Consider the following 144,179-nt stretch of genomic DNA (forward strand, 5'->3'; position numbering starts at 1 on the left):
TATGTAAAAGAGAAGCTGTCTATTCCTTGCTCAGAAGAATCTAATCCTGAAGGTTCAATTGAATCCTAACAGTTGTGGGATGAGGGTTGAAGGCAGAGCTGATGGGAAAGACTCAGACTATATTGCATTAATGTGCTTAACCAATAGTTATAGACTCAACATTGGGAGGCAGAGTCTCAGGATAAAAAGAGCATCACCCCAATGGGCTTCTGGATACAAATGTTTGTGTTCCCGAAGAACGATGATTCATCTGCCAATTAAGCAACCACTCTGAATGCTGGATCTATGTTCCACCATTGAGGTATCTACTGAATTCCTGGTTGGGTCTGAATCTTATGTTGAGGACCTCAAGGGCTGTGAATGAAAGATAGCAAAGAACTGGTTCTTGGGGGATAGGGTAGAGGCTTAAGGAACGATGAGCTGCTTCTCTGTTGCCTAAATTATTTTTGTTTAAAGCGGCTTCAGAAAGTTCAAGTGAACTTTAAAATTCTCAGGGGTTTTCCCAAACCTGAGGCTTCTCCATCTCCCTTTCCAGCTGGATATGATACTATATTAAAGGGGCTGGGAAAATTTTTTCTTGTTTCCATCTCTACCATCAAATTTTATCCTACCATTTTTCTATTCCTGGTGTAATAAGGAGGAAAAGGTGTATATAAAATAGAACTCTGATTGAAGAGGATGGGTGGGGGAGAGAAGTTCAGATTCTCAGCTGACACAGACACAGAGGCAGTTCTTAGGAAAACTACTTTTCTATACTGTACATACAACAAAGGGAGGTCCTGGCCCTATCAACCAGGAGCTACGTATCTATATCTATATCTATATCTATATCTATCTATATCTATCTATCTATCTATCTATCTATCTATCTATCTATATATATGTATATATATATATATATATATATATATATCTGCTGTGGGATAGGGAAGTTTGCTGCTAGAAACCAATATTAGGAAGACCAAAGAGGGGGTCAGCTCAAGACTGAGAATTCAGGGATGTTTAGTAGAGACTTCCGAAGGTGTACCCTTTGGCACAGGTACAGTAGATGGAGATGTAGTTTTGAAGGACAGTAAACTTCAGAAGAGGCAGGTAGGTGGCTCAGTGGATAGAGCACTGGGCCCAGAGGAAGACCAGACAATTGTTGTGTGACCCTGGGCAAATCACAGCCTCTGCTTTGATCCTCTGTAGAAAATGGCAAACCACTCCATTATCTTTGCCAAGAAAACCCCTTGGACACTAGTGGCATACTATTGTCCACAGAGCCATGAAGAGTTGAACATGACTGAACAAACTTAAAGGAAGGGAGAAGATAACCATCCTCACTCATTGGAACCTCAGGGAATTGGTATAGTAACTGTCCATTGTGCAACTCTTGGCTTTCTCATAACATCAGAGGAGACAATAGCAGGTGGTTTTATGTCTGTCCCTGGGTTCTCTCTTTCAAACCCTGGACCATCTTTCTAATCTTTGGCTGTCCTTGGATCTTTGGTTTTCTCCCATCCCATCATAATCCTTAGCTAGTCACCCACACTCCTGGAAGATCTCTGGGTAGTGCTGGAACCCCACTGGGGGATCTAAATCTCCCTGGACAGAGGTAAGTTGCATAGGTAGTACCTCAGCCAACTGGCCTCTCTTGCCCCTGGCACCAGGCCGATGGATCCACTGATATTTCGCTATAGCTGACTTCTGGCTGAATCTTCTCCCACATTCTGGGCAGTGATAGGGCCGCTCCCCACTGTGGGTTTGTCTGTGAGCAACCATTTCTGAACTCTGCCAGAAGGAAGTCCACAATCAGGACAGGGGAATGGCTTTTCACCTGTATGGATACGCTGGTGACGCCTTAGGTCTGAGGCATGGGCAAAGGCATGGCCACAGTCAGCACAGGGAAAGGGTGTCTCACCATTGTGGACCCGATGATGCTGTGACAGGGCTGAACTCTGGCTAAAGCATCGGCCACAGTCAGCACACTGGTAGGGTTTCTCACCAGTGTGAACTCAGAGGTGAGTAGTAAGGGCTGAGCGCTGAGTAAAGGCCCTGCTGCAGTCAGGGCACTGATGAGGCCATTCCCCTCAATAAATGGCTTGATGCTTGCTCAGTGAAGAGGCCTGGATGAAACCTTTGCAGCAGTCAGGACAACAAAAGGGCTTCTCACCAGTATGGGTATAAATGTGCTCCACCAGGGTGGAGTGCCAGGCAAAATGCTTCCCGCATATGGTGCAGCCATGGTGTTTGTTGGTGGGAGAAGCTGGAGGGTTGACACAGAGGCTTCGACATGAGGGAGAGTGGCCCCTATGGGGATCTGAGGGAAGCATTGCTGGCTGTTCCTTGTGTTCCAAGGTCCCATGATTGGGAACTATCCAACATCTTCTAGTCTCTTGATCACAGGTCCTTCCTCAGTTCCAAGCATCTTTCTATTCTCTTTGTTCTTGTTCTTAGATCCTTCTGGGAAAAGAATAATTCAGAATCCAACTTATTTTGCTTATATATAAAAATAAATTTTTACTGCTAAAAAATAAATAAATAAAAATTAAAAATTAAATGCTGTACAATCCTTAACCCTTCCACCTTGCTTCCAGATTTACCAACTTGAGGAGAACCATTACACAGTTGTGAAACAATAGTAGTGTCCATGGCAGAAAAGCCTCAAGATAATCTCTTGGAGACTCCCTTAGACAGTCCAGATCTGGTCTTATTTACTGATGGTTCTTCTTTTATGAGAGATGGGAGGGATGGCATATGCTACACTGGAGCTGCTGTAGTCACAAAATTTGTCACTGAGTGGTCAGTTTCACTGCCCTCTAATATTAGCACTCAAGGTGCAGAACTCATAGCTCTGAAACACGCCTGTATAACTGCCAAGGATAAAAAGGCAACAACTTATATGGATTATAGATATGCTTTTGGCATTTGTCACTCAGTCACGATGCTATGGCTCCAGAGAGGATTTTTAGCCTCAGCTGGAAAATCCATAGCTAATGCAGAAATTATTAATTAAGTTCTTTCTGCTCTCCAGCTGCCCAAAGCCCTAGCTGTAGTTCATTGCTCTGCTCATACAGGTGGCACTGACCCTGTCTCTAAGGGAAATGACTGGGCAGATATTGCTACAAAACTAATGGCCATAGAAGGGCCTGAATTAATTTTAACATTAACAACCACTGATGACTTAAATTTATCACTTTCCTATAATGAAAAGGAAGTGGAAAAATGGAAGCAAAAATTCAAAGCAAAACAGATTAATGGGGTATGGGTGTCATCTGAAGGAAAACCCCTGCTCCCTAGAAGTTTCTAACACCAAATTTGCCAATCTATTCATAAAAATGGTCACTTTGGTACCCAGGTCATCGTGGACTCTGTTAAGAGAGTATGTATAACTCTTTGTGAAATACTCACAGACAAGTACCAAAGTTTAGCTATCATCCTGGCTCCCCATATCCCTGAGAATGACCAAAAAATCAGACCAGGGAATGACACTTTCCTATCAAAATAAAATTTTAGTTCTTTTTCTTTCTTATAGTATAGCAACTTCCTATAATCTTGGCTGCAAACAGGTAAGTGAAATATTACGGCATTCTGTCCTACAGACTTGTGTGATTAGAAATTACTCGAATTGGAACCTAATACAAGGGTCTGTTAGAAATGTATTAAACCCTAATACAAGGGCCTATTATGAATTTATTCTTGCTTACTCAAAAATTTGTATACATAGATTTTCGATAGTTTGATACTGATTTTGAAATCTTCCTTCTTAGAAAAAAAGTTTAATTTTTCTTCCATTATTTTTTTATTTTATTTTTCTTTTGTTCTTTTTTGTTTGTTCTTTTGATAATTTACTCACACACCCTATAACTCAACCATGCATCCTGAGCTGAACTGGATGTTTCTTAACACCCACTTTGGGGGGGATTGTATTTTAATAAAAATTTAAGATTTTAAAATTTTGTTCGAGAAAGATCTTCAAGGAAAGAAGCTTGCTAACTCCTAAATCCAGAGAATGAACTGCTGCAGAAAGATGCCAGAAAACCTACACTACATCAAGAAGATCCAGAATGAACTTTGGGTGTGGTTGATTGAACTGAAGTTGTATTGAACATTTATTTAAATGTATACTCTTATGCCAAAAGGGGACTGCCCCCTAATTATTTTTTCTCAATGTGCCCAGCAAACATTGGTTTTGCTGTCTTCCTCTCTTCTATTTCCCTCTTTTATCTAACTATTGTAGTTTCCTCTTAGAAGGTGAAATTTTGTATGCACCTGCAGTTAGAAAATTTGGAGGTGCAGGATGATTATGTTTAGTGATCAATTGGGGAGACTAGTCTCCCAATCATCATCAGGGGGGATTGTGAATTTTTACTCCACCCTGCTTAGTCTAACAAAACAGGAATGTCTAAACCCCTACTTAAGGATTAAGTGTTTAGAAGGATGGCCTATGACAGACATGTGCTAGCAAATGACAAATCAGAAACAACTGACAGACCCCCTGAGCTGTCCTAAGTCCAGCTTAAGCTACCATTGGAACATGTGAGACTCAGGAAGTGATGTAAAAAATGGTCTATATATTTCATGTCACTTCCTCTCCAGTCTCTTTTCACAGAGGTGGCTCTGGCTCTTTTGGCAGAGAGAGAGGTGGCTGGTGGCAGCGTGCTGGGTGTATTGACATCTTGGTGGGGCTGCAGCTATTGTCCAGGTTTGATGGTGAACATCCTTGATACAATACTGGGAGAAGCTTAGTAGCATAGTTCAGGTGAGGTGTCTTCCCTGAGCTCTCTCGGAGTTTAGGCCAATTCTTTTTTTTCCTTTACCTTCCTAAAAACTCCATCCTCAAAACTCCCCTTGACTCAGGCTAGGCCAGAAAAATCTTATACCTTTATCCTCTCTCTTCTTCTTAATTACTTCCCTCTATATTAATTAAAGTATCATAAAATTCCCAAAATGACTGGAGTATTTTTATTGGGATTTGAATTAATACCTGGTGAACAAAAATATAATATATTAGTCAAAACCCCTAAATTTACCCCTTACATTACTAAGGGTATCACAAAAGTCAATGTAGTTTTAAACTCTATATTCACATGTACATAGAGAATATAACTGTATTATATGTGTAAGTATGTGAATACACACATACTATGTTTTCTCTCCTTTTTAATTTTAAAGTAGCAGTTGATTCCCTTAAAAAAACACATCAACTAAAGCAGAATGGGCTGTCCTATATATGCTGATCTTTTAAAATACTGTTCTACTTTATAGTTAAATTGAATTCAATGGAGCTGTTGTTCATTTTATTTTTTCCTCTCTTCCCCTGCTCCTTCCTACCCCCTTCCAAACACCCATAAACCAGGATCATTTCCCTAGTGTTGATTTTTAGTGGCAAAGTCAAAATGATACTTCATTTTTGGTGCTTTAATCACATCCACCTCCTTCTGGAAGTCTTGTAGTGGTTTTGTCATATATTATCAAGACCAAGTTCATCACCATTCAAAGCACTACTTAGCAAACTTTTTTCCCTACTTTCTTTTTTCCTTTCTTGCATCTGTTCAGAGATAGCTGTCCACTACACTCTTATCAATTGATACCAGATTGTATTCAGTTTAGTATTAACTTAGACACTTAATAACACAACTCCATGGTTGTCATTCTTCAACCAAAGTAGAACACATTTTGTACCAGGATATGTAAAGATTTCCTTGACCATCTTGAAAAAGAAAATAACTAAGTTGATTTTTTTTTAATTTTAAAGATATTTATACATCTAGAGGCATTTATCATACTTTGAAAACCAGGTATATTATATCCTGATATGATAAGAAAAAAAAAGAAAATGCTCAAGAATATAAATTTATGGTAATTTTTCTGAAAATCTATTGTTCAGTCATTTCAGTCATGTCTGACTTTTTCTTACCCCATTCACAGTTTACCTGGCAATGATCCTGGTTGGTTAAACAATTTCCTTCTCCAGTTCACCTTTCAGATGAGGAACTAAGGCAGTAGGTTTAAATACCTTGCCCAGTGTCATACAGTTGGTAAATGTGTGAGACCACATTTGAACTAAGAAAGAAGTCTTCCTGACTTCGATCCCCGCACTCTCTTTACTGCATCACCTAACTGCTCTTTCTAAATATAGATATGCTTAAATAAATATGTGTATATTATATATATATGATTCTATTTGCATTCCATTACACCTCTTATTATTTTAATAAAAATAAATAACATATTCATTGTGGTTTGTATGTTTTATCTCTTTTGAGCTTCACAACAACCTTGTAGGGTAGACTTCACAAGTATTAACTTGATTTTGCAGAAGAGAAAAAATGACTGAGATTAATTGACTCATTTATATCTAGTAAGCAGTCTTGACATAATTGTAATACTTGAAGAGAGTCTGAGCTCCTCTCCTTTTGACCACTGATCAGATCTTTTATTCTCACTCCAACTGATTCTCATTTAATTCTTTAGGGGTCCTAATGGTGATTCAATGGCTTCATATTGAAATTTTTTCTGTGATGCCTTTAGCAGTAAATAATTGCAAATATTCTGAGTCATTTAAAAAATTACCCTGGGGGTTCACAATGCTTTATTAAAAGTATTCATACACACATATACATGCACAAGCACACACAAACACACACACACACACACACACATGCACACAAGTACCATTGCAGTTCCTACTCCATGCTGCTGCTAAAGGAAGTAAGATGCCAAGGAGGAGGTTTTCCTTCTTTTACAATCATATTCCACTATATTTACAAGTGATTCTATTATATTTACCTTTGATTTGTTGATGACTCCACATGACTATTTTTTATTAATGGGTAAAAGAAGGGAAAATTATATTGATCTTCCTGGTAACCAAACTGACATTGGGTGTGTGTGTGTGTGTGTGTTTATATAAACATTTTTTATCATTGACTGGAATAAGGACATGGGTGCAAACTCAACAAATTTGCAGGTGACAAAAAGCTGAAAGAGGTAGTTACATACCAAATGACAGTCAAGCTTCAAAAAGAGCTTTGGGATAAAGCTAATTAGATGAAATTAAATAAGGATAAATGCAGTCCTATGCAGTCTCTTATAAGATTTTAAAAAATCAATTTCATAAGCAAAAAATAGTAGAAACATGGCTAGACAGCATTTTGTCTGAAAAATATTTAGAGGTTTTGGTGGACTGCAAGTTCAATATAAATTAGCAGTGTGATGTGGCAGCCAAAAAAAAGACCTAATATGATTTTAAACCTCATTAAGAAAGCTGTGTCTTGCAGGAATAAAGAGATGAGTTTCCCAATGAACTCTGCCGTCATCAGTCATCGTCTGAAATATTTTATTCAGTTTCTAGGCACCACAGTTGGACCCTGAGAAAACTAAAGAATATCCACTTGAGAGTAGAAGTCATTGTGAAATGTCTTGAGCCCATGTAATGTGAGGATTATTTGAAGCAACTGTGAATATTTAGACAAAAGAAAGTCTTGGGAAATGGAGAAGTATGCAGAGAATGTCAACGATCATCAAGTATACAGAAGGCTGTCTTATGGGACAAGGATTTGACTTGTTCTGTTTGATCCCAAGAGACAAAACAGGGAGTAGTAAATGGAAGTTGTGAGAAAGGAAAATTAAGTTTTAAATAAGGGGAAAAAATGTCCTAACAGCCATACATATATTCTGCCTCAAGAAGTGATGGGTTCTTTGAACATTATTGGTTAAACAAGATATGGCATATAATTGTGATGGAATACTACTCTGCCATAAGAAATGACAAACAGGTTAATTTTGGGAAAACATGGAAAGACCTACTTGAAAATTGTGAAGAGCAAAATGAGCAGATCCAAGAGAACATTATATACAGCAACAGAAATAGTTTGAAGAATGGCTTCTATATATTTAACTCCAGAGAAAGAACTAATAAATAGAAATAAAAAATAATTTCAAATATAATTTTTTGTCAAGTGAAGCCTCCTCTAATGGGGGGAGGGTAGAGAAGGGAAGAAAGAAGTTGACTGGGTATTTGAATATAACAAACAAATAATATTTTTAAGTAATGAGTTGCTACTTCTTGGATGTTTCTATACAGAGGTTGGATAATCATTTAGGTATGTTATTTCTTTCATGTATTGGTTGTATCTAAATATTTCTTTCATGTACTGGTTGTACTAAAATGTATAGTGAAATCCCTTTCAACTCTCAAATTCTGTGATTATGTAAGAGTACTGTGGGGAGTGGGAGATGGCATAAGTTTCAGGGAAGGGGAAATATTTTTTTAATGCAGTGAAATGTAGGAAGTGCTTGAGTCCTTTGACTGAAAATATTGGCCATTAAACAAATTCATACAATGTAAGTGGAATTGTATAAATTAAATATTCTTCCCACATACCAAATAATGACATAGTGGATATTTAGTTCTTCAGGAGGACTTTCAATTCTGAGTAATTCTCCTTCAGGTTACAAAGATTCTACTCTGGGCTATTCTTTTTTATATTTTTTTTATGAATTGAAAATTTTTATTTAACTAATTTAGAATATTTTTCATGGTTATATGATTCATGTCCTTTCCCTCCTCCCCTTCCCCCTCCCCAACAAGCAGTTCCACTGGGTTTTATATGTGTCATTGGTCAAGATCTATTTCCATAATATTAAAATTTACATTAGGGTGATCATTTAAATTCTGCATCCCCAATTATTACCCCATCATCCCATGTGATCAAGCATTTGTTTTTCTTCTCTGTTTCCACAGTTCTTCCTCTAGATGTGGATAGCATTCTTTCTCATGAGTCTCTCAGAATTGTCCTGGATCATTGCATTGCTGCTAGTAGAGAAGCCCATTACGTTCTATTGTGCCACAGTGTATCAGCCTCTGTGTACAATGTTCTCCTGGTTCTGCTCCTTTCACTCTGCATCAATTCCTGGAGGTCATTCCAGTTCACATGGAATTCCTCCAGTTCATTATTCCTTTTAGTACAATAGTATTCCTTTACCAGCATATACCACAATTTGTTCAGCCATTCCCTAATTGAAGAGCATCCCCTCATTTTCCAATTTTTTGCCACCACAAACAGTGTGGCTACGGATATTCTCATACAAGTCTTTTTCCTTATTCTCTCTTTGGAGTACAAACCCAGCCGTGCAATGGCTGGATCAAAGGGCAGACAGTCTTTTAGTGCCCTTTGGACATAGGTCCAAATTGCCTTCCAGAATGGTTGGAAGAATTCACAACACCACCAGCAATGCATTAATGTCCCAATTTTGCCACATCCCCTCTAACATGTATTATTTCCTTTGCTGTCATGTTAGCCAATCTGCTAGGTGTGAGGTGATACCTCAGAGTTGTTTTGATTTGCATTTTTCTGATTATATAAGATTTAGAACATTTTCTCATGTGCTAATTAATAGTTTTGATTTCTTTACCTGAAAATAGCCTCTTCAAGTCCCTTGCCCATTTATCAATTGGAGAATGGCTTAATTTTTTTTGTACAATTGGTTTATCTCTTTATAAATTTGAGGAATTAAACCTTTGTCAGAGGTTTTGTTATGAAGATTGTTTCCCAATTTGTTGCTTCTTTTCTAATTTTGATTGCATTGCTTTTATTTGTACAAAACCTTTTTAATTTAATGTAATCAAAATTATTTATTTTGAATTTTGTAATTTTTTTCTAACTGTTGCTTGGTTTTAAAATCTTTCCTTTCCCAAAGATCTGACAAGTATACTATTCTATGTTCACCAAATTTGCTTAAAGTTTCCTCCTTTATATTCAAGTCATTCACCCATTCAGAGTTTATCTTGGTGTAGGGTGTGAGGTGTTGATCTAGGCCTAATCTCTCCCATACTCTTTTCCAATTTTCCCAGCAGTTTTTGTCAAATAGTGAATTTTTGTCCCCAAAGCCGAGATCTTTGGGTTTCATAGACTGTCTTCCTGAGGTCATTTACCCCAAGTCTATTCCACTGATTCTCCATTCTGTCTCTTATCCAGTACCATATTGTTTTGATGACCACTGCTTTATGGTATAGTTTGAGATCTGGTACTGCTAGGCCACCTTTTTTTTTTCATTATTTCCCTTGATATTCTTGATCTTTTGTTTTTTTTCCCCAAAAAGCTCTGTTATTGTTTTTTCTAATTCAGTAAAAAAGTTTTTTGGTAGTTTGATGGAAAAGGAACTACATATGTAAATTAGTTTGGGGAGGATTGTCATTTCTAGTGTGTTAGCTTGTCCTACCCATAAGCAATTTCTCCAAATATTTTGATCTAGTTTTAATTGTGTGGAGAGTGTTTTGTAGTTTTATTCATATAGTTCCTATGTTTGTCTTGGCAGATAGAATCCTAAGTATTTTATATTGTCTAGGGTTGTTTTAAATGGAATTTCTCTTTCTAATTCTTGCTGCTGGGATGAGTTGGAAGTTTATAGAAATGCTGATGATTTGTGTAGGTTTATTTTGTATACTTCAAATTTGCTAAAGTTGTTGATTATTTCCATTAGATTTTTAGTTGATTCTCCAGAATTCTTTAAGTAGACCATCATATCATCTGCAAAGAGTGATAGCTTGGTCTATTTTAATAACTTCAATATCTTTTCCTTCTCTAATTGCTATTGCTAGTGGTTCTAGTACAATGTTAAATAATAGAGGTGAAGATGGGCATCCTTGTTTCACTCCTGACCTTATTGGGAAGGCTTCTAATTTATCCCCATTGCAGATGATGTTTGCTGAAGGTTTTAGATATATACTGTTTATTATTTTTAGGAACGACCCTTCTATTCCTATGCTTTCTAGTGTTTTCAATAAAAATGAGTGTTATATTTTGTCAAAGGCTTTTTCTGCATCTATTGAGATGTGATTTTTGTTGGTTTGTTTGTTGATATGGTCAATTATGTGAATGTTTTTCCTAATATTGAACCATCCTTGCCTTCCTGGTATAAATCCTACCTGACCATAATGAATAACCCTCATGATCACTTGCTGGAGTCTTTTTGCTAGTGTTCTATTTAAGATTTTTGCATATATGTTCATTAAGCATATTGATCTGTAGTTTTCTTTCTCTGTTTTTGTTCTACCTGGCTCTGGAATCAATATCATATTTGTGTCATAAAAGGAATTTGGTAGAACTCCTTCTTTGTTTATTCTGTCAAATACTTTGTATAATATTGGAATTAGTTGTTCTTTGAATGTTTGATAGAATTTACTTGTGAATCCATCAGGCCCTGAGAATTTTTTCTTAGGGAGTTCTTTGATGGTTTGTTCAATTTCTTTTTTTCTGATAAGGGGTTATTTAAGTATTCTAAGTACTCTGGGCTACTTTTGATTGGTATAATGATAACATTTATTCTATAGTTGTTCTGCCCTTCACCTAAAGCTTCATCAAAATACAGAGTTGATTTGGGGTTGTCAAAATCTGTGTCTTTGTAGTACAAGCTTTTGCAGGCACTTTCCAAACTGGAAAAGCTTTAGGGTATGAACCCAGATATGTATTTCTTTAAAACGAACCTAGCTATGTTCAAAGAAACTCGTTACCAGAAGACTGGCCATCAGGTGGTAATTCTGTTTAACCAAAGAATCTCATAAAGACAAGTTATCACAGAATATAAGGTTTCCGATTTTCTTTGGCAAAGGGAGGATCCACACCAAAAGCATTGGAGGACTTTTTTAAGTATTAAAGGAGTTATTTTGTCATTGTTAAACCAAACTATATTTGGTTATTGGCCTAAGGAAAGATTAAAAGATAAGGAATTAAAGAATTTAATTAAATTAAATTAAAGAAATTAAAAGATTAAAATATAAGGAAAGATAGAAAGATAAAGTCATTTAGGTGTAAGATTCTTTTTTTCCCATTTGAATTAGTTTATTTACTCAGTTCAGAACATTATTCCTTGGTTACAATAATCACATTATTTCCCTCCCTTTCCCGCAGCCAAACCGCAATTTCATTGGCTATTACTTGGGTCCTTGATCAGAACCTATATCCATGTTGTTGATGTTTGCACTACGATGTTCATAGAGTTTACATCACCAATCATATCTCTTTGATCTGTATTTTAAAACCTTAAATTTCTTTTTCTTCTCTAATTGCTACTGCTAGTGTTTCCAGTACAATGTTAAATAATAGAGGTGATAATGGACATCCTTGTTTGACTCCTGATCTTATTGGGAAGCCTTCTAGTTTATCCACATTGCAGATGATGTTTGCTGATGGTTTTATATATATACTGTTTATTATTTTTAGGAAAGACCCATATATTCATATACTTTCTAGTGTTTTGAATAGGAATGGGTGTTGTATTTTTTCTGCATCTATTGAGATAATCATGTGATTTTTGTCAGTTTACATTTTAATATGGTCAATTATGTGGATGGTTTTCCTAATATTGAACCATCCTTGCATTGTTGGTATGAATCCTACCTGGTCACAGTGAATAACCCTTGTGATGACTTGCTGGAGGGTTTTTGTTAGTATCCTATTTAAGATTTTTGCATCTACATTCATTAAGGAGATTGGTCTATAGTTTCCTTTCTCTGTTTTTGGCCTGCCTGGCTTTGGGATCAGTAACATATTTGTGTTGTAGAATGAATTTATTATAACTCTTTCTTGGCTTATTCTTTCAAATAGTTTGTATGATATTGGGATTAGTTTTTCTTTTAATGTTTGATAGAATTCATTTGTGAATCCATCTGGACCTGGGGATTTTTTCTTAGGGAGTTCTTTGATGGCTTATTCAATTTCTTTTTTTTTTTTTTAGGTAATTTATTTCTTCCTCTGTTAGTCTAGGCAATTTATATTTTTGTAAATATTCCTCCATATCACCTAGATTGCCATATTTGTTGCCGTATAATTGGGCATAATAGTTTTTAATGACTGCCTTAACTTCCTCTTCATTAAAGGTGAGGCCTCCATTTACACCTTGGAAACTGTCAATTTAGTTTTCTTCTTTCCTTTTTTCAATTAGACTCACCAGTACTTTGTCTATATTATTTATTTTTTCAAAGTACTAGATACTAGACTTATTTATTAAATCAATAGTTCTTTGACTTTCGATTTCATTAATTTCTCCTTTGATTTTTAGGATCTCTAATTTAGTCTTCATCTGAAGATTTTTAATTTGTTCACTTTCTAGTTTTTTTTTATTTGAATGCCCAAGTCAATGACCTCTGCCCTACTTAATTTGTTAATATATTAATTCAAGGATATAAATTTCCCACTGAGTACTGCTTTGGCTGCATCCCCTAGATTTTGAAAGAATGTCTCATCATTGTCATTTTCTTCAATGAAGTTATTAATTGTTTCTATGATTTGTTCATTAACAGGTTTTGGAGAATCATATGGTTTAATTTCCAATTAATTTTTGATTTACCTCTCCATGTACCTTTACTAATTATTATTTTCATTGCATTGTGATCTGAGGTTTCATTTATTATTTCTGCTCTTTTGCACTTGTTTGCAATGTTTTTATGTCCTAATACATGGTCAATTTTTGTGAATGTACCATGTGCTGATGAAAAGAAGGTGTGTTTCTTGTTGTCCCTGTTTATTTTTCTCCACATATCTACTAACTCTAATTTTTCTTAGAATTCATTCACTTCTCTTAACTCTTTCTTATTTATTTTTTGGTTTGATTTATCTAGTTCTGATACAGGAAGATTCAGGTCTACCTCAAGTATAGTTTTTCTATCTATTTCATCCTTGAGCTCCACTAGTTTCTCCTTTAGAAATTTGAATGCTATGCCATTTGGTGCATACATGTTGAGTACAGATATTTCCTCATTGTCTATACTGCCTTTTATCAGGATGTAATTACCTTCCCTATCTCTTTTAACTAGATTTATTTTTACTTTGGCTTTGTCAGATATCATGATTGCAACTCCTGCCTTCTTTTATCAGTTGATGCCCAATAGATTTGGCTCCATCCTCTTACTTTCACCCTATGCGTATCTACCTTCCTCATGTGTGTTTCTTATAGACAGCATATGGTAGGGTTTTGTATTCTAATCCACTCTGCTATTCACTTGCATTTTATGGGTGAGTTCATTCCATTCACATTCAGAGTTATGATTGCCAGCTGTGTATTTCCCAGCATTTTGATTTCTACTCCTGGTCCTGCCTTTTCTTCTTTCACTATTTCCTTCTACACCAATGTTTGTTTTTAATCAATCCCCCTAGTTCCCACCCTTATTTTACTTTCCTTTCTACCCCCTTCCCTTCTTATTCCCCCCTTATTTTCTTTGCAGTCTTTTTAAAACTACCTCCCCACCTCCTCCCTCCCTTATACTGCTCCTCTCCCCACCAGTCCATTTGTTACCCTTCTACTCCCCTATAGGGTGCAAATCTATTCTCTGCCCCAATGGATTAGATTGTTCTTCCCTCTTTGGCTCAATTTCAAAGCATGTAAGAGTTGAGTATTTCCTATCTCCAACCTCTTTACCCTTCCAGTGTATTTATGTTCTCCCACCTCCCACCATGAGCTTCTTTGTGACATATAAATTTACCCCCATTTGTTTCTTTTCCCATTTCTTTTAGTATTAACCTCTTTTTCAGCTCTAGTTGTATATATATATATATATATATGTATATATATATATATTTATGCATACATATATCTATATACATATTTATGTCTTGACATTTCATCTTATACAGTTTGTCACTCTTCCCTCTAAGTGTAATTCTTCTAGCTGCCCAGGTGATAATAACAATTTTTAAGAGTTACTAATGACCTCTTTTGTTACAGGGGTACATAACATTTCAATTTATTGAGTCTCTTTAACAATTTTTTTGTTTTGTTTTTCTTTCTTCCCTCTTTTTTAATTACCTTTTGATGATTCTCTTGAGTTCTGTCTTTGGGCATCAAATTTTCTGTTCAGGTCTGGTCTTTTCTTTACAAATTCTTGGAATTCTTCTATTTTGTTGAATGATCATACTTTTCCCCTGTAAGAATATAGTCAATTTTGCTGGGTAGTTGACTCTTGGTTGTTGAGATATTTACCTTGATTTCCAGAATATCATATTCCATGTCTTTCAGTCCTTCTGTGTGGATGCAGCCAGATCCCACATTATCCTCACTGTTTCCATGGTATCTGAATGACTTCTTGGCAGCTTGTAATATTTTTTCTTTGGTCTGGTAGTTCTTGAATTTGGCTATAACATTCCTGGGTGTGGTCATTTGGGGATTGAGTACAGGAGATGATCTGTGGATTCTTTCATTCTCCACTTTTCCCTCTTGTTCTAGAATATTGAGGCAGTTTTCTTGAATAATTTCCTGTAGTATTATGTCCAGGCTTTTTCTTTTGGCATCAGCTTCTGGTAGACCAATGATTCTTAAATTGTCTCTCCTCAGAAGATTTTCTAAATCGTCTCTTTTGTGAATGAGATGCTTCACATTTTCCTCAATTTTTTCATTCTTTTGGTTTTGTTTTATAGTGTCCTGCTGCCTTGTGAGGTCACTTAATTCTAGTTGTTGTAATCTGGTTCTTAAAGACTGGATTTCATCCCTAGCTTTTTGGTCATGCTTCTCCTTCTTGTCTGATTTTCTTTGGAGGTCATCTTTCATTCTCTTTACCTCATCTCTTATCTCCTTTGACTCATCTTTTATCTCCTTTGCCTCATTTTCAAGTTGGTTGATTTTGGATTTCAAGACACTATTTTCTGTTTCCAGATGACTTACTTAGTTTTTAAATTCTTTTCCCAATTGTCTTCAGCCTCTCTGAATTGTGTTTTGAATTGCATTTTGTGTTCTTCCAAATCCTGTACCCAATTCACTGGGATTTCTGTTTTATTGCTTGCCTCCTCCTCTGTTCTGTTTGCTCTTAGATTGTTGCCTATACAGAAGCTGTCGATTGTAATTTCTTTCTTCTTTTTCTGTTTTTTGCTCATTTTACACCTTCTTTGCTCCCCATATTTTTCTGTGCTCTTGCTCCTCTCTTTTGGTTTTGGGGATTTTTGTCAGTTTCCCCTCTTGGTGCTTTGTCAGGAGATCTCTCTGTGCAGTCTATATAGGGAAGGGGTGTTGAAGTTTGAGCTTCCCAGTCCTCTGCTGGCTTTTGATTGGATTAAAGTCCAGCAGTCTGTGGGGAAGGAGTGTTCGAGCTTGGGCTTCCCTGATCTCTGAAGATTTTTGATGGGATAAAGTTCAGCCAGGTTGGGCTGGATGTCCTCTGAGGCCAAAACCTCCTGGAAAGATGGAGCAATATGGAGGGTCTCCACAGCTCTGACCTGGCTGCCCATTCTGTGCTCCCTCTCCAGTTCCTTCCCCGCCATCTGTGTTCAACAGTCTGAGCCTGGCACAGCCCTGGCCACAAGGTCCACCCTCCAGACCAGCACCTTTGCCCACCCAGAGGTTCCTGCTGCCGCTGGAGGATTAGCACTCTAAGTGTGGGGGGGGGGAGGGATCCTGGGACCTTCCTTTTGCCTTCCCCTTAAACCCAAGTGTTCTCGTATTCCAGCTTTGGGGGGTGGGGCATACCTTTTGAATTGAGTCTAGCAGAAGGGTTCCTTGGCTCTGTCTTGTTATTAGGTTTGATTTTCAGTCCCCTAGGAGCATTCAGTTTGTGGTCAATAAGGAAAGGTATTCAGAGGTCTGACCTTCTGCTGCTTTTAGGCCACCATCTTGACTCCACCCTCCAGTGTAAGATTCTTTACTTATATCATATGACTAATGTTACCCTTCTTCCCAAATCTACCTTCTGAATTCATTCATAAAACTGATTAGATATAGAAGTTGAGAAGGTATGAGATGTTTAATATTATATATAATGAGGATCCCAGAATCAATACCCAAATTTCAAGTTATTCCATCAGTCTTCTTCTACTCAATACAATAGCTCACAATTTCTCTACCTGTGTGTTAATTTTTTTTCCTAATCAGTCAGAAGACACAATTATTTCACAGGCATAAATGGAATATCATAATGAGAAATGTGGCACTAGACTTCTGTAATACTATATGCCTGGAGACACTCTTCCCACAAAGAGTGAGATTAAAGAGCACACATAGGTGTCATCATGATGGGAACACATGTAGCAAGGGTACACTTCATGACTTTGCCACATTAGAGTCACTGATAGCTTCTGGTGATCTCACTGCCATGTTTTCTCTAGGCTTGTACTCAAGGCATTGTGTGGTGCTTTCTTCTGGGCTTACCACAAGGTGTCAAGGTACATTTCTTCTGCTACCCACTGGGTATCAAGCCTTTGCTTCTCTCTGTATTTCTTTCCTAGATTTCCCTGTTCACTTATAGGCAAGAAACTCTTATGGCATATGCTGCTGATAGCAAGGTCTGGGCTTCAGTTCTCCAGGGTCAGCTGCCACTTCAGCCTGATGACTAGAAAGTATTTGTCTGATAAAGATTGGCTGATAGCCCTTTAGGCATAGCCAGAATACAACCAATTTATAAAAGCCAGGTGGAATGGCCTCAGATCAAAAATAGTCTTTTGCTTTTAATCCTATATCTGAAGCTTAGATCAAGATAACTTTGTTCCAAAAAACTCTCTGACCGGATTAGAAATTCCCAAGACCCTCTCTGGTTTTCCAGCACAAAAAAAAATGTTAGAGGCAAGGTCACTGTTCTCCACCCACTCTTACTAAATTTATTAGGAGTATCTGTCAACAGCAGAACCCTCTTAGCTTTGGAATTCTGTGACTATTTTAGCCACTGGGGGCAGGGGGTAGTGGACAGAACCTTACTGCCTCTCTCTCTCTCTACACACACACACACACACACTACATGCATGATTCTTACTCTAGGTATGACATATTCTTACATATATTGTTCGAAAATCACTTAAAATAGAAATGTATCTTTACCACTAGAGAATATGTGCACAGGCAGTTAATGTATTTAAACTGAATGTCTTCTCTCTTAGAAGTACCTGAATAATTATGTGATAAAAATACCAATTTTTCTCACAGTATAAGAGAGAAAATGTTGTTGAGAACAGTAGTATTCTCCTTTTGCTGCAATGATTTGCATATCCTGCTTAGTAGAAGTGTTCTGATTATTTTAAGATGATAGGTTACAGCCTATCATCTTAAAATGAAGCATATCAAATCTTAAAGCTAATTCTTTTGTCTCTTGTTCTTTAGTGGCATATGCTGCTGAAAATGATTTTAGTGTAGAATTGATGTGACAGGAGAGCAAAAGAAGAATAAAATAAAGCAACAAATAATCATTGCTGACTTGATCAATTTGGTTTTCTATACATGGATCCTAAAAGTAGTTTCTCTGTGCATGTTTGTATATATGTGTGCCTTAAACTACAATTCATTACAAACAGATAAGTAGGGCACTGAGCAGTGATGTGTAGTGGGAAATTCCTGATTTGAGTATATAGGTAGCATTCTGAGAATTTATTTATTTCCCACCTTCCATTCTAAACTATCATTTTCCTGCTTATATTTTTCCATTCTTCTTTAAGAGCCATAATTTCTCTCCCCAATTTCTTCCTCTGAGAGGCAATGTGCATTGTAAATAGAATGTTACTCTTGGAGACAGCAGGAATTGGGTGGAAAACACACTTCTGATGCTTAATAGCTGTGCAAGTATAGATAAGTAGCTTAACATCTCTGAGCTTTGGGCAATTCTCTAAAACTATAAATTATAGACAGATTATAATCTGAGTTAGTGGAAAGAGTTTAAAATTATAGATCTAAACTTCTGATATCAGTAAATTCTGACTATGCTTTTTAGAGAAATGGTGGCATTGGTATGTCAATATTTTAACTAAATAGATGAATATTGGATAACCCAGCTTCCTTCATCATTTCAAATAGTAAGATTTCTGTCAAAGTAAAAGAATGACCAAAAAAGAGGGAAAGGAAAATAAATTCTTATGAAGAAAAAGCCAACAGAAAATAAAACAACATTGAGACTAAAGAAATGATTGAACATAAATGATTCGCTAATATAAAGAAGACATACCCTTGGGGAAAGACTGAAGGAGAAATTTCCCGAAAAAATATAATGGAACAGTAAAAATAGATAGTTCTCCCCAAAGTGGGATGGAACAGATGGAGGCATAACATGCACTTTCAAAGATTCAGAAGAATCCCCAAAGTGGTTGAGAAGTTTAATTGAAGAAATAAAAGATGAGATTTGTCAATAATCTCTTATTTTTTTAATGTTCCTGTTTATTGATGTTTGTTAAATTCATACTGAAAAGAAGAAAAATTTTTAAGAGGGAAAATAGATATTTTGCTTAGACTATGACATTTCCTTAGACTTCTATCAATTCCTAAGTCTTTGAGAGGAATTAATGATGAACAATGACCTCAGCCCCAAATAGAATAGAAGAAATAGAATGAGCAGGATTAAATTTGGAAATTTAAGCTATACTTTCAAAGAATTGTCTCAGCTTCTATTAAACTTCATCATAAAATTCCATGATTTTTGAAGAATCAAAATTACAAATCTTAAAGAGAATGGCTGAAATGCAACTCGTAAGCACCATAGAAACAACAATTGCATAATTTTAACTCCTTCCATTCTCAGAGATTATAATATGTCTGTAACCTATAATCTGTAGGAATTATCTGAGGTTCAAAGAGGTTAGGTAACTTGTCCATACTCACATAGTTAGTATGTCAAAAATGGGTTTAAACTCCTCTCTTCATAACGCCAAATCAAAAATTCTATCCACCAATGCACATTGCTTCTCAAATTTAAAAAAAAAATAAGGAGTGAAATTATAGACCTTAAAAATGATTTGAAGAGATAAACATAAGAACTGACAGTTTAGAACAAAAAGTTGGAAATAGTAATATTGCATATGTTGAAAAACTGAATAGCTGGTACAGAATGGAAAAATGTAGAGTGACAAAAAAAAATATTAAAGTAAAATAATGAGGGCAAAATTAACACACATAAATCCCCTAAGAACTAAAGCAATTGTGTATCTGAACAAAAATACTGGAAAAAATCTATATCGATAGACCTTTGGCAACTATTGAAAGGGATTTTAAAGGAGTATGCTTATTTTCAGCATCAAATATCCCCTTGACAAAAATTAATCATGTGCTAGGTAATTTAGTGCAAGAATAAATGCACAAAATATATATTTTTAAAGGCTCACTTGTAGTTTAAGAATTCTGATAAACACTGGATAATAAAACATATTTTAATTGTATGAACTGATTACATAAAATAGAAAAACTTCATAGAATAAAATTAATTTGTATAAGAAGAAAAACTATTAATAATAGTTGCATAAAATATTTCTGATGTATTAATCTTTTTAATTTTATGCATGCATGTGTATACATGAATTATGTATTTCATATGTGTATATACATGTCTATCCATATAATTCTTATATTTTATATATGGACTCTATGTTAATTAATTTATACAAAATTATATCACAGGCTTGTAAACATATAATGTAAGGGCCCATGCATGTAATTCATAAGCACATCTATATATAAATTTATATATATAATATTTATACATTTTAATTTATTACAAAAATATATGGCATACAACTCTGCATATTTGCCACAGTTTCTTTTTGGATTTGTTGATCTTTTTTTAGCAGGACAAGAAATGATACTAGTTGAAAACATAAAATGTCTTAAAAATAGTATAGACAAGTTTTAATTAATAGACCCCTTACACAATAATCAAGGGAACTTAGAATGTATGGAGGTATATTCCTGACCTTTGAATAGAATGTTAAGAAGGTTAATTTAACCTTTAGTGTCATTGTCATAAAAGAGACACTTGGGCTGGACAGACTATGAGCAAACATTGTCCAGTTTATTTTCTCCTTATCTTTCCTTTTTTCCCCTTTATTTCATCACTTTGATGCTTTCCTTTGGCCCTTTTGTATGGTGATATTCTTCTATTGATCATTAAGTTTTGTTTTATAATTTTATATCAAGGAAATCTAATACCAACTCCATAGAATGGTCTTGCAGCTGATATTACTAGGTCCAGCTGACCTGACAAGGTATGAAAACATTGTGTCACTGAAGTTAGAAATAACTCTCATATTTATGCATGTGCATATAAATAATTTATCACTTTTAAAGCTCTCATTTTGATAAGCTTTCCTACAGATTTGTTTCTGTAGGCTATCTTTTTTTGTATACAGTCACTGTATACAAAAAAAGATAGCCTACAGAAACAAACTGTAGGAACAAATCTGTAGGAAGGATTATCAAAATGAGAGCTTTATACGTATATATATATATATATATATATATGTATGTATATATAATTCTATATCAAATGGGGTAACACTTATCCCAGCACACTATTGGCTGGTGGAATGAAAGAAGATGAACCACAGTGCTGTGTTCTGTGTCTTAGGTTCTGATTGGCTCAGTGACTATAGGTTATTAAGAATGTGGAATCGGTTTATAGAAAAGTGGGAAGGGTTTATATAAAGCCTTAAAATTTATATAAATAATAATATAATGCTGCTAGTTCATGGATTTTCACCTGTCATGGGGATCTCTGGAACAAAACTCCCGTGACAGGTGAGGGATCACTGTATGTCTTATATGTACCTGTTCATGTAACATGCTTTATCTTTTATTAGAATATAAGATCCTTGAGGGAAGAGCCCTTTTTTGCCTGAATTTTGTTGAACCCTCAACACTTCATAAAGTTCCTGGCACATGGTAAGCACTCAATGCATGTTGATTGAGTAATTGATTCTAGATTGATTCTAAAGAAGCCACTCACGGCCAGATTTTTCTAAGAAATCCTCAGGTAAGAAGCTTCCTGCATCATTGCCATATCTCTACCACCAGTCCTCTCAGAAAACAGGTTGCAGAAACTGCTTACAGGCAATGTGTAGCAGATTTCTCCTCATGTATCTGAGAGGTGATTTTTTAAAATTCCTCAAGCTCTTCTAGGAAGTGAAGTCCCCTTTAATGATTTCCCATATAAAAAGAAAGGCATGAAAAATACATAATAATATGCCCCCAAATATAGAATTTACAATGAAGGAGATAGATAATTTGAAGCTTACATTTTCTTCAAAATTAAGCTCCAACAGTGAAGCAGTATGTACAGAGTGGAATAGTGAGACTTTCTTGGGAGGCTTTCTTGAAAGGCAATGAGAAGTAGTGAAAAGACATCATAGCTGACAATAAAAATTTGTCTAAAAGGAAGAGAGAGAAGGAAAATTCACCTGTCTTATTTTTCCTGATCATGAAGTCTTTCAGTTCTACAAGCAACCCTTTAAGTTGCTGAGATGCTCACTTGCATCAGTAGAGGATCCCCATCCCAAGGTTTTCTGTGAAATCACAATTCTATTACTTTATCCCCACCCTTCCCTTTCTCTCCCCCTTCCTGATTCCATAAAATATTACAATGAATATAAATTGGTCATTTGCTCTTTTTCTCCTTCAAAGAACACAAGAATAAGCCATGATAGGTTTTTGGTTCTCCCAGAGGTTATACAAATAATCAGCAAGTAAAATAACTGTCAAATTGAACAACCTGAAGAATTAAAGACAATTTAGCCCAGAGTTCAATAAAATATCCCAATAAGTGGGGGTAATCAATAAAAAAAATGAAACCAGAGAACCTAAGAACAATGATGATAGTACCATTTTATTCATCTTCCAAGTGTCTTCCAAGAATGAAAAGTCAGTGATTTTATAAACTTTAAAATTTTATTTTTAAGAAGCATTTATTAAGTATCAGGTGCCAAGCATTGTGATAAGTACCTTACAAATATTTCATTTTATTCTCATAATATGCCTGGGAGGTAAATGCTGTTATTATCCTCATTTTGGAGATTTGGTAACTGAGGCAGACAGAATTTGGTAAATGACTTAGAGTCACATGGCTAGTAAACATCTGGGGCAATATTTGAATTCAGGTCTTTCTGATTCAAAGTCCCAATATTCCATTTACTCAACCACCCAGATGAGTTGACAATCTTAAAAGTTTCTAACATTGGATTCATTAATTTGACTCAGCAGTTGAATTTTAAAAGAAAAAACTTTAGTTGTAAGTATAAAAAATGTAAACAGTTAACATACTTTCATGCTCAATAGTCCCTTTTGTGTTTTGCTGAGCAATAGCAGATGGTTTTCCTTATGCAAAAAGTCATTATTACCACCCTTCATACTGATGTAAGAATATGTATTAAGTTTCCTCCATCTAGTATGTGAGGTATATGACATTCTGAAAGGAATAATCTTATTGAAGTCAGAAAGGTCAGAATATGAAGTAGAAGAGAAGTCATATTTAAAAGTGAAAAACAACAATATGTGCATGCATTGTAATTTTTAAATTTATAAAATGACAATTCAGCAAGACCAGGCAGAACAATGCATAAATACTATATACAAGGAAGCTGTATATGGTTATAATGAAAAATCAATTTAATAGACCTTCATAAAACATCTGTGTAATTCGAATCAAAGAATCAAATCTGCTGTTTTATATTTATGTCTGAGAACATAATGGCTGACTAATTTCTAAGGAATAGAACACAAAGAATCTGACAAAGTAATTTCAACAACTAAATATACATATAAACGTAAGAAATTTTCATATTCCTCACTTCAATATACTGCTAAATATTTTACTACTGTTTCATTTCCTTTTTCTCTTCTTTCTTTTTCTTAAGTCCACATTTATTATTTCCCTAATTATGGGAACTTTGATGAGGAAACTCCCTCTATCAATGCAGATCAGCAACTATTCTGGAACTCAGAGAGTTACATGAGAAGCTGAGAGGCTAAGCAACTTGTCTAGCATCCCACTAGCAACACAAGACTAGCATCTATCAGAGAGAAGACTTGAACTCATCTTCATGATTCTCAGGACAACATCGTGACTACTGTTGCAGCTGATCAAAATATGGGGAAATTATGTACATATTACTAAAAAGAATGTAGACATTCACTTTGGTTGCTTTATTGAGAATCAGAGAATTTAGAATATTGTAAATGCTATGAATGATACCACACATAAACAAATAGTGAAGCAGGATCAAGACTGTCACCTGATTTGGAAAACAGAGGAATGGTGCGATAACCTATAAATGAAATCAAAATTAGTTAGAATAATGAAAATAAGTTAATTAAAGGTTGCTACAGTATTGTTATAGAAAAAAATAATCTGATTTTTTGCTAGGCAGATTTTTAAAAATACAAAATGTCTTTAAATTTTTCCAAAATAAAATAATCAATTTCTATTCAGGTATAGTTCTATATTTTGTACAGTTCTAATACCTATTAATGATTTTTTAAAAACAGTACAATTATAGCTGAATTTTGGAGTTTAGCTATGTGACCTAATTATTGGGGTAGAATATCAAAAAAGTTGACACTGAGATTCTTATTTGAAGCAACTGGAAAATTTTTTATGGTCTCTGAGTTCTAATCCTGAAGAGAGGGACTGATTTTATCACCACCTCCCTCCATTAAAGACCTTTATCAACTATAATCAAGTAAACATAATATCAACAAGATGTACCATTAGTTGAAGCAGCTAAGTGGCTCAATGGAGAGAGTACCAGGCCTAGAGATGGGAAATCCTGGCTTCAGAAATTGCCTCAGACACTTTCTAGCTGTGTGACCCTGGGCAAGTCTCTTAATTCCCTTTGCCTAGCCCTTACTCTTCTTCTCCCTTGGAACAAATACTGAGTATCAATTCTAAGATACAGGGTACAGTTGTTTTTTTTAAAGCATCAAAAGTAGAGGTTCCATCAATGTAACAATGTAAAAGGATCTTTTTGTTGCTGTATTGACTGATTTGTTAGTTCCTACCTATGCAACTACCCCAGTTGTATTATTAATAACTCCAGTTCACGTTCCAACCTCTTATTCTCTAAATTTGTGATCCAAACCACTGCTTGACCAAACATACTCTTTCTACCCCAGATCTCTCTCCCTCTTACACTTTTATTTCCTGGTACTAATTGAAACCTACTTTTCCTCTGAGAAAAATCTCCCCATCTCCAAGATCAGGCCAAGGAAGAGAAAATAATACTCTCTTTTCTCTCTGCTCCCACATCTACTCTTTCATTATGATTTGACAACCTGAACTTCACTTAAAGCTCATCTTCTTTTGATTCTTGTACCTTTCCTTGACCTGGAAACGTCTTACTAATGAATTCATCCTCTGATTCATGATCCTTGTCATCACACACTCGACATCTTTAATAACTTCAATATTCATACTGATGTCCCAACTGATGGGCTTCATCTCCTACACTCCCATAATCACTATCTTCACACCTTTCAGTTCACCATCACCCCCAAAATATTCACATCCCCATCAGAAGCTAAATTCTTCTCTGATCTTAATGTTCTTTTCAAAAGATTCTCTCACAAACTCATTTTTCCTAATCCTTTTCTTCACCATCATTGAGAAGTCTAGTCTCTCAATCTCTCCTTTTTCCCAGTCTGTCATATCTCCTTACTCTTGATCATATTTCCTTCCATTTACTCTAAGATATACTTCAATATAATCTTCTCCAGTTTGTGTTTACCTTAATCCCTGGCTTTCTTCCATTTCTATTCTCTCCCAAATCTATTCCTGAGAAGCCAAGAAAGGATGAATGAATAAAAATTTAAACCAAAAACCAAAAACCACTGTGCTAATGCTTTATGCTGTCTACACTCTGCTGGGTCCTCTGACCTTTAAGACAATCATTTTTTCATCTCACTGATTTCTGAAAAGGGAAATTACATAATGGATGATGTGCTAGGATGTGGAGTACTCAGAATTGAGATTAAATTCCATTTATGACACTTAAAAGCTATATGACCAAGGGTAAGTCACTTCTTTGATCCTCAAGCAACTGATAAGAACGTAAATTCTAGATACATTGTGATTTACATTATGGAGACAGTTACCATATAATATGTAGCCCAGGTCTCAAGCATAGGCATTTACATAAGACTCTCCTCACTGAGAAGAGAAGGATAACTATGCTTTATACTTGCATGAAGGGCAGAGTAGTGAGAAATTAGAAGAGAATTGTTCTTCTGGTTTCCAGCTTCCAGAGAGTACACATTATTCTAGGTCTCTTCAGAGAGAGGTCCCTGGAGGAAGAAAAAGACTTTGGGGGAGAAGCCAACATGTAGAGGGGCCAGTACCTTGTGTACATCCTTATACCCAGCTTGCCTCACTAGAAACTTCAGAGAATTTCTGCTTGGGTGAAATTTGGTACTATATCTTTCTTAGTTGAGATATAGATCTCACTAGCAGGGGGAGAGCTCAGTCCTCTGGATGTTGTTGTTTTGTCATTTCAGTGATGTCTAACTCTTCCTAACCCCAACTGGGGATTATCTTGTCAAAGATATTGGAGTAGTTTGTCATTTCCTTCTCCAACTCATTTTATAGATGAAGAACTGAGGCAAATAGGTTTAAGTGACTTGTCCAGGGTCACATAGTTAAGTAAGTGTCTGAGGCCAGATTTGAATGCAGGAAGATGAGTCTTCCTGACTCAAGGCCCAGTGCTCTATCTACGTCACCTAGCTGGCAAATTCTTTTTTTTCAAATCCTTAATTTCTGTCTTAGTAATAGCTCTTAAGACAGGAAGGGGAGGGCTAGGCAAATAGGGATAAATAATTTGATCAGGGTCACACAGAAGTGTCTGAGGTCAAATTTGAACCCAGGTCCTCCCAATTCCAAGTCTGGGGACTATGCTACTTAGCTGCCCATAGCTGTTAAGTTAATATTTGTATAACTTTTTAAATTTATATTTATCACCTTGAATAAATAGATTTATTTGCTATGATGGTCTTTGTATAACTATAATTTGTAGGAGAGTCAAGCCTTTGAATATAGCCTTAGAAATATCTTTTCCATTAAATAGCTGCTAAGCAGAGAGGCTTGAACCCCAAAATTATTTCCCTTAAACTAGAATATTCCATCCTGATGTTCTCTCTCTGAGGAAAGCAGCGAGGCTAGTTTCATGCCCCCATTCTTTTGCTCCCTTCTTTGGCAGGCAGGTACTGAAGTCTCCTTTAAAGAAAGATGAGTGATGCTCCATAGCTATCTGTTCCTAGACTGTGAGTTTAAGGACATAATGGATTGTGGTTTTGCCTTTCTTTGCATTTCCTAATGTTTTGCACTTCCTGCTTCCCTTTGAGTCACATGTTGATAACACATTAGCAATATGGTTAACATTCACCCCTTACATTGATGTAAAACTTGACATATTTGACACAAATTTCCTATAAACCCCACCACCACCAAAGCTCTGACAGCTCTTTTCTCAAGCCCACAATTGCACTCCATCTTCCTTTCCTAACTGACCTAGTTTTGTCACTCCCTAATAAATCTTTTACACCAAACCCAAAGTAATCTTCCTTAGTCTTAAAGTATAACCAAGTCACACCCTTGCTCAAGTGCTTCCAGTGTCTCTTGATTGTCTACAGCACTGGTATCAAATTCAAAGAGGCATTCCTTTAGAAATTACAAGTTGCCATTTTATGTTTTAAATTAAATTAATTTTCTTAATAACTTTTTAATCTAATTCCCATTAAATTCAGAATTTTCCAGGGCATCTTGCTACCCTTGGACCTTGAGTTTGACACCTCTGATCTATCAGATTACTACTTCTTAGATTTAGGTTCTTCCATGTTTGACTTGGCCTACTAGACTGCTAATCATTTTCTGGTCTTATGCCACTTTCTCCTGCTTCTGTGATCTGTCTCTTTAACTGACTCCCTTCATAACTCTGACAGTTAAAATTCTTTCCTTCAAGGTTCAATTCAGGTGCCATCTCTTCTATGAAGTTATTCCTGATTACTCCTGCTAAAGACAATCTTTTTCTCTGAATTTTTCATGCCCAGATATTTGATTTTACCTAGGAACTTTCCCCCCATTTTAATATTTATTATAATTATTTGAATATAGGTGCTCCCCATCCCCCATTAATTTGCACACTTCTTAAAGGTATACAATATTTCACTTTTCATCTTTGCATCCTCATCACCAAACAATGTGCTTGACAAATCATAAACACTTAAGTGTTTATTGAAATGAATTGAACAGTAAGATTTATCAAGAATTTGGTCAGATAAAGATAAGAAGAGGAGGCTGTCCTATAGTGGGAGCTGGGGATCAGATTGTGAGTTTCTTGAGGACATGGATTGTGTGTTTACCCTTCTTTCCATTCTAGAGCTCAGAACTTTAAATGTGTGTTGACTGATTGCAAAGGACTAAGATGAAATTATAAGAATGCTTTCGAGTTCTGAAACTGATACCTTTTTCATGTGTTCCACTTTTCTTTCTGCTATAGGTTTTGATTTTGTTAACTAAACATAATATTAGAAAAGCCTAACCACTTAAAAATATTAATACTTGAGTCACTTCTGTTTGTTCTGCACTAACTCTAAGTCAAGACTGCTTCACTTATCATCTAAATAATGTAAAAGTCTTCTACCTCATATCCTCCCTATAGCCTTTCCTATCTCCAACTTATCCTGCTTTCAGATTCCATATTACATTTCCTAAGGAATCTGACCATGTCACTTACTGATGAAATACATCCTCCTGTGTATGAGCTCCCTCCTGATTAAAATCTATGCCCAGCCGGACATTTAAGGCCCTCAATAATTTGGATTCAACGCAGATTTGCAGTCTTTATGTTATTTTTTTCACATTCCTTCCTTTCATGTCACACTGAGCTTGTAGAGCCACTCTGTTCTCTCATCTCTTTTCTTTCATATAGACTGTCCCCCAAGCCTGTAGTGCATTTCCTCCGCATCTCTACCTCTTACAATCCTTATCTGTTTTCAACACTCAGCTTAGGTTCTTTTACATACATGAAATCTCCCCCAATTATAAAATTGAAAGTGAATTCTTTTCCCCATGCTTCTTGGAGCATTGTGGCTAGGCTAGCCTTTACCCATATGACATTCCTCCTTGTGTCATACATATATTTGTACATGGATTACTTCCTCTATTAGCCTGAAAGCTTCACAAAGGCAGTGACAAAGTTGCTGTTCATTGTCGAGTCTTTAGTGTTGAAAACATTTATTCACACATTGTAGGTATTTAACATATTTTGTTGGAATTCAACTATTATTTTTAGAATTACCTTTTTCCATGCATAGCAGTGGTAACGTGTACTGTCCAAGGAATTCATTTGCACCTATTGTAGACTGACTTTCAGCAACAAAGCGTATGAGTGCCATTTCTGGGGCATGGATAGTAAATGTGAATGTTTCATTCCATCGTGGATCAAAAGCTGAAATATAAAATGGTTATTGTCAAAGAAATAGGCTCATCTTTTGAAAAGTGAAAGGTTAATTTGCTTCCATAGCTTTTCCTCTCTATCCTTACAAGACTAATAATAATCTCAGGACAATTTGTTACATCTTATCTATTATCCTATTTAATTACCTTAATCAAATTTAGTATGACTGACATACACATAGATGTATATATCCCTATATTTAAAAATATTAACTCAAAAAATGAATTTTCATATACAAAGAAAAAGATCATCTGCAAAATTGAAAAAACTATTATTAACACTTTAACTTTTTAAAAAAAGAATATCAGAAATTCAACATATTTCTTTCGAAGATGCCCTGCTTGACTGTGTTTCCTTTTGAAATTTCTTTCTGTTCTCTTCAGTGCATTATTTTTTAAATGCTTCAATGATCAGCTTTTCTTTCTTTTCTTCTTTTTCAGGGGGCAATACTATTCCCTCTTGCCCCCAAAATACCCTTGAGAGAAAATAAAACTACAACTCATAAAAAATAAAGATATATTTTGAGGCAAAATTACACATTTTTTGCATCTAAAAATATCTCATTCTAAACTTTGAGGCCATTGTCTTTCCATTCCACAAGAAGTGGGTAATATGCTTCATTTATCTCATCCTTTTGAGACATAGTTAGCAATTAGTTAGAGGACAAAGTCAGTCATAGTTCTTTTTCATTATAATATTATGTTACAATTAAAATAGCAATAATAATGTAGTGGTTTTGCTAAATTGACTCTGCATCAGATCATACAAGTCTTTCCAGATTTCTCTGATGCCATCTTATTTATCATCTTTTTATCACAATAAAGGGCATAAGTGCCAGGCCTGAAATTGGGAAAATTCCTCTTTCTGAGTTCAAATCTGGCCTCAGACACTTACCAGCTGTATGACCTGTACAAGTCATTTAATTCTCTTTGCCTCCATTTCTTATCTATAAATTAAACTGAAGAAGGGAATGGCAAATAACTCTTGTATCTTTGCCAAGAAAACTCCAAATGAGGTCAGAAAGAATTTGACAAGACTGAATGTCTGAGCAACAAAGAGTCACAGTAAAATTACATTGTATTTATATACCATACTTTTTCAAACATTTCCCAATTGGTTAACACCCTGTTTCCAGTGCTTCACTCTAACAAAAAGAGTTACTATGTTTTCACATTTGTGGGTCCTTTAATTCCTTCACTATTGTCATTGTTATGAGTCTAAAGGTGGGTGGCCATTAAAATTTGGAAATATTTGTTATTTTTTAAATGAATTTTTCTTGATGTCTTTTATTTTTTACATCAGTTTTACTTAGTATCCATACTCTTCTGTTACTGGAAAGCTATTCCAAATCACAAGTAATATTTTTGAAACACAACACAAAAAAAGAGGAAAAATTAGCATAATTGATCAACAAATTGAAAAAAGTCCTTAAACATATGCAATACACAAATATTTATAGACTTTCAACTTCCATGAAAGATTAGACCTAGGTTATCCTCTCATATCTTTCCTTTTGAGTAATACTCAATCTTAATTATTTTGTTAGTCACTTGATTTTCTTGTAGGTAGTTGTTCAATCCAATGATTTTGCTGTAGTCTTTGTGTACATTGTTTTCTTGATTCTGCTTTCTTCACTATGAATCAGTTTATGCAGATCTTGCTGTATTCATCACATATGTGATTTCTTATAGCACAGTAATATTCTATTACATTCATGTACCACAATTTGTTTAGCTATTCCCAAATCAATGGACATCCACTTTGCTTCTATTTCTTTGCTATGCTAAAAAGTGATGCTATATTTTGATGTAAGAAAAATGAACCAATTCCATTTTATATAATCACCAACATTTTACACAGTTGCTAGAGTTGTCTTATTTTTCTGAGTTATGTTTGGTTGTCTTAGAACTAAAATTTCACAATTTTGGAGAAGTCACTTATTATACCATTTACTATTTTGCAAGGTTCAGGTGGATACAACCAATCAAAGTCCCCAAACTTTAGAAAATTTCTAAATTTAAAAAAAGTTGATACTAAAAATAGTAATTATACTATAAAAACCCTTATAAATCATTCTTCAGGGTCTTCATAACTATTATGAGAGCCTTATATCCAATTTTTTCTGCTGTTTCATGCTTTGCTAACAAATCAGATAGTTTAGGCTTCTTCTCAGTTATTACAAGTCACTCATGACATGTGTATACAGGAACTTTCTCCTTATCATGATTTTCTTGGGAAATAAGCCCAGTAATGCAGTGTCTGTTTCAAAAGGTACATAAATTTTAGTTACTTTATTTGCATAATTCTAAGTTTATTTCCAAAATGACTGTACCATATCACAGCTCCACCAAAAATGTGTTAGTGTGCTAGTTATCCCACAACCATTCCAATATTAACTTGCCATTTTTGTCAGATTGATAATTTTCAGGGAGTGGGGTGAAACTTTAGAATTATTTTATTATACATTTCTGTTATTAATAAATTTGAAGCATTTTTCATGAAGTATTTTGCAATACAGTCAAAGCTTGGTACTCAACACTTTCAGAATTCATAGAATTTGGTATTTGACACATTGATAAGAAAAAAATTGTAGTATTCTGCATTTTCTTGGCACTCAATATGCTTGCTAGAGCTTGTTGATGTTGAGATCTCCAGTAGTGTATGCCCACTCCAGTCAAAACAAAGGATCATATGTTAGTTCAGGAGCATAAAAAAGAACTCAGTACTGAAGAGTTGCAAGGACTTCAAAGAGAGCAGCAACAGCTAGTGGCAGGTAGGGGTGAGGGGGTTGTTCAGGTGAAATGGAGACCAAGAAGAATGTTCCCTCTTCAATAATCAAGGAAATGAGTGCAAAATGGGTGGAAGAACAAAACTTTGTTGAAAAATATCACCCTGATAAAGTTTTAATAATCAGAATTATAAATTTGTTAAATGACCAGAACTTGACCAGACCACTTCCCACTTTAGAGGAATTTTGAAATACAGATGAAAACATCATTTGTTGGGTTTCTTGTGAAGCTTATACCAGGGGAATCTCAAGCAGGGTTGAGTGGTGATAAGGGACAGAAAAGAGAAAGAAAAAGAATTCCAGAAGGGCAGTTGCCCTCAGATATTATGGAAGATGTGTCCTCTTCCAAATAATACCATTTCTCTTGTCTAACATCCCTATAAGTCATAAACTCAATACAGGTACAGTTACACTAAAATTATTTTATTTAATCTAAATACTGTTTTTATTTATGTCTATATATTAGCATTAATATTTATTTAGTAAAATACAAGTCCATTGATGCATATAATACCTTATAAAATCTGGGTTTTCTGGATGTTGGGAAGAGATTAATCCAATTTATATTATTCCTTGTGGGAAAAGTTCATTTGGTATTCAATTAGCCTAATGAATTAATACCTAGTATCAAGATACCATTGTACTTCTAGATGCATTTACTGAGTTTTTGTGATGATTAGTGAACTTAAAAAAATTCATTTTAAAGCAAAAAATTAAACCGTTTACCACTATTGAATTTGACCACTTATTTATTGATAATCACTACTAGTCATAAGTGTGTGCAAAGATAATGGTTAACTATATATCTTTGATTCCAAACTTTTATCAAAGAAATGTGATAGGCAACAGGACACTATGAAACAAAACCAAAAGAATGAAAAAATTGAGGAAAATATTAAGCATATCATTCACAAAACAGAGGATTTAGAAAATCATTTGAGGAAAGACAATTTAAGAATCATTGGTCTACCAGAAGCTGATGCCAAAAGAAAAGGCCTGGACATAATACTACAGGAAATTATTCAAGAAAACTGCCTCAATATTCTAGAACAAGAGGGAAAAGGGAGATGGCAAGAATCCACAGATCATCTCCTGTACTTAATCCACAACTGACATTACACAGGAATGTTATAGCCAAATTCAAGAACTATCAGACCAAAGAAAATATATTAAAAGATGCCAAAAAGAAGTCATTCAGATACCATGCAACCACAGTGAGGATAACACAAGATCTGGCTGCATCCATACTGAAGGACTGAAAGGCATGGAATATGATATTCTGGAAAGCAAGGAAACTAGATCTACAACCAAGAATCAATTACCCAGCAAAACTGTTTATATTCTTATAGGGGAAAGTATGGTCATTCAACAAAATAGAAGAATTCCAAGAATTTGTAAAGAAAAGACAAGATCTGAACAGAAAATTTTATGTCCAAGCACAGAACTCAAGAGAATTATCAAAAGGTAATTAAAAAAGAGGGAAATAAGAAAAACAAAACAACAATAAAAAAATTTTTAAGAGACTCACTAAGTTAAAATGATATGTATCCCATGAGGTCATTGGTAACTCTTAAAAACTGTTGTTATCACCTGGGCAACTAGAAGAATTACACTTAGAGGGAACAGTGACAAACTACAAGACATAAATATGTATACAGATATATGTATGCATAAATACATATACATGTGTATATTTATATATATACAACTAGAGCTAAAAAAGAAATTAATACTAAAAGAAATGGGAAAAGAAACAAAAGGGGGTAAATTTATATGTCACAAAGAAGCTCATGGCAGGAAGGGGGAGAACATAAATACACTGGAAGGGTAAAGAGGTTGGAGATAGGAAATACTCAACTTTGACATGCATTGAAATTGACTCAAAGAGGGAAGAACAATCCAATCCATTGGGGCAGAGAATAGATTTGCATCTTATAGGGGAGTAAAAGGGTAACAACATGGACTGGTGGGGAGGGAGAGGGTAGGGGGTAGTTTTAAAAAGATTGCAAAGAAAATAAGGGGGGAATAAGAAGGAAGGGGATAGAAAGGGAAGTAAAATAAGGGTGGGAACTAGGGGGATTGAATAAAAACAAACATTGATGTAGAAGGAAATAGTGAAAGAAGAAAAGGCAGGACTAAGAGTAGAAATCAAAATGCTGGGAAATACACAGCTGGCAATCATAACTCTGAATGTGAATGGAATGGACTCACCCATAAAATGCAAGTGAATAGCAGAGTGGATTAGAATCTCAAACCCTACCATATGCTGTCTATAAGAAACATACATGAGGAAGGTAGATATGCATACAGTGAAAGTAAGAGGATAGAGCCAAATCTATTGGGCATCAACTGATAAAAAGAAGGCAGCAATCACAATCATGATATATGACAAAGCTAAAGTAAAAATAAATCTAGTTTAAAAAGATAGGGAAGGTAATTACATCCTGACAAAAGGCAGTATAAACAATGAGCAAATATCTATACTCAACATATATGCACGAAATGGCATAGCATCCAAATTTCTAAAGGAGAAACTAGAGGAGCTCAAGGATGAAATAGATAGAAAAACTATACTTGAGGTAGACCTGAACCTTCCTTTATCTGAATTAGACAAATCAAACCAAAAAATAAATAAGAAAGAGGTAAGAGAAGTGAATGAAATCTTGGAAAAATTAGAGCTAGCAGACATGTGAAGAAAAATGAATAGGGACAAAAAGGAATATATCTTCTCTTCAGTAGCACATGGTACATTCACAAAAATTGACCATGTATTGGGGCATAAAAACATGCCAAACAAGTGAAAAAGAGCAGAAATAATAAATACAACCTTCTCAGATCACAATGCAAAGAAAATAATAATGAGTAATGATATGTGTAGAGGTAAATCAAAAATTAATTAGAAATTAAACAATACAATTCTCTAAAACTGGTTAGTCAAAGAACAAATCAACGAAACAATTAATAATTTCATTGAAGAAAATGACAATGATGAGACATCCTTTCAAAACAAATGGGATGCAGCCAAAGCAGTACTCGGGGGGGAAATTTATATCCTTGAGTTCATATATTAAGGAATTAGGGAGGGCAGAGGTCAATGAATTGGGCATGCAAATTAAAAAACTAGAAATTGAACAAATTAAAAATCCTCACATGAAGACTAAATTAGAGATCCTAAAAATCAAAGGAGAAATTAATAAAATTGAAAGTCAAAGAACTATTGATTTAATAAATAAGACTAGAAGCTGGTACTTTGAAAAAACAAATAAAATAGACAAAGTACTGGTCAGTCTAATTAAAAAAAAGGAAAGAAGAAAACCAAACTGACAGTATCCAAGATGAAAAGGGAGACCTCACCTCTAATGAAGAGGAAATTAAGACAATCATTAGAAACTATTATGCCCTATTATATGGCAACAAATATGGCAATCTAGGTGATATAAAGGAATATTTACAAAAATATAAATTGCCTAGACTAACAGAGGAAGAAATAGATTACCTAAACAACCCCATATCAGAAAAAGAAATTGAACAAGCCATCAAAGTACTCCCAAAGAAAAAATTACCAGGTCCAAATGGATACACAAATGAAATCTATCAAACATTCAAAGAACAACTAATCCCAATATCATACAAACTATTTGACAGAATAAGCAAAGAAAGAGTTCTACCAAATTCATTTTATGACACAAATATACTACTGATCCTAAAACCAGGCAGGTCAAAAAGAGAGAAAGAAAACTATAGACCTTTCTCCCTAATGAATATAGATGCAAAAATCTTAAATAGGATACTAGCAAAAACACTCCAGCAAGTCATCACAAGGGTTATTCACTATGACCATGTAGGATTCATACCAACAATTCAAGGATGGTTCAATATTAGGAAAACCATCTACATAATTGACTATATTAACAAGCAAACCGACAAAAATCACATATTATCTCAATAGATGCAGAAAAAGCCTTTGATAAAATACACCACCACATTCCTATTGAAAACACTAGAAAGTATAGGAATAGAAGGGCCTTTCCTAAGAATAATAAACAGTATATATCTAAAACCTTCAGCAAACATCATCAGCAATGGGGATAAACTAGAAGCCTTCCCAATAAGTTCAGGAGTGAAACAAGGATGTCCATTATCACCTCTATTATTTAACATTGTACTAGAAACACTAGCAGTAGCAATTAGAGAAGAAAAAGAAACTGAAGGTATTAAAATTGGCAATAAGGAGACCAAGCTATCACTCTTTGCAGATATGATGGTCTACTTAAAGAATCCTAGAGAATTAACCAAAAAGCTAGTCAAAATAATCAACAACTTTAGCAAAGTTGCAGGATACAAAATAAACCCGCATAAGTCATCAGCATCTCCTACCCATTTCAGCAGCAAGAATTAGAAAGAGAAATTTCATTTAAAATCACCCTAGACAATATAAAACACTTAGGAATCTATCTGCCAAGACAAACACAGGAACTATATGAACACAACTATGAAACACTCTCCACACAATTAAAACTAGATCTAAACAATTGGAAAAAAATCAACTGCTCATGGGTAGCATGAGCTAACATAATAAAAATAACAATCCTACTCCAATTTATTTACTTATTTAGTGCCATACCCATTGAACTACCAAAAAAACTTTTTTACTGAAGTAGAAAAAAAATACAACAAAGTTCTTTTGGAAGAACAAAAGATCAAGGATATCCAGAGAAATAATGAAAAAAAAATGCAAAGGAAGGAGGACTTTCAGTCCCAGATCTCAAACTATACTATAAAGCAGGGGTCATCAAAACAATTTGGTACTGGCAAAGAGACAGAAAGGAGGATCAGTGGAATAGACTAGGGGTAAGTGACCTCAGCAAGACAGTCTATGATAAGCCCAAAGATCCCAATTTTGGGGACCAAAACCCACTATTTGATAAAAACTGCTGGGAAAATTGGAAGACATTATGGGAGATATTATGTTTGGATCAGCATTTCACACCCTACACCAAGATAAACTCAGAATGGGTGAATGACCTGAATATAAAGAAGGAAACTATAAGCAAATTAGGCAAACACAGAATGGTATACTTCTCAGATCTTTGGGAATGGAAAGACTTTAAAACCAAGCAAAAGCTAGATAAAAATCCCAAAATGTAAAATCAATAATTTTGATTACATCAAATTTAAAAGTTTTTGTACAAACAAAACTAATGCAATCAAAATTAGAAGGGAAGCAACAAATTGGGAAACAATCTTCATTACAAAAACCTCTGAGAAAGAACTAATTACTCAAATTTATAAAGAGCTAAACCAATTGTAAAAAAAAAAATCAAGCCATTCTCCAATTGATAAGGGCAAGGGACATGAATAGGCAATTTTCAGTTAAAGGAATCAAAACTATTAATAAGCACATGAAAAAATGTTCTAAATTTCTCATAATCAGAGAGATGCAAATCAGAACAACTCTGAGGTATCACCTCACACCAGCAGATTGGCTAACATGACAGCAAAGGAAAGTAATGAATGCTAGAGGGGGTGTGGCAAAGTTGGGACATTAATGCATTGCTGGTGGAGTTGTGAATTGATCCAAACATTCTGGAGGGCAATTTGGAGCTATGCCCAAAGGGCAATAAAAGACTGTCTGCCCTTTGATGCAGCCATAGCACTGCTGGGTTTGTACCCCAAAGAGATAATAAGGAAAAAGTTATGTACAATAATATTCATAGCTGCACTCTTTGTGGGGGCAAAAAATTGGAAAATGATGGGATGTCCTTCAGTTGGGCAATGGCTGAACAAATTGTGCTATATGTTGGTGATGGAATACTATTGTGCTCAAAGGAAAAATAAAGTGGAGGAATTCCATAGGGACTGGAACAACCTCCAGAAATTGATGCAGAGTGAGAGGAGCAGAACCAGGAAAACATTGTACACAGAGACTTATACACTGTGGTACAATCGAATGTAATGGACTTCTCCATTAGTGGCAATGCAATGACCCTGAACAACTTGGAGGAATCTACAAGAAAAACCACTATCCACATTCAGAGGAAACACTGTGGGAGTAAAAACACCGAAGAAAAACAATTGCTTGAATACATGGGTTGAAGGAATATGGTTCGGGATGTAGACTCTCAATGAACATCCTGGTGCAAACAACAACATGGAAATGGGTTCTGATCAAGGACCCAAGTAATACTCAATGAAATTGCACATCGGCTGCAGGTAGGGTGGGTAGAAGGGAGGGAGGGAAATAAAATGATTATTGTAACCAAAAAAAGAAAAAAGAAAAAAAGAAGCATGATACAATTATTTTTCCATTTACCTAATTCTCTTCTGATCCTTGGTGCTTTATTTTTTTTTTGCTTGAACTATTTCTTCAATATCTTTAATTTTCTTAAAGAGATCTCTCATTTTTCCTAATTGTTTTCTTCTATTTCTTTGCATTGCTCATTTAAGAAAACTTCTTATCTCTCCTTACTATTCTCTAGAATTCTTCATTCAATTGGGCATATCTTTCTCTTTCCCCTTTACCTTTTTTCTTTCTTCCATTTCTCAACTATTTGTAAAGTCTCATCAAAAAGCCATTTTGCTTTCTTGGTCTTCATTTTCTTTGAAATGATTTTGTTCCTGCCTCCTATACAATATTGTAAACTTCTGTCCATAGTTATTCAGGCACTCTATCTAGTTGATCTAATCCTTAAAATCTATTTATCATCTCCACTTTCTATAAGGGATATCATTTATTCATAAAGGATGTTATTTAGGTCATATCTTTACCAACTGATGATTTTCCCTACTTTCTTTCATTGAAATCTAAATGTTACAATAAGAAACTCATGGTCTGAACCATAGTCAGCTCCAGGTCTTGGTTTGTTTTGTTTTTAAAACATTACCTTTCATCTTACATTCAATACTATGAATTGGTCCTAAGTCAGAAGAGCAATAAGAGCTTAGCAAAGTAGGTTAAGTTACTTGCCCAGAGTCACACAGCTAGGATGTGGCCAAGGCCAAATTTGAACCCAGCACCTCTCCTCTCCACTCATGGCTCTCTATTCACTAAGTCACCTAGATGTCTGAGGCCCTATTTTAATTGGTTTTATAGAAATTCTCCACCTTTGGCTGCAAGAATATAATCAGTATGATTTTGATATTGACCATGTAGGTAATTCCCATTTATAGAGTAGACCTTTGGATTGCTGAAAAGAATGTTTGCTATGAACAACTAATTATCTTGACAAAAATCTATTAGTCTCTGTCCTGCTTCACTGTGTACTGTAAGGCCAAACTTGCCTGTTAATTTCAATTCGTTTTTTTTAATTCCTACCTTAGCATTTTAATCTCCTATAATGAATGTGACATCCTTTTTTGTTGTTATTTATAGGACATGATATAAGTCTTCATAGAACTGATCATCTTTGGTCAATCAGTGGTTGAAGTGTAGACTTGTATTATTGTGATGTTGAATAGCTTGCCTTGGACTTGAACAAATGTCATTCTGTCATTTTTGAAGTTATATCTTAGTACTACTTTTCTCACCATTTTATTGACTATGAGGGCTACTCCATTTCTTCTAAAGAATTCTTGCCCTCAGTAATTGATATCACCCATTCTTGTACATTTAAACTCATTGACACATAAGATGTCAATGTTTAATCTTCCCATTTCTTATTTCACCTCATCCAGCTTACCTTGGTACATAGATCTTACATTCTGGGTTCACATGCAAGATTGACCTTTATAGCATCAGACTTTCTATTCATCACCAGATACATCCACCATTGAGTCAAAATTTTTGGCTTTGTCCCAGTCATTTGACTCTTTCTGGAGCTTTTTTCAGTTGTCCTTTGCTCTTTCCTAATAATGTATAAGACACCTTCTGACCTGTCAGACTCATCTTCCAAAGTCATATCTTTTAGAATTTTAATGCTATCCTTGGGGTTTTCCTGGCAAAGATACTAGAAATAGTTTGTCATTTCCTTCTCCAGTGGATCATTTTTTGTCAGAATTTGACACTATTACTTATTTATCTTGGGTACACCATAGATTATGGTTTCATGGAGTTACACAAACCCCTCTGCCATGACAAAGCAGTGATCCAGGAGGGGAAATAATATTTATAGCAACATTTTTTGTGGTGGTTCAGAATTGAAAATTATGGGGATGCCTATTATTTGGGCTGAAGATATACATAATTATGATGAAATATTATTGTTCTAGAAGAAATTATAAACAGGTTTGTTTCAGAAAAACCCTGGGGAAATGTATATGAACTGATGCAAAGTGAAATGGGCAGAACAAGGATAACATTGTACACAGTGACAACAATATTGTCATAATGATTAACTATTAAAAACTTAACTGCTATGATGAAGACAATATTCCAAAACAATTCCAAAGGCCTCGTGATGGAAAATGCCCGTCATCTTCAAAGAAAATTGGTTAACTATGAAGGCAGATTGAAGCATTTTTTTCACTTTATTGTCTTTGCTTTTTTTGAGGTTTTTTTTTAATATGGCTAACATGGAAATATATTTTACATGACTTTACATTTATATTTGGTAATATTGCTTGTCTTCTCAATTTGTTGAGGAGGGGCAGTAGTGTCAGAGGGAATTTAGACTTCAAAATGTTTTCAAATGAATGTTAAAATTATTTAATGTATTTTAGGAATATATAATGAAACTCATAAAAATATAATTTTTTGTACTCTATACTGCACCACATAAATGCCTAAGTGTTCTGTCTCTTTTCATTCTGTTTCTCTCTTCTTCTAGAGAGGTCTTTTTTGTAGCATTCAACACTGTCAAAGCTTTGGCTATTAAGATATCAAGAAATTTATGCAGTTAAGAGTCGTCATCCATGGCACTGCAAAGAAGGAAAGTGGACTGCAGTGTGAGGTTGTATTTTTCGTAAGTCTCAAGAATTTAGGGGATGCTGAGTAAGTGCAAGTTAAGCATTAATTACTGGAGAGTTTTACCTTCCTTTTGGTTCCTGCTGGCCAAGACATGGAAACAGCTGAAGTTGTTTTATCTTTGGTATGTTATTTCTGCTTTAGAGATGATTGAGAGGTGAAGTTAAAAGAAAATGACTAGTCCTCCATTGCCACTATTACCTATCCTCCATCTTATTGGACCTGAACTGAAATTTGCCTGTCATTTTTTAAATATTTGAATTATTTCCTTAGTTTTCAGTATTGGAAGAATTGAGGAATGAAGGTATTTAAATTAATTTCCCAAGATCATATAACAAGTTAGGGGAATCATCTTTTTTTCCATGCCTTTAACCCGATTATTATTCTGAGCACCTTCAGTTCTATATCCAAATGTAATGACTAATATAGCTCTTTAGTTAGGAAATTTTACAAACCATGCGATATTTTTAGTAATTCTGTACTTACCTCAAAATAAAAAACTATCTTACTACTATCAAAGGTCTTCTGGTGATGATAGCTACATGTGGCTATGAATCAAGGAATAACAAAACTTCAGATGCACAGTAGAGGGAGAGGCATATTATTCTTATGCTGATGATCAGTATCATCATCATCGTTATACAGGACCTGCTATGTGCTAGACACAGTGCCAAGCACTTTACAAATATCATATCACTTGGGTCTCACAACAACTCTGAGGTATAGGTGTTATTATTATCCCCAGTTTATAGTTAAGGAAAGGTGAATACTAACTTTCCCAAGGTTACAAAGTAAGCTTCTAAGACTAAATTTGAATTTGTCTTCCTGACTCCAGATCCAGTACTTTATCTCCAACATAACCTACCTGCTACTTATATATAGGAATCACAAAAGGTAAGAAGATGTCAATGTATTGTGACCTGAACCACTGGCATGTATACCTGTATGAACGAAATCAGAGATCTATCCAAGTATTACTCTCTAATGAATACAAAATCACTCCAGCTTTTTATTTTAAGCCAGCTTTATCTACTCTGTGACATTGATATCTAAAATTTTAAATACAATTTTACTTAATTATTAATATGCTACATACCCTAATCCTTACTTCTGCTACTTAATGAATATTCCAAATGAAAAGTAATCAAATCTAGATTATCTAACAGGAGAGAGGATATCACAACTCCTAGAATACCTTTTGCTAGAATTCCTGCCCCACTTTGTGAGGCCCTCTTGCTGAGATCTTTCTACATTCTGAGTTGCCTTTCCCCCAGTGCATCTAATTTGTACTTGAATCCTAATGCAGACACACACTGCAGATAGTTATTGCAGTCCTATGAATGCTGCTAGGATACTAATGAGAACTCTAAATCCTCTAATCTTTCAAAGTTCACAAGGTTCTCTACTGGTCAAGGGCAGGGGAAGGAAGAAATTTACTCTCAGGGGTCTGATTGGAACTGCACTCTCTCCTTTGATGGCAGATGTTTGAATTCTCAAATTCTGAGATAGTCTGAATCAGTTCCTTACATATTTGGAAATTAGATCTTCATCAGAATAACTTCTTGAAAATATATTTCCCAGTTATCTACATCCCTTAAAATGTTAATTATATCTTGTTTACAAGCAAGCTTTTGTAAATAATGGATCTCATCTTTACTATATCACAATTGACCAAAAATATAGAGAATGTAAAGTCCATCCACATACATAGATGTATGCATATAAAGATATCCATATGTGTATGTTATATATGAAATAATGCATTAATTATATATGTATATATGCAATTAATATATTAATTGTATATATTATACTTATATAATATATGAATTCTATATCTGCTATTGTTGTTGTTTTGTCATTTTTGGTTGTGTTCAACTTCTCATATACTCTTTTGGGAATGTCTTGGCAAAGATCCTGGAATGGTTTGCCATTTTCTTCTCCAGCACATTTTATAAATGAGAAAACTCATTTGAGCTGGATTCAAACTCATGTCTTCCTAACTCTAGAACCAACCCTCTAACCACTGGACCATCTAGCAGCCCATGGGTTATATATACCTATACATAAATAGTGTTCATATATAAGATATGAAATCTATTACATGAGTAATATGTATATAATGTATGGGTCATGTGTACAACATATTACATAAACACATATATAAATGCATATATATGAAGGTATATCTGTTTTTTCATACATTTATATGTGAATGGATCTTATATTCTCAATATTTTCGGTCAATTGTGAAATATAGTAAGATGAGATCCCTTGTTTGCAAATAATTACAAGTAAAACAAATGCAGCTAAAATTAAAAGGGATACAGATAAGTAGGAAACTTATTTGCAGTGAGTTACTCTGATGAAAGTCTAATTTCCAATATATATAAGAAACTGATTCAGACTGCTTTGGGCATTCAATCATCTGCCAGCAAAGCAGAGAGTGCAGTTTCAATCAAAAACCTGAGAATAAATTGTTTCCTCTATAGAGATAGATGTATGGAGACTCTGTGCACCGCCTTATAGGTCCTTTTATATGAAGATGCCTCCCATCCATGAATTAATATCATTCAAGATTCCTTATAAGTTGTCTGAAAGTAAATACCAGGAGAGGAATAAAACATGGAGTTATATGATCAACAAAAGTATTCACCACAATAATAGAGGAGATCCAGCACAAAGTCCAGGTCAAGGAGGGAATTCTCTGTAGGTAGTGAGGTATTCCAGATTCTTCTGCTTGTGGAAGACATTATACTGATTGCCTTAAACCCTATGATACTGAAGAGTCTCCAGGAAGATATCTAGGATTATTCAAAGAAGTTGGCCTTTCCAACCAAAGAAGAAAAAAAAGGATTGAAAATGTTTATTTCCAGAATTTAGCATGCATCCAAATGGATCCCAATAGTGCTTATCCAATGGTATATCTATTTGGAACAGAAAAGAGAAACTGACAATAATTTCCTAACTAAAGGTTCAGAACTGAAAAGTGGGGTAAATTGATTGGATGGCTTTTAGGAAATTGTAGAGAACTTTTACTGATTCCAAGGTTCCCATAACAGCTAAGGCCCATATTTTCCATGCCCGCATTTGATTAATACCACCATTAATACCTCCACTTCCAAAGAACAAATGATATTCATCCTACAAGAAAGATGCATTATGGGTGTGAGCAGGCTACTACATATAAGCAATGAAGATCTCAAAGCAGAACAGCAGTGTATGATATCATCCAAGAATTATATGACAGAAAAGAAATGGTGACAATGAGATATGACAGGCAAATAACTAGAGTGATCTGGCATCTTCTCATTTTTAAGAGAAAACAAGGAAAGCCTCCAGACACATTGTGGTAAACCTTTGGAAAGAAACAAATGAGAGCTGGATCTGATGGGCAGACATAGATGGGCTGTGGTCTGCATAACTGAAGAGAGCTCCTGAATTAAAGAGATCAAACATCCTTTTGGGTAGTTGAGAAAATAGATATAGCCCATGAAGAGAGAAAGAGATCCCCTGCAAGCTCTCCTAGTTCTATCAGACCTATATTTTGTGTCCATTTCTGGGTATCATGTTCTAGAAGGAATATTCACAGGTTTTGGAGTTTGCCAAGGGGAGGACATTCAATGAGGAATCTTAAAACCATATTATACAAAGATTAATTCAAGGAACTGGGGATATTTAATCTGAAGAAGATAAGACTTGGAGGAGACCTGGTAGCTATTTTGACATTTTTAGATAATTGTTAAATTAAAGAATAATTTGATTCTCTAAAGCCTTTGAATGAAGATAAGTGGGTTGAATATACAAGGGAAATGAATTCTGCTCAATATGGCTTCTTAACAATTGGGAGTATACTGGTCTTTATCAAGAAGTAATGATTTACTTATCACCTGAAATCTTTAAATGGAAGTTCGATAAAAATTTTCATTGATGATATAGAGGTTTCATCATTTGGATGATTGATTGAGATAATTTCTGAACTCTCTTCCAACTCTTAAGGTTTAGATGTTACCAGTTTGTCTCCCTCCAGATGCCCTCAAAACTACTGAGAGCAATACATCCCAAACCTTTCCTAAGGGCCAACCATGATGGTGATTTCTACGGGTAAAAGGAAGCAGGGAGCTGTCAAGACCACTTTCTTGTCCTTTTATGACATATTGTTTCTATGCTTTGCACTAGGGACGCACATTAAGATGCTTTAAGTGAAGTCTGAGAAATAATGTCCCAGAAGATCACTTTAATAGACATTTTGGAGCATATTTGGATATGTTCCAGAATATGCTTAAAATTCAAAATAATAAAAGAATTCCTCATCATTCCCCACCCCCAGATGAAAGATCCTAAACTTCCATGTGGCCTCCAAATTGTCCACAATTATATCAATTTATACATTCAAGAATTTTTTAGAATAGAAACAGGCCTCCCCAACCCACCAAGTCTAACTTGGAACCCATAGGTCCTTAATGTAGAAAAACTGAGGAAAATTATGATGTTCAAGTACTATGAAGTACTATACAATGAAGTACTATGTTCATTTTTCTTTGTTTTATGGTTATGTATTTGGAGCTTGAGAATTGAGTTTTCTGCAGCTGGTAAGTAAGTATTGTTAATTTAGTGATATGTTAAACAATGTAAAATACAGGCATAATCAATAAAATGTCTGTAAACAAAACAATGATCATACGAGGATACTTGAAAACTTTCTATTTACCAAAATTCTAAAATCTGCTCATTAATAACTGCCATATAACATTTTAATATTGAATTTAACACAAAAATTTCTATGGCATCATGATATATCATAAATATTGTTAAGCACAAAATGTTTCACTTTTTAAATCTAGCAAAAATGGCCTTAAAACTTACCATTTCTTCTAATTACGTGAGTCTGTTGCTTTGTTTGGTCATCTGGAATGCCATATATTTCTATCAACACTAGTGAATTATTCCAATAAGTAGATGGCAACTGGAAACCACTTATGAGCTGCTCAAATGGAATTTTAAAATAAGAACAATTTTTGTAGTATAAAATTTCTCATCAGAATTAATTTTCAACTTATATGCATGTATATATTCAATAATACAAGGAGCTGAGGTTTAGATAGCACTTTGTTTTCACTGTGCTTTAAATACAATATCTCTTTGGAGCCTCAGATTAACTCTATAAGGTTGGTACCATTATTTTCCCCATTTTATAATATCTTAGACTTAGAGGGACTGATTCACTTTTTCAGAGTTTCACAACTGGGAAGTATCTGAGGCAGGATTCAAACCCATGTTTGAAACCAGAAGTGGTTCTTAGATCAGACAATATCCAGAATTGTCTGTCATTAAAGGAAATTTGATATAATCTGAAGCTATTTTTAAATGGGGCAGCTATAAAAATCACATAAAATGAAGTTCCCCTTTTTCCCCTATCACAAAAAATTTAATTCATAATTCATTTAAAACTGAAAGGACCCTCAAGAGATCATCAGTTTCAGTGTTTAGACTGTTAATGTCGAATGGTGTGACAGAAAAGAATAGTTGATTTGGAGTCAAGAGAAGGAGATCTAAATTTGAAGTCCAATTCTGATATTTAATGTGTGACCCTGGAAAGGTCATTAAACTTCAGTTTCCTCATCTTTAACATGAGGATAATGATGTGTCTGGTGTCCAACTTACAGTTTTTCATACAGAAAGCCCTAAAATGATCTATCAGTTGAGTTGTTATCTCCCCACAATTCCAACACTGGAGACTTATCAATCTATTGGACCAATAGTTTAAATATTCAGTATTCCATTATAAAGGGTAGGTTACCCTCCATATGTAAGGGATTGATGCTACTGTTACAAGGTAATAAACTTCCTATATGCAGTAGTTCTTGTCTCCTCCACTCTCCTTGGCCCATATTTCTCTAGGTTCATTTTAGATTTTTAAATGTAAATTCATTTGCAAATAATATTTCATACATTTATCACAAAGAGGCTTGTTGTACTCATCCACATTTTCCATCAAGATTCTTATCTCCACAATTTTGCATAACCCAAAGGAAAAATATATTTTAAAATACATTAGCTGAATGAAATACAATTTTAAAAGATATAATATTAAAACTCTGGGTGGCCACACAGTCCTCAGTGCCATCTCCACTCCAAGTGGTAGCATCTGCTCCCTCCTCCCCCTACCTTATAAGTTGAGTTCCCAACTTTACTTTCTCCAGGGGAACCCAGGTCACATATGGAGGTCTGAAGTTCTCCACTTCCCCACTTCCAGTATAATTCTTTACCTCCCAGGTTACCATTCTGTGAATGTTTGCCACAGAGACATGAGACTCAGGAAAATAACCAAATAGATTCTTTCCCAGAATTCACCAGTTTAGTGATTTGGAAGTTGTAGACTTCTAGGAGAGAGATAAAGGAAGAGTTTCCATTTTGAGAGCTGTAAAGAAGCTCAGGACCAGGTTGCAATATTAGAGATATACATCTTTTTCCTACCCTGCCTCAACCAAAGTGGAGAGCAGCAACACAAGCAGGGCCAGTGGAATCAAATGATCCTGAAGAGAACTGGTGACACAAAATTACTTCACACACACCAAATCTCTGAAATCTTTTCCTGTTCCCTCCATTCTTTGAAGGGAGTTTGGGGAGGAGAGAAGAGAAGAATGACCTTCTATTACATGCAAAAACCATTCAAATTCTTTTCTCCCCTCTCAAAATGAGTGGAACTTGGTGGGGGGGAATTATTTTATTTCCCATCACAGCCCTTAGAAAGACCATTTCCTTATAAATTATTTGATATTCAACTGTTTATTAATACTGCTGTTACTTGGACTAGTATAATAGCCCTTAAACAAAGACCTGGCTGGTTTGTGTCCTGACCCAAGCAAGACACATCAGTGCTTTTGATGGAGAATTTCTCTTTCTCCTCTCTCTCAGACAAACCCCATATTTTACAGTTTCCTTTTTTTAATCCCTACAAAGCCACACACATGTTCAGAAAATATCTGAGACAACCTGTTTTCTTCTTGAGAAGATCCTTCCAGTTTGGGAAGTGAGCAGGCTGTTTAAAAGAATAGACAGAGAAGTAGGCTCAGTGAAAAAAACAGCATGGAGAAGGAGATAGCTGACTGAGTTTCATGGCTATGGTCCTCGATTTACAAGAAGCAGCTACAATCTACCCTTTTGCTCACCACATTCTATCTCCTTTTTGCAAGTTCCTGGTTGACATGTGTCAGTGTTGACATAGCCTTTCACAGTGTCATAGCTTATTATCCCAGTTCTATCTCTTTTCCAAATGTGAAAGGAGATGCTCTTTTCCCCAGAGAAGCCACATCTCCAGTAGTTTGGGGATCAGTAAGTGCCTATCTTGCCCAGCTTCTTCCTCAGCTACCTTCCTACTACTTCACTAAAAATGAAGCTGCAAACCTCACCCATCATCCCCCGGACTAGTGAGAAAAACTATTGTGCTCAATGAAATTTCGTATGGGGAAAGTCTCTGTCAGTTAGGGCCAGGGACTTTGGGAGCATTGCAGTTATTGAGGCAATGTGCCAAATTGTCAGGAAGAAATGTTAGCACCAAAAGGAGTTCCCTACCAGACACCTCCAGTGAGGCTATCCCCACATTATCATTACCTTTCTGCAAATCGGACTCTTGCCACATCTGGGGGGCCCTGTCCATCTTTTAAAATACTTCAAACCCTGAAATCAAGTACACCTGCATATATTAAATGTGTCCTTCTCTCAACTCACACAGTCACATTGGGGTGGACCCTCATCACCTCTCACCTGGACTATTATTATCACCTTTTCATTGGTCTCAACTCAAATCTCTCATCTCTCCAATTCATCACCCAATCGCCAAATTGATTTCAGGGAACTTTTCACTCACACCACAGTCAAAGTCTCAAAGATTATTAGAATAGAGATCCATAACTAGAAGGGATTTGAGAGGCTATCAATTATAATACCCTCATTTTACAGATGAGGAAGCTGAACCCCAAAGTGACTTGCCTAAAATCATACAGATGAGATTTGAACATAAGTCCTCTAACTCCATCATCATGGTTCCTCCCACTTTACCATGAAAGAGAAGGACAATCTCGCCAACATCCTCCCGACGTCTTCCCACTGTCCAGGACCTCACAAATTCATGATATCCCCATACTATCTATCATATCTTGGGCAAGGCTTTCTGTGCTTCCTGACAGCAATGGTCTCTCTTCCATTATTCCTGTGCTATAAGCCCTGAATTCTAGACACATGAGGTGGGTCAAAACATCTCCTATTCTTATGCAAGAAAAAGAATGAAGGCCATCCAAAATCATCACCCCAAATCTCTCCATCACCAGCTCATTGCCATGTAGTCTCTGATGTGCTTCATTAGCCTGGCTAACTAGTATTATGGCCAGGTAATCCTGACCTGGTCTCACAAAGTCTTTCAGGTATCTATGTAACACACTAATCTATATGTATCCTTTCCACTAAGTACATTAGCTTGAATTAGTGATAATGGGGCTTAGACTTTGAAATGATGAGTCAGTCGCCTTACTTGCCAATGAACAGAAAGAGATGATGACTCAGTAGTAGATATTTAAGACAGTAACTTCAACCTAAGTGGCATCTTCCTTTCTAGTTTTGGATTTTATCAGGTCTATTTAGGGTTTGGGAAGAGCAATAGTTTGCCCTATCCACCAACCTGGCTACCAGGTGACTGAATAGACTGAGTAGACTGAGTCCTACTGAGATCATTTTGAGCCTGGATTTTAAGCTGCCTTTTTTGTGTTTGTTCCTTCCGTATCTTATATGAATAAGTATCCACCCCACAAGATAGCTTTTGGGGGTAGAGACAATCTTGCAATTTAGAAAGGTCTAGAGGTCCTGGGTCCTTTTGGTTGGAGTTGAGTGGATACACTCAGGCAAAAGTCCCCAACATTTAGTCCAACCCTTGAAGATGGCCACCAGTAAGAGGATAGGATCATTTTGCCAAAAATCCCTGACTGGCAAATGTTTGGACAATACAGAGTCAAAGTAAAATATAGTAATAATTTATACAGCAATTCTTTAGCCTACTTTATGTTCCATTGAGGTTAAATATCAATCTTCCAAGATATTGTAACAGTAGTTATTAACGTGGGTTACTAAACCTTATTTAAGTTTTTTTTCTTTTAAGGTTTTTTTTTTGTATCCTGGGAGCCTTTTTTTTTACTTTCAGGATATATTTTGTGTTTAGGAAATAAATGTTCTATACCTGATTTAAATTAACTATAACTCTACCCTTTAAGAAGACATGAAGCAAAACCTAATCATTAAGCAATTTGTCCCTAGGATGTTGGGGTGAGTGTTTAATGAGTCAAAGAATAGAAATGGGTTAGTCTAACACCTGACATTAAAGACCAGACTCCCTCAAGGTGATCCTAGTTGGTTTCTATCTCATTGGTCTAGAGCAAATGGGTCTTTGGGGAAAAGGAATGGTTATAATGCCCCAGTCTCTTGGGTCCAGCTGGGTCCTTAATGTTAGACTAGCTTATTATGAATCTTTATATCCTTAAGATGTGTACATCTGGGGGCAGCTAGGTGGTTCAGTCAATAAAGAGTCTCTCCTGAATATAGGAAATCCTAGATTCAAATCTGACCCCAGATATATCCTAGCTTTGTGACCCTGAGTCAGTCATATAACTCTAATTGTATAACCCTTACTACTCATCTGCCTTGGAATAGATACATAGTATTGGTTCTAAGGTGGAAGATGAGTTTATTAAAACATGTTTACATTTATATAGAATTACAATAATCTTGATTGTCTTTTTTATTTTGAAATCTCTTCTTTTATCTTTGCATGGACATTGAAGATAAAGTGCTGGATTTGGACATAGAAAACTTAGCTTCAAATCCTACCTCCTAACCCTAGGCAAATCACTTAACCTCCACCTCTTCTAGTCCAATTTCCTCATGTGTAAAATGGAACTAATATTACCTGTAATGTTTGTTTCACAGAGTAGTTATGAAGCTCAAGTGAAATAATGTCTGAAAAACTCTCTGCAAGCTTTAAAATGCCATATAAATATTTAGCAATTATTAACAATTGGAAGCATGGGCCAATATTCAGAAAATTGCCATTAAACATACCCTTATTGAAAGTATAGTTGGATTATAATGTTTAAATTCACTTGGAGAGAAGTTTAATTTTGGATTTCTTAGGATTTCTGGTTTTAAAAGATATCCACAGCCACCATTATCTAGAAATTTTCCATTGTACAGATCCATAGGCACTCCAGGGGTTTGGAAATTTAAGGCCACTGTGGAAAAAAAATTCATTGTCATGATTTGAGGAAATGAAAGCTGCATTTAAGAAACATCTAAAGAATTAATCCATTTAAAACTACATTTTAAAGCATATATAACACTGGAATAGTATTCTGTTTTTGGTAGTATATTTTCCTTTTGTCAGTTATCCAGAGGCTGACATCATTTTTTGTGAACCTGAGTTGGAAAAATGATTAAGATAAATGATGATCCAAATCACAGAAAACTTTATTCTTTTAAGTCATATTCAAAACATATGGTAGTAGAGAAGTGGTTAAGAAAGGAAAGGGCTAAAAAAACAGCAGAGGAAAATAATCATTAGGATTCATTGATTAATTTCTTCTGATATTCCTCAACTCTTGAAGAGGTAAAAGTAACATCAGAATTACAAATTTCTGAAAAAAGAGATTGCTTCTAATTGATAAACTAGGGAACCAGGAGAGCTTGACAAGAAGGACAGATGAGTTCTGCTTTCAATATAATAGTTATTCAGACAAGACTTAGATAGGCTGCTTTGCAAATAGGACTAAATTGCTAAAAATCCTGGTTGTCTGTGCCTTTTCCTCAGCCCTGACAGTGAAGAAGTCACTTCATTCTCCAAACTAGAAGACAGGTTCAAGTCTTATCTACTGGATGCTCCCTGCTATCTTCAAATACATCCAGAAGGTACTCCCTCCTCTTTCTGCCTCTTAGCTTCCCTGGCTCCTCTTAAAATTTAAATCTAATCTTATATTCATCAGGAACCCTTTCCCAGGTCAACTCTCCCTGACCATGCACTCCTAGTGCCTTCTCTGCAATAACTTTTGATCTACTGTGTATGTATCTTACATATATTTATTTACATGCTATCTCTCTTCCATTAGAAGATGAGCTTCTTGAGGTGAAAGGACAGGAGGCTTTTCTATAATGCCAGTGTCTTGTATATAATAAGCATCTACTAAATGCTTGTTGACTGAGTGAATCTCTCAATACTCTAGACAACTCTCTAAACCTATAATTTGCAGAGCTGGTATTGACCACAGATAGACAGTTTCCTCACTAGTAAGTGCCCTTGACCAATAAAATCAATGGTTTAGTACCAATCCCTATCTCATTTGATGAGAGAAATAAGTTGAGAACTTTTCACAGAAAAATAAACCTCCATGATGTTAAGAGAAGCCCCAAATAGTGAATCTAGAAGTAATGAAACAACAGACCTATGACCAAGGCTGGGTGTATAATAAAGCGTGAAGTGAGCCAACTTTATTTTCATTGTCTTTTAATCTCTTTGAACCATTAACATTTCTGTGCCTTACCTCTCAAAATCTTTTACAGTCATACTCTGGGTCCTTAAGGGTTTTTTTTTTTAGTCTTTTCTTTTTTAATCTAAGAATTACCTCTCTTTTTTGGAGCACATGATTTTTAAAAAATATTCCTACTCAGCCTCGGTCAACATTATCAGATGTCAAGTATATTACTAATTCTGAGAAGGGAATCAACATGTAGTGAATTACCAAAAATAAGATTAAAATAAAGTTTTCTTCATTTCATAAGTTAAGAAGCATCTGCTCAACATACCCATCTGACATCCTACATTCCAAAATTCTTGAGGAATGTAATTAGAAGAATCCGTTCTGGTTGCCTTTGGATATATTCTCGTAATGAAACTGTTAGTATGTGAGATAAATTCACGAGCTAAAAACAAGCATTATTGGAACATTGTGAATTATTTCTTCATTTGAAATAAGTGAAACAAGTACTTCTTAATTATCTCCTTTGTAAGAAGCCATATTATTAATCCCTTTCTTCTAAAATAAATCTTTTAATATTCTTAATAATTCCAACATATCACATTAGTAAACATAGGTACAATGAAAACAATTATGCCTTGAATTTGTATAGTGCACTATAGTTTTAAAAGAATTCCTTATAACCCTGTGAAGCAGTCAGAGCAAAGATTTATCCCATTGGGTTTCTATCATATCAAATTGCCTTTAAATCGAAATTATGAGATTATAAGGAATCAACTTGGTAAAATCACAACTATAGGAAAAATTCTATTACATCAATAATTAACCCAAAATTCTTTAGTAAAATATATTAATTTGGGGTGGGGGTTAATTTATTTTTTAGTTTAAGAATTAAAATAATTTCATTAACAGAATAAAAATTATATGAAACCAAGAGATATCATTACAAGTAATGAAGAAATATTAGAAACCTTCCCACAAGGAGAATTTCTTACATTAAGAAATGCCCCCCAAAAGCAAGGAAATAAATAAACAGTTATAAAATTTCTGCTCTAAGGCTAAGTGATTATATTTAGAAAAAAAAATGAGCCAGCCCAAACAATCAAAATTAATTAAAGAATCAATGCACAAATAAATAGTAAAAATACTTATTAAGTGTTTACTATGTGCTAGGCACTGGACTAAGCACTAAGGGATACAAATACCAGCAAGCAAGACAACTTCTGGCTTCAAGAAGCTTGCTTTCTAAAAGAGGCAAATTGTACATATAAAGGAATGGTAATCAGGGATAAATGTTTTCAGCAGGGAAGTTGAAGAAATGCTGATTGGAGTAAAAAGGCAGCTTGGTTGGTCTACTCTATATACTTTTACCAGAATGGTAGTATTGATTAGGTTACTATTCTCAGAGCTGGAATTAAGCCTAGGCTGTGAAACCAGGTGATTACCAAAACTTTTGGGCTCTCAATAGAAATAGAGAAGTAAGAAAAACATGGATTTTGAGAGAAAGATGATCATTGCTTTGGACACATAGATTTTGAGAAGCCTGCATGAAATCCAGGTAAAAATGGTAGGCAGGTGTTGAATATTCAGAAGTATAGAATTTGGGAGAGATGGGTATTGGCTACATAACTCTCAGAGTCATGTAAATAGAAGTGACAATGAAATCCATGAGATTTGATAAGAGTATATCAGGAGGGTATAAAGAGAGAAAAAGAGAGAACAGACTCTTAAGGCTCACCAAGGCATACAGAGAGGGACAAGGATGATCATCCAGTCCAATTTTATAGATTTTAAAAAATGGGCTGTAGAGATATAAAGTCACTTTTGCCTTAATCTACCTTCCATCTGAACTAGACCACTTGCTATTTCCTCAACTCTATATTTCATCTCCGACTGCCATGTTTCTGCAGAAGTTGTCCTCAGTTCCTGAAATGATTTGTCTCCTCACCTGTGACTTAGAATCCTTGTCTTGTTTCTAGATCACTTCCTATTAAAAAATTTTTAATCTTCAGTTAGTAGCACCTTCTCCTCCCTCAAAGCACCTAGTATTTACATATGAATTTCCTTACTTGCATATCCTAATAGAATTCAGGCTCCTAGAAAGCAGGAATTATTTTCTTTTTGCCTCTGAAAATTTACTGCCAGGTAGTTTCTTGCTTAGAGTAAGTTTTTTTAAATGTTTGTTGAGTTGTCTAAGGTCACAGAGGTAAGAGGTAGTAAAGCTGGGATTGGAACCCAGGCTCTCTGACTCCAGACTCAGTGCCCTTTCCATCGCACCATCTTTTCATTGTCTTGTCCAGAAATACTATGAAGGATCTTAGCACTAGAATTAGAGGAGCTATTAGAGGCCATCACTTCTAACCTTGTTTTATAGATGAGGGAACTGAGGCCCCAAGGGCAAAATTTGCCCAAGACCACAAAGACAGTGTCAAAAGTAGAAAAAAATTCTTTTTAAGCCTTTGCCTTTCATCCTAGACTCAATACAATGTATGGTTCCTAAGGCAGAAAGTAGTAAGGGATAGGAAATGGAAACTCAGTGACTGGGAAAGGATTGCACAGCTAAGAAGTGTGTGAGCTCACCATTCAACCCTAGGACCTCCCATTGCCAGGCTTGGCTCTCTATCCACTAAGCCACCTAGCTACCTCCAAGAAAAGTCCCCTTTAGCAGCAAGATAGAAGCATATAAGATGAATACACAAAAATAATCAGCATTTCTAAATATCACTAACAAAAACCAGAAGGTAATAATAATGAGAAATGTAATTGAAACAACATGTAGCCCTAACCTACCATGGAACAACTATAGAAATAAAGGAAGAATTAAATATTTGAAGAGATCTCTATGTAATGCATAGAATGTTAGTCTTGAAATCAGGAAACATGGGTTCAAACTCGACCTCAGATATATCAGTTTGTATGATGAGTGAGCCACTTCAACACTCCTTTTCCACACCTAAAAACATTTATACTACCATCTTCAGAGAGTTCTAGTGAGGAAAGAACTGAAGAAACCCTAATGCTGAATATACATGCACAGTGTGTTACTATTGCTATTTTCTTTCCAAGTGTAGGTCAAGACAAGAGAATAACAAATGATTGCTATTCAAATTCATTTCTAAATATAATGCAATGTCAATCAAAGTAATAATTGACTACTTTATAAAGGGTAGAAACCAGACCTGTGATTTCCTTAGTCAGGAAACTCCTACAAAGTCAGGGAGATAGATATCACCTCTACAACTTTTTGTAGCCTTAGAGAATTGATTAAAATAGTGAGAGGTGAAGGGATTTGTCCAGTCACTAATCAGCAAGAAACAGCTTGCACCCAGGTTTTCCTGATTTCAAAACTGTCTCTGTTCACTACACAAGTGGTGTCAGATTCAAAGAGAAACAAGAGCTACTAAATTGTATATACAGATACTTGCAGGACATATATTAACTTGGAAAATCACATACTGACATTATTTATGTTTGATTGCATTTTTGTTTGCCCTGCCAAATTTTGTCCTAATTACAATTTCATCTGATCTGGCTGGTGTTGAGGAGTGACTGACCCCTCCCTCCTCTACCCTCTACCATCAAAGTGTGGCACACCCTCAGGAGTGGAACACTTCTGTACCACCCATACTGCCTCTTTTTTAAACATAAAATTTACACAGAAGAATGAATGAACTGATGAGCATCAAATGGAATTAGGAAAAAGCAGGAAAATTATACTACAAATCAATAGTTTTGAGAATGGCCTGATAAAGGATACAAAACAGAAAAATAATTCTTAAATAGTTAGAGAGCCATGCCTGGAGTCAGGAGGAGTTAGGATTTGTCTGCTCTCAGACACTACTTAGCTGTGTGACCCTAGGCAAGGCATTTGACTCTGTTTGCCTATCCCTTGCCCTTCTGTCTTAGTGTTGTTATTAAGATAGAAAGTAAGGGTTTGAAAATAATTTAAAAAATTCTTTGGAACAAAGTAGATGTAACAAATTTTAGATTAAAATCATTCATGTTTGACAAAGCCAGACAAGTAGGTGGCATAGTGGAGAAAGTACAAAATTCCAAAGTCAAGAAGACCTAAATTTAAATCCTGTTTCAAACATATTCACTATGTGACCCTGAGCAAGGCACAATCTTTCTTAGACTCAGTTTCCTTATCTATAAATTGTAGTTATAACAGCAGCTACCTCAGAGAGTTGTTGTAGGGATCAAATGGCAAAATACATGTAAATTGCTATATTAGTATTAGCTATTATTATCCCTACATTTTATGGAAAATAATTTATTCAACAAAAACTATATGGTACTAATTAATGTCATAATTAGTATCAAATTTATTGGGTGCTCTGCATGAAAATTTACCATAAAGAATCCTATATCTATCATGATTATAAGAAAAATGTTTTTATATTCAACAAAAACAGAAAATTGGGGGAAGACATGAATTCAATTGTATAAAAATGAATTTTATGTGGAAAAATACATCGAGAATAAAAAGGGAAGACCCTTGTAAGAATAGAACTTTTACTACAAACACTGATGAAAATTTAAAACCTGAAAGAAACCTGTATGGAGCAGACAAAAGAGAAGCAATCAAGGAATATTAGAAAGGGATTCTCCAAAGGAACAAACTATCAATAATATATAAAACTATTCAAACTCTAAGAATCCAAAATACAAATTCAAACTACTTTGAGGTACCTTACACAAAGTAACAAAGATATTTCACTAATTCCACTCAATTTCATCGAGGATTTATTGCCTCATGTATAATACATATACGCATACACACACCCACAGTGTGATAAGTACAAGGGCAAAAACAAAATAAAATTTAAATTCAAAGAGCTTAAATTATACTGGAGACAATACAACTGTAGCCTGGATTTCCAGTATAGTGATCATTGCCAAAAGGTGTTTCCTAAGCAAGGAAATTACATAGTATGACTTATGCTTTAGGACGATTATTTTGGCAGCCAGTTGGAGAATGAACTAGATATAGAAGAGGCTGGAAGCAAAAAGATCAATTGGAAGATTTCTGTAATCTTCCACCTAGATGAAAGATAATGAGGAACATATCTGGTATTTATAGGTCTATGTCCAGTGCTGAGACAACCATAGGGGGCAATATTCTAACAGTTACCTCCTAAAAGTCTAATTGTTCTTCTATGTGTCAATTTTAAAAATTCTTATGACCAGGGATGTGCTAGTAAATATTTAACAACCAACTTGCTAAAAGTTTAATCTACATCATAAATATTTTCTTTATCACTTATTAAATGTAGATAATCAACAAAAAAATAAATCAAACCAATTTTTATGTTTGCAAGTTTCTGAGGTATAAATTTGCATTTAAAATTTAACAATGGACCCTACAAATCCAAAATAAGCTAGCCCCAGGACACTGCTGCTTTTGATTCTGTCTCCCTACATTTCTTCTCTGATTAAAAATCTGCAGTTGTTTCAGCAGATCCAGATATATGGAGATATAGCAATATAACATAAGCTCAATGACCTTCACCATCTAGGTGCCCCCTCTGGATGCTAGTGCAATAGAGGTCTCAGTCTGGGACCTCGTAACAATATATGGGTACAATTAAAACCCTTGTTTTGTCTGTCTCTGTTGATATGTGTCATGCAGTGCTTTCCTAACCAGAAATAAGCCCACATTATTTCATTGAAGAATTTTTTTCAGTCCCTTCATGAATGCATATGCTCATTTGTAATATGAAGCACCATAATTATACCTGCCATGGGACTATCCATGACCTTTTGAGTTTTATTAATTTTATTATTAATTATTAATTCTAAAAATAGTAATCATCAATTAATTAAAATTATTGGTTAATTAAATATTATTCATTTTGAAACTTTGGAGATTGTGATGGTAAGTTAGGAAGTATTCTAATGAGTATTCTAATACTTAGTAATTGCTTCCTGATCAATTTCAAATATATCATATATATATTACATATAGAATGTACTAAAAAAACCTGAAGTGGATAATAAGTTATTATAACCATGGCATTCTTTAGAGTCAAAAGACTAACTTGAGAAAGTTAAATAAGAATTTCAGTCTATAGAGGCAGCTGGGTGATTCAGTGAATTGCGAATCAGGTCCAGAGATGAGAGGTCTTGGGTTCAAATTTGGCCTCAGACACTTCCCAGCTGTGTGACTCTGGGCAAGTCACTTAACCCCCATTGCCTAGCCCTTACCACTAGGACCAATCACAGTATTGATTCCAAGACTTAAGGTAAGGACTTAAAAAAAAAAAAGAATTTCAGTCTGAAAAAACCTTAATAGCACATTTGTTTTGCTAACCTTGCTTACTGTGAGATTTGAAGTCCTCATCAAAGAAGCTTTGACCATCTATGTGGAAGAGTGAACCCAAGCTTTCAGGGAGTTTGTGGAACACTATCTAAAGTCATGAGAAGAGGCCAAATAAATTTGCAAAGTTAGCTATAGGATAATTCTGCCTCTCTCATCTTTCCATTTCTCTTTCATGCCTTCAACTAAGTACAACATTGAAAGTTCCCAAAGTGTAGATTTTGGAGCAAAGATAGCAGCTAACACTTTGTCATCCCCCTAATCATTACCTATGTATTTTGGGAAGCAAAAACAACTGATGAAACATCACCAACATATGTTAGAGATGGAATCTTTCTTATTGAGAAAAGAAAGCTTGGAAGCCATCTTTGATGTTGCCATGTCTATGAGCCATCTGGACTTCTGTCACACTATGCAGTTGATCTGGCACATCAGGTACCAATCCAGATGGCTAGAAAATCAATTTAAGCTCTAAAGACCTTTGCTCCACCTCAATTTCCAAATGTTGCGAGGGCCCATATGACTACAAAAAATAGCCTTCAATAAGTTCATTAGGCTACATAAGTTTTTATATAAGCTGTCTTTTCTTTCTTATGTGAGGCTGCTGATTTACACAAAATCAGTCATTTATAACAGGATCCACTTCTAAGTGATAGGGAAATGTGGGCAAAGGACCTTAATCTATTTTCCTACTAATTTATCTCCAATCCAGAATTTAACTCAGACATATAGCATCACTGGGAAATGTTTTGCTCTTTTTATTTTGTTTTTACATCATAAAATAGTTTGGAACTACTGAGTGGAGGGTCTAGTTTCTTAAGATCTATTGAATCCACTCTTCTCCACATATTAATTTCTGAATGCAATTTACTATCCCTGTGCAACACCTATCTAAGATATATGAACTAATGGACTTACTCAATGAAATCCTCATCCAAAATTGCAAGACAGAATCTGTGCGATACACATCTTCATCTTATTGTTTATTCCTTTGTGAATTATTGGACCAGTTTCTTGAGTGATCATGGATAAAATTTAATAGGTCCCAGAGAACACTAAATGATGTCATTCTTAGCATTATTATTACAAATTAAATAAATTTTTAAAGAAAATTGCAGTTAAATGAAAAGATGGCTCACAAATTTCTCCTTAAGCAAGTATAAGAGAAGATGGAGTTGGCTCTATACTGCCCTCAAATGACTTCATTTCATGAGTTGCTTGCTTTGGATTATTTATGATGAGCAAAAGGAAACACTGTGAAGATAATTACAACTTATGTGTTCTTTTCTTTTACAAAAGATAAAGTAGAAAATTCTACAAAGAACTGACAATATCCTCAAAAACAAGTTAGCAAAACCTACAAAGGTAAAGAGATGAAAGGAAAATTCAATTTTAGATATGATGTTCACTAAAAAGAAAGAACTGGTTGCTAAGATAAAAATTATGGAAACCATTTTAATTCATGAGAAACTTAATTGTTGCGTTATATCTACATGCCAGGCAGTATGATAGGCACTGGAGATAAAGGGGCAAAAATGAAACGATCCCAGTACCTCAAGGCACTTATATGTTATTGGAGATAAACAACATAGAGGCATTATGATAGAACAAATGCACCAGAAAACCTGGAATTGAATCCCAGTTCTGCCATTTGTTACCTTTGTTACTCTAAGTAAATTTCTTAAATCCTCTGGGTTTTGTTCTCCTTATCTGCAAAAAGAAGAGGTTGGATTAAATGACCTCTCAATTCCCCTTTTGTGCTAAATCTTTTATCCTATGCACTGTTAAATAAAGACAAAAAATATTTTAATGAAAGTAATAACTGAGGAGTGTCTCAAGGAAGAGAATTTGGGTTCAGGTATGTGCTATTTTTTTATTCCTTTTCTATTTGAAACTTTTTTTAAGTTATTAGGCCACAGAAATTCAAAGAATAAGAATTATTTTTCCTCCAACCAGAAAAGAAAAACAATTCTTTCATAAATATCACAATAATGAAGGCACAGAGAACACTGTCTCTATCTTTTCCTTCATATATCTCTTTTATCTCTATCTCTTTCCCTATACCTCTCTCTTTTCTGTCTGTCTCTGTCTCTTTGTCTCTATCTTTTCTCTCTCTATATCTCTTTTCTCTGTCTTTCTTTCTTTGCCTTTATATCCCTTTGTCAATCTTTCTATTTCTGTTTCTGTAACTCTTCATTTCTCTCTGGCTCCATTTCTATCTCTATAACTATTCTTATTTCTCTGTCTTTTTCTTTCTTTCTTTCTTTCTGTCTGTCTACATCTCTCTCATTCTCCCTCTTCCTCCTCTAACCTCAAAAAAGAAAAAAAAAACATATCAAGTAATAACTTTTTCATTGACCTTAAGGAAAATGTCATTCTTCAGTAGGCCAAGAAATCAACACAAACAAACTTTGTTCTGGTTCTGATCATTGTCAATTTGGAGATATTGGTTTCTGAAGAGTGCCTTGGGGAGAAATGACTATTCCTTCCTACAATTTGCCATGGAGGGAAAGGAAACCAGAGACAGTATGATGTATATCTTTGAAAAGCAAGTTCAAAGGAAAAGAAGGATTTCATTGACTAAAATGCTACTCAGAGGTTGGTCAAGGATGGATAGGAAACTCTCAAGAATGAAATTCTATCTTGGAGGGGATGTGGCAAAATTGGGACACCAATGCATTGTTGGTGGGATTGGGAATTGATCTGACCATTCTGGAGGGTAATTTGGAACTATGCTGAAAAGGCTATAAAACTGTGCATACTCTTTGATTCTGTAACTACTGGTTCTATATACCAAAAATATAAAAAAAAGGATAAAGGACTTACTTGTACAAAAATATTTACAGCAGCTTTTTTTGTGGTGGCAAATAATTGGAAATTGAGGGAATGTCCATCAGTTGGGGAATGGCTGAACAAATTGTATATATGTTGGTGATGGAATATTACTGTGCTGTAAGAAATGATAAGCAGGATAATTTCAGAAAAAGCTGGAAAGATCTACATGAACTGATGCAGTGCAAAATAAGTAGAACCAGGAGAATACTATACACATGATCAACTGTGACTTAGCTAAACTCAGCAATACAATGATCCAGGACTTATGACAAAGAATGCTATCTACCTCCAGAGAAAGAATTGTTGGAGTAAGATGAAGATCAAAGCATACTATCTTTCACTTTAGGTTATTTGTGTTTTTATTTGGGAGTTTGGGTTTTATATGAATATTCTTTTAACAACAATGACCAATATGGAAGTATGTTTTGCATGATAATGCATGTATAATCCAGATCAAATTGCTTACCATCTCCTAGAAGAGGAGGGAAGGGAGGAAGACAATTTGGATCTTTTAACTTCAGAAAATATATATTTAAATTTTATTGCATGTAATTGGGAAAACAAAATTATTCATGAAATTAGAAAAAGGATGAAATTCTAAAGACACATCTAATGTGGACTGCTGCATTAAAAAGATTACATTCAAAGTGGTGTGAGGAATGATTTGGAAAAAAATAAGAGAGTAGATGGAGGCTGGGAAATTATAGTCAGGATCTCATTACTATTGTTAAAGTGTCTAGGTAAGAGGTGAGTTCTTGAACTGAATTTGACAAAGTAGAACTAGTAGGAGCAAATTATTAGAGATAGTGAGGATTTGGTGAAACATCCAGGTCTAGTAAGCACCTAGAACTAAAGAACTGGAGCTCAAGAGGAAGGTCAGGAATTGCTATATAGATTTTGGTGTGAGTATATAGATTTAGGTGTTATAGGAGTGTCATTCAAAACCTATGTAATGTATGAAATTCAAAGAAGATAAATATCAAAGAAAATAAATAAAAATTCAAAGCATATAAATATGAGAGATAAGGACAGAACTTTGAGAAACTCACATTTAGAGGGAAAGGGAAAGATAATGAATAGGAAAAGGAGATAAAGAAAGGTCAGAAAGTAGAATTGAAATAGAATAATTTAAGAATCAAAAGGAGAAAAAAGTATGCAAGAAACAAGGATGTCAGCAGTGCCAAATGCAATAGATATGCCAAGGTGGGTAAGGCCAATGGACTTAGCAATTAGGAGGTCAATGGTGACCTTTGGAAAGAATATATTCAATAGAATAGTGAAAACAGAAACAGGAGAGATATCCCTAATTGTGGGCAGACAGCTTGATTGTCTAGTTCTTTATTCACAAAATCAGAATGGCGAAATGTTTCCCCTACACCATTATTACATAAATAAATTCCAACTTGGTCACTTATTTCTTTTATCATGAAGTATGATGAGCAGCTTGAGTACCTATCCTCCCACTCTTATCATTTTCTAAGTAGGTGGGAAAGCACTTAAGATAACTCTTTGCCAGCCTCCTCTAAGACTGGGAGTTTTAAATGAATTAGCAATATATTTAAACTAGATTTAAGATGAGCAGGATTGGCCAGGAATATCTAAAGAGGAAGGAATTGGACAGAAGAGAGAACAGCTAGGGCAAAAAGGGTTGTCTTCCTCTTTCAAGCTGGTAACAAACAAAGGTACTAAGAAGGAAATATTGAAGGTGAAAATAGGCACCACAGTATGAAGAAGGGAACCTTGATCTGAAATGTGTGGAATGAGGCAAATTATCCAATTCCTTCTTTCTTCAGCTTCCCCCATTTTAAAGGGGGAGGGAGGGAACTGAACTAATAATTCCTGAGTTTTCTATTTAACTTTAGGCAGAATAACAAATAGAGCAAAGGGCCTAGAATTCAAATCTGCCCTCAAACTAAGTTAGTGTCTCTGGGCAAGTCACTTTATTTCTGTTTGCCTCAGTTTCCTGAACTCTAAAATGGGGATAATAATGGCATCCTCCCAAGGTTTTGTGAGAATTAAATGAGAAAATAATTGTAATGCACATAGCACAATGCCTGGCACAAAGTAAGGAACATATATATATATATGTATATATATATATATATATATTAGTAGTAGTATAGTAATTGTATAGTATGATATAGAATAGTATAATTATAGGGATAAAATGAAGTTTTCCATGGAATTATGAACATATAATATATTTCAAATATATGTATAAAGATACATATATATAGACCACCCTTAGGTATTTAATGGTGAAAATTAGATTTTAAATAAATGAATATTGTGAATAAATATAGAATTAAATATAATATGGCTAAAGAAAAAGAAATTACCTTTCTGTTTGGAAAGTTTTCTTGCACGCAACTCCCCAATAGAATTATTCTCATTGAATTTCTGATTAATTTGGGCATGATGAAAGCTCTTGAATTTCTCAGCTTTGGTGTAAATGACAAGATCTGACAGCTCCAAGGATAATTTCACCTTCCTAATCTATAAATAGAACATAATTATTTCACAATGTTTTATAAGTTCTTTCAAAGAAAAATATTTTCCAAATCAAAGAACTATACTTTTAATCATGTGATCTTAGCATATTATTGGCAAAATTACCATATAGAAATCATTTAAATCTAGTCAATATATTTCCTTTGCAAATATAAAATGAATATTTAATGTTAATATGAAAATAGCACAATTGCACATCACATAATACATCATAATAAATAAAAATAAATGTGATGCAAAGATGCTAAATATTTCCATTTTTCACAGTGAGTTCTCATTAAGCATATAAATTGGGTCTATAACATTTTGTGGATATAAGAACAGTAGCCAGCACCCTGATACCCATTAGAAAAATAACAGAATTTAGAATAAAAGGCCTGTAATTTCCCTTATGTCTAGTCATTACCAGGTATCTTAAACCTTATATAATACTGCAGAGAACTGAAACCTTTCTCTTTTTTCGAAAAAAGGAAAAAAAAATTGTAGTTCGGCATTCTAGACATTAAGGTTGTTGGTCTTTCCCAAAGCTCTCTCCTTGAATTGAACTAAAGAAATGGTTTGGATCTTGCCTCTGACAATTGACAGTTGTGCCATCATTAACATGTCAGTCACTTAAACTCTAGTCACTTAAACCTGTTTCTGATTTCTCAAAAGAGTAAAATAACACTTGCTCAACTTACCTCACAAGATTCTTGCAAGGAACATACTTTATAAATATTTAAGCTATCTTAATGAGAGAAAATTTTATTGTTGCTTTAAGAAAGTCAGAGTGTATGGAGGAAGTATTTCTCTGGCTCTAAAAGAAACTGCTGACAGTTCTTTGTGCTCCTGGGTCCCCAGGTGGGTCACCATCATGATTCCCAGGAGAGCAACCACTTGGGTCATTTTCTTTTTATTTCCCTACAGGCCAAATCTGCGCCACATGGTGCTAGAGGCAGCATGCTTCAGCAGACGGATTATCAACCCTGGGTTTGGGTCTGCTTCTGCTATTTATTTATTCTGTGATCATAATCAAATCATTTAAGTTTTCAGGGGTTCATTTTCTCCTCATCATTATCATCAATAACAATTTATTAAAAGTCTACTCCATGTCAGGCACTGGGACACAAAGAAAGACAAGACATTCCTTGACCTCCAAGAGCTTATGGTCTCTTGGGAGAGACAACATGCAAACAACTATGTTCCATTGAACTACAAACAGGATGAAGAAGAAATCATCCACCAAGAGAAGGTACTAACAATAAAAGAGAGTGGTGGAAGTTTAACTGGGTTTTTAGCTGGGAAGCCATGAGTCTGAGAGGAGAAAAGAGGACATTCCATGCCTTAGGGGAAGCCAGTGGAAATGCCCAGTCAGGGGAATGGAAGTCTTATTTGAGGAACAGATATAGAGGGGCTGGTCACTGGATCACAGAGTACCTGGGGAAAGGGAAGAGGTAAGGGATAAGAAAACTAGGGGGCAGCTAAGTAGTACAGTGTGTAGAGTGCCAGGCTTGGAGTCAGAAGGACCTGGGTTCAAATAAGACCTGATACTTCCATGCTATGTGACCCTCTAGCCTTTGCCACTCTTCTGTCTTAGAATTGATCCAAAAACAGAAGAGAATGGGTAAAGAAAAGAAGAGAAGAAAAAAAAGGAAAGGAAAGGAAAGGAAAGGAAAAAGAAAAGAAAAGAAAAGAAAAGAAAAGAAAAGAAAAGAAAAGAAAAGAAAAGAAAAGAAAAGAAAAGAAAAGAAAAGAAAAGAAAAGAAAAGAAAAGAAAAGAAAAGAAAAAGGAAAAGGAACTAGAAGGGAGGGACCTAGGATATGAAGGCTTTTAAATGCCAAGATTTAATATTTGCTTCTGAAGGTGATAGAGAGCCACTAGGCTTCACTGAGGTGGGGAGCAGAAGGGAAGAGTCAGGTCTGCACCTGAGGAAAATCAGTTTAGTGGACTGGAGTGGGGATAAATTTGTGACAGGAAGACCAACAGACAATCTATTATAATAGTCTGATAATGAGGAGATTAATTCATTCTCCAAATAGTTTAGATAGATAAAAACAGAACCAGACTGGTGACAGGATCAGAGGAAAGAAGAGTGTATATTCAGGAGATATTACAAAGCTAAAATTCACAGGCACTGGCGACAGAATGGATGTGGGGTAGGGGGAGAGAGTGAGTGAGAGTGATGAGTAGAGAACGACTCCTAAGTGGGGGTCTTGGTGGACTAGGAAGATGGAGGTACCCTGGCCAGTAACAAGAAAATTTGAAATGGGGCTGAGTTTAGGAGGAAAAATAAGTTCGCTTATGGTCATGTTAAATTTAAGATGTATATGGAGCCTCTAGGTTGAAATATCTATTAGGCTGTAGGAGATAGGAGAATGGTAGAGGTTAGAACTAGAGAAGTAAAGTTGAAAAAACATTGGCATAGAGGTTATTATTAAATATAGGGGAGTTGATGAGCTCATCAAGTGAAATAGTATAGAAGAAATTTTAAAAAAGGACAGAACAGAGCCATGTGGAACAGCAGAATTAGTGGGCATGACCTGGATGCAGTTCTGCAAAGGACACTAAGGAGGAGCGGATGGATAGGTAGAGTATATTACAGTATAGTTGGGAGGCAATTATTATTACTATCTGTACAGGATGGGCTATCAGACTGAGGTGATCTGAAGTATACAATTGGGTAGCATTATCATTTGTATCATATTCGCTCATCCTACCCAGGGTCAATTACTGTTTTTCCAATTATTTAGATCCAGTTTTAATTGTGTGAAAAGCATTTTGTAGTTGTGTTCATATAATTACTGTGTTTGTCTTGGCATATAGATGCCTAAATATTTTATGTTGTCTAGAGTGATTTTAAATGGAATTTCTCTTTCTAATAAAGTATACAATTGGGAAAAGAGAAAGCTTTCATAAAATACATATAAATGTGCATGTATATTATATATATGCATCAAAGTTCTCATTTTGTGATATCATGAGATGTAAGGTATGACTATGTTGCTACATTTCTTTTTTTTAAAATATTTTTCCATAGTTTATATGGTTCATGATTCCCCCACACTATTCTCCCTCCCCACCAGAGCTGACAAGCAATTCTAGTGGGTTATATGTGTATCATTGTTCAAAACCTATTTCTATGTTATTCATATTTGCAGTAGAGCAATCTTTTAATACCAAAACCCTAATCATATCCCCAGAAAACTATGTGATCAGTTATATGTTTTTCTCCTGCATTCCTGTTATTGTTACATTTCTTAACTGAAGCAAAGGAGGTCATTTGAATAAAGGAAGTCAGGAATTAATAAATTTAAGGATGCAGGGAAATTTGCCAAGGTCAAAGAGGAAGACTGATTCATAGAGAATATAGAGGAAGAAATATACAGAATTTGGTCAGATGTGAACATTTTCCAAATCACCTAGTTAGATGAAGATCATGATTGATGTCAAGATCATTCAGCTATCCTAAATATCTGTAGTTCAATTATTCATTGCTAACTACACCTGGATAATGAAATCTGCCCTGAGATTAGGTAGGGGGAAAGTCCATAATTTCACTAGTAAACAACAGAAAAGGGAAAATTATTTAGTGGAAGCCTATAAGAGAAGCAAATTTGTCATGGTCATGCCCCCAGGCCATGAAGCTCTATCTCACAAGCATTGGCTCTAACACCTAAGTATATCAATAACAGGCTAAGTAGTGTTTTTTTCTTTTTCATTGGATCCTTGGTCTTCTCCAATAAATGGTACAGATCACAATCCATCCCCACCTTTTAATCCTACATGTCTCTGAGCAATTTCTCTCCCAAATCCTTCATAGAAGGTCTGCCCAATAACTTGGGATCTCTCTCTCTCTCTCTCTCTCTCTCTCTCTCTCTCTCTCTCTCTCTCTCTATCTCTATCTCTCTCTCTCTCTCTATCTCTCTCTCTCTCTCGATATTAGGGAGTACAGAGGCTGCCTATGAACTCTCTTTCACCCTTACCACATGACAAGCTTAATTTATTTTCCAGTTCTCTGTTGATATTCTTGAAGCTATTTCTCCAGTTCAATTCCTCGTTCAACAAGCATTAAGACTTCTATTAGTCTGGCTCTATGTTGGGCAATGGAGATACAAAGAAAAAAATGTCCCTGTCCTTAAGGTTCAATTGTTAGTATGTTACTGCCTCCTCACATATGCTTTATCCTCCAGATTGTTTTTAGGTGACCTACAATTTTAATTTTTCTCATATTCCAGTATTCTATTACTAACAGTTATTTGACACCCCAGGAAAATGAGAGATTGGGACTAAAACTGTGATTTCGGTGGATAGGGAGCTGTCAGATAAGGAAACTCCCTCTAATTCATATGAGAACCTTCTCTGCAACATACAGTCTTAGAGTTGCCTAGAATACCTTAAGTGACTTGAAGGTCACATACTACTATGTGTCAAAGATGTGACTCGAAAGATCTTTTTGGCTCCAAGTTTAATTTCCTGTCTATTATACCATTGATATTTTTTAAAATGGAACTCTGTTTTAGGGAAAAGCTTGAGAACATTACAAGAAGAGCACAATTTCAACCTAGCCTGTGCTCTTATTTAGTTCTTGTTCTAGTTGCAGTAGAAAACAGAACAATTTTTTTCCTATTAAGTCTAATTTATTTATGAGATATGCCTTTATATAACTTTGACATACATGGTGCATTTACATGACACTTAACTTGGGAAAAAAGGCAAAAATAGCATATATATTCTAAATATTTATACCAGCTCTCTTTGGAGTGCCAAAGAACTGGAAATTAAAGGGATATCCATCACATGAGGACAGGCTAAGCAAGTCAAGGCATATAATTATGATAGAATACTACTACTACTACACTGTAAGACAGGAAAACAGATTAAATTTGGAAAAACATGGGAAGACCTACATGAAATTATGAAGAGTGAAATAAACAGAACCAAGAGAACATTGTATATAGCAACAAAAATATTGTTTGAAGAATAATTTGTATATGTCCACCTACAGAGAGAGAACTAAGAAACAGAAATAAATAAGACACACAAACTATATACACATAAGACTCTTTTTCCCTAATGAGGGGGAATGAAGGAAAAAGTTAATTAGTTATTTTAATTTAACAAATAAATAAATTTAAAGTTTAAAAACTAATTGAAAATAAAACTTAAACATTGTACTCGGGTTCTATGATGGATCATTTTTTTTTCAAAATTGTAATAGCTTACATTTATACAGTGCTTTAAGATTTGCAGAGAAAGTGCTTTACTTATTTTATCTTCACAACAACCTTGGGATAAATTTACCCCCAGCTTACAAATAAAGAAACTGAGGAAAAGACTTAAGTAATTTGTTCAGGGTCACAAAGCTCATATCTGTGAAAGTATTTAAACTGACATCTTCCTCACCCCAGGTCAAGCCCTCTATCCATTACACCATGTAGCTGCCTCTAAAACTCTTGTTTGAAAGCAACACATAATTAAAGGAATAGTAAGAAAAAAAAATTTCTTTTCACTGCTATTTTTTTAAGTTTCTTACCTTTTTTTTCTTAGAATAAGAAATGAAATTGCTTATTATAGATTTTTTTTCTTCTAGTTCTTTTTCTTTGTTCTCTTTAAGCATAGGTGTAGTAACATTGTCTTTTTCTTCAGACTCTTCCTCATCTTCCTCTTCTTCATATTCTACTATCCGGCCTTGTTTGTTAGTGCCTATTCTTTCAATTGTCTCCTCTATTGTTCCAATTTTCTTATTTTTTACTAGTATTTTGAATTTCAATGCCTATGGATATAAGTTGAATGGTAGGTACAATAATTCATTTTTACTAATTCTACACAAATATATGAATTGAAAAGTGCCTCATAATATTTGATTAACTATGATGAAGAACATTTATAACATATAGACATAAATAATGATGGCTGATACAGCCTAAGAGTATAAACATTATACTTTAACATGTATAGCAAACTCCATTCTTGCTGCATTTAGCAGTTAAATCATCATGGGGAATTTTTGCGAGAATGGTTTCAGTAGAGTTGTTGGGCTGTTAGAAATCTTGGCTGTTAGAAATTGCTGAGTCAGATGATAGTTGAGAACATGAGCGCAATAACAATATTCTTTTAAAGTTTATAAAAAGGAATGATAACCTAAAGGATAATAACCTAAATAGCACTCTCACAAAAAAAATATTATTAGGAGATGTAGTACCTAGTTGTTTGCTTATTCTTTTTTTCCCTTTCCCATTAATGATGCTAATCTAATAACCCCTCAGGCTCAAAATTTGTCACCTTTGTATCCTTCTTTTCTCTATTTTATATATCCAGTCATTTGCCAAGTCCTATTGATTATTCTGCCTTAGTGTTTTTCAAATCCATTATGTTCCCCCATATTAGTCCTTAATGTCTTATCTATACTATTAAAGTAGCCTCTGAATTCGTCCACGTTCTTCTTGTCTCTTCAACCTCTAATCTGTAATATTGGTAGGTACCATTACTAAATTAATCTTCTAAAGCAGAGCTTTAATGATTTGTTTGTTCATTTATTGATTCTTGTCAGCTCCCTATTCAATGATCTTCAGTGATTTTTCATTGCCTACTACAAGAAATTCAAATTTCTCAACTTGCCATTGAACATCCTAGATGTACTGGCCCCAGTCTATCTTTTGGTCTATCTTTATTTCCCTTTACTCTTACACAAGTACCCTATTTGCTATTCAATTTGGATTCCCATTCACATCCCATGTTTTCTTATCTCTCCATATTTCCTTGTGGTTTGTCACTACCTTACCTAGAATGCTTTACATCCATGTTCATCTATCTAAATCTTAAGCAACTTCAATATAAATCTAAATTACCAATTCCTTCAAGAAAGTTCCTCAATTACACCACTCTTCCCATACTAGATGCAGTTTTTTGTTCCAGTGAATTCTAATATCATTTTTCCAGAAATTTTGAACAATTTTTATTGACTTGATCTAAGATCTTAGAATGAAAAGTTTCCTTGACTTGAGTTTGCCTTCAAGGAAGCCAAGACACAGTTTATCTCAGAAAAATACATGTTGTCCTCTCTTCTTTTGCATTATTCTATTATAAAATACAAGATGATTTAAAGACATAACAAACATCAATAACTAGTGGGATCAGGAAAGATTTCTCATAAGGGACAGCACCTAAACAGAATTCTTAAAGAGGGAAAGAATTCTAAGCAGTACAGGTTGAGTCACTGCATTTCAAGTCCTGAAAGACATAAAAGGTTATCAAGATGACGGAGGGAATGTAGAGTTTGAGGAACAGCAAGTAAGACAGTTTGGCTAGGTAATAGAATGCATCACGGGAATTAATGTGATATAAAGCTGGAAAGATGGTATGGGACAAGGTTTTGAATATTTTTAAATGCTAAGCAAAAGAGTTTTATTTAAAAAAAAAAAGGATCTACTGAAGATACATGGGCAGAGAAGTGTCAGATTTGTGCTGTATTCTTCTACTTTCTCTTTTAAGACAGAGACTATACCTTCCTCATCTTTGTATCCTTTAAAGGATCTCAGTGTAGTGTTTTTCAAAATGGCAGGTATGAAAAAATGTTTAATTTAATCAAATTAAATGAATAAATTATTTGCAAGTTGGAATGGAAGAAAAGTTGTGAAAATGTTTGACCATTATAAGTATAATCGGCACCAAATGTAACTTGTAAAACATAAGTGGAGAATATCCAGGAAAAAATGAGATAATAAACTTACCTAGTAAATTCCTGAATGTCTAGAAGGTAAAATGGACTTTGTGTCTGTTTAAGGATACTATATAATTACTAAAAAGTGGTACATAATTGGAATGTCTTCCATAGAATTTATCTCAAACTTTTGTGGAAGTAAACATTATTGATAATTAAAATAATTAATTAATTTATAGTTAGTTATAATTGACTTAGAGTTGTATGACATTTATAGTTACAAAGCACTTTAACACAATACTCTTGCATTTTTATCTTCTCAATAAGCCTGTGATTTCAGTCAAAGGTATTATTATCCCCATTTTATAAATGAGGTAACTATGGGAAAGAATAGTTTGTTTATCAATAAATAAGCATTTGTTCAGCACCTACTAAGTGCAAGGAATTCTGTGCAGTATAAAAGATGAAAAACAAAAATTAAACAAGCCCTACTGGGTAAGTCACTTAACCCCAATTACCTACCCTTACCACTCTACTGCCTTGGAACCAATATTTAATATTAATTCTAAGACATAAGGTAAGCATTTTTAATGTATCTTTAATTGACATTTGAACTGAAAAGTTAGAATAAATGATTTACTCAGTATAAGGTTAGGATCACAGTTAAAATTTAAAAATTCTAAAATAGTAAGTCAAATCATTGCAACAGCTTAGCTCAAAAACCTGAATTTGCCAATCTTAAACATCTCACTTTGGGCAGCTTTGTGAAAGAAGGATTAGATAGAGGAGAGAATGGAAACATTCTTATATTGATAAAGTTATATTAACCTATGCTACAGTTACCTCAGGTGAAGGTAATTCATTTGGAAAATTTTCAAGTACATCAGAAAGCAGTGTATCCCCAAGAATACTTTGCATATTATTTGCCATTATTTCTTGTTGCTGGGGGGAGCAGTGATTTTCTAAAGAGAGTACTACTGGGTATTCAGATGCCTAAAAAAAGATCATGATTAAGATTAGTCACCAAAAAGATAAATTGATTTTGTTGAAAATAATCATCTAAATACTTTGGAAGTTTTTTCATACATTAAAAAAAAAGTTTGGTACCTTGGGCAAGAGAACAAGAGATTTTCTAGTGGGTTTGATCAAAGCAAAAAAAGGGAAAAGTCAACACAATTTAGGAAAAGAGAAAGCAAGGATGTGGCATTTCCTTTTAAAAATATTTAAATAATGATCAGTTGAAAACAAGTGATTAAAATTGTGTAAAGAAGAAAATATCCCTCAAAACAAATAGGGAAATAGGGAAAATCAATAAGTTCCATTAAAGTAAATGTAACATTCTCAAAAGATGCTGGTATTTCAATAAAAATCTATTAAACATTTACCATTTGCATTTCACAGGTATAGAAAAACTAACAGATACAAAACTCTCCAGTAGTTCTACTGGAAGGCAATAGCATGTTCACAGAGAAATAAATACAATGTAATTTGACAAAGAAGAAAGCACTAAGGCAATGAGGTGAAGCTATCCATAAAAGTTGACAACTGAGCTAAGCCTAGGATTCCATAGTTTCTAAAAGGTGGAAATAAAGAAGTCATTGCAGTTATGGAAAAACAGTCTATTCAAAGCTATACAGTTGAGGCATAGACAGTAGGAGTTTGAGAACTAATTAGCAATCTGGTATAACAGAAGCCTGATCAACAAACCCAGTCTCTACAAGCATGGTCAAAGTGCCTCAGCTGGAGTTCCTCACAAAAAAAAAAAGTCTATGGGGAGTGGCTTCTGGGAGAGTTGTGATGACATGTAATGGAAGTGCCTTACAAAAACCTGAGCTTGAGTAAGCATTCTGTAAGCGGTTACAGTTAGCTCAGCATATGTTTTCTTTTCTGAATTTATTTGTTTGTTACATTAAAATACCCAGGTATTTCCCTCCCTCCTATCTCTCTCCATGCTAGAGAAGACATCCTTTAACAAAAAGATATATGTACATATAAAACTATATCTTCTTTATTTCTATTTATCAGTTCTTTCTCTGGAGGTTGACATACTCAAACTGTTCTTCAAACAATATTTCTATCATATATAATGGTCTCTGGAGTCTGCTTGTTTCATCCTGCATAATTTCATAGAGGTCTTTTCATTTTCTTAAATTAATCTCTTTGTCATTTCTTACATTCCATTACAATCATATACATCATAGGTTCTTTTCCTTTTTCCCTGATCCCTTTAGGAAAGAAACCATATAAGTGGTATTTCTGGGCTAAAAGGTATAACACAATTTTATAACTCTTTGAGCATAATTCATTTTAGCCAATCTGATAGGTATGAGATGGTATCTCAGAATTGCTTTCATTTTCATTTCTTTAAACAACAATGATTCAAAGCATTTTTCATATGGTTACATATAGCTTTGATTTATTCATCTAAAACTGTATGTTCATATCTTTTAACCATTTATTTATCAATTGGGGAATAGCTCATATTCTTATGAATTTGATGACATTCTCTATGTATTTTAGATATAAGACATGTATCTGAGCTATTATCCATAAAACATTTCCCCAATTTCCTGCTTTCCTTGCAATCTTGGCTATATTAGTTTTACTTATACAAAACCCTTTTTAACTTGATATACCCAAAATTATCCATTTCAAATATCAAAATGCTTTCTGTTTCTTGTTTATTCATAAATTCTCCCATCCATAAATCTGATAGGTAGTAAATGTTCCCTGCTCATCTAATGTGCTTACAATATCTCCCTTTAGATCTAGGTCCTTTATGTATATTGATCTTAGCTTGATAAAGGGTGTAAAATGTTGGCCAATATCTAGTTTCTTCCAAACTGCTTTCCAGGTTTCCCAATAATTTTTCCCAAATAGTGAATTTTCATCCCAAAAGCTAGTGTTTGAGAAGAATAAAGACCCAAGTCAAAGAGCAGAGATTCATCCCAGTGATATTAAATATCCATGCATTTTTAGTCCTGACTCAGTTGGGATCTGAAGTTGTAAGATCATCACTATGTAGAAACTATGTTAAATCTGAACTCATTCTTGCCAGTGACAGAGACAATACAGGGAAGAACTGTGCCTCTAAGGTATGAGGGAGTTGGGAGGCAGAGAATGCTTGTACTTCTTTCTATTCTTGCTATATCTTAGAAGTTAATGTCCCTATGTAAAAGCTATTTGATTAAACCGACCTGAGCAGCTATGTACTGGTAACTAACAGTGGGAGAAGCACACCCAAAATGAGCACTCAACCTTATAATATTAGAGAAAGATACTCCAAACCTGTCAAGGATATTCGGAGCTAGCCTGAAGAAAGAGACATAGCCAGACTCACTTTGCAACTGTGAGCCTATAGCATATTGGTTATATACAGATTTGCACATCAAGGAGAATAAGAATTTGCTTGAGAAAGTGATTTTAACTATTTCTGTCTCTGAAATGGAAGGGATTTGAGTCACACCTGAGAATTTCAAAAGATACATACAGCCCGCAAGAAAGTAGACACCAAAAATGGAATGTATAAGGAGTGAGGGAAGTAGAATCAGAAAAGGAAGAGATCAAAGTGGACTTCTACCTTCTCTAAACTTCTCAGAACAGAATACTTGAGCTGAGGTTACTGAAGGTACACATCCTGAGTTCTCTTTTCTGAGATACAGCAAGGCATCTTGAGGTCACTAGATAGCACAGTAGATAATGTTGGATGTACAGTCAAGAAGACCTGAGTTCAAAACCAGCCTCAGATACTATCTGTGAGACTTTGAGCAAGCCATTTAACTCCTGTTTGCCTGAACTTCATCTTTGAAATGGAAGCAATAATACCACCTAACAGCCAGGGCTATAAGGAGGACCAAAAAAGATATTTATAAAGCACTTAGCACAGTGCCTGACATACAGTAGATGCTATATAAATGTTAGTTGTTTATTATTATTATTATTATTATTATTATTATTGTCAACATCATAATCATTCTTTGCCTAAAAGGCTAGATGGCCCACCTTGGTCTCCTCCTTCTTTGTTGCAGTTCCTCCCCCCTTTTAGTTTTAAGTGTTTGTTTCTCCTTTTTCAGTTTTTTCTTCCAGATTTGCTCCTATACCGCCAGTATTTTCCATTTCAGCTTGTGAATTCCATACTCTTTCTTCTCATACTTCTGCCACGCTAAGGCTGTGCGTAATGCTTAAAACTCCTAAGTGTGACTTGAGTTCCCCATCCCAAATCAAAGAGCACAAAAATTCAAATCCCTTTCAGGAATTCAAGGAAATGTTTGTCCCCTTGAACTTAAAAAAATTCCATATTGCTAGTCAATTCCTAAACCTCCACTATAGCTTGGTGCTGAGAACCAGAAATAATTGGTGTAATTGAGTAGCATGAGTAGAATGTAATGTAAATGAAGAGGATTAATACAAAGTAAATTTAGAAAGGTAAAATTGAATCTGGAATGTAGAGGGCTGTAGATGCTAAGCTGAATAGTTTGTTTTTTTCAGTGCAGATATGGAAACAGAGATTTTTGAGCAGGGAAATGATATACTCAGACATGTGCTGTAATTAATTTGTGGCAATGTTGTAAAGGGTGTATTGGAGCAAAGAAAACATGAAAGCAGAGTTTCCGATTAGGAAACTTATTACAATCCAACTGAAAAGTAATAAATATCTGAATTAAGGTAGTAACTATAAGTGGGAAAGAAGAGGATGCATGCAAGGAATAATAATGAAAACAGGATCAAACAGATTTGACAACTGCCCAGACAGTGAGAAATACATGCAATTGCATAGAAACTTCAAGGAGGAGAGTAAGCAGTATTCTCCAGTTGGAAGTAGCTAATGTTTTGTTTTTTGGTTTTTTGTAATGAAGAAACCCTTAAAGCTTTCCCATTAAAATACAGGTGTAAAACAAGAATGTTTCTACTCCCTGTTGTTGGGTTTTTTTTTCACATAATTCTAGAAATGCTAACAGCAGCAATAATACAAGAGAAAGAGGTCAAAGGTATAAATAAAGGGAAAGAAGAGAAAAAATTATTTCTATTTACAGATTACATGATGATTTACTTAGAAAACCTAAGAGAATCAGCAAAAGAATCTAATCTTTAATAAGTAGTAGTTTACAAAGTCAATATATGAAAATCATTAGCATATATATGTAGTAATAATCAAATCTGGCAAAAATAACAAAAAAGAAAAGTCCCATTGAAAGCAGCTGGAAAATGCATTAAATATTTGAGTCAATTTACCAAGGCAAACTATAGACTTAACATAATTTGAATTACAAAGTATTCTTTAAAGAAAAATAGAATGGCTTAAGTAATTAGAATAATAATCATTGGACATGATTGAACCATGCCAATTAAATGTATAAGTAATTATATGTGATAAATAAATAATGACACTAAATTAATTTATAGTTTTAGAGTTATACTATGAAACTACCATTGGGGTACTTTATAGAGCTAAATATTTAAGAAAATTCATTTGAAGAAACAAAGTTCAAAATATCAATGAAAATAAGGGTGAAAGTAGGAATAGAGAAGTAGCTAAGGAATGGCTCTTCCAGACTTCAAGTGATATAAAGCTGTTATGATTTAAATTATTTAATAGTTTATAAAATAGAAAAGCAGATTAGTGAAAGCTAATGGACTTTTTAAAAAAGAATCAGAAACAATTAAAATCAATTACTGAAAAGAATAAAAAATAGTACTTGAGGAAGAATTCCCTATTTAACAAAAACATGAAAAAACTGGGAAATGGTTTAGCAAAAATTTACCTGTTATCAATAAGTTATATCATTTTTTAGGATCAGATCTGTAATTTCATTGATATAGGGAATTCACAATATAACAACTGCCTTTACTAAGGCAGTTAAGTAACTTCTGTAAATCAGAGTTTTAGAGAATACATGCTAGAGGCACTGAGAGGTTAAATTATTTGTTCAGGTTTATGTAAACAATGTATTCCAGAGGTTGGATTTAAATTATAACCTCCTGGGGGCAGCTAGGTGGCTCAGTGGATTGAGAGCCAGGTCTAGAGACAGGAGGTCCTATGTTCAAATCTGGCCTCAGAAACTTCCCAGCTGTGTGAACCCGGGCAAGTCACTTAACCCCCATTGCCTAGCCCTTATCACTCTTCTGCCTTGGAACCAGTACCCATTATTAATTCCAAGATGGAAGATGAGGGGTTTTAAATAAATAAATTTATATTCTCCTGACTCTAAGATTGGCTCTCTATTCATCATGCCTCAATGTCTCTTTACCTTATGCCACATACAACAGTAAGTGCAAACTGGTTTTGTGTCCTAAATATTAATGTCCACAGAATCAAAAATTCAAAAGAAAATAAGTTCACATGATTTTCAGAATTATGACCAGAATGGGAGCTCTAAAACTCTAAATAGGAGAAGGGTAATGATAAAAGAAAATAATTTCAATTACACAAAATAAAAAATATTTTGCACAGGTCAAATTCAGTTAGCAGAACAACAACAACAAAAAAAAAACAACCATCACATGAGAAAAATCACTACATGGAATTATCTCTGATGAGGATTTGGTATTTAATATAATATGTATATATGCATGTATATGGAAATAACACAAACATGTAAGACCAAGAGCAGTCTTTATAAAAGGACATGAAATAACAATTATTGAAAGAAGAATTTCATAGTATTAAGAGCCATATGAAAAGTTGTCACCTTTGAATACAAGAAGAAAAATATTCCACAAACTTCTCTATATACCTCTCTGAGGAGAAATTAGTGAGCCATTCTTTTATTTAACTACAATTACTTGGCATGTTCTGGTTTTACTTATAATAAGAATTTAAAATTTATATAGTTCAAAATATTACAAGATCTTCAAATTAAATCTACAGATATTCAAGAGCTTGATTCAGCAACTAGCATGAGAAAATCCAAAGAGATGAAGAATGCACATTGCAAAGATTATTAAAATGTAGTCAGATGGAGAACCATTGAGGAAGTACATTACATCACATTTCTTAGACAGGAAGTACATAGGAGCAATAAAGCATACAGAAAAATTAAGGAGTAAAGGGAAAGGGAGGATCTAGATAGGATTTGAAAAATAAGGCACTTCTTGCAGTGAAACCAAAATACTCCAGAGATCACACAGGCACACACAGAATTCCAGTTTTTAACACCATTAGTTTCCCATAGTTGCTATCTTTGAGAATTATGAACTACTTATATTAGTTCTATTCTAAGATGATATAGAAAAATTATAGGGAGAATAAATCAAGGCTTCTTGACTATTTTTTCATTATTACTTGGCAGTAAATGTTTTTCTAGCGTTTATCTTGTGGTAAACTGGGGGGCTGACTAGAGAAAGAAAAGACAACACATATAAAAAATTTATAGCCCAAGGACCTCTATTGTAGAACTTTATTTATAACTCTCTGGGGCTGTAGAGGATAAGAAATGTGGATGAACAGTTTTCTAAGGCCACATGTAAACTTGAGTTTCTGCCACCAATATGGGCACATACTCGAGATTTAAGTTCAGTTGATGGTTTCCATATTTCCTCATAGTCCATATTTCCTCAGGACCATGAAAGATGGAAAGAAGTGCTCAGCAAACACGGCTTGGGCAAAATGAACAACAACAGCCTACTACCACTCAGCAAATGCTCAGAGTTTGAACTCACCATCACGAACACTGTGTTCAGAATGGCAAACAAATATAAAACAACATGGATGCACCCACGATCAAAACAGTGGTATCTCATTGACTACATCATTGTACGTCGGCAAGACATCCAGGATGTACAGATCACCAGAGCCATGAGAGGTGCTGAATGCTGGATAGACCACCGATTGGTTAAAGTGACTCTTCAAATGCGCATTGCGCCTCGCCATCCAAAACGAGCCCAGATAGTTTGCACATTTTACAACGTGAGTCGTCTTAGAGATCCATCTTATTTGCAAACATTCCAGTCCTGCCTGGAGGACAAGCTGTCTGCCAAGAAACCACTCACTGGAAGCTCAACCAAGAAATGGAACCAGTTCAGAGACGCAGGGAAGGAAACATCAAAGGCAGTCCTAGGCCCCAAACAATGCAACCACCAGGACTAGTTCGACGAGAACAACACTGCTATTGAAGACCTATTGAGCAAAAAGAACAAAGCCTTTATGGAGTGGCAAAATAACCCAAACTCTGCTCCTAAAAAGGACAGATTCAAGTCTCTCCAAGCCACAGCGCAGTGTGAGATCAGGAAGATGCAAGACCAATGGTGGGGAAAAAAAGCAGAAGAAATCCAGTGCTTTGCTGATACAAAAAACTACAAACAATTTTTCAGTGCCCTCAAGACTGTCTATGGGCCATTAAAACCCACCACCACTCCCTTGCTATCCTCTGACGGTGACACTCTCATAAAAGATAAACAAGGCATCAGCAACAGGTGGAAAGAACACTTCAGCTTCTCAACTGACCCTCTTCAGTCGACCAAAACCCCCTTGGCCAGATCCCCCAAAACCACACCATTAAACAACTTGACTTCCTTCCTTCAATAGAGTAAGTCCAAAAAGTCATTAAACAAATGAGTGCAGGCAAGGTACCCGGTAAAGACGGGATCCCAACTGAGGTGTACAAGGCCTTAAATGGAAAGGTGTTCCAGGCATTCCACATAGTGCTGACCAGCATATGGGAAGAGGAAGACATGCCCCCAGAACTCAGAGATGCCTCCATCGTAGCCCTATACAAGAACAAAGGCTCACGAACAGCCTGTGACAACTACAGAGGCATCTCACTACTCTCCACTGCTGGAAAGATCCTTGCCCGTGTTATACTCAACAGACTCCTGGCATCTGTTTCAGAGCAGAACCTGCCTGAATCACAATGTGGCTTCCGACCAGATTGCAGCACCATCAACATGGTCTTCACGGTGAGGCAAATGCAGGAAAAATGCCTTGAGCAGAACCTGAGTCTCTACGTTGTCTTCATAGACCTGACAAAGGTGTTCAACACAGTGAATAGGGACACATTGTGGGTGATCCTCAGCAAGCTCAGTTGCCCAGCAAAATTCGTCAAACTGATCCAGCTCTTTCATGTCAACATGGCAGGGGAAGTCCTACCTGGTGGAGAGACCTCCAATCGCTTCAACATCTCCAATGGCATGAAACAAGGCTGTATCCTTGCTCCGGTACTATTCAACCTATTTTTCACCCAAGTATTACAACATGCTGTGATGGATCTAGACCTGGGCATCTACATCAAATACTGACTGGATGGCTCACTATTCGACCTTCGCCGCCTGACTGCAAAAACAAAGACAACAGAGAGACTCATCCTGGAAGCTCTCTTTGCAGATGACTGTGCTCTCATGGCCCACCAAGAAAATCATCTTCAAACCATTGTGGACAGGTTCTCCACCGCAACAAAACTGTTTGGCCTGACGATCAGCCTCAGCAAAACAGAGGTGCTGTTCCAACCCGCACCAGGGAGGCCAACTAACCAGCCGTGCATTACAATCGACAGCACGCAGCTTTCTAATGTCAACACTTTCAAGTACCTGGGCAGCACCATCGCCAACGACGGGTCCCTAGACCACGAGATTAATGCCAGGATCCAAAAGGCCAGCCAGGCACTCGGGCGGCTGCATTGCAAAGTCCTCCAACACAGAGGTATAAGCACTCCCAAGAAGCTCAATGTGTACAACGCAGTGGTCCTCAGCTCGTTCCTGTACGGTTGTGAGACAAGGACACTGTACCAGAAGCACATGAAACAGCTGGAGCAATTCCACCAACGCTCCCTCCAGTCAATCATGAGGATCCGATGGCAGGACTGAATCACCAATCAGGAAGTCCTCGACAGAGCCAACTCCACCAGCATTGAAGTCATGATCCTCCAAACCCAGCTACGATGGTCTGGACACGTCATCTGCATGGACCCACAGCGAATACCAAGACAGGTATTCTATGGTGAACTGTCAGCTGGACTCAGGAAACAAGGCCGACCAAAGAAAAGATTCAAGGATCAGCTAAAGTCCAACTTGAAGTGGGCTGGCATGACACCAAAGCAACTAGAACTTGCTGCCTCTGACAGAAGCAGCTGGTGAACCCGCATTAACCATGCCACCACCACCTTTGAAGACGAACGACGTCGACGTCTTGCCGCTGCACGTGAACGCCGACACCGGGCCACAACCGCACCTCCTGTAACAACTGGAGTCCCATGCCCCATGTGCCACAAACTGTGTGCCTCAGCCTTTGGACTCCAAAGCCACATGAGGGTACATCAATAGATGATAATGCACAAAGACAATTGTCATTCTCGGTCACCGAGAGACTACCACTGTATCATATTCTAAAAAGATCCTCTTTTTGATATGCATTAGTGATATTTGTCTGGTTTTCCTCTGTTACCAGGAGCTTTAGGACACTGATTGTAGAAAAACATATTTTCTGTTATCCCTGCTCCAAGTTATATACTTGTTATCTTATTGCAATATAATTGACTGAGAAAACAAACAAAAATTAAAGGGGGCGGGGGAAATCTGCCTCAACCCGTGTTTGGCTTTGCAAATTTATTGAATCTGTTCTTATGGCTTTGATTTATATTTGAGAAACTTTCCCAGAACCTGTGAATTTACCAGTAGATAGTTATTAGATCATATGATAAGGAATTTGTAGTTCAGAGTACAAGGTTAGCCAAAAGAACAAAAATGCCATTAAATTTGTTCATAGCATGGATTTCTCATAGTTCTATTCCCTCAAACTGATCTTCAGGCTATAAAACATTCTGTATATGCAAAAAAAACCCCATGGCTTTTGTTTATTACATCATATATGGGGTATTTTCAATTTATGAGATGGTTAGACAATTACCAGGAGCAAGAATAGGTTCTAAAATACTACTATCATCTCCCAAGATACAAAATTGAAGGTAGCCTAAAAGGCAATGCCAAGGTGGATGTGATTACATTGGAACATATTACCAATGAGGACTTGAATACAAAGAAATTGATAGTAAGAAAAGAACTATGTATCACACAGGAAAGGGGAGATAACAGATAGAAAATACAAGACTCCACTGGTGCCCACAAAATTTTAAAAGACCTAGAAAACATCTACTATGTTACCATCCAGTAGAGGACAACTAAAATGATGAAGGTTTTAAACTTATTCCAGATAAGGACTGATTGAAGGAACTGTGGATCTTTATAATGGAGAAGATATGACATAAGGGAGAAGTGACAGCTGTCTTCAAGCTGTCAAATGGTGGAAGGATTAGACTTATTCTTCTTGGCCCTGGAAGACAGGACTAGGAGGAATGTATTTAAGTTACAGACTCAATTTGAGTTTTAATTTAAGAAAATCATGCACAATCTCAACTGATTCCTCACTGCTAGTAAGCTATACCATTTTACCTCCCTTGTCGAACTTCTGTCCCATACTCCACAGAAGCTCTTACAAATCTTTTCATCATGGATTTCTCACAATTCAGTTCTCTCAAACTTGTCTCATAGTTTACATTGAGGCCATTCACCGTGAGCATCCTTTTCTCCCCTCTTCCAAATTTTAGGTGCCTCTTGTCTTTATCTCCTGTCACCCTCATCTCACTTTAAGAAGTGATCTTACTCTTTACCCAAGCTAACCCCTATTCCTAAAAAGAAGATCCCATTCCACCCTGTCTCCTCCAACACCTTGCCCCACTATAGATTATCCACTCTTATCAGTTATCTTTAATCTCTCCCTGTCTACAGTTTTTTTTCTCTACTTCTTACAAATTTGCTTATGTCTACTCTATCCTCAAAAACCTTCACTTAATTCTTCCATTCCCACTATCATCCTATGTAAATCTTCTGACCTTTGTGCCTAAACTCCTAGAAAAAGTCATCTATGATAAGTATCACTATTCTCTTTCTTCTTACTCTTTTCCTAACTCCTTACAATCTGACTTCCAAATTCCTCATTCCAATGAAACCATTATCTCCAAAGTGAAATAATCAGCTTTGAGTCTGTGTCATCTTTTAATTGATCCTATTTACAGTTAATTACGTTTGTCCTATAACCACCCAAGTCATGTTTTTTGGTCTCTGAACTTAGTTCAGAAATTCAACTGGCCTGTAAGGATTTAAGTTTAGAAATCTGATTTTCTTGTTAATACACTTCTATTCTTGTGTCATGGAAATCTTTTATAAACCCTTGAACAATGCTGATGAGTACCAGGGAGTATGGTCTGGTATTTTCATACCACCAAGTTCTCCTTCAAGGATGTCAGGCTTGTTATCCAAACAAGTCTGGTCTACTTTCTCTAACTTTGATGTTCATCTCTAAACAATGAATATTTCTTAGTCACATAAGGGAATTTATTCCTAATTTTCAACCAATTGTATTGTCACCCCATGGCTAAGCTCTGCAACCAATCACACTGATTTCACCATTTATAATTTGAGGTTTTTTAACCAATCATAAATTGTTCCTTGCCTACAAAGTCCCATTCGTCATTCTGTATTACCCAAAACTATAAAAGAGAGCTGTCCCCCTCATTCTCAGTCTTAGCTTAGCTGGGGAAGCTGAGACTCTATTAGTAAATTTATACTTTACTAATAAGTCTATTGTGCTCAGAACTTTTTGCCCCAGTCTACCTTAATTTTATCTGTTATAAAAATATCCAGTGATCTCTTAATTGCAAATTTCAATAACCCCTTCTCAATCCTTCTGCTCCTTGACCTCTCAACAGTCTTTGGCACCATTGCTTGTTCTATCCTCCTTGATACACCAACTTCTCTAAATTTGGGGGACTCCACCGTCTCCTGGTTCTACTAGCTATCTGATCACTCCTCTGCCTCTTTTGCTAAATTATCTTCCAGATCACATTTTCTAACCATATGTGTTCCACAGTGTTCTGTCCTGGACCTTCTTCTTTTCTCCCTCTGTACTATTTTATTTGGTGAAATCATAAGCTCCCAAGTGTTTAATTGCTACCTCTATTGCTAATAATTCTCAAATCTACCTATATTGCCCTAACTTATCTACTGACCTCCAATCTTGCACCTCCAGCTGCCTTTCAGACATCTCAAACTGTATGTCTAGTAGACATTGTTTTTCTATTATAACATTATTTTTATTTGGTCAATTTCAAACATTATTCATTGAATACAAAAATCATTTTCTTTTCCTCCCTCCCCTCCTGCCACCCCTCCCATAGCCGACATGTGATTCCACTGGGTATCACATGTGTCCTTGATCTGAACCCATTTCTATGTTGCTGGTATTTGCACTAGGATGTTCATTTAGAGTCTACATCCCCAATCACATCCCCTCGGCCCCTGTAGTCAGTAATCATTTTGAGTGCAACATTTCCAAAACTGAACTCATTTTGTTTCCCTCTCTAAATCTTCTTCTCCCTCCTAACTTTCTCATTATTATAAAGCAGAGTTGTCAAACATGGGGCCACAATATCCTCTAATGCTAAAATGGATTATAATTTAATTGGGGAAATATTTAACAAAATAAATAAAATACAATAGAACATAGGTAATAGTTAAGCTTTCTTGATGCTAATTTCTTAGTTAATATGTGACCTCCAGAGATCCTCACACATCAATAAACTCCAGTGACTTCCTTTTATCTCTGGAATCAAATATGAACCCTTCTTTATGGCTTTTAAAGCCTTCCATGCTCTTGCTTCAACCTATATTTCCAGGTTCATTATATTTATTGAACTCAGCAATCCATCAGATTGGCTTTCTTTCTTTTCCTCACATATGATACTTCATCTCTTTTCTCTGTTCCTTTGCATTAGCTTTCCCCTATGCCTAGAATATGCATTCTCTCTTGATCTCTGTCTCAAAGAATTTCTTTCTTCCTTCAAGATGCAGCTTAAACATCAACTTCTGAATAAAGTTTTCCAGATGCCCTCAATTGCTAGTGTTTTCCCACTCAAACTAGTTGTATCTAAATTTTTTATTTGGACTTTCCCCCCTTATATTCAATATATACACTTATGTGTGGATGTTTACATACATATTTCTTGTCTCTCCCACTAGAATGTAAGTTCTTTGTGAATAGATATATTTATTGTATTTGTAAACCCAAAAATACATACTTATTGAAAATCCGTTGATTGATTGGATCATGTAGACAAAGGACAGTGAGGTTCCTAAACTATAGCAGTGGTTATAAGAGTAGTTAATAAGAGAAAGTGTAAAAGATATTGAAGAGGTGCAATTAATCAGTCATTCAAAAAGTAAATATATATATATATATAATAATAATACATAATACTAGATTGGGGACACAATACAAAGAATGAAATAATCCCTATCCCTCTTTATAGAATTAAGCTCAAGAATTAATTTACAAATTAAGTTTATAGGATTTAGTTCAAACCCAATATGTGTCAACAGTGTGACATGGCAACCAAGAAAAGCTATCATGATCTTGGGCTGTATTAAGAGAGTGATAGCATCCCAAAATTAAGGAAGTATGAGTCCTGTTGTACTAAATTCTAAGAAGACATCTGAAGTTTTGTGTTCAGTATGATCACTATAGAGATAAGAAGAGCGCTCAAAGGAATATAATAAAGAATAATTCTGTATGAGAATCAATTGAAGCAAATGGGTGAGTTTCACTTGGAGAAGACTTAGAAAAGGAATTGAACATTTTTTTAAGTATTTGAAGCTATTGCTATAAAGAAGAGAAATTAAACTTGCTCTTCTTGGCCCAGTTAGGGCAGACCTTGAAGCAGTGGATAAGTGTTGCAAAGAAGATGATTTAGGCTTACAATATTAGATAAAATTCCTAATTAAAGTAATTCCCAAAATAGAATATGATGGTCTAGAGGGTGGGAAGTCCCATCCCCCTTTGGAAGTTTTCAAGCAAAAATGGATAGCTACTATCAGATATGTTATAGGGGGTATTACTATTAGGTCATAGGCAGAACAAGATCTCAAAGATCTCTTCCTACTGAGATTCTGTGAATTGGTAGCATTGATCAATATACTTGCCTTTTTACCTAATTGAACCTGAGCATTGTTATATTTTAAAACAAACATTACTATTAAAAGCATGAATTGGGTAATTACATTTTAACAGCAGTATATACATACCATAAATGCATACTTGTTGATCACCTGGATGACAGTTTTAAACAGAATCTTGCTTGTTAGTGTATACCCATGATATACAACAGGTTCATTTTGTGATCCATCCCAGCAGTCAATTTCTATACAACGACATCCTTTCACAAGGGCACTGAACAAAATGAAAACAAAATACTTCTTAGGCATCTCACCAGTAAAGGGAAGTCAGTAGTATAATAAATATCTAGAATAGCAGATCACCCCCCAAAATATTTTTTCTATTTAAGCAAATGCATTTTTATACTTGTCCTAATATATAAGCAAGTTTGGTTATCTTGAAAGTAATAAGACTTCTAGGAAACCAACAGGTATGTACTACAAGTATCTGACTTGGGATGATATCAAAAATTTCCCTTCAGATCTCCCATTTCTTCATATGCCTAATTTGTCTTTAGTTAAGTTTTATCAGAATTGTCTTATTTCAAAACTTTTCCACTACATCATTTAGAGTAAAGAATTCTGGAAACAGGATCCCTTGATTTAGTCACTATTCTTTCCCTAACTCATTGTAAAAGTTTAGACCATCAACAAATAAACATTTAATAAGTGTCTGGCACTATGCTAAGTGCAAATCACCTTTTTCTCTCTGGACCAATTTGCTTATCTGTGAAATAAAGGGATTTGCTAGCAGATCTTTAAATTCTCTTTAATAAAGGGATTTGCTAGCAGATCTTTAAATTCTCTTTTAGTTCTGGAATTCTGTTCTGCTTTACAATATGATCTTTCTGAATCACTGAATCAAGACTTTTTTTCCCCCTCCTTTGGCTGAAGGTGTTTCTTCTAGTTAAAATGTGAATACTTCATCTTGGACTTCTTGCAAATCCAAAATTCTTTACTGCTTTATGATTAATGAAATTTAATTCATCCAATCTAGCCCAGTAGCAGATTTTCATCATGAGCAAAATGGACTTCTATAAGAAATTCTGGATACCCATGAAAGAGGAATGTTTGTAGGGACCACTGAAAATGTAAAGAACACAGAATGTTGACACTCGAAAAACCAAGTGAGTTGAACTTATGTCACAATTCTGCCTTCTTTTCACTCCATGCAGATTTTAACAAATGTCACCTCTAAGAATGATGTATCAGGGCCTAAGCCCCAGATGCTCACAATCTATCTGATCCATGCATTCTCTGCAAGTAGAGGTGAAGAGGTTGGTGTTTTCATTTAAAAATTCTCTAGTGTTATTGAGTTTAGGCTCCATCAAAAGGACACAAGGGGAACACTTTCTTCTCCACTGAATTTCTAAAACCGGATTATCCATCAGCCCCTCAACTATTAGCCTGTATTATTTATTGGAACAAAATCCCTGGCCTCATTATACTAGACCTGAATTATACCTTTAAACTCAAAGTGTTTTTTATTCATAGACTGAATTGGTCATATTTTTATTACCTAAAAGCATGTCTTTTATAAATACCTATCTCTTTTTTATTAAAGTGAAAACTGGTTCCAATTTGATATTTCTCCTAATTTCAATGGAATAATTATCATGACAGTATAAAGCAATAGAGATTTTTCATAAAACATATGTAATTATATATATATATGTGTTATTATATATAGTTTTATATTTGTTACAATACCTAGCAAATGTCATAATATATAAAATCATTTTAGTTATGTTCTATCTAAATAGAAAGTATCATATTTATTCATTAAATTGGTCAGAGATCATATTTAAAACATTAGTAATTCCATACATAATTACTTGATTTCACTGAAATAGCCTTATAGATAGACTTACACATAAACCATATCAGACACTGGCTTAGATACAAATTAATTTCAGTGGAGGTAGGGAATTCGAAATTCAGTCTTTATTCCTCACTTCATAATAACTCCATTAAGTATTAAACTAGAAAAAAACTTTTTTACCCCTAACTGGTCAGAGGGTATAGACAGTCTTACATGGGAAACTTGTCAAATATCTCCCTAGAAAGTAAGGTGATTATGAGACACACATATACTAATGTTCCTCACCCACCTGCTCCAGTGAGATGCCAAGCACTTAACTTCGATGTGTTCCTAACTGGCAATTTATGGTCCACAGATGGTAAGAATATGGGTCAGGAACTAGCTGTTTTTAAGGTTGTGTAGTATTTCAAATTAAATGGAAAACAAATACCTTGCATAGCCCCAAAGGTCACTTGGCCCTATTAATTGCCCAGAAATCAGGTAGGTGTTATGAGAAGATGAAATAAAGTAATCACTTAAAGGACGAGTCATATCATGATAAACTTGGGTACAATTCTTTTTAAATAGTAAGCAATCATTTGAGTTCATGTATCTTAAAAATCCTTCAATTGTCATCTGGTGTTGATTTTTCACTATCAAAATATATAAAAGAAAGCAAAAATTATTTTTACCAACAAAAAAAAATCTATTTCAAACGTATTTAGTACTAGACATTATCTCTCAAATATTAATACCTTGTTAATATTACTAGAATTTCCAATAGCCCTAAGATCTTCCAGTTCAAAATTAAGTTAATAAAATTTCTTAATTTATTTTCACAAATGATACCTCTCATAAAGCCAAGTAGATAAAATCCCTATGAATTTGTTCCAGTATTTTTAAAACATTATAGCTAGCATTTACTAGGTTCTTTAAAGTTGGCAGAGTCTTTTATATATACTTTCCCTCATATATACTGCATATTCTGATCCTCACAACATCTCTGGAAAGTAGATGCCCATTATCCTAATTCTGGATGTGAGGAGACTTAAGCCCATCAAGTTTACATAAATTGCCCAAGGTTACAAAGATATTAAAATCTTACTGACTCCAAATCTTGGTTTCTCTATTCATTGTGCCACCTAACTGTCCAAGATATGCCATATGTGCCTCCATTAACTTAAATTCTATAAAATATCACTTTAATTGTTAAATGGAAAACAATATTATTTACTTCACTATTTACCTTTTAGTTTTCAAAAGTTTTTGTAATAAGACTACATTATTTAGCAAGTTTTAATTATGTATTTTAAATTATGATTAAGAAAATCAACTAATATGATTTTCCAGGATTCTTCTTTTGCTTAAAAAAATACATCTCTTTGTACCACACAATTTAGTAGGTGAGCCTGTGAAACCTTCATTTTGTACTGCTTTGTGGTCATATAAATTCAAGGACATGGGTATGAAAGGTACTGCAAATTATAATAGCTATAATTTGTACATGTTTGTAGCATTTTGCCTTCTTTTAATCAGTAGTATTGATGTATTTAGGTACACTTCAAAATATGGGGAAATCAATAGCAATAGTTGTTTTCTGTTGATGACGTAGGAATTGCTTTTCTGTTGTTTGTAGATAACAAAAATGTGGAAACTGAGGCTGGCCAGAGCCTTAGCTAATAGAACAGAATTAAATTTGACTTTATCAAGACTGTAAAATGTATACCACCCAAGCATGGATATTTATGAAGTCTCAAAGATAAAAGGAGCCTAACAAATGTTTGCCAAGTAAATAAAAAAAGAGGGTTCAAAAATGCAATAGGAACTGGACCTATAATCATATTTGTAGAGAAAACGCTCAGATGAAAAAACTCCTTCTACCAATGCATGCCAGCATCTCTATAACATATAGTCTTAAAAAACTGAATAGAGCAATGAGAAGATGGGTGACTTTCTTAGAGTGACATAGCCAATATGTGTTAAAATGCAACACTTGAACCCAGGTCTTCCTGTTTTTAAGGTCAGCTCTGGATCTATTTGGCCTCAGAACAATATAACAGAACAATTATAACCTATTATATTTGAAAGTAGCTTATACAAAGATGTAGAGCACAGGGGCTATGCTACCTCCCAGGTAGCAGTGACAGCAGCAGGATCAGCAGCAATGGGGCCATAAAAAAGACATGCAAAGGAAGAAGTTGCTACAAGGGAATCCAGACAAGAAATGGAGGGCATCTTAATAAATTCTTAATGACTGATCCTTGACCTTTCCAGGAATAATCTAGGTTTGTTCTTTCAGGTAGTTCAATAATTCTTAAATTATCTATCCTTGATCTTTTCTTCAAATCAAGTGGTTTTCTGATGATCAATTTCCCCTTATATCCTTTTGTATTCTTTCAACTTCATTTTATTCATTTTGATGTCTTGTGGAATTGTTATCTTCCACTTGCCCAATTCTAATTGTTAATAAATTATTTTCTTCATCGAATTATTGCACCTCTTCTTTCATTTGGCGTATTCATCTTTTTAAAAGGCTATTTTCTTCAGTAAATTTTGGGTCTTTTGCCACTTAGCTAGTTTTATTTTTAAGATGTCATTTTCTTCAGTATTTTTGTGACTCTTTTACCAAACTATTCTCTTTTCATAATTTACCCGAATCACTCTCATTTCTTTTCCTGATTTTTCATCTATTTCTCTTATCTTTTTCTTGAACTCTTCCAGGAATTCTTATTAGGCTTATGTCAAGTTATCATTTTTTCTTTTGACTTTTTGCTTATTTTCACATTATTATTTTTTTCTGATTTTGTGTCTTGGTCCTCACTGCCACTGTAGAATGGTCATTTTCTTTTTTGTTGTTTACTCATATTTCCACACCATTGCATGATTTTGAATTTTATGTTAAAGTTGTGCTCTGCTCACTTAGCTGTGGGAAATCACTGTTTCAAGCTCCAGACTTTTCTGTGCTGCTGTTTTCAGAGCTAGCTATGGGGGTCTATGAGGTTTTGCTTCCAAGGTGATATGACGCAGGGAGAAGTATGGTTGTTGTTCTCCTAATCTGTGCTCTGGTCTTTACTCAAGAAGGGTCCCTAATCTCTTGTAGCTATAAGGAAAAGTACTCTTCTTGGCCATGGAACTGTAATGAGGTCTCCTATTCTCCTGTTGCAATAAGTACTAGTGCTTCTCACTGCCTTAGAACTGTAACCAGGGATCCTGCTATCTTGTGACTGACCACAAGGACTGAACTGTGACACAGAATTGTATATAGGTAATATATTTGCCAAACAGTCCCAAGTCCAATGCCTAGTGTCAGCAAAGTATCCCCTTTAATTTATGTAGGGAAGCTGGCCCGCAGCCCTCACACGAAAGGAAAGATAGAAGGTTGACCTTGGGGGAAAGGGACTGAAGCCAAAGGGATGGATAAGAAGAAGGCAAACACCCATGCAATATTTATAATAATCGAGCTACACAGATCAAGCTCCAGCTACTTAACTTTCACAAGGACATGAAACAGTTAGGTAACTTTAAATCAACACAGAGAGTAAGCAATGAGTTTAGAGATTAGCTGAGAGAAAACTGTGATCCCTTAGAGCCAAGGACTCTAATCAGGGATCATTCTGGCTAGAGGGTAGGAGATTAAGAAAGAGAGGTGATTCGCAGAAATAAAGGAAATTCCATGAGAGAAGCTGATACTTGGCCAGAGGCCAAGCTCCAGGAAAGACAGAGACAGGTGAAAGGTGATAAGGGCTGGCTTACTGTGCTCCGCTCATATTTATTGGTATTGAAATGCAAATGTACGTAATACATATTAATGAATATACAGTGGATTGCCATTGGTTCAGTTGCAAATAGTTTATCTCAGCCAGGTGAGCACAAAGAAACCTGAGTTCGTGCCTAAACCTTAGAAATGCTGGAATCAAAGGCCAATGCCTTTCTTGCCATGCGCAGGACTGAGCATGGGCTTTCCTAAGACAATCCTTACAGATAAATTATTTCCCTTGTGCATACACAGGTGTGGACTGTTACAATTTATTTTTGCCCAACTGTCAAACCTCCTTCCTATCTCTGAGCTGACAGTTCCCAAAATTAGTGCTGCTGCTGTCTCTATTGACTCCTTTATGCAATACTGGGCTCCTATTGCATCTTCTCTGATTCAGTCCCCAACCCAATATCACAGACCTCTCCTTATAATCTCATAAGTTGTCTCAGGATGGAAAAATGTCTTATCTTGACCTTTTGTTGGCTCTAGCACTCCAGAATTCAATTTGATCCATTATTTCAAAGTTGTAAAAATTCAGCTGGTTTGCATACTCTAATCTACTATCATAGTTCCACCCCCCAATCTAAATTTATTCCTAATCAATACTTCAGAAACTCTCTGAAATAACTGTTGATTGTGATGTCATCATAAAATCAAGTATCATGAATATATTATTTATAGTGAAGTATAGGAAAAAAATGAAGAGATGTGAATGTGTATAAACTACCAGTCTCTGAATAAGAGAATAAAAGTAGATAAGAACACTATATCAAGGATTCTAAATGCCCTAGACTCTCTTGGGCTGGCAGTCACTTTCAATGTTGGTACTGGATTTAAAGCATGACTAAGCTTGGATTCCTAATGTAGAAGACAAAGACATGACAGTTTTCATCTACCCAATTTCATTTTACCAATCTGAATGTATGCCACAAATCATCTCAATTTCATGTGCCACTTTCCAACAACCAATGGAGAAAATAGCAAGATGTGTGCATTTTCTGGAAGTGTTGATATACTTAGATAGTCTCATTACTTTTCTTTTGAAAGACAATGGGAAAAATAAGGATCTTCCAATGAACATGTTAGATCAGCTAAAGAGAAGACTCATCCAAAGCTATCAAATGACAAATTCCAGTTTTTTCAAATCCCATCTTAAGCATGTTTATCAGAGGATGTCAGCAAGATAGAAAACTGAACGAGAAAACATAAATACTCACTTTTAACTGAACACATTCAAAATGCTGTGAGATTTGTAAGCAGAATATAATAAGAGAATGGGGAAGAGTAAATTGCTCTAAACTCTATGAAGTCATTTAGAGATTACTAGACAGAAAAAAAGTGAAAAAGTTTTCAAAGACTTTTATATATCTACCAGGATTGGACTGCACAGATCCGTGGAAGCCTTTTGTTCTATGTACAGATGCTAGTCTGGAAGGCCATGAAGCAATCATGTACAACAATAGTGATGACCATGAGAAACTGATTGCATTCCCTAATAGAAGAGCTAGAGACAGTGAGACTTGCTATCTCATGCACAAACTAGAAGGCTTGACTTTGAAGTGGGCTGTCACTGAAAAGTTTAGAGACTAGATAAATGGAATGAAATTTCAGATATAGAGGGCCCTGTGGTACAATCCAAAGATTTTTAAATGCTAATAATAATCAGGCTATGCCATCAGGTAGCAGAAGTGTGAATAGTTCATAAGAATTAGAATGATCACACCTGTGATGAAGGAAACTTATGCTTCAGGAGAAAGCAAAGGGGTTAAACATCTATTCAGATGGTAATATTAATGTTTGCCCAGGTCATTTATTCCTTGCATGTGATTGCATGTTAGTATATGTTAACTCATGTTAATTATTGCTTATATTTTATATACATAGGAGCTTTATTTTTGAATGTACAGAATTTTGAGTATGCTCTGAGTATGTGCTATTTATTATATTATGTCCTCACAGCTAGAAGCCTCAGGGGATAAAACACTGGATTGGAATTAGGAATATCTGACTTCAGATCTGTCCTCAGGCACTTCCTAGTTATGTGACCTTAGGCAAATCAGTTCATCTCTGTTTGCCTTAAAGTCCTAGAAAAGGAAATGGCAAACCCCTCTAGGATCTTTGCCAAGAAAATCCCATGAAAAGTATGATCCATGGAGGGGCCAAGAGCCAAACACTACTTACTAAGTGACCAAACAATGAAAACACTATATAGCTAAATTTTTACTGCATAGTATATGTTATTACCATATAGCTCTAACATTTTTATCCAGCACCATCCTTGAGTCATGTGCTAGGAAGAAAAGGAACACACAATTATGTATTCTTTGGAAGAAAATGAACTGTCAACCTAGCTATCACTCATTAGTGATCTCCTAAGTCCATGTTGGTAAACCTATGGCATGTGTGCCAGAGCATGCCAGAGGGTGCTGCTCCCTTCCCTTTCTCTACCATGCCTGTGGATATTTCTCACATGACCCTCCCCTCTACCTAGTAGCCCAATAGGGGCATTTCCTCCCTCCCCTGTCTGAGGTAAGGTAGGGAGCTCACATGCAGTGTAAGGGTTGCAATTTGGGCACTCGGCCTCTAAGGTCTCTAAAAGGTACACCATCACTGTCTTAAGTGATAAACCCAAGAGAAGGAAATATATTGAGTATAAAACAAAGGTAGTGGCCCTAGATAAGGAAAGAACAATGTAAAAAAAGGAAGAAAATATGAGGAAAGAGTAAAAATGAAATCAAGAAAGGTGATCAGTGGACATAGAGAAATAAAGTATATTAGGAGCAAGAATTGAGGGAAAGACGAAAAGGGTAGGGTTTTCCTTGAGGGAAAAAAGTTACATACAAAAATATGGTCAATATTGTATGTATGGGAATATAATATGGGATGCCACTATTTTCATACAAATAAATATGGATCATCATTAAACTAAAAAGACTAGGTTAAAAATATGCATTAAAAATATATCATATATAACAAAAATCTTTGCACTATAAACACTAAAGCAAATTAGAAAAGATTATACCTTCTTCAATGGGTTCATATTTTTGAATTATTTCATTGGCAATGACTTTATCTATCTCAAGCACATATTGTTCTTTTTTAAGAAATTCCATCAGATTTTGTTCAGACAGAATTTTGTGATTTCGAGAATAAACATTGAAAATCTCAACAATATCTTCTCTGTAAGCAAAACTCCGATAAATTGCTCTAAAATCTTCTATGGTTATTTTTCCATTCTTCTGTTTGTCATTTTCCTACTAAAAAGAAAGAAAGAACTTATGGAGTCACATATGCATTTTTACTTTTTTTAAAAGTGTCTTTTAAATCACAAATCTTTAAATACAAAATGAATTAAAATTTTAAAGAAAATAAAGTATTACTGTCAAAAATCCACACCAATAGAAATATGAAGCAGGAAAAATATATCACCATCATTTATATTATCCTACAGTAAAAATGCAGGTAAAAATAAGAAGGGTTGTTTTCTTTAAATTCTAGGTTTTAACCATTGGTTTTATTCAGGCATTCATTCAACAAATATTATTGATTGGTCATTAAATGTTAAAATAATACCATACTATGAAAATTATAACAGTATAGGTGATCAACAACAATAACAACCTCAAAAAAGTGATAGCGCCCTCTAGGAAGTTTTGAGACAGGGAAGGAGATGAGTTAAACAATTCCATTAAATTACAATTGAAAGTAGTATGTGATCAAATTTCAAATTATTTGAAGAGTGAGACAATAAGTGATTTGTCTTGCAGAAGACAAAGAACCAAGTGGAATACTTGGGAAAAGATCATAGAAAAGCTGAAAATGGAAATGGCCTAGAAAAATGGATAGTATATAAATAAACAAGTGAGCACATTCCAAATGAGACAGTGGCATGACAAAGACATGAAGTCAGGTATAAAATCTACTAAGGAAGCAGTAAGTAGAATTAAAAACTGGAAGTTGAGGTATAGTGGGACTGAAGGTAAGGATGATATACTGTAGCCATACTGTAGAGGACTTTAAGTGACAATCAAAATTTGTTCTTTATTCTATTGGTAATGGGGAACTAGTATAGTCTTTTTTGAGTAGGCAAGTGACATAATGAAAAGTTTTAGGAAGAGTAATCTAATAGTTATGTGTAGAATATATCAGCATAAGACTAGAAGGAAGAAGTTGCATAAAGAGGCAGTTGTTCTATAGAATTCCAGACTTGAGAGAATGAGGAAGCAGAACAAAGTAATGGGTAGGAATAGAAAGGAAGAATGAAATTATAAAGGCAGGACCCTCCATTCCTATGGTTGATGTCCTCTGGATATTATTCAGGCTATCAATATCTTTCTTTAAGAGGGATCCTAGAACTGGACATAAAACTCAAAATTTAATCTGATTAAGATGTAGTATAAAAAATCTATCTCCTCCCTAGTACTGGATACTACACTTATCCTAATGCAGATTATATTAGTTTTTTCTATCAGCCATAGCATACAGTTGACATATTTAGCTAGCACTCTATAAGAACTCCTATATTGTTTCTAGACAAAATATCAAGCCAAGTTTCCCTGATTTTTTACTTATATGATTTTTTAAAGTATAAGACTTACATTTGTCCTTACTAAACTTCAGAATAAATTAAATTCAGCCAAAAACTTGGACTTTTGAAATTTTCTTTGAAAATGAATCTAATTTTTTGTTCCTTCAAGATTTGTACCATGTGAAATTTTTATAATTATGGTACATATATCTTTATCAAAGAAATTAGTAAATGTGTTAAATGGAAAAAGGTCAGAAAGTCCTCTTAACACATTCTTCCAGTTAGACACATAAATATTAATAAGTACAGGTTGGATTCAATAATTCAAACAGTTCTGAGTTCATCTAACTGTATTTCACATTTAATTAAACAATCATTTATTAACCTCTTAATATGTAGTTGGTGCTGTGCTAAATTCTGCGGATACAAAGAAAGGCAAAAAATGTAGTCTTCACCTTTAAGGAGCTCAGATTCTAGGGGAAGAAACAATATGCAAACAACTAAATGTACTCAAGATAGATGCAGTGTAAATGGGAGATCATCTCAGTAATCTTATGGGGAAAGTATTAGGAAAGTCCTCTTGAAGAAAATGGGATTTGAATTGTCTTTTTTTAATTGTGTCCCAAAGAAAGCCAGAGAAGTCAAGAGGATATGAGGAGGAAAGCCATTCCAGGTAGATGGTCGGATCAATTCCCCCCAGAAAAGATATGGTGTGGAGAGGTGGAGAGTCTAGTGCAAGGAATAGTAGAAAAGGTGGTGTCATGGTTCTTAAAATATGTGGAAGTAAAAAGACTAGAAAAGTAAGAAGGTTCCAGGGTGTTAAGGGCTTTAAAAGTCAAATATAAGATTTTATATTTTATTCTGAAGATATTAAAGGGTCACTTGAATTTATTAAGTAGGAGGTAACGTAGACTTGTGGTATAGAAAGATCACTTTGGCAACTGAGTAAAGATGATTTGAAGAAGGGAGAGATAAGGCAGACAGACCAACCAGCAGGCTATTACATTAATCTAAATTTGAGGTGATTAGATAATGTATCAGGGTAGTGATACTCTAACTCAAAAAAATAGATACTCTAACTCAAAAAAAAAAATAGAGTCTAGAATGACATGGCTTAGCTTTCTTGGAACCATATTAAGCTCCTTCCAATCAATGCTTGCATTTCTACATAGCCATTAAATACTCTTTTAATAATATATTTTAGAATGTCGCCAAATATTCAAGTGAAATTTGTTGGGCTATATAGTTCAATAGGTTTTCTTCTCTTTTTCTCTCTGCCTTCCTCTGTCTGCCTCTCTGTGTCTTTCTCTGTCTCGTTCTCTTTCTCTCTCCTTTGTTTTTGAATGACTGGAATTTTGTCTTTCTTTAATGTCAGAATTACACCCTGTCATTCTCCATGATCTTTCAGAGACCATTGATGGTGGCTCATTAATCACATCTGCCAAATTAGCATCAAAGAATATAGTTTAGCTGGTTCTGATGATTTGAACTTAATAAGGGCGACTAATTGCTTTCTTACTATCTCTTTTTTTAATCAAAGGTATCAATTCCTGATTACCCATTTGCCACCAATATATTTATATTAATTCCCTACATATTGCATATTAGACCCTCATAAAAAATAGTTCCAATAAATGCTATAACTTCATTTTTAACTGCATTGATTTTGTTCATAAGCTCTTCAATTTCAGATAAGAATAATTATCCATTTTATCTTTTGGAGGCTTTCCTTTAGATTCCATTTTTTGTGAATTCTCCTTAGACATAGTTATGTCTAATTCTCATTTACATAGTTATGAAAGTTATCTGATCTTGTCCTATAAATTGTTAATAGTATGACTTTTTATGTTTGGAATTCATATTTGTTTTAGCTTTTTGCAGTATATGATATAACATGCTGATTTAAACTTTTTTCCCCAAAGCTGCTTTCTAGTTTTCCCAGATGTCTTGTCAAATAAAAATTCTTCCCCAAATTGTTCATGTTCTGAATTTTATCACTGATTTACCAACATAGTGCTGGCAAATGCTCAGTGTCATAAAAAAGAAAAGTTTTATCAATGGAAATACTACTAAAGGCGATGCTTTCTATAATCTTTATTGATATGCCCTAAGAACTCCTGAGTCTTTCCATCTGATTTGAAACTAAAAACTCCTGTATTAGTTGCCTCCCCCAATTAAAATCTGAATTCGTTGAGATCAGGCACTGTTTTGCTTTTTTTTCTATTTACATCTTTAGGGGTTAGCACAGTGTTTTGCACATAACAAATAAATTATTTTCATTTATTCATTCAGATTTTACAATTTTGTTCCTCCCAGTGAATTTTGTTATTCTTATCTACTTCTTGGTAGTTTATTGGTACCTATAAAAATATAAAATGTCCAGATTGACATGATATAAAACAGACATTTTTAACTCCATCACCAAACAACCTTTTTAAAAAACTGACAAAATTGCCTTCTTAATCCATTTCCAGAGATTGGGATGAATTCTCTATTACATGTTCTGTTAATATGGGAAATTGATATTTACTAGGTTATCTGATCATTACTTTCATATCTTTGTTGTGAATTCATTTTTCTTTGGGTAATTTCAATAACTGAAGTGTTTTTTGTTTGAAGTTGAACTGTCAGCAGAATTGAACTGATAAACTAAGCTGATTTGTAGATTTAGTGTTATACAATTCACACTATCAAAGGTTAGACAAAATGAAAAAGAAAATTACACATAATAAAAGAAATTATATTACATCTATGTATATATATATATAAACTCTTAAGGAAAATATGGGGGAGGGTAGGAAGGAAGGACAAACAGCTATCCCATACTTCCTCTCTTCTAAATGCTATGTCTTTCTTAGTGAAACCCAAACTGACAAATGGTATTATCTCCTTTAACCATCATATCTTTCTTTTGGCTCACACTGAATTTTCCATCCACTCCTAGTTTTGTTTGGTTTGGTTTGGTTTGGTATTTTACTATAAAACCTCATTAATCTAGACAAACTCAAGTGAATGCCAGTGTGAATTAAACATTTGAATTCCACACTGTTCTTGATTGGTTCACATAACACTATTATGTTAAAGAAGCATAACATTTTGATTAAATATAATAACTAAAACCCCTCAGGTAACTTGTTTTTTTATAAATACATTAAATTCAGATTGACACTGGGGAGAGATTATAAGGCTGAAAATTCCTGATCCAAAGTTCAAAAAGCACAAGGAGAATTCAATTCAATAACTCCCAAGACCCTGAGTTCAAAGAAGCATAATGATTGGTTGATGAACCAAAAAAGGATGAGAGTAAGAGAGACAGAGAAAAAAAAGCACACTACAAAAATAAGTAACTTGAGAGCTGAAGCACAGAAATGCCAAGAGGATAAGAGATAAGGAGGGGGTTGGAGGAAAACTGAGTGAAATGAAGAAAAGCCAATTCATTATAGTACTGTATATTCAAACACAGCGAATGGTATATAGAAGATTGCTAGGTGTGCTGTCCTGAATTTCCCAAATATTTAATGAAATTGGTCTAATATATATATATATATATATATATATATACATATACATATGTATATATATATTCATTCAGTCCTCACAACAACTCTACAAGATAGTCTTGGCATCTACTCTGATTCCCATTACACAGATTAGAAAAATGAGGTTCACAGGTATGAAGTCAATTGCCCAAAATCACATGGACCCTGAAGTAGAAGAATTAGAATTTAATCTTGACTCCTAGTCATTCTTGTCCTACCACTCTACATTGCAGAAGAGTGACATACACACAAAGCAGTTCTAAAGGAAAAAACAAATAGATATCTATGCACATCTTGGAAAAAATAAAGGAACAAGAAATACTTGACTTAAGATTCTGATATAGTCCCATTAATATTTTGTTGCTAAGGTTGAGAAAGGAAGGACAACAATTTTATCTGCTAATCTTAATTCTAATTTCTCTTTTGAGAATTGCTATACTAGGATACAATGAAATTAGTTTAATTAGGTCTTGTGGGGGTTTGTAGATGGGTTTTAGAAAAGCAATCTTCTTCCCTCCTTGCTTAGTGAAAATGCGTTTTTTAAAAAACACAATCACAGAAGTTTGAAGGAATATTGGAGCAATGTAAATCCATTTTGAAGAAATCCACTCTGCAGCATACCTATCAAGTGGTCAGCCTTCCTTTGATTAAAAACCTCCATTGGACAGAGCCCATCACCTCCCAAAGTCAGCCATGGCAGTTAGGGTTATTATTATGGGATGTTTCTTCTTACATGAAGCCTACATTTACCTCTCAGCAACTTCTACCCATTGTTCTTAAATTAGAAATAGACAGCACAAGCACAAGGTGAAAAAGATTTAGGAGTTTTAATGAACTTCAGACTCAATACTTAAGTCAGCGGTGTGATATGTTCATTAATAAAGCTAATAGAAAATTGGGATGCATTATGAAAGGAATAGCTTCCCATAGTAAGGATTAACTAGTACTACAGTACTCTTCCCTAATCAGATAATATTTGGAGGAGTGAGCTCAGTTTGGAGCATCACACTTTAGAACACACATCAATGGAGCTGTGACAATTTTCTGAAAAGATGAATATTATATAAAAAGCATTGCAAAGATCTTAATAATGAGGCTCAAAACAAGTGATTTTTTCAAAGAAATGTAATTGCTCAACATAGTTTATCCCCTGAAAAGTTTTTGCAAAAGAGAATAAATTGGTTTACTTTGATGATATCTGTACTAGTTTAAGCAGAATAAGAATGAATTGGTGATTTCAAATGTGTTCGTATTCTAAAATGACACAAATAGAACTTGTGATTATTGACAAACCTTGTGTCCTGGAGCTTTCAAAAGATACTTGAGAGGTGGTAAGGGAGAGAAGGAGGCAATCATTGATCAACTGATCCTCCCATTATCCAACTGATGAAATCACAAAAAATTAAGTTCATAGATTTATAGATTTGGAGTTAGAAGATACCATAGAAGCCACTGATTCCAATGCCTTCATTTTACAACTAAGGAAAATGAGGAATAGAAAGTATATGTGCCTTTTCTATGGTTAAAAGAGTCAATAAGTTTGCAAAGCACAAACTAAACCTAGATTTTTCTGACTACAAATCCAGAACTTTATACACTGTTCCACTCTGCTTCTCACACATTCTTTTCTGTTACTTAATAAGTTGTGATCCCACCTAACCATACTCTCATCTAGTCCATTAACCATGTCCATAATAACAAAAAGATTTTATCAAGCAATTTGCTGAAATACAAATATGTTGTGTCAATAATATTCCCTTAATCTATCAACCTAATCATGTCATTGGATCAAATCCTGTGTGGGAAATGCACCACACTTCCCATTGGTCTAATGATTTGATTGGTTAAGAGTCATATAATTTTTCCATCTTTTTCTCATGTTATTCAGCATAAAGTATATCTCAGTCAAATTGGTCTAAACTGCCCTGCAGACATGCCCTAGTCTTCCTTACTCCCAGGGCTTTGCTTATGATCATCTATATGTTCGAAATCATTTCTCTTTACTGAATTCTTGCTCATTCTTTTAAGGTCAAAGGCCAGCTACTCCATAAAGCTTTCCCTGATTCTCCAAAGATTTAATGTTTACCTAAGTTTCTTCCACTGACTTTATAAAACATTTTGGTTGATTATTACAATATTTTGAGGATCTATAGCTTCATCAGTATGAGTAACCCCTTCCCAATGCAGATTTGTAACTATCTCCAATTGAAAGGAAGATACAAGTATGACCATATTTTTAATGATCCAATTTTGAAATTTCCCAGGATTCAAGGTCAAGCTCACTGACCTATGATGTGTAATCTTGCCTCTTTGTTTTTTGAAAACTGGGTCATTGGTCCTCAAATCTCATGGTGCTTTTATCACATATAAGTACAGAATAAAACTTGCATTTTTAAGCAATTTTTGCTTGACTGAGGAAGACAGAAAGAAGGGAAGAGAGGAAAGGAGAGAGGGAGGGGAGTGGGTAAAAGGAGAGAAGAGGAAGAATTAGAAAGTTCCTACACTGTCAGAAACTGTGCTAAGTGGTTTACAAATATCATCCCATTCAATCCTCACAAAAACTGCAAGATAGATGATATTATTATTCACATTTTATAGTTAAGGAAACTAAGGCCAAAAGAGGTTGAGTAACTTTCCATCTAAGGTCAAATTTGCACTTGGGGTCTTCATGACTCCAGGACTAACACACTATGTACCCATGACTTGTCTACATTTATTTATTACAAGAAAAGGTTCATTGGAGGGGTGGGAAATTATAAAGAAGGAGGTTAAATATAGTATGTTATTTTTAAAAAGGGGGAAAGCCCCAAAGGAACATTAAAGAAATAAACAGATGAGTGCAAAAGGGCTTTCAAAAGCAGGACCAGACAAGCAGTACAGTGTGTTATATATACTATCATGTGAATTTTAATATATACTTTAAAAACAGTATCTATAGAATAGGGGGTTCGTGATTTTATATACGTCTTCCTTTCTTTTTCTGTATATGCAAATTGTCATATTCATGTTTTTCCAGTTTACTATGATTTTTAAATGGTCTAACATAAGATTTAAATTCCAACCTTTCCATCTGATTTTCCAGCCATACTGCTTATTTTACATTAACTATTTGAAACCTACAGTCCAGCCACAATCCTCATAGCTTTGCTGGAAAAGCTTTGGATTCCAGTCCTGAGACACTGGTTTCTACGAGTCAACTTTAATCTTATCTTGCCCCAAACCACCAGGATTCTGTAGACTGACTACCTGGCCACCTTCACCCCAGTTCCTCACTCCCTTTTATGAGTTATTTTCTCCCTCTAACATATTAGCTCCTTGAGATCAGGAATGGTCTCATTTCTTCTTACAATAGTCTCATATGCTCTTAGCAAAATGTCTGGAACATAGCAAATGCTTAATTATTGCTCTATCTCTCTATCCAGCAATTCATGACATTCCAATGCTTAAGCAAACTATCATGTAAAGGAATAAACAAAACTGTCATAGCTTTATTTTTTTAAACCCTTACCTTCTGTCTTGGAGCCAATACTGTGTATTGGCTCCAAGGCAGAAGAGTGGTAAGGGCTAGGCAATGGGGGTCAAGTGACTTGCCCAGGGTCACACAGCTAGGAAGTGTCTGAGGCCAAATTTGAACTTAGGACCTCCCTTCTCTGGGCCTGGCTCTCAATCCACTGAGCCACCCAGCTGCCCCCTGTCATAGCTTTAAAATAAATTTAAAACATTAGAATAAAATCAATGATTCAGCCAAACATAACAATTCTGTTCAAGGGGGGAATTTCAAAAAGGTAATAAATAGAAAAAATTCTTTTAAAAATATAAATTTCAGAGAAATTTCTCTTATGAAATTTCAAAAAACACATTTAAAAGTATATTGAACATAGTTCCTATAATTATCTACAGGGGAGGACTGATCTTTCTCAGTAATGAGGACCATCTTTTGTCAATACAAATTCATCTCCATTTTTTCATGCTTCCTCTCTCAGCCAACACTAGGTCATCTCTGAAAGTGATGTTAAGGTCTCTCTGGCTCCTAAAGCACTAATCATTGTCCTAGTTCTACTCCTTTGTAGGTACAACCCTTATTCAGCTAAGGGCTTAATGTTTGGATTTATCCAATAAGACTTTGCTCAAAGGTTCCTTGCCCAATAGGAAAAACTCTGCTTCTTCTTACAACATGACTGCATTTTACTAAAAGTCATTTTAAATTGAATTAAATCCATCAGCTTTCTTGGGCTTCCTCCGTATTGACCTCCTTGCAGCTTTATTTGTCTTCCTGGATACTATTCTATTACTGTACCTGCTCACCTCCCCCCTGTATGACCACTCCTTCTCAGTCTCCTTAGTCATCATCCCAAGTTCTGTCCCTCACCATGGAGATGCCCCTGATTCTGTCCTGTACCTCTTCTCTTCTACATAATCTATCAGTGACTCTATTAGCCAAGTTAATATCTGTATCATATGACATAAACAAAAGGGAAGGTAACAGAATGACTAGGAAAGTGAAGCAGAGAACTGTAAATAGAGGAATAATAGAGCTCCAAATGATCTGCTGAGAAAAATTAAGCTAGGAAAGTTGGGAAGTTAAAAAATTTACATTGGGATTAAGAGATGGATTAAACATGGGATAGAATCACTGGTCAAAGGAAATAGAATGGTGACAACTGACAATATCCAAAAGGTACTGTTGCTCATTTTTATTTCTGTTTTCTCTGCCAAAGAGAATAACTTTTTCAGAGAAAATGGCGGAACAAAAATGGATAAAATGGCAGTGAAAACATGAGATACCTAAGAAGAAAGAAGGAAAAAGCATCTAGCAGTCTTGGACAGATTCAGGACACCTGACCTGGATGAATTATATCCTTGAATAAGCAAAGTATTGGTGAACTGACTGCTGAACCACTTTCAGTGGTATTGGAAAGAATATAGAGAACAGACAGGAGAGGCATTAAAGCACTGAAGAAGGGCAAATGCTATCCTGATTTTCAAATAAAAATTGAATAAGAATAGGACCTACAAACTATAGGAGAATTGTTTTGATGTCAATTCCTAGAAAAATTAGAAAATGTATTGTTAAATAAGTGGTTAATTAGTATCTAAAAAAGGAAGCAATGATATTAAGTCCATTATTGCCTCATCAAGAAGAAGCCTTGCCAAACCATTATTTCCCATTTTGGCAGTATTATTTAAACAGTAGATCAAGGAATACTATGTAATTTATCTAGGTTGTTGCAATGTTTTTAATAAAGCATCCATTCTTGTACAAAATATGGATTTGGATTGTTGGAAAGATGGACTCAATTAATGCTTAGAGGTCAACTTAGTAAGAGATCTCAGTACACTGCCCCAGGCATCCAGGTTTGACCTTCAAAGTTTTAGCTTTTTAATTTGTGTCTTGGATAAGAATATACATAACATGCATTTCAAATTTGAAGAAGACCTACAATTATGAAAGATAGCTAAAACACTGAACAAGAGTGGGAATTCAAAAAAAAAGTTGGATGAGCTAGAACAGCTCTAGATGAGCTAGGCTAAATCTGGTAAAATTAAATATAAAGTGGATAAATGTAAAGTTTTATACGTTGGTTCAAAAAAACAATTCCACAAGTACAAGATGAAGAAAAAAATGCTTGCAGGGTTTTTTGTCTGAAAAAGATCTGGATTTTTGGAGACCACAAGTTAAATATGAGTCAATGTTCTTTGATATGGAGGCCAAAAGAACTAACTTCACCCTTTGGTTGTTTAGATGGAACTTCCTGAAACAAAGAGGTGATATTTCCTACTTACTCTGCCTTGGTCAGACCATACTTGGGGTTTTTAATTATATGAACTATAGTTTAGGGCAGACCTTGAAAAGCTTCAGTGTCCAGAACAAGAGGCATGAATAAGCAGGAAAGTATTAATTCTTCAGGAATCCCTCCAGCTTTAACTCAACTCATGCTCCAAGAATAGAATTTCTCTTGTCAAGCCCTAGACATCTACCCACTACCCCCGCTTATTAGCCCACCTCCACCCCAAGTTACTGACTTTATGTTAGCTTTGGCACTAGCGACTGATTAGAGTTAACAATGACTTTTTCATAGAATCCTTATTCATGCTTTTCATAACAACAATTTATATTTATAGGATAACAATCCTAATTGTGGCTATTAATATAGCCCTTTAAAATTAGAAAAGAACCTTAAAATAGCCTAACTTGGAGAACAATGATGAGACCTATTTTAAATCAGATAACATTGCATTCATATTTTTATGGTCATCAAACTTTCTACAAAAGAGATTATTCAAAGTTGAATTAAATTTTGTTGATGACTAAATATTCTCATTTTCTATTAGCTGTCACTTTTTCTTTTTGTCCAAACTATCCATTTTCAGAAATAAGCATTAATTAATTATTAATTAATAATTACTTTGATTTCTAACAGACTTCATTTGTCCTGGTTAATAGTTTAGGAACCATAAACGAGAGAAACAATCCACCAATTTATATTGACAAAACCACAAAAGAAAATTAAATTAATATATCTTCTCACCTTAAATACATTTTTGACATGATTACCATCACACCGGATATTTAGCTTTTCAAGTAATTTCACCGTTTTTTCAAGGCTGATTCTTCCAGCTCTAAAGTCCTCCTGTATAATAGATAAGAACCATGTATGGAGAAAAAACAAGTTAAGGATAATGTTTAATTAACACTTAGTAAGTCAAAGTTGTTAGGTAACTAAGTATTTAAAGTTTATTTTAGGACTAGGTAATTTGTTTAAAAAGATACAGACAGTATGCTGTATTTGTTCAAATAAAGCATCAATTTAATGTAGACCATATCCTTAAAATAAGATCACTCTAAAAGAAAATATGGGTAGCCAGGTGGTTCAGTGGATGGAGCACTTATCCCAGAATCAGGAGGACTCATCTTGATGAATTCCCATCCAGCCTTTGACTCTTATTTGTTGTGTGAACCTGAGAAAATTATTTAACCCTATTTGCCTCAGTTTCCCATCTGTAAAATGAACTGGAAAAGAAAAAGACAAAATACTCCAGAGCCTTTCCCAAATGAGGGCACAAAGTCAGATGTAACTAAAATGACTGAACAACAACAAAAAAATTATATATATACATATATATGTGTGTGTATACATACATAGAAATAGGGGTGTATAATAATATTATATATAATATTTGAGTGTAAAATAGTACTAGCTAATCTCTATCTAGTGTTTACTGTGTGTCAGGCACTATGCTAAGCTCTTTACAATTATTTCATATCATCCTTACAACACCAGAAGGTAGGTACTTTTGGATGAGGAAACTATGGCAAACCAAAGTTAAATGACTTGTCCAGGGTCACAATACAAATTAGAGTCTAAGGCTGGATTTGACTAGTACTTCCTGATTTCAGACCCAGAACTCTTTCCAATATACCTAGCTACCTTATTATGTGTATGTCATACACATTAAAGGAGAAACGAAGACCCAGAGAAAGAAGTGGCTTGCCCGTGGTCACATAGATATAAGTAGAAGAGCTAGGATTTGAAATCATATACTCTAACTTCAAATCCAGCATTCTTTCTATCATAAAATGTTCTCCAACTCCAGCTCCCCCCCTCCACTTTCTCTCTGGCTCTCTTTGTATTCTATCTCTCTCCATCTTCCTCTGTCTTTGCTTGTCCCTCTCCCCATGGCCATATGTATAGATATATAAACATATAAGTATGCATATAGTTATATTTTTAGCTATATACCAAATAACAATAAAAATTGGATAGGAGGAAAAACTGTATTTGGACCAATAGAAGTATCTCAGTGGAGTAAAGACATTCAGACATGAAATGATAAAAATTACAGGTGAAAGAAGGAAAATCTTTTAAAAAAAAGTCATGATACCAGCAAGAAACATAGTTATTCACAGATTAGTTCCTGAAAGCATGAGTTTAATGTGCTGTTGTACCCAGAAAGGTTGACAAATTTTGAACACTATCAGGAAGAGGAACGAAACTATAGTATGGTCACACCTGGAATTTGTATAAAGATTTCACACCGCAATGAAGTCTAGAGAGAGAGATCTAAAATGATCAAGAGGACAAATGAACTTTCATTTATTTTGAGAATAAATTAAGTAGATCTTTACTATTCAGGCTGGATAAAATGAATGATGAGAGTCAATTTTTATCTCATTTAATATAACCACAGTGGGGGTATATGTAGCAGGAACATGGATTTATCAGACCAATGAATTTTCATTAAAACTGATGAGAATAATGATAATAATAATTATTACCATTTCTATAGCACTTTTAAGATTGAACTTTGAAAAATCCAAGTTCAAAATATATAAATTGAGAGCACAGAAAAGAAATATTGCTTAATTGAGGAAGAATTGGAGAAAATTTTAGAAAACATAAGGGAAGTGGTACAATGGGCAGAATCCTAAACAATTAGGAAGATCTGGGTTCAAATCCTACCTCAAGTCTAGGCATTACCTGAATGACCCTGGGCAAGTCACTTAACCTCACTGGACCTCAGTTTCATAATCTACAAAATGAGAGGGTTCAATGGAATAACTTCTAAAGTCCCTTCCAATTCTAAATCTATATATGATTCTATTACCACTAAGAGATGAACATGTTAAACACATAAATACTTTTAACCAAGATTCACGTAAATTCATGAGACATATGCCCTATCTTTGATGATGAAGAGCTACTAAAATGTTTTAGAGGGACACATCTAAACTTGTGAGCCTGATATTTAGGAGGAAATTATCCTATAACAGAGCATGTCATGGTGCTAATGCCAGAGAAAAAATGTTAAGTTATATGGATCAAGGGCCAGGCTCGGCATGGCAATCCTTTTATTCTTTACCAAACAAAGAGAATTATATCAAAACTAGAGAAAACCTAAGAGAAGTGTGGCATTAGGTTAAAAATCTGTTTCTTGGGCACAGACTTTTTTTGCTAACAAAAAAATTTTGGGAAAAAAGATGAAATCAAAACCCAGGCAAGTATGAGATCAGGAGAAAGAACACGGGAGGCAGAAATAACTTCTGAATGGATATCTGTTCTCCATTTCTTAGGTCCCTTTATGTCTTGTTCTCAATTATTCAAGCATTCCACATTTCTTGTTCTTATGGTACATCCAAAGGTGCTCAGGTTTGCCTCTTGAAGTAGTAGATTTCATTAATGTACCTGCTGCTGCCACAACCTGCTGCTGGGGAAAAGAGTAGAGGACAACCCATGAATGATCTGTAGCATTTCACTTTCTTTTACAGAGCAAAATCTGAGGTAGACCAGCCTGTTCCAGTCCTACCCTATATGATACAGGGTGGTCTACCTCTCTTGGTGTCCATTTAAAACTACAAATTTTCCTTAAACCAGAAGAGTATGGCTTTCAAGAACTGAGTCAATAAGAATGTTGATATTTCTCTCTTTGTACATTTATTCAAGTCTCCTTTTCATAAAGTGTTTTCAAATCATTTGAGGCCATTCTACTAATGGCTTAAAAAGTTCAGTGAACCAGCTTCACCAGTGTCCCTAGCTCTTCCTTGAATCTTGGGGCTACTTCTCTAAATATCTCCCAGTGTGGAACACAAACACAGACATACCACCTTTGCAGAGGAGTATTCAGGAGACCTGGGTTCTTTAAATTCCCAGAATATAGTGAGCTGTTACACTGGAAATCAGCCTGTCAGATGACTGTTGGCCTTACAACTTTTTTCCACATGAATACATTCTGTGACTTCTTCAAGAGTTCTAGATATTCCTGAGTAAAATGCATTATGACATCATCTAGAAGGTCAGAGCTTTCCAGTCCTGATGATGCATGATGATAAAAACTTCTGCTTGAACATTTAACATGCCAATTGGAAAGGATCATTTTATGAAGTTCTTTTGGTCATACTTAAATTCAAAATCTTTACTTTTCTTGCAAGAAAAACAATGATGAACATTCGCAATAAGGTGAGTGATAAAAAGAAAGAAAGGGCCATTCAAAATTTGCTAACACAAGCCCCTCCAGGAGAATTTAGAAAGAGTTTTGATGACCTTTCTCTTCTGGTTCAAGATGAAAAACTAATGCGACAACAAGGAGAATGGGCCGGTAACAAATACTGCAAAAAGTATTTTGTGCCACTCAATATAGACGGACATCAAGTATTACTAGCTCACCACAATGAATTGGGTGACCAGCGCTTTTTTGACTCTCATTCCAGGCTTTCTTTCAAATTTGATGTTCTTGAGAATCAATTGAAGGACATTGAGAGTCATGGTGTTCTCCGTAATGAAGCAGAATGTCTGAGGATGGTGGTATCTTATGCTTTAAAAATATATGTGAGCAATCACTTCCCATCAGGAAATTGCAATGTACTTAGGAAAACCATAAAAAATAAGGAGTTCTTGATAGCCTGCATAGAAGATCATCATTACAAAGTTTCAAATTTTTGGAATGGACTTTGGAAATCAAAATGGATTTTTTCAGTAACTCCATTTCTCACCCAAGTAATTGGGTCAATTTATGTGAAAGCACATTTTTTTAAACATATCAACTTTCACCTTGATATCAGTAAGGATGTACAGGACTGCTTGGATGTGGTTAACCAAGCTCAACTGGCTTTAGGTTTTGCCAAGTTTGTAGAAGAGCAAGAAAACAAATTTCAAGCAGCAGTCCTAGAAGAATTACAGGACCTCACTATTGTACTGAAAAAAACTTTAAGAAGAGATCTTCCAGTGACTCGTACTTATATTGACTGGCAGAGAATAGTAAATGATATGAAGTTGGTGATGTATCCTGTGCATGGATATATCAGTTACTCAAAAAACGCATTATGCAACTGGATCACATAAATCATTTGTTCCTGGAGATGGGCTGTTCTTGAATGGGTCATTTTAAAAGGGGAGTACTGTTCTGTTTTGTTTTGGATGTGGGGTTTTTTCTCCAAAAGATAAGTATTTCCTAGAGTGTATATCAGAGCACAGAAATCAAGAATAGTAGGGAACAGATAACTTATAAAATTGTAAGAGATTGCTCTAAGCCAAGACTCTGAGGGAGTAACTCATCCTCTGGGGGAATGAACTCTTTCCCAAAACTGAACCAGAAGAACCTGACTTTGGCTTAGAAATTCTTCTTGCTATAGCATAAATGAGAATCTCTTATTTCTGTTTCACTGAAGTTAAATAAGGCAAAACTCAAACTTCTACCTTCATGAAGACCTGATCTTCCCAGATGTAGCAATGTTAACACTGTACCTGGGTCTCTTGCCTTGTTCAATTCATCTTTCCTTTCTCTCCCGTTTACTTCACAATCCAAATTGCAAATGTATTTCACAAGGGTATTTATAAAGGAAAAAACAATAGAAATAATCAATAATGCTCTTGTTGGATCAAATCTGTGATTTTATTCAGATAGGGAATTCCCAGCAAGGATACTCTCTACCAAAACAGATCAGCACCTGTTCTACAATGTTGAGTCTTAGTTGCAAGGGATGCTGAGAGGTTATGTGATTTAACCCATGTCACACAGTCTCTCTGTCAGAGCTAAAACTTGAACTCTAGTCTTTCTGATCTCAAGAACAGCTCTCTATCCACTATGCCTACCACTTCAATAACAATAATAATTTGAGGTATCTAGGTAGCTCAGTGGATCGAGGACCAAGTCTGGAGTCAGGTGGATCTAGGTTCAAATATGGACTCAGACACTGTGTGACCCTGGGTAAGTCACTTAATTCCAATGGCCTAGCCCTTGCCACTCTTCTCTTAGAATTGTTACAAAGGCAGAAGACAAAGGTTTAATAATAACAACAACAATGATAACAGCTAATAAAATTTCTGATGATCAAAAGTACTTCTACCTTTAACAATCTGGGATGACTCCCAACTTTCCCAAGCCATCATAAAGCATCCTTAGAGCTCCCACCACTTCCATGATTCCCTGAAACTCCAAAACTTTGTCAGCCACTCCAGCTCCCACTCACTCGTTCCAAAAGGAAGAGCCTTTCCTTCCTTGAGCACCATCTTGCTAATTTGGGATTGGCCAACCAATGGGTAGAGGATGAAGTTTGATATATATAGTTTACAGTGCTAAATTTATTTTGGACAATCATGGTGTCTTCTTTGCCACTGGCAAGTACTTTGATGTATGTGCTAAAGTCATGCTAAGTAACCACTTGCCCAGACATGAGCCAAGGCTAATTAGGTGCCTTCACATGGCCCTGCCATAAGGGAGAACATATCATGGCAAAAGTATGCATTCCAGTTATACACAGTGCATAATCCCAGTAGTGCAGAGATTATGCCAACCTTCTTTTTATTAAGAATATTGAGACTTTTTTCCAGTGAAATAGGGAAAAAGGAGAAATTCTAGGATATGTGTATATCCTTATGAATATCACAGTAGCAGAGCAGAGATATGAAGTCAATTTCTAGATGTATAAAAATAGACTGTATTTATAGGATCCTTTGGAATTTACAAATCATTTTACCCTTATTTGATCTTGACAATAAAACCATGAGAGAAGTAATACAGGCATTATTATCACTATTTTTCAGATGGGCAAGAGGTCTTAGAGAAGTTAAGCAACCTCCCCAAAGCCATACATCTTGTAGTAAATGGCAGCAAAAAGCCTGAACCACATGTCCCCTCACTCTAGAGCCAGAACTCCCTGGCTTACACCATAGTCACTCCTCTAATGGTATTCCAAAAGATCTTTGATAGAATTGGAGTACATGGATGAGTATACTAGATTTAAAGGATTGAATGGAAGAGTATTTTTCCTCAGAGGAACAAATCCCCAAAGGATATATATTGGACATCTCAGTTCCATTCAGTCATCAGATTATAGAGCTGGAGCTAGAAGGAGCCACAGAGAATACCTAATATACCTAATACAATCACCATACTGCACAAAAAATAGAAATTGTGGTCAGAAAAGTGAAGTAATTTGCCTGAGGTCCCAAAGTGTGTCACAGGCAAGATTTGAACCCATGTCCCCTGACTCCAGAGCCAGTGTTCTTCCCACTACTGCATATTTTTTCCTTCCAAAATCCTATTCACAATTTTCTAGACATGTTTTAGTTGGGTAATTTCCCTCCTAAAATTTAGACCCCAAAACTAAACAAGATACTCCAGATGTGGTAGGTCTAATGGAGTACAAATAGTCTTATCATTTTCTTCATTTTGGGCCCTAGACTTCTTTTAATTCAGTCTCATATTGAATTAGCTCTCTTGATAGTCCTGTTCTATTAACCCAAGCTAGGCCTTTCTCATTAAGCCAAAGTTTATTTTTATCTTCACTATTCTATACTTGTATAGTTGTGTGGCTAAGGAATTGATTCAACATTTCTGTTTGTACCTCATTAAATTTCACCTCATTAAAATCAGACCAGTCTTCCAGCTTGTAGAGATCTTTTGGATTTCTGTCACTTTATTTTTTTTACTTATTTTGTCATTTTTTCATTTTGACAATGTTTAAAATGTATTATATTGTATTATATTTAACTCTACATAGATCATATCACCTTATTAGACTATAAACTCTCTCAAAGCAGACACTGTCTTAACTACTTTTTTCTCCCCCAAACCTGGTAGTGTTCAAAACATAGCAGGTTAATAACTTTGTATTCATAAAAAGAAAGTTTCTATGGAACATACACTCTGACTCCTTTGGGATGGATACGGGCTTTAACTTCATTGATATGATTGGAAAATTATTTTGAAGAAAACCAGGAGTGGAGCCAGGAAGAAACAATAGGCTATAGGAAGGTTCTCTTCCTCTCCTTTTTCGGGCAGATTCTTTAGGACTATTCCAGTATTTCTCACCCTAAAATTTCTACCCCAAGACCAGTGGCATTGTTGGCTAAAATCAGAACAATCACTGTGCTTGGCTAGATGAGCATGAGGGACTGGGTACCTTCTTTTGCCTTTATGTTTCTTCCCTGAGCACAGATCTGCAACAAGCAACAGTAATTATAAAGATGAATACTAACTGGCAGGGCAACTACCTTGTGAATTTGTGAGTTATGGGTTCCTAAGGCTATATCAACTGTCTATTGGGATGTGATTTCTGCAATAGCACCTACTAAATTTGCAGTTCTTGTGGTGCTTGGAATCAAGGGCAATTGATCCTTTTAAACACCACCCTATTGGCCCTGCCAATGACAGGGTTCCGACATCCACCAAGAAGCCCACTAAAGACTTTTCTATTGGATGAAAATGATTGATTAATCTAATCAATTAACCTGTTCAGCTTCTAATATTTTTTTATATGTGGGTATATCTCCCTATTTTGTCTTTAAGAGTATTATTAGCAACTTTGTCAGATGCCTTTTTGAAATCTAGACAACATCTGAGCATCTCCCTTATCTATCACTCTAGTAACCCTCAAGAAAAGAAATGGGGCTCATCTGGAATGTTTTACTTTTAATAAATAGCTCTTTGCTGCTAATTATCAATTCTAAAATTTTGTCAGGGATGATGGTCAAAGTCATTAGTCTATAACTTACTTAATATATGTTTCCCTTCTTTTAAAAATTAGTACATTGGGGCAGCTGGGTAGCTCAGTGGATTGAGAGTCAGACCTAGAGATGGGAGGTCCTAGGTTCAAATCTGGCCTCAGACACTTCTCAGCTGTGTGATCCTAGGCATGTCACTTGACCCCCATTGCCTAGCCCTTACCAGTATTGATTCCAAGATGGAAGGTAAGGGTTTAAAAAAAAATAGTTCATTGAAAGAATGCTCTTGATATCTTTTGTCTTCATTGGGGAGGGGGGAGACAGAATATTTTACCTAATCAGTATTGTGGCACTCCTCACCTTCTCCAAGATATCTTAAAGATCACTGACAGTAGTCAAGCAATCACCTCTACATATTCTGCAGCAGCCTTATTTGATATCTCTTCTTTTCAGGACTCCAGGACCCTTTAGGGAAGCCAGGTTCTCTTTTACCACCTCTCTGCCTGTCCTGAGCTTCAGTCTCCTTTATTTTTTAGCTAGTCTTTTCAATTCAAAGAATATTCTACCTGATAGAGAAAACAGAAGCAAAATAAAATCTGAATAGTAAAACTATGTATTTTTTCATAAACATTTCCTCATGTATAAACAGCAGATCTCATCTTGTTTTCCCTTTCCCTAAATTTTTATTACTATTTTCCTTACATAGGATTCCTACTGACACCTCAAAGACAATTAATAAAAATCTGCCAGCAAAGGGAATGCTTTTAACTAACAAGCAACATTCTAGACATGTGGGCCCCTACCTCTATACCAACAAGAGAAAAGAATGTTTCATTATCTATTTTTTATTATGAGGATTGGTCGTTAAAATTAATCTGATTTCAAGAATCATTTGATGATGTTTCATTAACATTATGGTAATCATTGAGTGTACTTTTTATTAGCTCTACTTGTTCATACAAGTCTTCTCTTATTTCTCTGAATTCATCACATTCATAATTTTTGATATAATAAAATTCCATTAAATTTGTATTCCATATGTAATCATACAGAATAATTTGTTATGCCATTCCTAACAAATGCACTCACTCTGTTTCTAGTCCTTTGCCAAGACAAAAAAAAAGTTTTGAAATAAATATTTGAATGTTTATGGTACCTTTATTTTTTCCCTTGAACCTCCTTAAAATATATGCCAAAAAGTAGTCATTGTAGCAATGGCTAGGAATCGTTTCATGGCTTTTCTTGAATGATTTCAACTTATTTTCCAGAATGGGTGGATCAATTCATAGATCCACTGATAGTGTATCAGTATTCATGTTCTCCCAGAACTCAGATGCTGCCTTTGGCAAGTGGCTTTCCAAACCCACCTCTTATTGCTAGTTAGTATCTTTCTCTCCCAGATCCCCTTCCCATAACTCTGTATCTGTCTTGCATGTACCTGTTCTTGTACGATTATGTCCTCCCTTGAATTTAAGTTTCTTGAGTGCAAGGACAGTTTTTGTTTTTATTTGTATCACCAATACTTGATTAATGTAATGACTAACACATATTAAGTACTTAATAAATGCTTGTTGGTCCATTGATTTTACATTATGGTCTATAAATAATGTGTTTAATATTTCTGCTTTTCTGCATTGATTCATGAATTATTTATGCCTTAGTGCAAGGTCAGTTTTTATAAAGTTATGCAGCACTGAAAAAAAATATCTTCTTTAAGCAATTCAGTAATTACCAAAAGTTAAACTTTTTTTTCAATTTTTTTTCAATTCTTTTTTTCAGTTCTTTTTTTCAATTTTTTAAAGCCTTACCTTTTGTCTTAAAATCTATACTACATATGGGCTTTAAAGCAGAAGAGTAGTGAGGACTAAGCAATTGGAATTAAGTAACTTGCTCAGGGTCACACATAGGAAGTGGCTGAGGTCATATTTGAACCCATGACCTCCAGTATTCAGTATTCAAGCCTGGCTTTCTATCCATTGAGCCACCTTGCTTTTTCTAAGCTTAATTTTTCAAATAATGTCTTCAGATTCTTAACTTTTTATATCCATTATGTTTGTCTAAAAATGAAACAGGCATGTTGAAATAGCTAACAAATATTTATCTGCTATCTGGGGTGGGACCACTATGTACCATGAAGGCTTCCCACTCTTCCTTTCCTTCTCCCTACCATATAGATGCTTATTCCAAAAAGTGACAAGGCTATCTTCAGGGTCTGACTAGCACTTGCCTTCTATGATGCAGCTTCTCTTTTTTCCATTTGTTTGTTGTTGCTTTTCCCCCCTGGAACCCTCTGTCTATAATGATGTGTTTTCTGGTCACCTAAAGGTACATAAAATACCACCACATGAAATGTAGGCCCCTTTGATTTGGAAGTCTGAAGACCGTGCAAGTCACTTCACAATACTCTGCTAATATTCCAAAGAGTAACACTGAATTATCCTTGCCATCATCCTCCTCTTCCTTATTCTCTTCCTTCTCCTTTCCCTTTCTTTCTCTTTCTCTGTCTGTCAAAATATGCATCTCTCTATTTTCCTCTCTTTCCTGTCTATCTTGATGATCTCATCAGTTCTTATGGGCCTAGTTATCATCTGTTTACGCACAGATGCCTCCCAAATCTACTTATCCATCCTTTATCTTTCTCTTGAGCTTTAGTTGCATCTGCATCACCAGCTTCCCATTGGATATCTCTTAGATGTACCATAAACATCTGAAACTCATCAGGGCCAAAACAGAATTCTAACTCCTCCCCAAACCCATCCACTTTCCAAATTTTCCTACTTTTACACAAGTCACCATTATCCTCCTAGACAGTAAAGTTCACAATCTTGGCGTCATATTTAACTCTTCTTTTCTTCCTCACACACTTTTCTATCATAACTCTATAACCTCTACAATAAATCAAAGCATGTATCTCATCTCATTTACTCACATAGCCAACAACCTAGTTCTGGTCTTCATCATCTCTCATTTGAACTCTTGCAGTGGGCTCCTAATTGAACTCCATGTCTTCAGTTTCTCCCTTCTCCAGTCCATCCTCCACATTGTTACCAAACTGATATCACTAAAGAGAGGTCCTGACCATGTCACTCCCTTTGTTCAAAAACTTCAGTGGTCCTCCATTGCTTCTAAGATTAAATACAATTTCCTTTTTTTTAACCTTTAAGTCTTTGGCAGTTCTGTCTCCCATCTATTTTTCTACTCTTGCTTTCTCTTGTTTCCCATCCTGCACTCTATATTCCAACCAAACTGACAAATTTGCTACTTTCCAGAATGACATTCCATTTCTAGTTTCTGTGTCTATGTATGGGCTATGTTCCATGCTTGGAATGGGTTTAAGTCTTATTTCAGCTTCTTGACATCCTTTGACCACTTCAAGAGTAAGCTCAAATGCTACCTTCTCTTCAAGGACTCTTTCCTTATCCTTCTTGTTGTTCCTACTCTCTGTCCCTCTCCCCAAATTACTATATTTTCATCTGCATATAATTTGTATACGCTTAGTTATGTACATGTTCCTTCCCTCCTGTAAAGAGTAAGCTCCCTAATGTCTGTGTCAACTCTGTTTTTGTTCTTGACTTTGCTTTCCCAGCAACTAGCACAGTCCCTGGTACACAATAAACACTTGAGAAATGCTTCTTCATTTTGGGGGGAGGGGGTTCTCATTGGCTTTTTTTTCAGGGTTTTTTTCAATTGAATGCAGAAGTAATTTTTAACAATTGTTATTTGATATTTTTGTGATTCAGATTCTCTCCCTCTCTAACCCCTTTATCCTACCTGGGAAGTAAATAGTCTGCGACAGGGATAAATGCTTCTTAAAGTGAATTGAATACTCCAGGTCTTTGGTGTCAGTTCCCTCTTCTGTATAAAAACATAATGATAGCCTATTGAAATTGAGGATGAAATTTAAAAAGAAACTTGGCTAACACATTAGAAGTGTTATACAATAATAGGCAGTAATATTGAGCCAATAAAATTTAATTTAATAGGAATAAATATAAATTCTAACTCCTGGATTCAAAAAATTTAATTTCCAAAGTACAAAATAGAAAGAGGAGGAAAAAATAAAAATCAGTCCTTTCTCTCTTCCCCTTCCTCCTCCTCCTCGGTCTCACATACACACAGAAGAGAAATAATAGGTTTCATTTGATTGAAAGAAAAGGAATGAAATTAAAGGCATTTAAAGATAGGACAACTAGAATATTCCTCTGCATTTCAACTCTTCAAAGTCCATACAAACAAGTTTCATTTTTTTGATTATACTGCATTTGTAGCCCTTTCATGGGCTAACATCTAGATGATGATGCAGTATGAATGAAGGTGAGTAAGAGGAAGTGAGAATTTGTGGATGTTGGTAGAATATATAAGAGAGAAAAAAAGTTTAGAAATGGAATCTATGAGTGTATGACAGGGTAAACTCATCTACTTTCTGTTTGACTAGGAATGACTATGAGATGGGATTGTCTTCCCAGAAATTATCAAGTATGAGTACTGAATGGAATCTAGAAAGATGACTAATTGAAATGCACTCATTCTTGGAAGAGAGGTAGTGAACTATGGGTGTAGAATGTTACACAATCTGTGGGCTTGATCTCTATACTGGGGTAATTAATGAATTTGGCTAACTTTTCTGCTTTTTTTCTACAGTGGGGGTAGGATAATTATACCGAGGGGTAGCAAACAAGAGGTAATATAAAAATAAAAATAAATCAAGCCCTTTTTTAAGAAAAGGACATGTACAAGGACAAATATTCATGGACATGTAACAAAAGACTGCTGAAAATGTTTGGGGAAGAGGCCTGGGGGGACCTATATTTGAAAATACATAATTAAATATCTTAGCCTAATGATAAAAAGAACCAAAAAAGGTAGGAATGGTTAGAAGGAACATTCAAATGTTATTCTTGTCTATAAAGTCAATTTAATGTTTGAGATATTCTTCAAATAAATTACAAATAAATTTAAATTAATAAAATACTGAGCATTATTTGTAAATATACATACAAAACTTCATAAGAAAATAAACTTTTTAAAAATAATTATTTCATGAAAATGGGGGCAGTAAAAGAGGGGAAATGGAATTCTAGATACTTGTCATAATTTTCACTTGACATTTGATTTAGTTAATCCTACTCACTTAACTATGTTAATCCCACTCACTTTTCTTTTAACAGAATCTGTGTGTTAGGTTGAAATTAGATATAAATTATTAATGAGATTTCTTTCTGGAAAATGACACTATAACAAAAAATGAGTTGACACTTTTCAAATAGGTATCGGAGATGCTTTGAGCCTTTGATACATAACCACATGTATTCTTAGAATGCCCTAGTGTTTTTTACATAAGGTTCAGACAGCAATAGATTTGATCTTTGGCATCCAATTTAAATTTACTCCACAATACATAATTCTATGGGATACCAAATATTTCTGTAGATTTTATTACAATAGTAAGAAACAAAAGTGCCTACAATAAAATTCCACATAAATATAACATAAAAAATACTGGAAGGCTCAGAAATAGTGTAAAAAATGTCTAAAGATTCAAAAGTAGGTGAATTAAATTTTAGAAACAGAAAGACACTAGAAATCATCTAGTTCAAACCCCTCTGTAGACGAGATAGCTGAAGCCCAGAAAGATTAAATTTGTTCAAGTTCAAAAACAGATTTGAGTTCCAAACAAGACTCTAGTGAATATTCCTGAAGGACCTCCCTTTAGAATGGGACCATCAAGTATTGAAAATACAAGAAGCTATAAGATGGAACTGTCCTTGCTCACGTTTCTCATTCCCAATCTTCTTGTGGCAGCCTACAGGTCCAGAGCCAGGTCATCAGTTTAAGCTACAATTAGCTATCCTATCTTTAAAAGAGCTTTGATTTCATCCCTTTTCTTCCAATCAAATAAAACCTTTTCTAGAATCTATTGGTCCCCATTTGTGTGTATGTGGAATGGATGAGGTAGGAGATACTAGAACCTCTTAGTCCCTCTTAATTGATTCCCCCTTCACACTAAGTTTGGAACTTTAGCAACCCAAGAGTAGAACTGCTGTCAGATGTATTAAATGAATGGACTTACCACTCATTCATTCTACTTACAAAAGTACATGATACTTTATAAACAATATTAGCCACTGTTCAGCACCATATGGTAGATAAAGTAGGTTCTTCAGGGCATTCTCAGGATAGACCATCACACTGTAATGCTTTCCCCATTCTCTCTTTGTAAGTTCCTCTTTAGAACTCCATACTGAGGAGGGTCTCAAGCTAGCCTTCATTCTTTTTTTCCAGCCCTTCTGGATTCCAAAATGATTGTCTCAAGAGGGGGCCCTGGCCCCTTCTCTCTAATGTTGCAAGTCACTTAACTGCCCAGTGCTCTAGAACACCTTCTAAAACTATAATTTACAGAGAAGGTTCTAATCTGCTAGGATGAAAAAAGGTTCTTCATCTGGGAATTCCCTATACCAATAAAGTTACAGCTCCAATTATAGGTCCTGTCCTTATTTGCCTCCTAGGAGCTCAAAGTTTAGTTAGGAAAACAAAGCTTCAATATATAAAGCAATTAGCAGTTTGACAGAACATGATTATGTGTCAAATATTGGGAATCCTTATAAGACTCACTCTATAGATCTCAATTATGTCCTGCCTTTTGGTAAATAAGATGAGCTCAGACCTGGCAAACAAAAAATCTGAATCATAATTGCTTGGATAATTCATTTTTCTTTTATCAATTTTCATCCCTTTGTATTTTAGAAAAAGATTAATATTTTAATGATATATTGTATTTTTTCAAAGTACTTTACTATATATGTAAATCTTTTTAAGAGCTATTTAGTCTTCTTAAATTTCTATATGTTGAAATACTTTGCCTTTCTGACCATGTAAAGAGAAAAGAAAGCCTTCCTAAAGAAATCTAGAGATAACATGATTCTACTTGTATAGAAAAGAAAAAAAAATCTTGCTAAATTTTATGTAAAATTATATAATTGGGTTTATATTTAATTAAATTTTCATTAGTGAGCTGATATGAAAGCATAGCTTATTTAAAGTATTTATTATTTCTTCTGGATTTACTAATGAATTAATGCCTCAAGTGCATCAGTATTAAAAAAAATTAATTACTTCATGATCATAAAGTAATATGGTAATACTACATGTGCTTCCTATATTCGGTGCTATTATTTTTTCTGTGTAGAACTTGTGATTGAAAATTTCTTCTGAAGTAACTCCTGAAAATTATATACTGTCTCCATTAATATAATATTATTTTTAAAGCCTTTACCTTTTGTCTTGGACTCAATATTGCATATTGGTTCCAAGGCAGAAGAGTGATAATGGTCACTCTTCTGCCAGCTAGCACGTGTCTGAAGCTAGAGAACCCAGGTCTTCTGTCTCTAGGCCTGGTTCTCAATCCATTGAGACACCCAGCTGCCCCCTCCACTAATATATTCTTCTCTGATATCTTAGGAATATTTTTAGCAAATCTAGTTGTTTTGCTATTGATTTGATTCTATTTAAAGTATACATTCATTTAAACACATTATAGATATTCCTGGTATTTTTTCCTCAAGATGTCAATTTGAAGTCATGTCATTATGTCTTTTCTAATATGTATGCTTTTTTGAACAATATTATATCATTTTGTCTTCCAAGATTTGATTCTTTTTTCAAATCTATTTGAAGCATAAAAAGAACCAAAATCATTGGCAGAAATTTTATGAGACAAAGGTAAAAGAGAAAGTCAATTCCAAGTGTGGGGAAAACACTGTTAAACACATCCTCCTACTGAACTATTTTCTTCTCATGATACTCCTTTCACTCTAGATTTTCATGACACAACTTTCCCCTAGTTTACTTCCTACATGTCTGGCCACTCCATCTCAGCCTCCTTTGATGGATCATCATCCTTTTCATCTCCCTCAAGTTTGGGCATTCTCTACGATTTTATTCTAGGTTTTCTTCTCTACATTTTCTTTCTTGTCTAGCCTCTCTCCTAACCCCCAGTCATTTATAAGGAACTGTTTATTAGATATTTTAATTGTATGTTCCATAAAGCATCTCAAATTCATTACATTCAAATAGAACTTATGACTTTTCATTCTCAACTCACTATGCTTCCACACTTCCTATTTCTTCAAAGGGCACCACAACCTTTCTAGTTACTAATGTTCACATTCTCAAAGTCCTTGATTCTCATTCTCCTTTACCCCCTATATTCAATGAGTTGCCATTATGTCATTTTTACCTCTTTAACATCCATTCTGTTCTCACACCTCACATGACCACTACTCTACTCTAGTTCAGGCTCTTGTTGACTCTCATCTGAAGTATTGCATTCCTTCCAAGAGCTCTCTCTGCTTTGAGTTTTTCCCCAGTCCAATCTCTCCTCCATATAGCTACCAAAGTAAATTTTCCAAAGTGCAAATCTGACTGTATAATTTACCTATTCAGTAAACCCCAGTGGCTCCCTATTGCCTCTAAGACCAAATACAAACTTCTCTGTTTGGATTTTAAAGCTCATTACAATCTTGTTCCCTTCTATTACATCCTTCCAATCTCATTCATTGTCATCCCATGATTTTTTTTAAATCTCATCTGAAGACATTTCAGTCTTTTTCATATAAAGAAATTGCCAAGATTTCTAAGCGTAGGGACAAAGTGTATCAATCAACTAATTTTATTCTGAAAGTTAAATTATATTAGAGAATTTTACATATATATAATTTATATCCTACTCATTTAGCAGTTAGAAGTAATTGACATATATAAGAAAAAGATGTATATATTTTAAATACTTTCTATGTAGTTATATAATACTTAAACAAATATTCAGTAAATATCTACTCGTTAATTAATTTTAATCCATTTAAAAACAAGAATTTTCTTCTGGGATAAGATTTGTCTCTTCCATAAGAAATCCTGTGGGACAAAAATCAATTGTCCTTTCTGTCTTGCTATCAGAAATTATATCTTTGGGAAAATGTTATATTAGTAGTCAGGAGAGCTGACTAAGGTCTGCCACAAAATTGATATGTGATATCATTCATTCTCTGGATCTGTTTCTTCATCTATAAAATGAATCAGATGTATGAGATCCCTTCTTGTTTGAATATCATGCTGCTGTCGTTCAGTTGTGTCTGACTCTTCATAACCCCATTTGAAGTTTTCTTGGCAAAGATAGTGAACTGATTTGCCATTTCTTTATCCAGCTTATTTAATAGATGAAGAAACTGAGGCAAACAGTTAAAAGACTTGCCCAGAGTCACATAGATCAAGGATTTATCCAATATCTATGGTTGCAAATATCTTATTCCTAAAGTTATAAGCTTCCTTAGACGACCAACTATCATATAGCCCTATATTCTCACATTAGCTAGCACAGTGCTAAGTACATAGTAGGTATTCGTGTTGAATTTAATTTATTTAATCAAATAATTGTTACTCTATTGATTATATCCTCCCACTCATCAGAAACATTATCTTCAAGTTTGAATATCCCCAGACATTGGAGTCCTTACTCAAAAGTCATCAGATTTCTTTTTCTTATGACTAGCTAAACTATAAGAAAGAAAAAAATTCTTAATTTTAGACTTTTTCTCAATGTATTATTTTCTAGGACTGGTAGCTTCATTTGAATTCAAATATTAAGTTCCTTTTCTTTGAGATCCATATTCCTTGTTCTGTAATATGAGAAGAAAGGGAAAAAAAGATTAATTCACTATTGTACTCTAATTGTGTTCTATTAGAGATCTTGTCAGCCTCCTCCACATTTTCTTTATAAAGATTAGTCATGTATGTATAATAATAATAATTTCTTTTTCAAAATATCTATGACTTTATCTGTGTGGGTACTCATTCCACAAAAGCATGCTGTATATTCCCTTTGCCCCCTAACTAAAGAGATTCGTTTGTGAATTCCTGCAGTCAAAACAACTTATCACCTGAGGGCCAACTCTCTAATGAAGAACCTTGCCCAATTTACTCAGACTCCAATGTTAAGTTTAATCAGACAATGTCTTAGAGAGCCTACAGTCTCCGGCATACCACAATGAGTCATCCAAAAAAGGTTGTCATGAAGAAATGAAGAAGAATAGCAACAATGGCAATATCTTACATGTGTATAATTTTTTACCATTACTTTAAGCAAAAAATTAATAGAGTTTATGACTTTTCATGAAGATATAAAATGTGAACAGAACTAAAAAGAAAATAGTTTTGCCTAGGCAAACACTTCAGTTGAATAAAAATAGCTAACATGGCTATCCACATCAAGAGAAAGAACTGTGGTATAGAAACACAGAAGAAAAACATATGATTTATCACTTGTTTATATGGGTATAGGATTTGGGTTTTGGTTTTAAAAGACTACTCTATCACAAAAATGAAGAATATGGAAATAGGTATTGAGTGATAATACATGTATGATGCAGTGGAATTGCTTGTCAGTTCTGGGAGGGAGGAAGGAAGAGGGAAGGGAGAGAACATGAATCATGTAACCTTGGAAGAATTCTTAAAACTAAATAAATTTAATTTTTAAAAATAGCTAACATTTATTACCCTTTTTAGGTTTACAAAGTATATTACATGAGTTATCTCATCAGATTCTCTCAAAAACACTGTTCAATAGGTACTATTACTATGCCACATTTTACAGATGAAGAAACTAGAGCAGAAAAGGTTAAATGCTTTGCCCAGGAGCATACCCTACTTAATTTCTGTGGCAAAATTTGAACTTCCATATTCCAAATCCAGCTTCCAAATGGTCTGCAGAGCTCTGACATACAGAGGAAGACTCCCCAGCTCTACAAAGAGAAGACTTGTCAATTCACACTGAACACCTACATCCTAATGTGGATCAAAAAGAAAAGGAAAAAGTTTAGAAGGTACAAAAGACCATGAAGGACCCTGCTGTGTCATTTCTGTTCTCTAGCAAGAGTCCTGCATTTACTTAAACATAGAGCAACACAGGCTTTTTACTTAAGCACAGGGCTGAGAAGAAAGTTCTCAAATAATTTGGATTTAGAGGACCTGAGCTAGAATCCCACATCTCTGCTACTTAGCACATAAATGATCTCTTTGGGCTTCAATTGCTTTATATACCAAATGAGGGGGTTGAACTAAATCATCCTTAAGGGCATTCCTTGCTCTTTCTTTCTGTCCCTCTTTAAGTTCTCTCTTCCCTGCCTTCACCAAGAGGATAAGGTGTAGAAGGGAATGACCTCACTAAAATTTAAGGCTGCTGCCCCTTGACCCTGGAGGAAGAAGATATCAATTTAGATGACCAGACGTGGTCTGCTCTTTGTGATGCCACCTCTAGAAACAGAAAAGGTGCACTTTCAATGATAATTTTTGAAGTATTAAAACAAAGAAGTAAGGAGGTAAATTTGAAGTTATGCCAGGATGGCTCACAGAAGGAACTAAGAGAAAAAGAGGATTCCAAAAGGAATTTCAGGACAGAATGAGAGACCTTACTGGCTCTAGAAGTGTTACAATCCACATCTTTCAGAAGATATTGATTGAGATGGATTTTACCTCTAAATCAGGATTTTAATGAAATTGTCCCTTTCCATGGATAATGGGATTACTTGTGAAGAGGAGACTGCAACAGTAAGTTAATGAAGTCTGCTAAAGGTAGTTAGGACAAGTGCTTTCAGGAAAGGTGCAAAAAATAATGTCTTTGGGGGGGGCAGCTGGGTATCTCAGTGGATTGAGAACCAAGTCTAGAGATTCAAATATGGACTTAAACACTTCCTAGCTGGGTGATCCTGGGCAAGTCACTTAACCCCCATTGCCTAGCCCTTACCACTCTTCTGCCTTGGAACCAATACACTGGTTCCAAGACAGAAGATAAAGATTTTTAAAAAATAATGCCTTTGGCCCTTTGGTATATGTCCTTCATAAGGAGACACTGAAATAAGTATGACTATGTGTCAAAATCTCTTTAAATGCATTCATATCTCCATTTTGAAGCCTGCAAGACAGTAGCCTCATGGAAACAGCTGCCACTGGGCTTTCAAGTGTCTTTTCAGTCATCAAAGGACCAATACCAGACCATAAAAGGACTCTTCTACTCTCTCACTCTGTGTCACTGAGGCAGCATCAGAGTCAGGGAAATCAAATAAGACCCTTGAACCAAGGAAGGCTAGGCATTACTCAAGGTCTGGAGCCAGAATTTCACATTTTAAGGTTTCTGTGTTTGCCAGGGCTCGTTAAGTGAGGCAGTATAAAGAGGAAACATACTACTATAGAAATAACATTAGGCAGTTTCCCTGCTCAAGAAACTTCTGGGCTTCCCTATTGCCTCTGGGACAATATAAAAACTGCACAAATGTTAGACAGGATGAAAACTATTGGATGTAGCATTTGCCAATGGGGGGGGGGGAGGTATAATACACAGAGTGAAAATTTAACGATTCGATCTAAGAGCAAGTTTGTTCTGGCATTAGCATATCTATACCTGGACTGGTTACCTCCATTTCTCTCATCTATCACTGAAAGAGATCTTATCAAAAGGAGTCCATTACTTAGAGGTAGATCAGTATATACACACACACACACACACACACACACACACACTCCAACAAGTCCAGCTTATTTTCAGCTGGGAGGTTCACTGACTAGGGACCTATTAGTTAATTGAGGGAAAAAAATCTTTACAACAAATATCCTACCTTTATCAGAGAAATCTCAGCTATGTAGGGGTTTGATACATATATAAAAGAACAAGAGCCTTTCCCCAACACATTAATCACCTTAGACAGCTTTTAAAAGAAGACATGCAACATTGGAACAATCAAATAAAAAATGTTTCATAAGGGAAATGCAAATTAAAACAACTCTGAGGTTATACCTCACACCCATCAGACCTGAAAACATGACAATAGAGAAAAATGGAATTATAGGAAGGTTTGGGTTAGGATAAGCACACTAATGTACTGTTGCTGGAGCTGTGAATTGCTCAAGCCATTCCAGAAAGCAATAAATACCCAAAATGAAATTTAACTGTACATGCATACTGTCCTAGTAGTACCATGTATTATATAAATGCTTCATCTAGTTATCTCTTCCACAAAAGTGGTAAAAACCAGAGGGAAAGGACCCAAATGTATAAAAACAGAATCGTAACAGCACTTTGTATTGTAGCAAAGAACCAGAAACAAACCTAGTGTCCCTCTTTTGAGAAGTGGCTAAACAAATCAGAGCATATGGATGAAATGGACTATTGCTGTAACATAAAGAGCAACAAAAAGAAGATATTTAGAAAACCTGGACAAACTTTTATGAACTATGCTCAAGAGAACACACTTAGTCATATAATTTATGCAAGTACAATAAAGTAAAAATAACTTTACAAGACTTCAGATCTTTGAAATACAATGAGTAATCGAGTACAGAAGATCAATAATCAACCATGCCTCCCTTCTGTTGACAGAGAATTAATAGACAAGAGGTATAGAATGAGATCTTTTCAGATGTGACTATTATGGAACTTTTAACATTATACTTATTTGTTATACAGGAAGGTCTATTTTATTTTGAGATAATAAAAGAGATGTAGGAAAGAGTATGGATGAGAGATCAGGATTTTTTAAAAAGAATAAAATAAAGTGAAAAAAGGCATACCTTGATCTACAAACAGATTCCAACAATTCCTTTTTGGCTGTAGATAGCCTTTTTAATCATGAGTCCTTTGGGTTATCTTGGAACCTTGTTTTGCTGATAGTTTAGCCCTTTCCAACTGATCATCACAAAATATTACTGTTACTGTTCACTGTTCACCTGGTTCTACTCACTTCACTTTGTATCAGTTCATGTAAGTCTTTCCAGCTTTTTCTGAACTTGTTTTGTATGGTGCAATAGTATTCCATTATAACCACATACCACAAATGTGGTTTGGTCATTCCCCAACTGATGGATACCCCTCTTTGGGAGATATGAATTGTAAAATATGATAAACAATTGTCAAAAATTGTTTCTATGTAATTAAAAAAATTAAAGTTTAAAACATAAACAATTTTAAGTATATAAATACAAAGAAGAAAAAAGAAGAGGAGGAGGAGAAAGGAGAAAAATGAAACATTTTTAATTATGCAGAAGAAAACAGAAGGAAGTTCAGACAGGGACATAGACAAGTGCTAAATTTAATATACATTTTTAAAAACAAGCTGTACATAATAGATTCACAGTTTCATGTAGAATTCTTTTTTCTGTTCTTTATATATCAAAATATTCACATTTGTTGATGTTGGTTAGCTTAAAAAAAAAGACAATTTTTAAAACTTTAAGATACCAAAAAGATACTTGTCTTGAACATATAGAAATATTATAATATTATAATAAGTATAATAAAATGTACTCAAATCCTACAAAAAAAAAGCTTCAGGCCACCTCCTATTCCCACCTCAAACCCTCCCCCTCATTCAACCTCAGCTTTGATAGATGACCAGTGTCAGAGAACCTGAGTTGCCTGAGGGAAGAGATGATGTCTGATTCTCACCTTCCCAGATCCTAATGAAGGGACAGAACTCAGAACATTAGGAGTCCTTCCCTGATGTGAATCATAGTATTCCCTTCCATACTAGTGCCCTCATTTTTGGCACTCTCTAAATTATTTGCACCTTCAATAAGGTCCCATTTGCTCTTCCCTGTTTGTGGATCTGGTTATTTTTATAATAAACACAAAAACATGAAAATATCCTTAAAAGTCCATCTCCCATCCAGGATCCACACTGGATTTACAATTACACAACCATAAAATTTGAGAATTTGGAAGAATGTCAGTAGTCTTCTAATCTAGCCTATATATGAAAGGAATTCCCATTACCAATCAGTCAATCAATAATCACTTATTATTGATCCAACTATTCTGGATGGCAATTTGGAACTATGCCAAAGGGTGCTAAAAGACTACCTGCCCTGTGGTCCAGCCATACCACTGCTAGGTTTATATCCCAAAGGGATCATAGGGAAAAAGATGTATACAAAAATATTTATATACAAGCTCTTTGTGGTGGCAAAAAATTGGAAAATGAGGGGGTGTCCATTGATTAGGGAATGGCTGAACAAATTGTGGTATCTGTTGCTGATGGAATAATACTATTGTGCTCAAAGGAATAATAAAGTGGAGGAATTCCATGGGAACTGGAACAACCTCCAGGAATTGATGCGGAGTGAAAGGAGCAGAACCAGGAGAACATCATACACAGAGACTGATACACTGTGGTACAATCTAACGCAATGGACTTCCCTACTAGCAGCAATGCAATGATCCAGGACAATCCTGAGGGACTTATGAGAATGAAAGCTCTCCACATCCAGAGAAAGAACTGTGGAAGTAGAAATGCAGAAGATAAACAACTGCTTGATCACATGAATGGATGAGAATATGATTGGGGATGTAGACTCTAAATGATCACCCTAGTGCAAATATCAATAATATGGAAATAAGTCTCCATCAATGACACATGTAAAATCCAGTGGAATTGCAGTGGGCTACAGAAAGGGTTTGGGGAGAGGGGAGGAAAAGAACATGAATCATGTAACCATGGAAAAATATTGTAAATTATTAAATAAAATTTTCCAAATCTAAAATAAAAAAATCAATAGTAACTTATTAAGCATGCACTATGTCCCAAATATTGTGCTAAGTGGTAGGGAAACAAATACAAAAAAAAAGTTTGAGGAGCCTTTGAGGAGCTTACAATCTAATGAGGGTCAACACCATGCAAAAGAAAACTAAAAAGCAGAGCAAAGGAGGGCAGGTTGATGAAAGGTCAGAGAAGTCACACCATAATGCAACCAGGTTAGAAATGAGATGGTCTCAGCTGAGCTCCTTTCTTAAATGGATATTCTGGAGCTCATGACTCTATCCTCCAATCAGAGGGACAGGGGCATTGATGAGGTGGAGCATGAACCATAGGATCTCCTAGGGGAGAACATCAAGTGGCCATCTGGTTCCTGCTTGTACATTCTATCAGCTAGTGATTACATGCAATTTTTTGATAGCTTTGATTGTTAGGGAATTTTTTTCCCCCAAAGTCAAAGCTAACTTTGTCTCCTGGCATTTTTCCTTATTGAGTTCTAAATCTACCTTCTGAAGCCAAAGAGAACAAGTCCAAATCTATCCTTCACATTATAATGGGGCAGCAAGGTGGTGCAGTGGGTAGAGTGCCCAGCCTGGAAACAGGAATAGTCATCTTCCTAGGTATGAATCTGGCCTCAGACACTTACTAGTTATGTAAAGCCTGTCAAGTCACTTAACCTCTCTCTACCTCAGTTTCCTCCACTGCAAGATGGGGGAAATAATAGCAGGCACCTCTCCAAGTTATTGTGAGAATCAAATGAGATAATAATTGTAAAGCACTTCATACCATGCCTACCTAGCTCATAGTAGACACTGATGTTAGTATTACTATTTGTGACCCTGGATAAATCACCACACCTCTATGGGTTTTAGTTCCTTCATTTGTAAAATAGGAAGCTTGGACTAGGTGAACTTAAAGATCCCTCCAAGCTCCAAGTCTATGATACTATGATTCCAGTTCAATCTGTATTCTATATATCTCACTGATAAGACCATTCAGTATTCCTATACTGAGTATAACTTAAGCTAAAGCGAGGAGAAATAGAAAACCTCTAGTAAACACCTATTTTAAATGTCTCACCACTTCTCCATCTTGCATTCAGCCACTGGAGTGATTTTTCTAAAGTATAGGTCCAACCCCATCATCCCCTATTCAACAAATTCCAAGAGCTCAACAAATTCCAAGAACTCCCTATTGCCTCCACAATCAAATACAAACTCCTCTTCTTGATGTATAACCTGACCCCCTCCCTTTCCAGTCTTCTTAAACCTAACCCCCCACCAGCCAGTCTTTGATCTAGGGTCATTGGTCTCTTTGCTGTTCCTCAAAAAAAAAAGAAAGAAAGAAAAGAAAGTCCAACCCTAAAACGTCAGGCATTTTTTCTGGTTCACCCCATTTCTGGAATGCTCTCCCTCATTTCTGACTACTGGCTTCTTTTAAATCCCAACCAAAATTTTGTCTTCTATAGGAAAGCTTTCTCAACTGTGATGACTAAAAATTCTGAGAGATTAAGTTACAGGTAAGAAAATCAATTTATTGATTAGGCTAGCAATAACCAATACATTGGTCATGATCTCTCTCAGTGATCAGTCAAAGGCTTACAGCATCTTGCATCATTAAATACAATTTTGGAAGCTTATCATTCAGTCCTCCCCCTAAACAACTCAAAACATCTCTAATGGGTGAATATCTGATGAAGAGGAATAATTTTCTCTTAGTCCCTCCCTGATTGCTTCATAATATTGGGGAAGTCATGCCTTGTCATAAGATGTGAATTGTCCTTGGTGATCTAGATGGGAAGATCAAGTTGAGACTAGTTAAGTTTTGACAACCATTGATCATTTCAATAGGGGGAAGCTAAGGATGCTACCCTGCTGCCCTCTAGAAATACTTAGATTGGGCCAGTTCTTGTTTAATGGGCAGGATTGAACTCATAATCTACAAGTTTAATCACCCCAACTTAAAAGATGCTGTGAGGTATAGAACTGAAGAGCATTGTTTGAATTTATTAGGAACAAAAGAATGAGGAAAGAGATTTGTTTGAAAGGCATATCTGAGCCCCATTAAAAACTTGGGAATAGATGTAATGCAATATTGGGGGGGAAATCTCATAAATCCTCTTAAATCCAATGCTTTCTTTTATTATTTCCTATTTCTCCTGTATATAGTTTATTTGCCAATATGTATTTATTTGTTGTCTCTGTCATTAAATTGTGAGCTCTCTGAAGGCAGGGACTGACCTTTTAAAAAAGGTCAAAAAAGGTCAGTCCCTTTGAGTTTGCTATCATGGTGCCTTGACACTTGTTTAGTCATTTTATCCATTGTGTGTAACTTTTTGTGACTCCATTTGGAGATTTCTTGGTAAAGAAACTGAAGTAGTTTTCCATTTCCTTCTCTAGATCATTTTATGGATGAAACTCAGGCACTTAATAAATGTTTATTGGTTAGATAATGATGATAGTGATAGTAAATCTTCATATCCTGTCAAAACAATACTCTTCAACCAAAGCCATATATTAGATACCACTCTAATTCCCATAGATCTTTCCCTTTCATCAATGAAAGTACTCCCTCCAAAATGCAGGTCGCATTTCTGCCCAAACTGAATAGCCCATTAAAGGCTACACTGTCACTTCACTCATTTCTGTGCAATTTACTTAGGAAATTGGTAAAACATATTTGAATATATATGATCAAGTGAAGTTAACAAGCATGTGCTAAACACACTATGTGCCAGGCACTGTGCTGAGAACTAGGAAAGCAAATACAAACCAAAAGACACACACACACACACACACACACACACACACACACACACACACACACACACATACTCAAAGCCTTAATGAGGTTATAAAAGACAACACAGGAAAAGAAACTGGAAAGGTGATAGGAGGTGCAACACCTAAACATTACATAGTAATCATAGTAGCCTATAGACAAGTAAAAATATATTGAGACATAAGCTGTCTCAGTTTTATTGACTTGGTATCATTTTTATAATTACAAATAGGCATTTCCTACCTATTTAATAATAAAACTACCCTAATGGATTCCCTTTTGAAAATAAATTTCATATTTATTTCAATAGAAAATTCATCTAAGAAAACCAGAACACAGTCCTAAGCCTGCCTCGGGCTTTAATTCTTCTACAAAATACATTAACTATTTCTTCTGTGCTCATTTAATTTTTGCAACAAAAATGAAAAAATCCTCAAAAAAGAATAAAGATGCCATATATAGATATAGATATATGTAATTATATAGAATACCTAAATAAAAATGTCACCAACATATAGGGTTTGGAAGTGGCTCACATGGGCAGCAGAGCTTTAAGGGGCTCGAGCTCCACATGGTACCACTAGTAACAGTTCACCTTTTCCTGGATTTGACTCCCTTTACTTTCTCTATTTAGTGCTTTTTTCTACAAGTTCTTGGTCTGCTTTTAGATTTTTGACAATAATCTCTCTCCTTTGTATCAAAACTATTTCATTTTGTGTCCACCGGATTTGTGACTTTGGAATGGAGTTTATTTCCTCTATCTCCCCTCCATGCTGTTGAAGCCATTACAAAAGTCCAACATTTTTATGAATCCCTACTATATATAGTTCATATTAGTCACCTAAACGAGGATTAGTAGCCATTATATGTCTTTCTCAAAAAAAGTATTAAAGAGTTCAATTAAAAGTCAATAAGCAATTATAGGAAAGAAGAGTATATAGTTCAGTTGAATAAAAAAGAAGCCAGTTACTCCTACTGCTGACTGCAGGAGCAAAATTAGCTTCCCCTAAACTCAACCTTCTCCCAAATAAAGAGCAAATTATCAACCAATCTAATGGGGGAAAATGCACTTTAAGCTAATCCCTCTTTAATAGGCAAGTGAGAAATGGATAATATCCTTCTCTACTTTGTGGAGTTACCCCAGGACTTCTGAAAGAGGAGAAAAGTGGTCATTGTTCCTCAGTAGTTGATCCTCATCGTCTGCTCACTGTGCCTCAAAGAAAAGAAGAGGTGAGCCAGCACAGAAAGGTTGGGCACCCTAATCAACTCTGCCTCCTTTCATCTTCATTATGGCAGTTAGCAGGGATAATGATTGATTCTCTGGCTTCTAGTTCCTTTCTCTTAGTGGTCCTTCCCAAAAACAAAGGTCAAATGTCCCCAACTGGTGAATTCCAGGACATTGTGTCCATAAATCTTTCATCTCCAAAGAAGCATTGGAAAGACAAGTGTTATTTATAAATGTATATGCAGCAAAGTAAATGAGATTAATCACACTTGTTAACCAGGGTTCTGTGCAAACATCAGGTCATCCTAATTATGGTTTTATTAGAGGGAAAAGGAATAAACATGCACGCATGGGCAACCAAGTATGGTGTGTAACAGAGCCTGCAGTATAGGAAAGATAGGAACAATTTATGCTAGTGGACCTTGAAGGGAAGCAGTGGGGGTGAAGATAAGGGCAGAGAGTAGACAGTCTTCCAGACACAGTTGGAATAAAGAAGAAGGATGTTTGTCACAACAACTGATGAGAATTGGTCTGAGCTAGTTTAGGCTGCTTCAAGCAGGTTTTCCAGTCCAAAGAGGCATCTGGAAATGAGCAAGACTCATGGCAGTCATGTTGTGTCTTCTATGTTTTCAGTCTAGGAATAAGGGAACCCAAGAAAAACAAATGTGTTAACTTTGAGGGTACTCTTATATTGACATACTCATGTAGCCGATCATCCCTTAGCCTGCCATTTGACTTATTTCTAAACTTAATTTTAACATACCAAACTTTAGCAATATCTAAGGGTATATTTGGACATTTAATTATTAATTAATGAAATTGAAATCTATTTCTCAATAATAGTTGGCTCAAACCCTGACCCCAGGTCATTAAATGTTATTTATTAAGTCAATTATGTTGAAGTGATCTAAAATATGAAGGGGATGGAAAAGAGATGCACTGGGGAAAGGGGAAGGGAGGGGTAGAATGAGAAAAATCATCTCATATAAAAGAGGCTTACAAGTTAGAGATTTTACAATGAAGGAGAAAAATGTCGGGTGGGAGAGAGGCGATTCTTGAACCTCACTCTCATCAGAACCTTGTTCAGAAAATCCAATGTAATGTACTTTACTACTAGTAGCAATACAACAAGTCAGGACACTCCTGAAGGACTTATGGGAAAGAATAGTAGCCACATTGAGAGAAAAAACTATGGGAGTAGAAATGAAAAAACAAAGCATATAACATCATTTGTCATGTGTATATATGGGTTTGTGATTTGGGTTTTTAAGCTTTAAAAAATTGCTCTATAGCAAAAATGAATGATATGGAAATAGGTATCAAGTGATAAAATTTGTACAACACAGTGAAATTGCTTGTCAGCTCTGGGAGTGGGGAGGGAAGAGGGGAGGACAAGAATGAATCATTTCAACATGAAAAAATATCTTAAAATAAGAATTTTTTTAAAAAATGTTTAAAATACATATTTTTTTTCCTAAAAGGAAACCATAAAACAATAAAATATATCTTGAAGTCAACAACAACAAAAAGATAAACTACACATCTAGTCTCTCTCAGTCAGGCAGTTATAAGAACTAGTGCTCCCAACTGCCAGCAAATCCTTTCTTCCCTACAATTTTCCATGTGGTTCTTAAATATATAGTAATGATATCTAGAGTCCCTGAGGAAAATCAAGTGAAACAAATGTTTTATATATATGCATACATATTTTTTTAATTTGAGGGATGATTTGAAAATTCATACTTTGGTACTATGAAGCAGACACATTGTATTGGGAGTCATTTGATTTTCATTTCTCTCATTACAAATCTTGTGTGACCTAGATTGGACATGAATTTATCATCTCTAGACCCCAATTTCTTTCTATCTAAAACCAAGAAATTCTAACATCCATTCTAGCTCTAACATTCTAAGTTCTCTTTATGTGGTGCAAAAATGCATGATTCTATGAGCATATGATTTACAGGTAAACATATTATGAATCTTACTCTTTACTGATGCATCAAACCATTTCATAGGAACTGACTGAAAAAGAGAGCTGTGTGGATATGATAGTCATATGCTATTCGAAATGCAAACTTAGCATTACTCCCAAAGTAGCACGAAGGTAAAGCCACTGACCCAGATCTCTACAACCTGCACAGAAATGGGCTGCCTGCCTATATCTCGGTGTATACTCTAGGAACCACTTTTAGCCTCCCACTACCTACCTGAATTCCTCTCAGCTTGAGCCAAAGTTTACCACATAAAACATTGCTATCATATATTATTTCATAAATTTATCCAAACTGACTCACTCCCATTTCCCATTAAAATTTTTCTCTCTTTCCCAATTTTACATAACCCTAAGGAATATAGACTCTCGGTACAGATTAGAGTACCTATATTAAATGAAATTGAGATTAATAAGATCCAGTATTAAACACTCTATAAAGATCTGTAATCTCTGCTCCCAGTGGCAATAGTTGCTCCTATTAAGATTTGAGTTCTCAGCTTCATTTTCTCCAAATGAACAGATGTCCCAAAGATCATGGCAAAAGAATTATCAGACTTTGCTACCAATGTCATACTTATGGGGACAAGGATCAGGACTAGACCTGTAATTTTAATGATATAGAAACCTGAATTAAAGAAACTCCCTCCACCCATTTATTTATGTCAGCCACCCCTTCTCTGACACTTATAGTCAGAGAGTTAGTGACTTGCCCAGGGTCACACAGATTAAAGTGAAGGAAATAACAGTCTCACCTTGGGATAGAGGCTACATCTTCTTCTAGTCCCTGGCAAATTCCTCTAATATCTGTAACATTCTGGTTTAAGGCCTCTTACACTCCATCCTTGAGGCCCTAAAATTCCCAATGCAAGTTCACTGTCTCTTCAGCTTCTCACTTGGAGCTTTCCATGGTTTATCTTCTAGTCCACTTCTAATGAGTTTCCTCTCCACGTGGACATGACTTTGCTGAAAGCTGCCAGCTTCAGCCTATAGATGTTGAGGAGAAAAATATAAAAAGGTTCAGAGAACTGTGTCCTGGCTTTTTATATTCTAATCAGAGCTTCACAACCTATTTCAACAATCTGTCTTAGTCCTTTGTTTTTACTGCAGTGATTCTATCTTACCCCCACTTCTATTTCTATGACTTTTTAAGAAAAATAAAAATACAAATGAATATAGTATGCAGCAACAAGTGGTTAGGTGAACATCTAGGCAGAAAAAAGGCTATACCATTCATCTCATTGTCTCCCATTTCCTCTGTGACCAGACCCTATCAACCATCCATTCTCTCATCCACATTTATAATCGCTCTCCTCTACTGTCTCCTTCTCTTCATTCTCAGTTTTCTACTCCTATAAAGTGAAACAAAATCACAAAAACCCTTCCTCTGAATCTGCTACTACTTGAATAATCCTATAATTTTAATACAATACAGTGTGGTTCACAAGTCCTAGATTAAATGAATGAGCAAGTAAAAGAATGAATGTTGCATCTATTACGTCTTTATTTTACTGTGGTTTTTAAACCTTTACTTTCTGTTTAGAAACTCTAATACAGAAGGGCAAAGGATAAGCAAACAGGGTTAAGTGACTGGTATAGACACACAGTTAGGAAGTATATGAGGCCAGATTTGAATCTAGGTCTTCCCAACTTCAAAGCCTCTAGCCACTATGTCATTTATTTGTCCCCTAAAACTTTACTTTGTGCCATGTTAAGTGCCACAGATACCAACAGAAAAGTAAGACAGTCCCTGATCTCAAATAGTTCATATTCTAAAGGAGAGACAATGTATATATATGGAATGTTTGAGCAGTGAGTTAGATAAAAAGGTCTATGGTCATTAAAATGCTATGGCAAAGCAGATGGCAATGCCTCCCACTGATAGATCATATCAGTTTCTGATGTTCAATCATTTGATAGCACCAAGGACTTTTGCTGACAAGAACTTTCTTTTTTAGGTCTTTAATAGATGTTGCTCTGATACCTGCAGAAACAATTTCCAGGCTGCATTTCCAAGGGTTATTTGATAATAGCTGGAAGAATTGCTATTCCTATATTCAGAGAACCAGAGTTCAAATCCCTATTTCATCATTTCCTATTTACCAATTCTGTGAACCAGTTCAGTCTTTTAACCTTTTATATGTAAGGACCCCATGGTCTTACTTTACTGATCCATACACACACTAGCAGATCAGTTACCAAATCAACCCTAGTTATACCTATTTCTCTATCCCATTCTTCTAGGGATTCTCCTTAGAGGTTTGGGTTGATTTTCTCTATTACAACTGCCTCAGAGTCCATATTCCTGTTTATTCTTCTCTTTGTTGACTTTCAATAATTGCCGGACCATTTTCATTTAACCAGTTAGCATGAATTAATTTTTAGTTGAATGCGCAATTCATTGATCTGCATTTTCTCTATTTTATTGATGTATGCATTTTGAGATATAAGTTTTCTCCTAAAATACTTGCTGTATCCCATAAATTTTGATATATGGTTTCCTCACTGTCATTCTCATTAATGAAATTATTTATTTCTATAATTTGTTCTTTGACTCTTTTTAGCATTAGCTTATTTAATCTCTAATTTTTTATCATCCCATGTAACTTTGCTGATTATAATTTTATTGTGTTATGTTATGAAAAGGATGCATTTATTATTTCTGCTTTTCTGCATTTGGTTGTAATGTTTTCATACCCTAATACATGGTCAATTTTTGTGTAGAAACCATGGACTGCTGAAAAGAAGGTATATTCCTTTCTATTGTCAATCAATTCTCTCCAGAGATCTATTAATTATAACTTTTCTAAGATTCCATTCACTTCCTTTACTGCTTTCTTGTTTATTTTTTTATTTGATTTATCTAGATCTGAAAGGGGGGAAGTTGAGGTCCCCCACTAGTATAGTTTTACCATCTGTTTCTTCCTTAAGTTCATTCAATTTCTCCTTTTAAAAATTAGAGGCTATACAATTTGGTGCATATATGTTTAGTATTGATATTATTCCATTGTTTATAGTACCTTTCCTACCTTATTTCTTTTAATCAGATCTATTTTTGCTTTAGCTTTGTCTGAGATGTCATTTTTTTATTTAGATGATGCACTATAAATTCTTTATTCTGTGTGTGTCAACCTGCCTCATGTGTGTTTCTTGTAAACAACATGTGGTAGGAATCTAGTTTTTAATACATTTTGCTATCTGCTTCCATTTTACAGGTGAGCTCATCCCATTCACATTCACAGTTATGATTACCAACTATGTATTCCTCTCCATTTTAGTTTCCCTTTTTGATCCTGCTTTTTTTTCCTTTCACTCTGTTCCTCCTCACCAGTGTTTTACTTTTTATCACCCCCCACTTTTCCCTCCTTTCTATTACCATACCCCTTCCCTTGTCTTATTCCCATTCTTCTTCTCTATAGGGTAAGATTCTATATCCCAATGAGTATGCTTGTTATTCTCTCTCTGAGCCAGTTACAATAAGAGTAAAGTTTAAGCATTGCTCATCACCACCTTTATTCTCCCCTCAACTGTAATAGTTTTTCATGCCTCTTTAGGTTAGATAATTCACCTCATATCATCTTTCCCTTCCCTTTTCTCTCAGTACAGCATTAATTAATATTTGCAAAAGGATATGTAGTGCAAAGATTTAGCAAGAATGGAAACTCCAAACCAGGAGTAATAGTCTACCATCAGTTACCTCAATCCCTGTGAAGAATGCGCTCATAATTAAAGCATTTGCTATAAAGCATTCACCCTGCCAAGTTCAATTTCAAAAATGGCACTATTACTACTACCAGTAGGTTGAGTCAAGCAGATTGTTCTTTATGACTTTAGCTGTCATCCATCTTCCAAAAAAATTGTGCATGGCCCCAGTTCCTAATTTTCATGCATTCAATATTCTGGCCTTTGTAAACTCATGATAGCCATCTCCAATATGCTTTCTCAAAAAAGAAAGAACAAATTCAAAGAAGCAAAGAACAGAAAACCCATAAACATTGGCCACATTTTAGTCCTGGATGGAAAAACCTCGAGTCCTCTCCCCAAATACAGCCAGGCAGGAAAAATAAAATCATTCCATTAATTAATGTGCTTTTTTAAGGCATTTTCAGTTATATCTCAGCAACCTAATTAACAGTGCTTCTTCTTCATGTGCTAAACAGACCAGAAGCAATACCTGCATATGTTCAAGTCCACATGTCAATTACATCAGAAGGGCGCACTGTTCATGCTCATAAGGCCTGGGCTTATTGTGCAGACCTCCATTAGAAACATAAAATGAGTGGTTAGACCGACTTTTAGTTCTAAGTCTATGATTCTCCCCCTTCCTCTCAAATTTACAGAAACTTTTGTCTCCTTTTGCTGTTTCCACTTCTTTATCACATACTCACTCCTTAACCTCTTGTAATTTATGTCTATATCCATTCTCTATCCTGCATCTCATCCTCTTTTATAAATTTAATTATTATCTTTATCTCCTCTATTTCATTAAAACAGTCTTTCCAAAGTCAGTAACAACCTCTTTATCACTAATTCCAGCCCTTTTGCTCGGTTGTTAGTGTTTTTGACATGCCTGCAGCATTTCACTTGGTTGACCACTTTCTCCTGCCTTCCCATCACTTGACTATGCACTTTCACATTTTCCTCCTGCCCCTCCAACCATTCTGTCATTTTTGCTGAATTATCATTCTCTAGCTCCTTTGATCTGAATATCCCTAAAGATTCTATCTTCTGAATACATTCTCTTGCTTTGTTGATCTGAAACACACCTTTGTCTTTATTACCTCTATGTTAGGGCAGTCAGTGGATAGAGTTATAAGTTTGTAATCAGAAAGACTCATCTTCATGAGTTCAAATATGACCTCAGACACTTACTAGCTGTGTGACCCCGGGCAAGTCACTTAACCCTGTTTGACTCAGTTACTCATCTGTAAAATCAGCCAGGGAAGGAAAAGTAAGCCATTATAGTATCTTTGCCAAGAAAACTCCAACCAGGATCACAAAGAACCAGACATAATTGAAAAATGATTCAACAACAACTCAGCCTGTAGGTTAATGGTTTCCATGTCTATATTTCTACTTCTCACACTCTAACAAAGAAAATTTTAACAATCAGCTTCATCTGATGGATCCAGGACCTCGTATCTAGACCTCATAGAAGAACTAACAAGGCTGCCTGTAAGCTATCCTGAGTCATCTTAGAAAAATAACACAAAGCAGAAAAGGCAATCAATAGTCTCATATAGAAGCTTGGCTACTTGAGCTTCCCTATACTAACTGCCATTTGGGAATGGTCATGAGTTTAGGAGGAGAGCATTGCTCTTTCTCCAATCCATCACAGGGAATCTAGTGAAAAAGAACACTATTCGCCACATGAGAAAATCCAAAGAAGAGAGCAAGTATGAGGCCATCTCTTTTTTAACTGAAATATCTGCCTGCTCCTCTGCACCTTGCCATTTCCATGGGATCAAGGAAGGATCCAGAGTTTGCTGTGTTCCATCAGAATGACAAATTCTTCAGAGGTGAACATGTTTTCCTGGAATGATGAGGGCTACTCTGAGAATCCTCTAAGAGCCCATTCTCTATGAATGTTCTCTGGTGGTAGAGTCCGATTCAAACTCAGGTGGCAGTTGTATAGCATTTTCTCCAGTCCTCTCATATTCTGATCCTTGCTTCTGAATGCACTCTAGTTTGTCTATGGCTTTTTGAAAATATCATCCCTCTTCTGATCCACGCTTTGATTGTATAACATATTTATCAACACTCTGGATGTACTATTTTTTAAAGCCAAGGTTAATGATAAGATTATATCTTTCACGAAAACAATTAAGAATTTTGATTTGATACACAAATTAAGTGAACACCATTTACCTCAGCTCAATGGGAACCCCACTGAGATTCTCCACTAATAATTTCTAATCAGAAAGTCTTCTATATGTTTAGAATAAACAGCACAGAGCTTATTGAAAGGGCATCACCATTTTCCAGAACACTTGACATTAATTATGAATGTTCAAGGTTTAAAGCTCTTGGGAGGGAAGAGAGGAAGGAATTAAAGAAAGCCATTCCAGCAGAATTTAGCATTGATATAACCAACTCAAAAAAAAATCTACCCTCTCTATTTCTAAGCACTATCATTCCACTTTAGTTTTTTAAAGCCTGCTTACATGGATTTTTATAGTTCCTCACCATTCTTTGTTCATTTATACCAGCAGGACCTTTCCACCATCCCTGCAGCTTCATACCTTCTGGCCTAGTTGACTTTCTAATTTTTTATTATTATATAACAAAGGTCTATATTTTTATGTCTTCTCATTAGGAAGCCTTCAAGATTACTTGCTAGAGAGTATTATGATTTCTTACTTCCCCTTTGATAAAAAAAAAATATCACTTTAAGGTAATTGAAAGCATGGTTTTCAACTTTATTTCAGAAATAGTTTTGAATATAATAGAAAATACACTAAGTTCCACTGCATGGCACATAGCATAGAGAACGAGTCTCTCTTTAGAAAACATCAATGTGAAGATTTACAATAGAGAGATAACTTAAGGAAGATCATAATTCCATATGCTGACCCTGCTAGTAGAAGAGAGATTTTTTTTAATTTTTAACTGTGTATACCATGTTATTTCTTTTCCTTGTATAGAGGTGTCAGAGTATGCCTTTTGTCATCACCACACAGGAAAACCCTGTAACTTTAATATTAGGCTTTTTTAAGCCTAAGAGGAGCTTTGGCTTTGAAAACATTTAAGTTAATAAGATTTTTAACATTTTTTTTATTAAATTAATCCACAGGAAGTCAATAAAATTCTCTCACTGACCACAGTGATCTATATAGTCCTTCTGACTCATTTATTTACTACCCAGTGTGGTTCAGTGTCCACAGAAAGAAAAGTTTATCCCACCCCTAGCCTCTGAATATGGAGAAAATATATATTTAAAGGTACTGATCAAGAGTAAAGTTTGGATTCACTTGTTGTTCCTTGGATTCAGCTTTTTCTCCAGTCCTTGGTTCTATGATTAGAATTAAATTCTTCAATTAAATTTTTCCAAATTTCTGTGTTACTCTATCCCTCTGCTGCTAGTTTAGTACCCTTGCCTGGTGCTAATTGTTTCTCCATAGGGGCCACAAGAACATGCAGGACCCTCGAGCTTCAGAGACTTAATCTGGTGCTGACTCCTTCCCTCTGTGGTCTTCTGGAGGTAATGGCCTTCAATGGGGGCTTTTCTCTCAGTTTTCCTGTAGCTAAGTGTATCTAGCAGATATCAGCTTCTTTTCCTATTACTGCTTCCACATCTGTGTCTTCCTTTATTGATCTACTCTATTCTATTATTAAATTCAGAGTTTAAAAGCTTGTCCCCCTTCTAAGGATAACTCAGAAGCTTGATGTAGAAAGTTGCTATCCATTGGTCATTAACACTGAATTGTATCTATTCTCCTACCACCATCAATAAATAAGAAATCAATGAGATATAGAAATGGGATTTTGGTTGGAAACACAGCAAATGAAATTGATTTGAGCAGTAAGAAGCACATTCTGGAGGGAAATCCCCTTTTGAAGTGGCAGCATAGGGGCTTGAGGACAAGATATCAGTCTAAAACAAAATGGTACAGAAATTAACTTCATCAATAAGAGTAGAACCAGCCATTATATATGACAGTAAATTTATTCAGGCAAAAGAAAGACAAATGAAATATATCAAGAGTAAAAGGAACTTTCAAAACAAGAGGCATAATATAGCCCACAAGGCTACAATAGGAGAATATCAGGCATTCAGGAAAGAAAGATAAATCCAGGGTACATATCTTTGTGAAGATGTGTCTCATCCCAAAAGTGAAAGGATAAAGGCAGGTCTCCCATAAGTATATGGACCATTGAGTCAAAGGGTGAGGTAGGTGT

The 144,179-nt window shown here is 35.1% G+C and overlaps 2 protein-coding genes and 1 pseudogene across 26 annotated transcripts; 1 reads left to right on the forward strand and 2 right to left on the reverse strand.

Moving 5' to 3' along the window:
• Positions 1-912: 912 nt before the first annotated feature.
• Positions 913-2,357, reverse strand: LOC100618778 (zinc finger protein 764-like; annotated as a pseudogene).
• On the reverse strand, positions 2,317-110,021 carry PLCZ1 (phospholipase C zeta 1). Of its 25 annotated transcripts, none has more exons than XM_056799302.1 (15): positions 109,867-110,021; positions 109,319-109,469; positions 106,796-106,917; positions 95,221-95,452; positions 88,893-89,094; positions 86,731-86,875; positions 72,508-72,657; positions 69,538-69,777; positions 63,853-64,009; positions 52,688-52,804; positions 50,954-51,123; positions 45,713-45,830; positions 28,998-29,147; positions 21,951-22,082; positions 2,317-2,445 (listed from the first exon to the last, which is right to left on the reverse strand). In XM_056799302.1, the coding sequence occupies exons 2-14, from the start codon at positions 109,329-109,331 to the stop codon at positions 21,964-21,966; spliced, it is 1,935 nt and encodes a 644-aa protein (XP_056655280.1). In that variant the 5' UTR covers positions 109,332-109,469; positions 109,867-110,021; the 3' UTR covers positions 2,317-2,445; positions 21,951-21,963. The 25 variants fall into 25 exon arrangements, 18 of the variants coding, with proteins under 18 accessions (XP_056655280.1, XP_007503651.1, XP_056655286.1 ...); XM_007503589.3 differs by having other exon boundaries at positions 95,221-95,455; positions 106,796-106,897; positions 109,451-109,469; positions 109,867-110,020; XM_056799308.1 differs by having other exon boundaries at positions 95,221-95,455; positions 106,796-106,897; positions 109,259-109,469; positions 109,867-110,020.
• A 27-nt stretch (positions 110,022-110,048) lies between these two features.
• On the forward strand, positions 110,049-111,119 carry CAPZA3 (capping actin protein of muscle Z-line subunit alpha 3). Its single transcript, XM_007503586.3, has one exon. It carries the CDS (start codon positions 110,201-110,203, stop codon positions 111,101-111,103), a length of 903 nt encoding a protein of 300 aa, XP_007503648.1. The 5' UTR covers positions 110,049-110,200; the 3' UTR covers positions 111,104-111,119.
• Positions 111,120-144,179: the final 33,060 nt, after the last annotated feature.

The sequence above is a fragment of the Monodelphis domestica genome, chromosome 5 (genome assembly GCF_027887165.1).
Source record: "Monodelphis domestica isolate mMonDom1 chromosome 5, mMonDom1.pri, whole genome shotgun sequence".
In the NCBI taxonomy this organism is placed as follows: Eukaryota; Metazoa; Chordata; class Mammalia; order Didelphimorphia; family Didelphidae; genus Monodelphis; species Monodelphis domestica.

Bases quoted from the DNA above. Each gene is read 5' to 3' on its own strand.
- PLCZ1 (XM_056799302.1), bottom strand. The intron at 69,778-72,507 runs GTAACTGTAGCA...TTATATCCATAG, and splicing joins ATGAATTACCTTCACCTGAG to GCATTGAAATTCAAAATACT. The intron at 64,010-69,537 runs GTAAGAAACTTA...TTCTATTTATAG, and splicing joins CTTATTCTAAGAAAAAAAAG to ATTAGGAAGGTGAAATTATC.
- CAPZA3 (XM_007503586.3), top strand. From the start codon at position 110,201: ATGATGAACATTCGCAATAAGGTGAGTGATAAAAAGAAAGAAAGGGCC.